The sequence below is a fragment of the Hyperoodon ampullatus genome, assembly GCF_949752795.1.
Source record: "Hyperoodon ampullatus genome assembly, chromosome: 5".
In the NCBI taxonomy this organism is placed as follows: Eukaryota; Metazoa; Chordata; class Mammalia; order Artiodactyla; family Ziphiidae; genus Hyperoodon; species Hyperoodon ampullatus.
Window position 1 is genome coordinate 84,784,280 of NC_136918.1, and position 144,179 is coordinate 84,928,458.

A 144,179-nucleotide genomic window follows, 5' to 3' on the forward strand; every position below is an offset into this window, starting at 1 on the left:
TCTTATATTCGTAGAAGCTCTCTTCTTTACCCAACTTCTTTCCAAACCACACCTGTGCACCACCTCAGCCCCATCAGTCAAGTCTGCAGCCAGGCCTGGCATCTCCAGCAAGCAGTCAACGTTGGCCTGACAGGCGCATATGTCATAGCTGACCCAGTCCTCTTTCTAATGGCCCTAGGGAAACAGGGCTTTTAAGACCACACATGCACGCGACAGGCTAGAACGCCTTTATTAATGTCAGGACCAGTTAATTCAGTAGGTGTATAATAGGGGATACCTTCTGCTTTCTGGTCTGGTGGAAAAATATGCCTCTTTCTCTTTCTTTAGCCCCCTCCATACAATATAAACATCAATTCTGAGTTGTCAGACCATCCATGTTTGTCATTATCAATTCAGAGCCCAAATGGGTGTCTCTTTTGAACTCTGGCATTACTGGAGTAAGAGAAATGGGAACTGTTTTCCCACTGATGAGCTCTGTGTAAACTCCTCAAGGGTAGAGATGGCCTAGGCACTGACCAAGATGTTTTGGAATCAGTTAATCTGTAAAGTGTTCTCCAGATTAAAGAATTTTTTTCTGGGCCATTGAAAAGTACTGCAGTTTCTACTCGCAAACTATCCTAGTCTGTTCAGGCTGCTATAACAGGATACCATAGACTGGATGGCTTATGAAAAATGGCAATTTATCTCTCACAGTTCTGGAGGCTAAAAGTCCAAGATCAAGGTGCCAGCATGGTCGGTTTCTGGTGAAGACCCTCTTCTGGGTTGCAGACTGCTGACTTCTCCCTGTGTCCTCACATTGTGGAAGGAACTAGAGAGCTCTGTGGGGCCTTTTTTATAAGGGCACTAATCTCATTATTGAGGGCTCCACCCTCATGACCTAAGCACCTCTCAAAGGCCCCACTTCCTAATACCATCACATTGGAGATTTGGCTTTAAGATACGAATTTTGGGGAGACACAAACTTTCAGTCCACATCACAGACATTATTGCATGACTACTGAATCATCAGCCTCAGCATTATATGCTGGGTGTGCAAAACACACTTGGTCCCTGCCCTTAGTAACCGAGAGTCTAATAGACAACTGAATTTAACATCTAATCAGCAACTCACTGGGTAGACAAATAAATGGGTGATTTTAATTTTAATGCAGTGGAGTGCTAGCAGAGACGTTAAGTGCCATGGTAAGAGGAACCTTAAAGCAGATGGGGACAGTCAGGAAAGACCTCTCAGCAGTGGCGGCATCTGAACTGAGTCTTGAAATATGAGTAAGAATTAACCAATTGTCTGATACAATACATAATTTGTAGTTTCATCAGAGCAAATTCTTTCAGACAAAATGCTATATACCTGATCTCAAATTTCATCTTTTATGAAGACTCCTGCCTCACTCTCCTATTGCAAATTAATCTTACCTGGTTTTGATCTTCTGTAGCTCATTCCCTTATACCTATAATATAGAACTTAAAAAGTCAAAGCTTTCATTGCTGCTTTACAACTATTTCAAGTCTTTTCACTACCATTGAATTTGTAAGCTTCTCAAGAGTAGGAGTTTTATCAATGTGAATTATATATTTCTAATATTTCCTGTGTGGTTTTGTTAAAGGTCAGCTATCTGGAGGGCAAAAACCATGGATTCTACTCGCAACTCTGAAAATTCTTGCATAACTTGCTGAAGTTCTCATGGATATCAATTGCCAGTTTTAGTTGCCCCATCTATAAGATAGGGAAGATATCCCTCCCTCAGCCATTTCATGGGATTATGTAAGGCTAATGATAGAATACCTCTAAAATTCTTCTTAAAGAGTAAAATACTGTAAATTGGACTTATTGAACATGCCTCCTGATAATTGCCTTTTATTGAATAGAATGCTAGACATTCTATCCATTACTGCCTCTATCAGTCAGGACAGGTGAGATTAAGCTGCAATAATGAACATCCCCCAAATCTTAGTGTACATCCCCCAAATCAACTAAGGTATATTCTTAACTATTTAACTTGTCCCTCCTAGATTGCGGCTGAGAGGTGGGAGCTCTGCTCTGTAGTTTCTCAGGGACACAAGCCATTGGCCATCTTGATTATCACCAGTTGCAGAGGTGGAAAGAAAGAGTTTGAGAGTTTCACATGGGCACATATTTGCTTATGTCAGGAAGCCACTACTACTTATAACTCAATGCCTAGAGCTAGTCACACGACCCAGACACAGCCACAAGGAGAACAAGAAGTACAATCCTAGCATGTGGCCAGAAGGCAGAGAACCATGAAGAGTTGGTGAATAGCAGGAGTATTCTGGTGGTACAGGTATTAATGGTCCACTGCTTTTGAGTATCTCCCAGTGTAGTGAAGAAGATGGAAACATAAAGACTGCACAGTGATGGTGAGAAGAGGTGACGTCACAGAGCTAAGGGACACAATGGACTAATTTAGTCATTCAGAAAACATTTATTGGGTGCCTACACTGTGCCTGGAACCAGGGATCCCAAGAACCCAATTCCTGCCTTCAAGGAGCACACGATCTTGCCAAGATAAAGAAAGAGACAAGAAGAGAATTAATTAAGTGCCACCTTTGTGCCAAGCTCTGGGATACCTTTCTGATTTAATCTTCACCACAATCCCACAGAATCTCTAGTGTTCCCATGTTACACGTAACCTAGTTATCTCTGAGTTCTCTATGTTATAGTGACAGAGCGGGATTGGAACTAGGTCTGTCTATTCTAAAGCAGTGTTCTTTTCACCATGCCATGCTGACTCACTGGTCAAAGAGAGAAAGTACATAAGCAGCAAATTACAGAATGGGAAATATAGCAGCATGACCAGTGCATGCACTGTGTACTCTGTGGGCCCTGGAGAGGCAACTAAATGCCTGGGGAGTGTCTGAAAGGTTTCTCCACGGAGGTGACATTTTAGCTGGGGCTTTTGAAGGATGAGTCAATATTTGCCATGCAAAAATCAATTCAGTCTAAGTAGTAATAAATGGGGCTTAAAGAGGCAAACAGCCAAGTTGTTTATCTAATGTCAAATGTCCCTGCGATCACACAGTTCCATATGTCTTCCTTGCCACCAGCATCCTTCTAAATTCTCAGACTCACAACCAAACAGCCACCCTCAATTTCTCTCTCTTTTTCACCCTTTACATCCCGTTGGCAATCTATCACCAATTTCTGATAAATTCTTCCCTGTGTTATTTCTCAGGAGTCCACTACATGACCAAATCCCAAAGAGGGTGGTTTCCTGGAGGAGAGGAATGTAGCCCAGCATAATCATAGACCTCCAATCTGCTTAAGTCACAGAAGTAGACCTGTCAGCAGAGCTGGAGTGGATATTGTGGGAGTAGGGTAAAGCTGTTTCTCTCACCCCACTTCAGCACCTGCCACTTTAGCTCTGCTTGGTGTTGGCAAAGAAAGAAGAATGATTGTTTTTGAAGGTGTAATGTGAAGCTGGAATAAGGGTAAAGGAAATCCTACTTATAATAATTATGCTTCAGCATTTCCCTGCAGATATTTCCTCCTTTTAGCTAGCTCCTTACAGAAAAGTAAGAGAAGATTTTTGTCTTTCTAAAAAAATTTCCCCTTTCATTTGCTAAATAAGCCAACTTAATGTGAGAGAGATGAAAAAAGAATAAGCATAGAGTATTAATATAGATTTTGAGGACTCTGGATTTATGCTCTGCTCACTCTCTTAACTATTCAACCTGGTCATACCAATCAGAACATGTTCTTTTCTTTTTTCCAGTCATCAGCATTATAAATTTTACCATCAGCAGAAAATCCAGCTATTCTTTCTTTTACTTATGATGAAGTCTAATACAAAGACAAAGTGATTAGAAATTATCTGGAAATTTTGTCAGTGATGCATGATTCAGCTTGCTATTACTTTATATAACTTGAGATTGCTCTCAGGTAAGGGTTTACCCGTGTTAAGGAAGATTTAGCCAGCAGGATGCCAAAGCCAAGGAGGGAGGTGCCATTTTGCAGATGACATTATATTTACTCAAGTTTTCTAGGCAATTTCATTTTAACTGAATATAAAGTAGTTATAATAAACCTGGAAGATGGCTTCTAAACTGGGCTGAAGGTGTTTGAAATTGAGATCTTGGGGAGTCTTGAGTAACAGGAGAAAGTGTCAGTTCTGAATCTACATAGAAAATGGAGTGAAAAGGTCCTCTCTAATATATTTGAAGAAGATTTAGGGAGGAACTAAGAGGCAGGAGGTCCCTGAGTGCTAGGACAGTCACAACCTGGAAGGTAGACAATTTGAAGATGGGTACAGACAAATTATGTTTTCTGATTCCTAAAATGTGGATTTTTCACATGTTAATATTTCTAAAATGAGATTCATCTTCAAGAAATGTATATACCTAATGTGATACTGTTCATTTATTTATTTATTTATTTATTTAGTTAGTTAGAAAAGAAGCTGTTATTTAGAATTATTTTAATGGCTATTTGTATGAAAGCTGTGTTAAAATCTTTTCGTAAGTGTTTCATTGGATCGTTTACATATTATATACGTTTTATATATCTTATATGTACTTTTACTATTGAGTTGTAAGAATTTTCTTTCAATATTTGTCTGAATGTGTAGTTTGTCTATTCATTTCCTTTCTACTATCTTTGAAAGATCAGGTGTTTCAAACTTTAATGAAATTCATTTTATCAATTTTTTCTCTTATAAATCATGATTTTTTTGTCTTATATAAGAAATCATTGCCTATCCCAAGATTTCAAAGATTTTCTCTTATATTTTTTAGATGTTTTATAATTTTAGCTTTTACATTTAAGTCTATTACACTTAGAGTAATAGACTCTAAGTTTAATAGACAATGTTTGAGTTCAATTTGAGTATGAGTTCAATTTCATATATGATTTGATGTAAGGGTTGAGGTTTATTTTATTCCATACAGTTATTCATTGTTCTAGTGCCTTTTATGGAAATAACTATCCTTTTCCCCATTGAATTATCTTGACTCTTTATCAAAAATCAATTGAGCAAGGCCTTCCCTGGTGGTCCAGTGGTTAAGACTTTGCCTTCCAATGCAGGGGAAGTGAGTTGATCCCTGGTCGGGGAGCTAAGATCCCACATGCCTTGCGGCCAAGAAAACCAAAACATAAAAGAGAAACAATATTGTAACAAATTCAATAAGACTTAAAAAAAATGGTCCACATCAAAAAACATTCTTAAAAAAAAATCATTTGAACATATTAACTGTGGGTCTACTTCCTAACTTGGTATTTTTTCCTTTGACATATGGCAATACATATTGTCTTGATTCCTGTAGCTTTATAGTAAATTTTACATTTATATTTATAGTAAATTGTACAAGCTAATTCTTTCCCCAAATTATGTTGCCTATTTTAGGCCTTTTGCCTTTCCAAATAAATTTAAAAATCAGCTTGTCAATTTTTCCCAAAAAAGCTTGCTGGGATTTTGATCACTAATCAGTGGAAGACAAATTACAAGCACAGTGACATACCTCTACACACCCACTAAAATGCTAAAATTATAATGACTGACATTATCAGGTACATTGGCGAGGGGCGATTTGGAATAAGTGGAACTATGCAGCATTGCTGATTAGAATAAAAAATGGTATTACCACTTGGGAAAACAGTTTGTCAGCTTCCTAAAAAATTAAATATTCACTTACTGTATGATCCAGCAATTTCACTCTTAATTATTTACCCAAGAGAGATAAAAACATGTGTTAGCACAAAAACTTGTATGTAAATGTTAACAGCAATCTAATTCATAATAGTCTCAAACTAGAAACAATCCAAATATACAACAATATGTGAGTGCATAAATAGATTATATTGTATTTATACAATAGAATAATATTCAGTAATGCAAAGACATGAACTACTGGTACATTAAACAAGCCAGATAAATCTCAAAAAGATGCTGCTTGAAAGAAGCCAGACACAAAAGTGTACATACCATATGATTCTTTTTATGTGAAAATCTGGAAGGGACAATTCACATATGTAGTGATAGAAAGAGGATCAATGTTTGCTGGGAGTTGGGGTAGGGTTGGAAATGGACTGGGAAAGGGCAAAACAGAAGCCTTTGGAGGGGTAATGAAAATATCCTGTATCTTGACTGTAATGAGAGTTACACAGGTGTATACATTTGTCAAAGCCTATTGAATAGTATAGTTAAAATACGTGCATCTAATTATATGTATATTATACAGCAATAAAATAAATTTTATATTTAGTACAGTGAACCCATATTTCTTTCCTTCTTGAAACACTCCTCTTTTTCAAGAATTTTACACTTTCATGGCCTTTCTCCTGACTTTCTTGGTGTTGCCTCTTGGTTTGTTTTATTAGTTCCTCTCTATGAGTGTCCCAGGGCTTAGTCTTCTCTCTTCAGTTTGATTGAAATACTATCTACAGTATTCAACTTTTATAGCTCCAGCTCAGCTCTTCCTTCTATGTTAGAGTTCCATAAATTCATCTTCCTACTTGACATCTCCAATTAAATGTATCATACACATCTCAAAATGAACATATCCAAGCTGAACTCATTTAATCTTTCAAACGTGTTTCTCCCTCACTCTTTGCTTCCCCAGTGAATAGCACCATTGTATACCTAGTTATTCATGACAAAAGTTTGAGAAACATCCTGTATACCTCCCTTTCTCTCATACTTCAGATACAGTCTATCAGCAACACTTAACCATACCATATGTATTAGTTAGTGTTCTCCAGGGAAACTGAACCAACAGGATATGTACATAGAGGAAAAGAGGGTTTTTTTATAAGGATTGGCTCACATAATTATGGAGGCTGACAAGTCCAAAATCTGCAGGGTGGACTGGCAGACTGGAGAAACAGAAGGGCTAATGTTCCAGTTTGAGTTCAGTCTGTCTACTGGAGAACTCTCTCTTACTTGGGGAAGGGTTAATTTTTTATTTTATTCAGGTCTTCAACTGATCGGATGAGGTCCAACCACATATTTAAGGGTGATCTGCTTTACTTCAAGTCCTCCAATTTAAATATTAATCTCATCCATAAACACCCTCACGGAAAACCTAGAATAATGCTTGATCAATTAGCTGGACACCATGGCCCAGCCAAGGGACACATAAAATTAGCCGTCACATCATATTTAACCTCTCCCCTCCTTCTCTACCATCATTTCCCCTGTCCTAGCCACCATCATCTTTCAGCCTCCCACTTCCATTCTTTTTTGCCTGCAATCCTCACTTTACACAACAATCAGGGTTTACTTTTTTTAAGATAAATCAAATCACACTGACTTCCTTGAGTTCCTAAGCAGCTTCCTGTTCTACTTAGGGTAAGGTGCAATCTCCTTATCAAGGCTACCATGACCCAGTGACCTGGCCTATTCTACCCTGGCAGTCTCACACTATCCCACTCTCCCCGCTAATCATCACCTCTAGCCAGACTGCTCTGCTTTTGTTTCCTAGAACACAGCCAGCTCTTGCCCACTTCAGGGCTTTGTACATGCTGTTTCCAGTGCCTCATCTTCTCCTCCTCACTTCGTCCCACAGCTTCCTTCTTCTCACTCTCATTTCCAGTGTTTCTGTTCATTCCCCATCATATCTCACCTAAAGAATAACTTAAGCCTCCTCGCAAGAGGCTTCACCTTCGCAACTTCTTTGTACTCTGCAGTATTGTCAGTTTTCTTTTTTTTTTTTAACATCTTTATTGGAGTATAATTGCTTTACAATGGTGTGTTAATTTCTGCTTTACAACAAAGTGAATCAGTTATACATATACATATGTTCCCATATCTCCTCCCTCTTGCATCTCCCTCCCTCCCACCCTCTCTATCCCACTCCTCTAGGTGGTCACAAACCACCTAGCTGATCTCCCTGTGCTATGCGGCTACTTCCCACTAGCTATCTATTTTACATTTGGTAGTGTATATATGTCCATGCCACTCTCTCACTTTGTCCCAGGTTACCCTTAGTTTTCTTTTTAAACCACAAATCTAGTCTCTAAAATATCTCTAATATAAAGTTCTTAAACTTTTTTTTCCCATAGATCTTTGGCAGCTGACCAAGAATCAGCACTCATTATGCTCCTTCTCAGAATATTGCCTGAAAATAATCAAATGGTATGCATACAATTACAGCACAAATTATTGTGAAATAAGTTACTGAATTTTTTCAAAAATCTGTGATACAGTTATCAATGTGCTTCTTTGTTAATAACACGATGTAGCAGTAGATCTCATCACCAAAATTTTGAAGATAAGATTAGCATAAACATTTTAAGGTATCTGTAACAACTGTAATATGAAATAAAAATACCTAATTTCTTTTGATAACAGGGTCACAGGTATTGCTAGTACTGTAACCAAAGGTGGAGTCTGGCTGCTCACGGCTCAAAAGCCACTAAAGAGGCCAGGTTGGTGGAAAGGAAAGTTTGCTTTATTTTGGATGCCGGCAAATGAGAGGGAGGGCGGACGCCTGCCCAAAGGCCGACTCCCCTCCCGTCAGTCAAGGAGCAAGAGCTTTTATAGACAGAAGGAGGGGGCTACATGCAGAAATAATACAGTCAACTCTGACAGTTATCTTGAAATTGGTCATCAGTGGTCTGACCTGCATCATCTTGATTGTTTTAGGTACAGTTAATCTTCAGTTCCAGGCAGGTTTTCTTTCCATTTCTTTGAGGCCAATTCTTGGAATTGTGGAAGCTTATGTCATGGCTACAGCCTGGTCATCATGTAGTTAACTTCTTCTACTTGTGGGGTGGGGGGAGGTTTCAGTATCTATAAGACAGCTCACGGGATATGGCTCAGAATATTATCTATAGCCCTTAAGGAGGAACTAAAAGTCCTTGACTATGCTTAATGACTAAACTATTATTATTTGGTCTCCTTTGACTGTTTTCCTTTGTTTCTGCATTTTCTCACTTGTCCAATTAAACTTATTCTTTGGCTAACTTTTTTCCACAGACAAAAGGCAGGTTGAGGACATGGGGGTGGGGGGGGGAAGACCATAGGGTCCTGCTCCGTTTCAGTACCACTATATTTTGTTAGCTACATTCATAATTGAAGGTGTTATGACTCAATGTTTCTTTCCCCCAAAAAAATTCGTAGACTAAAGCCCTAACTCTCAACATTACAGTATCAAATGTGAGGCTTTGGGGAGGTAAATAGATTTGGATGAGGTCATGAGGGTGGAGCCCCCATGATGGGATTAGTGCCCTTGTAGGATGAGAAAGACACCAGAGCTCTTTCTCTCTCTGCCATGTGAAGATACAGCAAGAAGGTGGCAATCTGTAAGCCAGGAAGAGGGTCCACATCAAGAATCAAATCTGCTATCACCTTGATCTTGGATTTCCCAGCCTCCAAATCTGTGAGAAATAAATGTTTGTTGTTTAAGCCATTCAGTTTATGTATTTTGTTTTAGCAGCCCAAGAAGACAAAGACAGAAGGAAACACTATAATAATTATTATTTTACATAATAATCAGTAAAAATAAAGATGTATTTTATTTTCCATCTAAGTTTACAAACCCCTTGAATTCTATCCCAGATGGATTCTAGTAGTTGAGTCCCTATATGCCAATTATTTTTACAGTAAAGTCAAAACTCCTTAGTTTTCTAAACAATTTACAAATAATTCCAGCACTTTTTTCCAGCCTCATCTGTATACAAAACCACATATCCCCTTATAATCTAATCTCCAGACATACAGACCTCTTGCCATGTCTAATTCTATCAAGTTGTTTTGTGTCTTTAAGTCTAAGGGTGGTCTCTCTGGCTGGAATATCTCTCTCCAACTTCTTCACCCAACAGTCTTCTTCATCACTTAAGACTAAGCATTTCTGACTTCTTCCTGTCCTCCAGGAAGCCTTTATTATTCTCTGCACAGTTTAGGTACATGTCTACCTGGTTCTCATAGAACTGCTTATTCCCCTACAGCAGCCCTCACAACCCTGCCCTGCCCTTGTTTCATGTCAGCATCCTTTAACTGTATGGAGCATGTCTTATTTCTTGTGCTATCTCCTGTGTTTAGGGCAGTGCAAGGGTTTAATACATTTCTGTGGAATCAATTGATGTCCTGAAACTGTAGCAGCTTCTAGGTTCCTGTGGAGTAGTCAGAAAACAGAGACTGAGCGTGTATAACTAGGAGAAGTGAGTCCATCTGAGTTGCCCTGGTAATGGCTTTAAAGTAGCAGGTAAGGATTTGAACTTAATAATATAAAACATGACACAATAGCACCAATTTATGCATCACAAAGACTATTTGGAGAAAAGGTCAGCAAAGAGGAGAGGCAAAACAACATGACTTTGCCTGTTCAGGAATACAATAAAGCCCCTTTCCAGAGCAGGCCTGGGGTGCTGGGTAATCATCCCTATTTTAAGTGATACCCTGGTTAGATGAGTTCTTCCTATATCCTGATTCCTTTAGAAAAAATCCAGGATAGATACTAGTGACAACTGGTTTTATTACAGCTGTTAAGCTGAGGCTCCAGTGTTTTAGTTTTTATTTTTGTTTTCAATTTTTTATTTCTTATCTCACTTTCTATACCTTATCAAATTATTATATACACTTATATATATATATATATATATATACACACATACCATACACATATTAAATATGTATATATGTATACATGCATATATACTCATATTTACATATATGTGTGTGTATCATGTAAAATATATATATATATATATAGTGTCTTTCCCATATGGCAAAAAAATTATACTAATTTTTATGTTATTAAACACCTACTCTATGGCAGCATAAGAGCAACATACCCAGAGTAAATATTTAAAAATATTTGGTCAACATAATTTGCTAATAGGAAAGGATCCATGTTCATTAAGATGTATAATTACTTTCATACCATATGCTATTCTGTTGTAAAATAAGATTTGATATTTAAAGGTGATACCTATGGTTTCAAAATTAGATCACATCCAATATCCCATTCTTCTAAATATAGAACATGCTTTATGACTTTCACTCTGAGTTTGGGTGGGAGGGGAAGTGTCATTGGCATCCCTGAAACTCACTTCCAACCTTGGCTACCATGTTTTTCTCCTCAGTAGCCATAATGGTATTGTCTCTCAGCATTTTCAGTTTGTTAGTTAAATCTTGAAAACATCAAATCAACATGTGAGGGAAGAATGAGGATATACTATATACGTTGGACAGCAAATCACTATGCTTATGACACAGATATTGTGAAAATATCCAGGGGCCAAGGAACCAGGACCAACTAGGTGGGAGGTTGCTGGAGCTGGGGCAAGAAGGAGGGACTGATGTATCAGGAATCTTTTACATTGTACGTGGCAGAAGCACCATTCAAACTAGCTTAAGCAAAAATGAGGATTAACACACATAACTGAAAAGTCCAAGAATAGTACTTGCTTCAGGCATTGTTAGAACTAGGTGACCAAACAATGTTACCAGGACTGTGCCTCTTTCCATTTTGGGGGTAGGCTCTTTCCATGTGGTGAGAAAACAGTCGTCATCTGTGAAACTCATTCACTTGTCTAGAAATGCTACCAGGAAAAAAGTTTTTTTCCTACTATCTCTGGCAGAAAATTCCATGGGAGGACTGGCTTAATCCAATCCCTGGGTCCAGCAGATGTAAGGTCTGATTGGCCAGGCTTGGTTCTTATATCTATCCTATGTTGAGGAGGAGAGGAAAAGCTTCTGAGTCAGCCCCATTAAAACTAAACAGCATAGATTCAACATAAGAAAGAGGTAGTCTATTGCCAGAGGAATGGAAAGGATGTCAGGTGGGCAAGAACAACAGATGTCCACTGCTAAGTAATGTTATGAGACACTGCCCTATGGATAACTCTATTGTTTTAAAAGTGATAAGGTCAAAAAGCATGTGCCAAATTTAAATAAAACACTTAAAGTAAAATTTATGATTACAGTTTTGAGAGAGAGTCATTCATTTCCATTTACTGAGATCCTACTAAATGCCAGGCAGTGTCTTAAGAGCTGGAAACAGAAACAAAAGAGAGAAGGTTCTTAATTTCATGAAGCTTATAGTCTAGTGATGGAAGATAGGTGAATAAAGCAATTGAGTAAAGGATACAGTATTTTAATGGAGATAAGACTTATCTCTAATTGAAATACTTTCAGAGGAAAGGGTGATAGAAAATATTGAGCAAGCTGCTCTTGGGAGGCTCTGATGAGAAGGTGATGTTTCAGAAATGACTTGAAAGAGCCACGTGGATTTCTAGGGAAGAGCATTCAAGCAGAAGGAATACAAGGGGTAGAAGTGGCACTGGAGGACCAAGATGCAATGTCAGGAGTGGAGCAAGCAGGGACAATGAGGAGGCTGCTGTGGCTGGAATCTCTCAGCCACCATTGAGTGACTGAATCAAGACTTGAGAGAGTCATACAGCCATTGTTACCCCAAGTTCATCATTGGGTAGATACATGAGAGTGCTAGGTTCTCAGGCAAATGCTTCTCTCTCTTCTCGGACAAGGGACCTGAGTTGCAACTTGGAGCTCCCATGGGAAGTTTGCAAAACCGAAGGAAGGGAAAAAGATGTAGAGAGTGACAGGCAAGAATCAAAGCCCTTTCATTCATTTATTCATTCGTTCATTCGTGCATTCTTGAAGCATTTATTTCGTATCTGCCTGCTATTTTCAGACACTTGGGTAACCAGAGTATAACACTAAGTAGGACAAAAATCCCACACCTAAGCAGTTTGCAGTCTGGCAGGAATCGTTTATGCAGACAGGGTGGGCTACACCAGGGAGGGGAAGGCAGGATTCCTAGGTCCAGGCTGGCAGGAGCTTAGAAATTCGGCAAGGGCAGCACTGCAGAGCACTGTTGGTGACCCCATTGCTAAGGCAGAGGTTGCCTTCCCTCCCAGGTGGAAGCGATGCTTAGAGCCTTCCTTGCCTCTTGCTGCTGTAAGAGCTGAGACCCAGGTGCTGCTTTCCTCACCCTGCCACTGCCTAACCCTCCTTGCTTAATTAACATTCCTGGGCTTCTAGGCACTACCCTATTCTACTTACTAAAGGAAGAAGGGGGAAGGACCATGAGGGTAGAAAAAAGAAAAAAGACAGACACAAAACTCTTCCTTTTGTTTCTACTCTGCATCATTTTTTCCCTAATATGGTAGGGAATTTTTAAAAAGCATAATTCTTCCCTCCAGGCTTAAAAAAATTCCAAGGGAGAGAGATGCCTTCTTTTTACTTCACTACATAAAAGGAAATATCCATCGTCTTCTTATCTAGAGTTTAAAAATAAATTTGTACCAATGGTGTACAATCAATGAGCCCTTCATGAACATGAGTTTTGAAGTGACTGAGTCTTGCTTTATAACTGTGCTCTCCCCAGCATGGAGATTAACACAGCTGGGACGGGTGGTGAAAGCCCACCAGACATCGCAAACTGTTGGTTTGGTTTGGCAGCCCTAGATTATTTTTGTTTATTTTTAATTTATTTTCAGAATGTTAAGGTAGGTCATGAATTCTTTACATTTATTTATTTATTTATTTATTTAATTTTTGGCTGTGTTGGGTCTTCATTGCTGCGTGCAGGCTTTCTCTAGTTGAGGGGAGCTGGGGCTACTCTTCATGGCGGTGTGCAGGCTTCTCATTATGGTGGCTTCTTGTTTCAGAGCACGGGTTCTAAGCACAGGGGTTTCAGTAGTTGTGGCTCACGGGCTCTGGAGCGCAGGCTCAGTAGTTGTGGCGCACAGGCTTAGTTGCTCCACGGCATGTGGGATCTTCCCGGACCAGGAATCGAACCCATGTCCCCTGCATTGGCAGGCGGATTCTCAACCACTGTGCCACCAGGGAAGCCCAGGTCATGAATTCTTCAGTTCGTCCCAGCCCTGAACAACTTGGAACCACTCCATGGTGTCTATATCTGTCAAAAGCAAGGAAACTTTTGGGAATATTAGACATTTAATTCTCTGGTCCTCATGGGCCAACCCACTCTCAAGCCTTACAGTCCTTGGGTATCACCAAGACCTCACATAATCACAGCTGCCCAACCATCATTAGAAAATGTTTATCTAGAGAACACGATTCTAGCATTTCCTTTGGGAGCAGCAGGGCCAGGGTTAGGGTGAGGGTAGTGAGGTATATCAAAAAATGAGTGATCAGGATAAATCATATTTAATGCAATATTTTAAAAATCAAAATTAATGTAAAAGTATCTATGATAAACAGAATATTAAAATTTCAAATAAAAATTTTTGTTTGTTCTTTGTTTGTTTCATGACCCTGCATTATTGCACAATGGCACCATTCCTTCCCCATCAACCCTCAGCTCCCTGGCCAGGCAACACGGCCCGTGTCCACCAGCAGGCGGGTTTGTGTGGGCTGACGATGGTATGCCAACTGATCGGGCAATGTGGAACTTTCTATATAGTTATGTTTTTTATTGTAGAGCTTTTATTAAACTTTCCATTTGGTTCAAAATACAGAATGATATTTTAATAAGTGTATACAGAATTGCACATTTTCCTTTTACCTCAGGCTTCACTAAGGCACTGGAAAGCCGACATGGAAACCACAAGGTCCTCTCTTATTTAGCAGTCTGAATGAAAATGTCTGCAGTGTGGAAAGCAGTTTACAAAATAATATGTACAGCATGAGCCTATTTTAGCTTTAAATATGTATCTATATACACATATGAATATAGCTTAATAGATACGTGGATAATATATGGGAAAGGAGGAAGGCAGATAAGCACACAGACAGTCAATATGAAAATGTATCTCTAAATGGTTAGATGCTCAGTTCTGGGTGGTAAACTGTAGATTATTTTTAACTTCTTTTTTTAATTTATATTTTCTACCTTTCTACAATGAAAGAATATTATTTGGGTAATTAAACAATAAAATTATTTTAAGGTTCTATTGACACTCCCATGTGCTCTCACAGCCTGATTATATACAAGGCAATGTTAATTGGCAACATTTTTCTTTGTATGGAGGCATCTCGCTTCATCAAAGATGTACTTAGTAAGGTACCATCTGTGACACTAACTATGCTGTATTTACCAACAAGGACGCATACCTGTAAAAAAAACAAACCAGGTAACCAATCTGCTAGAAAATGTACATTTAAAATGTCCTTGCCACTTTAATACAATTCTCCAAGAACATTTAATGACTCATCATTCTCAGAGCTATAATCTTGCCCTCATGCCTTATGACTGTGAATTTCTTTCTAGGAAGGAAGCACAAAACTGCAGTTATATACAAGTAAATTTGTGACTGAAAGAGGTGGTGAGTGTGGATGCAGCCTTTTCCTACATGATAGGCAGGCATGAATTTTAATCCCCTAGGGAAAAAAAGTGAGTTCCTTTGAAATAAAAAAAGCCCACAGTTTCAATGTTCATTAGCTAACATTTAGCTAGAAGGGTCACCAATCTTTAAATTATTTTTATAGGCAGCTTAGCAGAAGCTGTTTCCATGACAACAGCCAATGTATGGAAGGTAAAAAAAAAAAGTTAATGGGCTTTGTGGTGATCTTAATAATGCTCTATGGAAATCATTATTAATCTGATTTTCCTGTTGCTCAGGATTCCATGCCAACTGCAAAACCAGCTTTCCTGGGACTGACTGATGTTGGAAATAATGCATTTTTGAGAGCTCCAGTGTGCCTTTCTCTAGGGAGTTGAGATAGAGAGTTTGGTAATCCCCCCTCAGTCTCTCTTATGAGCTGAATATGGGAAGAGACTACTACTAAAAAAACAAAAAACCTTACATCACCTCAAAGTAACTACGGAAAGTATAGGTTTGGTCAGAACAACAGGCACAAGTTTTATCCTCATTCTCTTCCGGAATCAACAACAGCAGGTTTGCTCATGAATTAAATGTTATATGAGAAAAAGAGGAATCAGGCTGCTTTCTAGATTTCTGAACTAAGCCACTGGGTGGATGATGGTGGAAAAGGTTGAAGGATGAGCAAAGTGTGTGTAGAGCAATGGGAATAAAAGGTTCTATTTTAGAAACCTCTTCATCTTCAAAGAGATCAAATGTATTATGTCATGCCAGAACATTTTAGACCTAAATAACATAGCTTGGTCCAAACAGTTTACTTCATGCACACATGGCCATGGTTTTGCTATAAATTGAATATTGGGCCTGGTGCCCAGAATATGATCTTATTACCACCTGAAAGAATCACTTGTCACTGTTGAGGGATTTTTAACTTGTCCTCAACCTAGTTTTTATTTTTTAAACAGTAATCCTAATGTAGATGCTTTAGAGTCATCAAATTCTAAACAGAATTTAGAATCTATTTGTTTTTGTATCTTGAATGGTCTATATTTCCCAGTATCACCTGACTTTGTGTGTGTTGTGTATATATTTGAGTCACATTGTTTTGTACCAGTGTGAGGGCTGCAATTATCCTTGGCATGTCTTTTAGGATCATTACAAGCCTCTCTGATGTGCCTTCCTCCATTTTTATAATTCTGTTAAGGAGACAAGATTTTAAAAATCAAATAAAAATAGATATTCATAAGTAAAAACAAAATTCCAACTTTGACACAACTAGTAAGACCACTGAACAGTGTATGTTAATATAGACTTAAAAGGTCATATGCTATTATTTTCTATGAATATGGATTCAGTGGAAGAAGTTTAGAATTATACTTTGAAGGAGTTGAATTGTGTCAGGTCACAGGAATGTTGCTTTGAAGTGTAGATTTGGGAAAGAAATGAAAGCATTTATCCTACCAAAAAACTTTGGGGTAAAACAATTCCTAAAGAAATACCCTGCCAATACGGCTCCAACCCATGGATAACATTTTTTAACACATTTTCTCACATCTGATGAGACCATAATTTGAACAAAATTGAGTCCCAGATACTTGCAAAGTCTTCTGTGGAAATCATACCAACTCAGAATAAACTCAAAACTCTTTAATTGTTTTAATATGTTGATGCTTTCCTTTTGACCTTTTTATGCTTTTCCTTATAGACCTTTTTCCTTGTGATTTCTTCTTCCATTTAGTGTCAGTGATGAGGAAAAGCCCCTTGATCCAGTAAGGACTCATCTTTCATGTGACATCAGCTTTCTTCAAAGCATTAACTGGGCACCAGCTCCACACAAAGCTGAGCAGAGTTACCAAGGTGTAGGTTGTATCTCCTAAGATCACTTATTTCCATGATCTTCATTATTTTGAAGGCTTTGACACAATTTTCTCTTCCTTGTTGGGAAATTCTATGTGCAGATGAATGCAGAAAGCTTAAGGGAGTCCATTGGCAATGCTTGTCTATGAGAACCAGGGTCAGGACAGAGTATGACTTGTTAAGAATTTGTACCAGGATTGACTTAGGAAATTTAGAAGGAGAAAGAACAACATCAGATGCTTCAAGATTTAGGGACATTGTTTTGTTTCTCATGGGAACTGTTTACCTTCTAGTAGAGGGTATTAGAAAACAGAAACTGGAAGGAAATTTGAAAAGGATAGATGTGCTAAATATAGACCTTTCCTTTGTATACTCTCACCATTGGCAGGAACAATGATTATGACTAATCAAGAGTCTGTCAGCTGCCTTGTGTGGGGATAAGTCTAAGAGAAGTTAATAAACTGAAAAAAATTAAATGGACCATGTCAATACTTGGGTTAAAAATAAATTATCTAAACAAAAGCCTGGGGTTTTCTAAGAGTTATGCATGTCTTACATTATTTAACTTAGCAAAACCTAGAATAACTTTCCATTGGATACTTCTCATGAAAGTCATGAAAATACGCTGAAGTGATTTTAGTAGAAGCAAGTCTTAGTGCCTGATATGGGTTGAATTGTGCCCCTCCTCCCCCAATTCACATGATGAAATCCTAACCCCAAATACCTTCAGATGAGACCTTATTTGGAGACAGGGATTTGACAGAGGTAATAAAGTTAAGGTGAGGTCATTAGGGTGGGCCCTAATCCAATATGGCAAAAAGGGGAAATCTGGCTATTGAGATACCCAGAGACAATGTGAAGAGACATAGGAAGAAGATGGCCATTTACAAGCTGAGGAGAGAGGCCTGGAACAGATGCTTCCCTCACAATTCTGAGAAGGAATCAACCCTGCCAACACCTTGATTTTGCACTTCAAGCCTCCAGAACTGTTAGCAAATAAATATCTGTTGTTGTTTAAACCACCCAGTCTGTGGTACTTTGTTACAGCAGCCCTACAAAATAAAATAGCGCCCAAGAGCCCCATCAAGGACCTACGCCATTGGTTCTGACTGAAGCCTTATGGTTTCATCCATCTTTTCTTTGTCAGGGTGGTTGGTGTCAGACTGGGAGGCCAGAACAAAGATAAAATGTAAGAATCCCAGTGTGTCAAACCAACTCATGAGAAGATGGAACAGAAACACAGAGACACTGGGAGTTTGATTACTCTCATGGTTTATTAATATTCAGATTGAAAAAGGAGCCTTAGAGCCGCAAGTTAACGCTAATTGGCACATTTGCTTTATTTCTTTATTTTCAAAACAAACTGGGTTTTGAATTTTTTCCTTTTTGTTCATTCCATCACATTGAAAAGGAGGAAAAGAAAAATGGTTTTGAATTCACTCGATATTTTGGACTCCTCAGATGAACGGAACATTGCACACACACTTGGAACAGAGAGAGATAGAGAGGAAAGTGGACTCCCACAGGGCCACACGCACCAGATCAAAAAACTTGGATACAGTGCAAGAATTTCCCAAAATGATTGGATCATCATTACCAAAAACTTGCCATAACAACACCAAGAAACAAAAAATGTTTAAGCCACACTGTTTGACTTGGGATCTTTCCTGCTTTTTTTTTTTTTTAATGTTTGCCACACAGAGAGAAAGAGGGCTAGTGGGTGGGAGAGGACAGACTCACAGACGTGAGTAGGACAGGAAGGGAAACTTCAGAGAGGAGTTGAGAAGAGGGTGAAGAGGGACAGGGTTCAGGAGAGGGGAGAGTGGGGATGTGGAAAGCCATTTCTTAAAGTTCAGGCATGTTCTTGGTCCGCCTCACGTTCTTCTCCTTTACCCTCATCCTGCCGGGCACTTTCCTTAGGTTTGGTTTCGTCTACAGCTTCTGAGGAAGAAAACAGATGGGGTTAGGGCAGGGGAAGCAGAGTTAGTGTTTTGTCTCATCTGTTCAGATGACAGTGAAATGCATTTCTTCTTTTCATACCACTTCATAAAAGATTTAAGATAAAAAGAGATTATTGCTATCTCAGTAATGTAATTTCCAGGTTCAGAAGAGTTTACCCCCAGGAAATTGTTCAGTGACACATAGGGAAGAGCTCAGGAACAAAGCTGTGATATCGTGGGCTAGAAGTTCACTAAAGAGAAACTACCATGGTCTTTAATCTCTCAGCCTTACAGTTAAGGTATCCACACATGGGGGGTCCACAATGATCTTGTATTTCTTTTGCATTAATGTCAGACTTACCATGAGAGATACTTTATGTGGGTCATTCAACATCCATTCCAACTCTCTCACCCCTTATTTTTAGTATTATAAAGGCTGGAAAGTGAAATACTTGCATTTTCAGCTCCCCTTGGAGCTAAGGATGTCCATATCACACAGTGATGGCCAAATCGATAGACAGACTTCCCTGGGAAGGCTCCAGAGGAGGTGTTTGCTCTTTACTTTCTCCTATTCCTGATGACTGTGACATCAAACTACCTGGTAGTGCAGCAGTCAGCTTGTGACCATGAAGATAAAAACTATACACTAAGAATGGTGAAGCAGAAAGAAAGAAAAAAACCTACTTGTGACCGACCATACTACTCCTGGACACTTTTCCTCAGACTTTTCCTTATTAATGTGAGACAAATAACTAACTTCTTTAAGCCACTGTAGTAGTTTTTAGTTTCTGGCAGTCAAAAACATTCCAAATGAGTACACTTATCAATAGGGTAAGTGTGTTTTGCTTAATAAGAAAGACTTTGTTTCTTTTTAAAGGATCATTTTTTTCCTTAGGAAAGAGGTGATTTTCTAATTACTCTTCTTCCTGGTTTCCTGCTAGAACTCAGTCAACTGATTTCATACTACAGACAGCTTACTAGTATGCCAGCTAATGGAAAGAGAATTTGCCTTGACATCACATCTGTTATTAAACTAAACTCCTGTATCAGGGTCCCCAAGACTCCCGCCAGATTCAGTGATTTGCTAGGAGGACTCACAAGACTCAGCATATAGTCCTACTCATGGCTACCACTTACTACAGTGAAAGGATATAAAACCAAAAAAAGCAAAGGGAAAGGTTGTATGGAGCGAAGTTTGGAGGAAACAAGGCACAAGATTCCATGAGTCCTCTCCTCATGGACTCATACAAGATGTGCTTAATTCCTCCAGCAATGAAATGTGACATGTGTGAGACGTCATAGACTAGGGAAGCTCACCTGAGCTTACAAGTCCAGGGTTTTTATTGGAGACTGGTTGTGTTGGCACCCTCTACCTAGCATGTACCAAATCCAGACTCCCAGGAGGAAAACAGATGTCCAGCATAAACCACATTGTTGGTGCAAAGAGTTTAGGCACAGTGAACACTCTTAGTTAGGAAGTGGTGAGAACCCTCTCAAAATTCAAGTTCCCGGATGCCAGCCACGGGTCAATTTTTCACACAAGTATTTCTAAGACTTGAGAGACGTTGACACTAGAGAAATGGGGAACTTTTAGGAGACCATTAGAAGAGCTCATAAAAATGTATGTTTCTTTGAAATCAGTCAGCTATATATTTATATTCAGATAAAGCTGAACATTTATATCCAAACAAGACCACTGCTGCTAAATATAATTTTTGGAATTCCTTCTTTGGACACCTATCTAATAATATTCTTTTAAGTCTCTTCAGTAGCAGAAAATGCTTATCGTTTTGAAAATAGATGTGTTTTTTTAAGAATCAAATGAGGCTGGTCTGGTAAGTAGTAACTATGATAGGTCATTTTATCTTACAATGACTTGTTTTTGACCAAAGTTTTTAAGTCTGATTTATTTTGTGGGATTTGCAACAGACTGTAAGTTACTTTCAAAATGTAGTTATCCTAGTGAGGCTATCTACTACTACTCATAAAGAATTTTTTAAGACTAGATACCTCCAAGGTGATCATTATTAACTCTTGAAGAACCAGCACACTGATCACATTTTCCAACAAAAATTTTTGGGTGAAACTAACTCAGTTCTGATCTTCATAATACACTATGTACCAGCAGTGTTCCTTGTGTATTATAGAACTTTGGTGTGCTAATGGATCATTTAATTTTCTATCAGAAGAAAGCCTCCATATTTGTTAGATCTTTTTGTAGTAATTTTCAATTCTTTCAGATAATTTATTTAGTTCCCTAGCTATGCCCAAACTTTGGAGACTACAGGTATGCCCACAGTGGTTTATCATTTTTACCAGTTCCAAGAAACCACATATTTAGTGCCCTCTTCAAACTGCAAAAGAAACAGAATATTGATTTAAACTGTCTAGAAGAACACAGAAGGATTAACTACAGGAGCAAGAGAAGACTTCAAACCTCTCTTACTAAAATAAAAACTTGGGAGCTATTATGTATGATTTGAAGGAGATTAGGAAACTCAAGAGAAAAGGTGAAATCAGGTCGGTTAAGGTGAGAACAGAGGTATATTTGTGAAATAAGGGAACACAATTCAAAAGGAGAAAAGAAGGAAAAAAGATCCAGATAATTTTAAATAGCCACAGTTTCTGTCCACTTCTGGAGTGGAATCAGGTTAAATCCTTCCAAATTCTCCCACTTTCTCTTGTCATTCTTTGCCTAGGCTCAGGAGAAACAGTGAAACTTGACATGCATCTGTTTATTGTGACAGGAAGTCATTGCTCTCTGTTCCTTATTAAAAGAGCTTCAATATCTACATATTCTTTCTCTCAAATGCTTCTTTCTCTCAAATGCTTCAAAGTGTTTGAAATATAATGATTTATTCATTTAGTTGTTCTATAAATTGGTATCAAACACCTGCAATGTGCCAGACATTCTTCTAGGTATTGAGTAGAAAAGTGAGAAAACCAGTAAACACCCTCGCTCTTGTTTAAGCCTTTTGTAATAAATATTTAATAGGCAATGAAATCCATAATTATAGAATATTGGCAGTGAGAGGGACCTCTAAGGTCACCCAGTGACAAAACCATAAGTCTTCAAGGGTAATGACAGTATCTACTTTTGTACAACTTTGAATCCCCCATGTCCAGCACAGAACCTTGTGCAGGAAAGGCCTTCAATAAATACTTGCTGAATGAGAGAATGAATGGACATCCTCATTTCATAGAAGAGGAAACTGAAGTTCAGATAAAGAGATTTTTCTCTAAATCATATGGTTTGCTCATGTCAAGCCAGGACTAAAATCTAGGTCTTCTACTTGTCCAGGTTTCCCCATTATATCAGGTGGTCAAATTCGACCAGAGAAGGTCAAGAAGGTCTTTATGGAAAGAATCATAAATTGTAACTTTCCTGACCCCTTGTATAAAGTGTTTAGCTATAGCTACCGTATTTGATTCTTTCCAACATGTTTAGAACAGTTCTAAGTGCACCTGTGTCATTTGATTAATTCTCACAGCTACCTTTATCATCCCAGTTTTATAGGCGGGGAAGCTGATGCACAATAAGACAAAGGAACACACTGTCTGTGAATGGCAACAGTGAATTTCAACCTAGGACAGAGCCATCTAGGTAGCATCTATTTTACATTGCTCTCCCAGCTCGTCATTTGCCCAAGAAGGGTGGATGGGCTCAGAGTAGGAGCTATAGCAGGGGGTCCACGGGTATGTAGGCCTGGAGACTATGAAGTCTAAAAATTGGTCTTTGTAAAAGCAGTTCAGAATAGAGGGAAGAATTCTGATTAGTCTTAAATAATATGAAATCTGGTCTTGGCCCTTTCTGGCACGAATTACATAATTTGTAAATGTTAGAGATGAGTTAATATGTATTCTTTTTAGTATTTTATGCAAAATCTTTGATCATCATGGTGAGTTCAAAGATGGATGAATGGCTGAGGCCAGCTGGTCACTCCAGTGATCATGATCCAATTAGAATAAGTAATCACATTCCCCATCTAGAGGCTCAACCTCTCTCTGAGACAGTTGTTACTTAAGAAGAGGCTGTGGAAGCTAAAGACTGAATGGGATTTTCAGTACCAAGTGACATAAAGCAAGTGAGGGAAGTAAATGGGCCCGGAGCTGGCGAATGAGGGAAGCCTGATGTGACAGCTGAAATCCATCAAGTTAAAGAATAGAAAGTGTTCTCCCTATTTCAGTTTAGCTCTGAATAGTACTTTTACTCATATTAAATATGAAAACCTAACATTAATACTGTTATTTTGGTTAAGGCATTACAGGAAAAGAAAGATCCAAAGTGAATCACAGTTGACACTTGAACAACAACTGGGTTGGGAGCGCCGACTCTCTGTGTAGTTGAAAATAATCCATGTATAATTTATAGTGGGCCCTCCATATACATGGTTCATCTGTATCTGCAGTTCCTCTGTATCCAACATCCAACGTCCATAGATTCAACCAACATGGATCATGTAGTACTGTAGTATTCACTATTAAAATGAATCCACATATAAGTGGACCCTGCAGTTCAAGCCTGTGTTGTTCAAGGGTCGACTGTATATATTTCCTATCTATGTGTATATATCATGTGACTAGCAAGCATCCTCACTAGGAATCATTATTAGTCTACCTAGGATGGGTTTCTTCCCCAAAATCAGTCTTCACCCCAGAAATCAACCCTGAAATCCAATTTTATTATGATATAGACCATGCCCCCCAATAAATAAATAAAACAAAAACTGATGATGTGTTTTAGCAGTTTGGTCTAAAAGGGGGAAAATTTGTCTCAATAAAATAAAATTGAGCAATTTTAATAATTATTATTTGTATTAAATAAATTCTCAAAAATTACAGTCAATTTGAAGAGATAATGTTAGAATTTGATAAACAGCTATACCCTTCTCCAGCCTTGGCATGTTAGCCTGGACAAAAACATTACTTCTTCTGGGCCCAAAGACCTCTTAGAAATAACTATGTTCACTAGCAGCTGCCATGAATTTTATCATTTCTATGTTACTTTAAAAAGAGAAAATTAACATCATGACAGTAAAGCCATGTATTCTTCATGTTCTAGAGTTGAAGTTTGCTTCAAAAGGGAAGAAAGAAATGTGTTCATTAATTCATTTATTTATTCAGTAAAAGGTCCTGGGCCTTTACTACATGCTACACACTGTGTCATGCATTTCTAATGGCTTCTTTTTTTTTTTAATTTTACTTCTTTATTTTTGGCTGTGTTGGGTCTTCGTTTCTGTGCTAGGGCTTTCTCTAGTTGCGGTGAGCGGGGACCACTCTTCATTGCGGTACGCAGGCCTCTCACTGTCGCGGCCTCTCTTGTTGCCGAGCACAAGCTCCAGACGCGCAGGCTCAGTAGTTGTGGCCCATGGGCCCAGTTGCTCCGCAGCATGTGGGATCTTCCCAGACCAGGGCTCAAACCCGTGTCCCCTGCATTGGCACGCAGACTCTCAACCACTGCACCACCAGGGAATGTGCCATGCATTTCAAATGCAATGCAGTGCAGTGGTGATACAACAATGAAAACATCAAGCAAAAAGCTCTGCCTTCTTGGAATTCATATGCTAGTAATTATTGTTTGTGGGAGAAGGGGTGATAAAGGAAAAAGTAATATTTAGACAAGAAGACTTCAGCCCAAAGGGGTATATTTTATCCTAGGCCACTTCTCTTGGATTTGCAAAGTTGACCGTCTCTAATGAATCTCATAAATTTTGAAATATGGAAAACTCTAGTAGTTTTCTTATTCTTGACCCACAACTACCAGTCCTAAGAAAGATCAAGACCACATTAAGACAGCAATAAAAATGAAAGTCATTTCTATATCCATTTGGAACCGGGTGATGGTAGGGGACCCCAGTGGATGATTTCACAGTAGTCCTTGAAATATGTGCCTCTAACTGGCTCTCTGATTCTTGCTGAAATAGATTCTGGAAGCAGCTCTTGTCTTTATGCATACCATTCATTTCCTCGAAAGGGTGAGAATAGCACGTCTGCACATTCTGTTGGTGAGCAAATACCAGGAGCATATGCAGCAGCGGCTGCTTGTGTGCTCAGCCAGGCAGCCCGGCTGCAGTGCTGCTGGAGAGATGGCGGTGTTCCCAGCTGCCATCGCCTACACTGAGCTCTAATGGCCCTGTTTACTGGCACTGGTCCAGGCCCCTCCATAGCCCTACATTACTGAAATTAGGTTGAGTGGATTTCCCAGTAAAACATTACCTCTTGGGACCTGCCCAGCTCTCCCCAGCCTTGTCAACATTGATTAAATAGAAGCTGCTATCATCCTGGGGCCATGCCCACAATTACTCTACCAATCACCACTGGGCTGGGCTGTTTGCTTCCTTTCCCTTTTGATTTTCACTTTTCTTGAATATTAAGCATCATTACCTCAAAGGCTCAAAGGAAAGTAATAAAAAAAACATTCTGTAGCTACCTCACATACGTCCCTTTGTTACTTACATGGTCTTCCTCTTGAGCTGTGTATTAGATATCAGTCTGGAGCCTGGATCATGGCTTTGGGTGGTCACTTTTTGCTATTTTTTGTTTTTCATTTTTACCATGTTTTCCATTTCAAGTCCCTCTCAAATCACTGAGACAGTATACAGCATTTTGTGTCAGCAGAGTGGTGCAAGTATCACCTATGCTCCCACTCAGTGCTTTCTGAGACTTTGAAAGCAAATAATCCTATTGCTTATCACACTACTCACTTGAGGATTTCAAAGAGTAGCAAACAAAAACCTAACCAAGGAGAAAATTCAGAGGCGAGGTCCCAGTGATATCTGAAACATACATATACAAGTCTACTTCTCTCAAAAGTTTCGGCCTAGGACCAAGCTGATTTCTGTGTAGCCTTGCTACCAATTAGTCATCTGACCTCAGAGAAGTTACTTTTCCTTTGTCTCCATTTTCTAATCTGTAAGAAGTATGGATAGTAATGATTGCCTCACCTTATTGAAAGAAAGTATTTAAAAGCACTTTATAAAATTTAAAGTGCAGCATATAGTATTTTGAGATTTTAATCCAGCCTGTGGGATTTGGGTAAAAAACATCCATCAAGTTTAATAGTTTCATCCCAGGAGGAAAAAAAGCAATTTCCCACAGGAAAAAAAAAATCATCTTTCTCAGATAAATGACTAAGAGGGCTTCTCCCCTAGAATGTTCCTATAAAGTCTCTAAAGAAGAATACAAGTGATTTATTAATTAGTCTACTCTGTTACAGAAATTGAGAAAGAATCTAGGATTCCTAACCTTTGGAACAAAATTTAGTGTTTCATTCTGAAACAGAAATGACCCAGGGATTTTTTTAAATTAAAACAAAAGTCAAAGACGGTACAAGTTGGCCTTGAAAACATCTTAAACATTCTCTCTACAAAATGTCTATCAAACCATCAAAAATGAGTGTCCTACCTTCTTCCTCCATTAGAAACATGCAGAAAGATCAAAAATTACAATTTATGTGGCCTGCATAGTTGCCTTAAGTCATTTTTGGAACAAGATGGGATAAACATGTAAAGCTGAATGGAGTTAACATGATGTCTTATCATTATTACAGTGAATAAGTCAACTTTTAAAGGCTGAAAATAAAAATAAAAATTTGGGGGGGTATTTCCACTCTAGCATAAAAGTCAAGTACACTCACTCCTTCATCCCTCCCCTCAGCTAAATTGTGCTGAGCTGGCAGTTGAATCTGTAGATCTTCCGAGGCATTCCTTATGGTTAGGATGTGGGAGGAGTGGAGGAATGGGGAGTCAGTACATTGAAGGCTCCTATGACACTGAGACATTTTGAGAAGGGCTGTGTCAGGGATAGAGAAGTGATGTTGTGATATAGTGTGTTGCTAGTAGTGACTATCCGAAGAAGTTCAGCCTAAAAATTGTCTTACCTCTTCTGTAGATTATAAATATATTAAAAAATTCAAAATCCCGGGCTTCCCTGGTGGCGCAGTGGTTGAGAGTCCGCCTGCCGATTCAGGGGACATGGGTTCGTGCCCCGGTCCGGGAAGATCCCACATGCCACGGAGTGGCTGGGCCCATGAGCCATGGCTGCTGAGCCTGTGCATCCGGAGCCTGTGCTCTGCAACGGGAGAGGCCACAACAGTGAGAGGCCCGTGTACCGCAAAAAAAAAAAAAAATTCAAAATCCCATCTGACCAGAGTTCAACTCTGCATCTCCCCTTTCACCTCACAGTATCCCAGGTGAGGAGAATCTAGCTAGGAGAAAATCTTAGCTGCATCGCTCTAAGCCATTACAAACTCAACTGTCTAAGGTGCCAGGCAGCTAATGTGAATGTGAAAATCTAGCCATAGGTAAAATCCAGTGGCAGGGTCCATGGAGGCCTTGTAAGAGCAGGCATTGCCTAAAAGCATTTAAAATTTTTAAAACACTATCACTGGAAAAATAAAAGGGGAAGGAGTGTCTGGCATATGACTCTTAAATTATATCAGGAAGATACATTTCTGGACTCTGACTTCAAAATGGAAGCCGTTCTCTTTAATCAGTATAAAAGATAGTCACACTGTATTTGTCTTCAAGAACTAACTCCAAATCAGGAGTCCTAATTAACAGTGCGAACTTTTCCATTTTGCTAAATTTAAATTACTCACATCTCAAGATTTTTTTTAGTGAATGAAGTAAAAAATAAATAATGACTACTGCAGATTTTATAAAAGGCCTACCAAAGCAAAAAGAGATACCAAAAAATCCAGTTCTCAATATTCTCTCTCCCCTCACTTGCTGTTCAAATATTCTCAACATCTCTACATCCCTACCTATACTTTCCAGATGTCCTAGGCTCCTTTTACAGATGCTGTTGGTGACATTCTCAGATCCCTTTTACCAGGCTCATGTCCCCAGCTCCCAGCTGCTGGAGGTGTTGGCTGCCAATGACCCACACCTGCTCCTTGGGCGGGGGATGTAAACTGAATCACCTCAACCTGAGGTGCCTGAGAGGTCATGCCCCTTCTGCCCCCTGTGACTCCAGACACAGACAATTTCTGTCTGTGATGCAGCTTGTGCTTCAGCACAAATTGTGGGATTAGGCTGAGACCATGCTTTTCCTGAACCCACTTTGCTGTCTTCTTCCCCTGGCTTCTCTTCTTTCTTCATTCCCTTATGGATTTCCACCAATAAAGTATTCGCACAAGAGTCCCTTCTCAGGCTCTGATTCTGGGGAATGGGACCAAAGTTATTCCTTTAACCAAAAATCAAGGACTGGAGATGGGAGGCAGGCCAGTCAATTTCCTTAGTCAATGTACATAGCAAGTCTTCAAGGTTTGAATCATTTGGGTTTGCGGCTTAGTCAGCCCTCATGACCCAGCTCAAATGTTGTTTCCATACCTCCAAACCTATCCTACATGGAATTAATCACTTTCTACTCTTTATTTGTATAGAAATTATATCCGTTGCATTATATCCTAGTTTGTGGTATCTTTTCTAGTCTTCTTGACTGTGACATAATTTCTCAAATGAAAAGTCTGATACATTTGCCATAATTTGAACTCCACAAAGTCAGAGATTTTTTATTTTGTTCACTGATGAATCCCAAATGCTTAGAAAAGTGCTGGCAAATATATATTTTTTTAATGAATCAAGGCATCTATATTAACGTCAACTCCTAGCATCATGCTTATCACAAGATAGGCGTTTAATATATATAGGAGGGACGAAAGTGATGAAAAAAGGGGACAATTCCAAATATGCTTTGTGTCATGTAGATAAAACCTTAATTACCTCAAGCATAAAAACTGTGGACCTGTATTGTTGTCATGACCAAATAGCAGAGGTATGTCTGAATTTCAAAATATTGTATTATGAAAAGGAAATAATATAATTCTGCTTTATAGGCATTAGGCATGGAAAGAATTATTCCATCATCTTCCTTTTTTTTTTTTTTACTCATTTTAATTTTATGTCTTCTAATTTTATAACAAATTATTCTGATATAAAAAACCCAAATGTAAAAAATAGATATCTACTATAATCATCACTATTTTTAGATGGCACAGGGTAGTGGTTAGGACAGCTGGTTCTGGAGCCAGCTATTTTCATTTAAATTCTATCTCTGACACCAGGACTTGGAGTGAGTTATTTAACCTCTTATTGCCTCACTTTCCTTATCTGTAATTGGTATTAATATTGGTACCCACCTCATGGGGTTACTAAAACACTCAAATGTGTTAATTATTTAAAGTACTTAATAATGAATGGCATGTTTCAGTAAACTGCTCAATAAATATTGGCGATTATTATTAAGTGAGTGGGAGGGAACTAACCGTCGTTTAATGTTTACTATGTGCCAAACCCAGTGCTAAGGGCTTTCACATACTGGTATTCAATATATATCATCCATGCTCTCCTAATCCTTTGTCAGTAAAATGGAAGTAATAATATTTACCTCATAGATTTGTGATGAGCATTAAATGAGAGGAAAAAAAAGACAACCTAACACGGTGTCACTACCTCGCTCACCTATGTGCCTAATAAATGAGAATTATCTTCTCTCTCTCTCCACTGATTCACACGTATCCACTCTTAGACTATAGCCAAAGAGAAACTTTCTTCAAGTATCCTGAGAAAGGGAGACAGAGTTTGTTCCTTATAAAGTTTCTGCTTGTAGAGTAAAAAAAAAAAAAAAAAAATTCTTTGAAAAAAAGGCTTTGAAGTCAAGGTCTAAATTCCAAAAATGATCACCAGGGCAAAGCTGACTGTTGGCCAAACTTGAGAGGCATGATTCTATGATGCAAGAATCAAGGCTGCTAAATAGTAATGTCTATTTACAAAAGACAAGAACTTCTCTGCTATTGCCTCTGCTTCAGAAGAGGACAATCTTCTCTATTTCACACTTAAATAGCAGTCAGTTGATTTCAAAGGAAACCACCTTATCCTTGGGCTTCGCTCCATTGGATTCCCCCCAGTTTGTAGCAAAAGTACATTTACTATACTGACTGAGCAAGAACCAAGGAACCGCTTGCCCTCAGATGTGTAATAAATCTTGTTCCAGTAGGCAAGTTACAGAGGGGATGGCAATTATCCAGGCTTAAGACAGTACATCCAATTTTAAGAAAAATTCCCTGATTCATTATAATTATTGAACCCAAGGCTTGAAAGAAACCTAGGACTTTTTGTCCCTTAACCTTAAGGAAAATGATCATTTACAGTGAAATTTTTCAGCTTTATCATGAGAAAGAACTTTCCATTTCCGGAAAGGCTTGCAGTCCTCTGTGGACAAGGCATGTTTGGGGGGAGAAATCCCTAGGGCTGTGTGGAAGACTGCTCTGAGGGGGTTATTCTTTCTGCCTATGCACTGTACTGTCTCGTTTCTGGGACTTCTCAAGCATGAAATTCCAGCAAACCTTGAAGAGTAAAGAGATTAAATAAAGATGGAGTAAGAAGTGGCCACTTTCTTACAAGAATTAAAGGCAAAGAAACGCCATACTTCTTTTGGAATCTTGATCAAACATGATTGAAGTTGGCATTTTTTTTCTCCACTAAAGTTTATTCATAATTCCTCTTCCTGCATTTCAGAGAAAGTTAATAGTTTTCTAAAAATCAAACTGCATGTATTTGATGTTAATTATTTAGGTCCATACTTAGGAGATGAGGAAATGTCGGACAGGCTAATTGTGTTTGTTGGTCATTTTTCATTGAATCTACTCTCTTAGCTATTCTTTCTTGAAGTTTTTCACATTTATCGAAACAAGCTGCTTAGGTATTATACCAGCCATTTCAAACAATTTTGTTTCCTTAGATATTTCTATTATGCTCACTGTTTTCAACAATGAGTCATCCTAGATCTTATCTAGTGATCAGTTACAAAAGTGTAGTAATTTGTGTTTGTCAGACCTTGAGAAAGTTAGTGAACTATTTTCTAGATTATACTTGTTTTAAAAATTCAACCAATGATTTGTAATGTTTTAACATATATTGAGTTAATATGCCATATTACAAAAAATATTACAAATATTTTCAACATTTGTCTTTAAAAGCAAAAGCAGATCTAGATTTGCCAAATCTCATGATCTGATATTTGATTATATGATTTGATTATCTGACTCCACAGTTAAAATACAGAAACCCAAACTAGAAATAATTCTAACTCTATAAGGGTCTCTCCAGTAGTGACTACAGCTGCCAAAAATTTTTCCTACATATGAATATCTATTGCTTGGATAACATTTAAATTTTGAAAGAGAAGCGCTATACTTATGAGTCATATTCAGCTCATGCCTTGCCATGTCTCACCATGATGTGTTTGGGTAGTAAGTGAGATTAGCTAAACAATTATTTATCTGTGTTGTTTAATTTTCCCTTATGGCTGTATCTACACAGCACAAAGAAAACTAAAGACTTGGCAGTTGTCTTGCTAATTTTATCATTGCAAATGGATAAACCACATAATTCAGGACAAAAATACAAAATCTGTATATATTGTTATGGAGTGAGCTTCTAATTGTAAAATTACAGAATAATGAAAGCTGAAGGAGATCTTAGAGATTATCTGATCTCAGCCCCTCACTCCCTCTGAGAAAAACTGAAGGTAGAGCATTTCTGTGACTTGCCCAAAGTCTCACAGCTAATGAGAATTCAGTGATCCTCCCATAACACCATGTCTCTCACAACCTTTGGAGATGATGAATTCCACTGCTTGATTTTAAGTGGCATCTCTCTCCAGTAATCCTAAATGCACTGTGTAAGTCTGTTCCCCCCCTCCTTCCCCCTCACTCCCTCCATTCCTTCTCTCCTTTGTGAAATAAAAGGTAAACTCAATATAATTTTACTTTAAGAGCCACCAGAAGTAATTTTAGGTACTCTGGAGGCTTGCAGAACCAGGGCTGAGGATTACTGTTGCATCAAACTTCAACACATTATGCACAACTGGTGAGAGGTGATGTGGATATTCTATATAGAGAGGGGAAAAAAATGGGGACCTCTAAAATTGGTGGCTTAGGCTGAATAGTAATCACTGATTATGGCAGGTTTCATAAACTCAGTGACTAAAGAGTTGCTGGGTAATGAAAGTCCAGAAGTAGCTGAAATTACTACAAATGCTGTCATACCTAGAAATCTGTAAGAGATCGGTACTATGTCCTGATAAGAGCAAATAAAAGTGCATATCATTCTCCCATCTATCACCCCCTCCACTTCCCAATGAAAGCAGAGTGTTCAAAAGCCCACTGAGAAGGTTAACTCAATTTTGAAATTAATTTAAAAATATATTATTGTAATGAGAAAGCCCTATAAAAGTTGTTTGTGTTATATGCTTGTGTGCAGGTAAATAGATGCAATCCCCATCTCTTGCTGGGACAATTAATTTTGCACTCATTGTGTATTTTGGCTTCCTAGGGACTGTCAAATTATGGCACTGCCTTTGAATGAAAAATTGCTTTAAGAATCAATAGTACTCACTGGAACACAACCAGAACTATATTGAAAAAGTGATATTCATATTTGTACTGATTTCTCTCTTTTTAGTGAAGATCTTAGAGCTCTTATATTTAGTGGCAAAGAATGTAATAGCCTTGGCTATTTAGAGACATTGGGACAATGAGCAGTTAAAGAATAAAGATTCATGGTGAGTCTATAGCTTACCTTAGATAGAACCATAGAACCATATGTGTCCTGCCCATCCTATAGCACTGCCATTGGAAAAATCATCCTGCTGAAGGCTTTCTCTCTTTTCTCCACTCAGTGTTTTTTCTCTAATAAAACTATTTTCTAAGACATACCTTATGTCTAGAATCCACCTCCTACTCTCTTCTTTCTTTCAAAACCCTATTTATTTGAAAGTAATCAGACTGCATACAGAGACCTTAGAGTAGAAAGGGGCTCTGGAGACCCACCAGCAACAGCTCACCTAATACAGGAATCTCCCAGAATCCTCCTAGCAGACAGGCAGACTCTGCTTCAACAGGCCACTCCAGCTTTAACTGTAAATTCTTCCTGAAGTCAGCTAACCCCTACCTCTCCTAAGTTTTTATGGAGTTCTTTCCTCTAGAATAACACAGAACAAAATATGTCTTCAATACGTTTTCTTTTGTACAAGACAGTCCAAAAATGCAAAGATAACAGCCTCTTTCTTCAAGAAATTTACCAACCTGTTCTTTTCCTCTTCAATCAACAAACTTCATGAAAAAATAAATTCAAATCACGCCTTTTCTTCACCTCACCTCTCTTAGTTCTCTAGGAGCTGACTTCGACTCTATCATTTTTCTAACGGTGCTCTCCTCAAACTCACCCCCTCCCTCAAAATTATATCCACATCATAAGGCCTTTTCTCATTTACCATTGCTCTTGATCTTTTTCTGACTTTTGACAGTGTTACTTGAGCTCTATGCTCCAGAAAATAGGGGCAGTTAAGAAATTCTCCCAACCTTTTGTTTTCTGAAGTCTCCCCATCCTTTTATGCTCTAGGAAATGGCTTATTGTAAAATACTCTTCTCCATATGATCTGCTGTCCACTCTCTCTCATGGCTCCAGAAGACTCATGGGTGACTCCCTTGTTTACCTGTAACAAGGCCAAACACCGATCTTTCCTCCTTTGCCTTGAACTTTCTATTCTTTGTTTCATGAATGAGGATAGAATTCTTTGTCTCTTTGAAACAAGGTAGACCCGTGATAAATAAATCTTGTTCAGCTAACTGACTAGACTTCCCCTGATTGCAAAATAACCTCATTTGTAAATCACCCCACCTGTAATTTGTCTACTCCGCCTATAAAAGTCTAAGGAAAAGCCACCCTGCCAAGAGACTGTGATCTTGGGAGCTGGGGTCCCTATTGCAATAGTTTGAACAAAACCAACTCCTTAATTGTTGGTGTATTTTTGCTTTTGACATCTTCTTAAAATATTCCTTTTTTCTTATCTTTAATGAAGACCATGTTCTGGATCTGCGTTTGCTGTTTCCTCACTTTTCTTGGCCATTCTAGGTCTAGTGTTTGTTCCTCATCCTCTAACAAGACACAATCCAAGATTCAATTCTACATTCTCTTTGCAGGCTCTGCATCTAATAACTCATTCTCTCTAATGACTTCGACCCCGACCCCATAACCAGGTAACCACCACATTTATATTATCATTGTCATATTGTTAATCCCTATACATCACTGTAAGCATATTAACTTTCTTTAACACACGCTTTAATGACTCCTGGCCTCGTATACATCAAATTCCAATTTCTACTGCCAAATACTTCGCTACATCCTTGACTCTACTCCTGGCTCCAAGTCTATATCTCAGTCTGTACTGGACATCACACAACCACTATTGCTACAAATATAATGAGATTGGCCTTATCATTCTTTCAGAGATCCAAATTTAAAATCCTCCCTCTCTATGTGCATCTATCTGTGTCTATTGATTCTCCTTTCTCAGCAACACATATTTCCAATTGAGGCCAGGAAATGGAAAAAACAATTAAATATAAGTACTGTACTGATATACTTGATGAAAAATGTGCCAAACTCACAGGGAAAAGAGACTAGCAATACTACTACAGCTTGGGCACGGAGCCAGTAGTAGTCAGAGGAAGGAAGGACAGGTGGGTAATAATAACACAATATCTGAAGTATACATGGTTAAAGGCAATAGTCAAATAGAAGGTCAACAGCAAAGGTAGTCAACAGGCATTGGAAACTGATAGAACACAGCAGCTAAAAAGAGGCCAGTATAGATAGACCATGGACATGTGGGCAAGACTGTCAGCCAGCAATAGGGTCCCCTAATCATGGGACCAAGAACAAGATTCCCATCTCTAGGAGACAGGATGAGAATAAGGCAGTGTCTTAGTCTCAAGAGAAATCAGAGTACAAATGAAATGAATGAGACAGGGACCTAGGTAGAGCAAAACCAAGATGAAGTTTAGTTAGTGGAACTGTTCCCAAGTGAGAGACCAATTATTGGTGTTTGGGCACAAGTTGACTTGAGGCTGAGCCAATTGTGTGTAGGGCTCTTTAATCCTTCCTAGTCTAGGAATGAGAATGACATTGATTCCAGAACCAGACATAGAACTCAACTTGAAAAACAGATGGCAAGTGACCTCATTGGTGTGGCCTAAAGGGACACAGGACAGTACACCAGGCTAGCACTTCAGGGGGTGGTGGCAACACTAACATCTGAGCCAATAGAGCCATCTCTTAGCACATATTTCTGCCTCCAAGGTGGCCCTCTTGCGTGCTCCTCTGCTGTCGCTGATAGGGGTAACTATAATAGTTATTTAAAGCCTACAGATGATAATGCAAAAAGAAAGAGGAGATAGCTGCTGCCCCAACAAATTATTGTACATCACTGAGTCTAAAAGAGGAGACATGACTTTCCTTGAGATTTAAATGAAAGTGTACTAAATAAAATTTTTTGGTCGTAGTCTCACTATAATTTGCTTGGACATGTTTTATGTCTGCTGTCTGACCCTCATGTCTTTGCCATCACTGCTAAGTTCATAGAATTCCCAAAGGCTTTTAAACTCATCCAGGGACCTGGGCCTTCTTGTCCAATGCTGAGACCAAACACAAGAAAATACTAGGGATAGGAAAAATAAAATAGCAGTTAATTTTGTTTTCTAGGTTAGATTTTTATGAGATCTTAGAAGGAGAATTGGTGAGCTCAGGGAGAGTTAGTAATAAATTTGGGGATAAAGTATTGAAAATATTCCGAAAATGTGGGAGAAAATGACTTTTTTACTGAAGCTAACTTGAGTATAAATTATATTGTAGAAAGAAATTTTATGTGGCAGAATCTCACAAAAGACTACTAGGAACATACCCATAGGTGAACACAGCTTGGTCTATTGACACGTCACAGCTAGGGAGAGCACACAACATGGAACCATGAGACATGGCAGTAAGAGGGGGTTAGAAAGGACTTATCTGAGCTTGTGCTACAGGATTTGGAGGTAGATTCAAGGAAGCAGAGCTTTGCTCTTTATTGGATGCTATCACAAAGTAGGTGTCATTTTATGATTGGGCATCTTTTTTTTTTGGCATCACTTTTTTAAAATTTATTTTTTAATTTATTTATTTTTGGCTGTGTTGGGTCTTGTTGTTGTGTTCAGGCTTTCTCTAGTTGTGGAGAGTGGGGGCTGCTCTTCATTGCGGTGCACGGCCTTCCTCACCGCGGTAGCTTCTCTTGTTGCGGAGTACAGGCTCTAGGCATGTGGGCTTCAGTAGTTGTGGCACACGGGCTTAGTTGCTCCGCGGCATGTGGGAATCTTCCCAGACCAGGGATCGAACCCGTGTCCCCTGCATTGGTAGGTGGAGTCTTAACCACTGTGCCACCAGGGAAGTCCCTATGATTGGTCATCTTAATAAATATTATCTAGAAGGAAGGAAGAATGAGGTAATCATTATCATTCACACAGCCAGGCTAGGGAAATATCTGGCCATTTTATGGTTTAGACAATGTCCATACTTAGTCCGTGTTCAGACGTGATTACAGGAGTCTTGCTTTGTCTGGAACCATCACACAAAGTCCAGTGTTGTGTTCTCTGAAATTGTGTATGTTAATAGGAGAAGACTAAGGCCCACCTGTGGGTGCCAGGCCAGATCCTGGCTGTTAGGAGCTGCTTTTCTCTTTCTTGGGAGAAACAGGGGAGAGATTAAACATAACTTTTCCAGATTTGAGGTGTCAGTGTTCAGGTCTTTCCTTGTAATTGCCTGTATCCCCCTCCAGAGTTCTCCCTCTTGTCATACTTAACGAATGTGTGATTCCCCTGAGCATAGAAAGAGAAATTACATTGATTGCCCGGAGACAGTGAAAAGATTCTACCTCAGTCCAGTGTCATCAGCCGAAGCCCTATCCTGAAAGGTTTTACTGGCTCTTAAAGCTGCTGATGGCTCCCAATGGACTAGTGGCACTCTTTGCTAATTTAACATATTTTAATTAAATAAAATCTTTCCTGAGGAAGAAAGAGCGAGCCGCATCGGGTCTGTCATTTCAGTTGTTTTCTCACTTCCCTGATATGACGAGACAGCAAGTTTGAGTTTTTCAACCTCTCTCTCTTCCCCTCCTTCCTTTAATGGCCTGTCAAAAGGAAATTCCATCCTGTGTTGGCATTACCGCCTGCTGTAAATAAAGAGGAAATGGGAGGAAAGAGGAGGTGGGAGGGGAAGGGTGTGTGTGATAGAAGCTAGATCCACAGATCAATCGCAAGGCATCTCTCAGAGTGTCTAGACACCAGCTGCCTGGTAACCATGGAAACCCACAACTTTGACTGATGGGCTGAGGAGTAACGACTCTCAGGAGATCCTGTTGGGAGCTTGGTGGCAGCGGGGAGAGGAAGGAAGGTTGGGATAATGGCGAGAGAGTGTTAGAGTAATAGGGGAGAGAGCAGGAGGAAACACAACTCTCTGTGAAATGGGGGCATTACCCCTCATGCACATTCCACAAGTGGTGACAAGATACAAATGTGCCATCCCCAGCAGGTGTCAGGACACAGGTTGCTAAAGATGAAGAGCTGAGTTGCAATGATTACATTCCCATCAACCTCCTCAGTAAACCAAAGCTTTTGACAGTAAACAGACATGGTCAACAATTGCCTGAGGCAGCCTTGGGAGGGGGAAGTTCCGGTCCCCAAGAATGGTTGTCACTTTTACAAGCACTTAGAGATAAAGAATACGCACAGCTCTGTACATGAAGTGTCCACCCTTCCTGCTGCTCCCATTTTCCTTTGTCTTAGGAAAGGGTTAGGATGCTGTTTAAATAAAGGAGGTTGGTGGTGGGATTGTTGAGGGAATGAGTAAGAAATGAAGAGATACCAGTTTAGGGACAAATCTTCTGTCATATAAATGTATTTTGTTCTCTTCTTCATAGACAGAGGCCTATCATCAGAGGTTTCCAATCCATAGATTTTCAAGTGTTACAGTTGCTTGCTGTAACCCTGGTCCCTTCCCACCACACATTCTTTTTGGATGGAGATTTTCAGGTAGAACTGGCACCCCTCCCCTCCACCCCTCTCACCACCTAATTTTGTACCCATTCCCACCCCCCAACCCCATCTCTCCATTCCACTTCCTTGACCAAGTACCACCACATACAACCCCCCCACCCAGGGACCCCCAGACCCTTTGGTGATGCAGAGCAACCCTTTCTCACCAAAGTTTGTCTACAGCTATACAGACTACATTTATTGTCTGTCTCACAGTGTTTTGCCTTTACTCAGGCAATCTTACCCATCACAGTTAGAGTCTAACAGAAGACCTGCTAATTTTATTGGTGTTATCAGGGTCACAAAACTGTTTCCTAAATGGTGCAAAGCTAATAGATGGTGTGAGAATTAACCCTTGGACTCTGACTGATCAAAACCAAGAGATTGTGTGTGTGTGTGTGTGTGTGTGTGTGTGTGTATACATTCTGTACATTTTTATGCAGTGTCTCCTCTGAAGAAATGCTCCTGTATGAAAAAATGTTCCAACCATATTTAGCTATAAGCAACATGTAGGCAAATTCAACATACTCAAAAAGGGCTACTAATAAGTAAATACTGAGTTAACTATCATTTGTAATAAGTAGAACATTTTAATCCAGCAGAGACTCCTTATTAGACATTAACGCTTCCATGACTTTGATTTGATGACTTAACCTGAGAGAAAGGCAGCTCCCTCCTAAGCAAAGATGTGTTTATGTCATCTATTTTCAGTCAGGGCAGAACTCCCAGTGGTCTGGAATTGCTAAAATGGTCCTCTTTTAGAGATGGATACTTTGCATGGGGAGATGAAACCACTTTCTTCCCTATGATTGTGTTCCATGTAGGGAGTGACTATAAAGCAGTGAGACTGGGACACAGATCTGGTCCTCTGGTGCCACTGACAGCTCGGTTATAGTCACTGTCCAGCTGCCAACATCTTCCAGTCCCTAGGAGGGATGATATTACATGTAAGAATTATAGGAGTCTCCAAGGAACTTGCAAGCGAAGAGGAAGATGGAGGAATGTCTGTCCAGGAGGCAGAGGAGAAGTTCCTTCAGTGGTGATAAGGAGTAAACCAACTGAGTGTGAGAGGGACTTTGGGTCACCTTTGCCACCTATGCATTGACCGTCAGCACTGACTCAGCTACTCTGTTTGACTAAGGAGGCACCTTCCTCCTCACACTTCTACTGAGCATTCTGTTCCTATTCTAGTTGCTGGGGTATAGCAGTGTACAAAATAATAATAAAGCAAAAAATACCCTGTTCGTGGAGCTTATATTATTCTATAGATTAACAGGTAAAATATATAGCATGTCAGGTGGTGGTAAGAGCTATGAAAAACATAATGTGGGGAAGGAGAATAGAGAGTGATGGAATGAGGGTGGTGTGACAATCTCCATCAGAGGGAAAGTCTCGTTGAGATGGTGACATGTGAACAGAAGCTGAAGAAGGTTACAGAGTGGAATCTATGAGGATCTAAAAGGTGGGGGCGGGGGTTCTAGACAGAGGGACCAGAAGTTCAAATGCCCTGGATGTGAGCACATGTAGTCTGCCGGGGCTGTAGCACAGGCATTATGTTGCTGGAAGGGAGCAAGAGAGGGGCGTGGAGAAAGTGGACTTCAAGTGGTGACCTCCGTGGGACGCTAATCATGGAGGGCTCTGACGCCATGTTAAGACCTTGGCTTTTATTGAAATGAGATGGATGCAAGAGAAAGTGAAATTGTGCTCAGATCCTAGATATATTTTGAACGTGGAGCCAACAAGATTTGCTGACAGATTTAATATTGGAAAAGACAAAAGAGTCGGGGATAATTCCAAGATACGTGGCCTGGGGTTCAGGAAAAGGTGAGTTTCCCATTTCCTGAGGTGGGGAGACTCGAGAAGGAGCAGGTTCAGGGAGAAAAGATAGGAGTCTGGTTTTCAAATTGTTTCGTTTGTGGTGTCTATTCGATACACAAGTTGAGTAAGCGGTGGTCTGGAGTGGGGAGAGAGGTCTGGGCTACTGAGGGATCATTGGGATTTATCAGGTTGTAGGCAATATTTGAAGCCATGAACTGGGAGCAATCACCAAAAGAGTAAATGTAGATGGAGAAGAGGAGGTCCAAGACTGAGCTGTGAGAGACTCCAACAATTAGAAACCAGGAGATGAAGAATCAAGGACAAGAGAAACTGAAAAGGAATAGCCAATGTGTTAGCAGAAAAAATCAGGAATAGGTAATATGCTGGAAGAACAGTAACTAAAGTACTTCAAAGAGTAGAAAGTGATCAACTATGAAATGCTATTGGTAGGCCAAAGAAGACGAGCCATGGAATGGACCACTGGATTTTAGCAATGAGGAAGTCATCTGTGACTTTGGCAAAAGTTTCATTGGAGGGTGAGAGGGTAGGTGTGATTGTCGTGGATTCAAGATTGGGAAGAAACAAATTTGAGCCACTGAATATAGACAACTCTGATGAATACAGAGTCAGGAGCTTGACAGCCTGAGTTTGAATTGAGAACCCACCACTTCCCAAATGTGATACTTTGAGCATGTTATATAACCCCTCTGTACCTTGATTTCTTCATCTACTGAATGGGGATAGTACATGCCTCATAGGATTGTTGTAAAGTATGATACATATAAAATGCTTAGTCAATGTGTTCAGTAAGTATTAACTTGAACAGTCCTTATCATCACTTCTCTTAATCCTTAATAAGATATGGTCCTTGTGAACAAGTTCTATTACTGGTTCTGGAGACTAAAAGCATAAAAAAAATTGTTTGAGCAACTATAATGAAAATTCTGCCAACCTTGATCCACTCTCACAGTGCCCTATGGCAGATTTGGATTGAACCACCTCAAGGGAGTGTCATATTTCATTTTCCACACAGCGTAAGGTTCTGGTTTAATAAAAACTTAGTCTAGGGATCCACAGTGTTTAATGAGTTTGAGGTTTTCCAAGCACAAATATTCTTTAACTCTGAAAGACCCCAAAAGATTTTTTTCTGATCACATGGAGCTTCAGTGGTGGTTTACATACGGTACTTTGAAATATATAAAGTTCAAAGTGCTAAGGCATTGATATCTCTATGTCACAAAAACAGTTCATCTGTCATGCTGTCAAACAGACATCTTTATCAGCTAACACTTCTGCATCACAATAAAAATTGACATTCATATAATGGTCCTGAAGCATTTTATGACTATGATTACTATACTTCTAATGTTGTATATATTTTATTATATCCCAAACCTTTCCCAATTGGAAATCCAATAAAGATATGATGGCAATTATTAATCAAAATATTTGATTAGCCAGAATGTCCCATTCCCCAATCACACTGGAGAACACAGAATTTACTGGAAACGTGCTGCTCCTTTTCTGTCTTGAGGACACCAAATTAAATAAAAGGGGAGAATAAAAATAATTATATGCAGGGAGCAGAAATGAGACCCTGATGTATTCACACTCACTAGCCATGTGACCTAAGTCCTTTAAGTTCTCTGACTTCTGTAAAAGGGACAATGATACCGCTCATCATAGGGTCATTATGGGGCTTAAACAAGAGACTCCATGTAGAGCATTTAGCAGAGAGCCTGGCACAAGCCAAGTAAGTGTTATTTATATTGTTATCATCGTCAGTATTACTGTTGCTATTGCAGTTACTCTATAGTGAAGACTTAATAAGCGAACACCAAACCAAAGGCTGAGTAATTCAAAGCTATCTAATATGCATTAGGTTGGCTTCACATGTTAATTAAGGCTTGAGTTAATATTAGTAATATAGAGTCACCACGGTCTTTGTGAGGAAGCCTCAATTAATTATAGGAGCTCAATAAGCATACGGGGCATGTGATATATTCATATGGATTTATTCCAGATGGATGGCTTTTGGGGTGGGGCTGGAGAAAACAATCTCCACTTCGATTTCTGCAACAGCGGCCGCTGCCACTCAAGGCTTCAAGAGCCACTCACACAGCCTGCTGTACGGCTGCAGCCCCCTAAGTGACAGGGGGACAAATAGCTGCTGTCTCATCATACCTCTCCCCTTCCCATCTCCTCCACCCTCCCGCCAGCCCGCCAGGCACGTGGCAGCAATAAGCTGCCTGCCTCACTGGGATCCTCAGCTCCATTAATAAGCCCTGCAAGGCTGATAATTGGGGATTTGCGGAGCCTGCAGTCTTTCAATAAGCCAGGTTGTTATGGAAACCAGAGGCAGACCTCCATGTCCAGGCTATTGATCCTAAAAAAATAAAATAAAATAAAATAAAAGCGGAGTATTGGGAATGATCATTTCCATCTATCCTCTCCTCCCCCATGCCCATCATTTTATTTTAGAAGTTCACCTCCAATTTGCACACATGAGAATTCACAACTCTTCTCTCTTTTGGGTTCCTTCTTAGCACTCCCCTACCCCTTTCCTAATTATAATTACAACTGAATTTTTTTCACCTCTAGCAAAAAATCAGCTGAGCAGGGTGCTACAGGAACACCAGAGTAGACACTCTAAATCTAATTTAACACCATGCCATTAATTCTGGTGATCTGAGCCAGGAAATCAGCGATGAATTTCAATGTGCTTTCCCCGCCATTAAAAGAAAACAATAATTGAACAGGATAAAAAAAATGGCCTCAGAGTCTCTCCCTGGCCTCTCAAGAGGTATTGTTTGGTAGCAAGATGGCCACCACCCACCATGAGTCATGGTATTGTGTTCAGTGAAAGGAGGGTCCAGCTCTCAAACTGCCAGGGTAAAAGGGGACAGTTTTCTTGGACTATTTGAAAAAACTAGCTGACAATTTCCTTACAGTAAAAATCTGATTACTCCTGGTTAATGAATTTGGGCATGATGCCAGAGCATACCTGACTGGGAAGTCTGTAAATAGCACTAAATGAATCCAGCCTGGAGGCTGCTGTGGGCCCAGAATCACCGACTCAGCCCCTACAGTGCAAAGACCAGGACACCATTGTTTCCTGCTGAACTTCCCATGTCCTCCCAGCAGAGGGCACCAGCGTAATTCCGTTCCCAGCCTGGGAGCCTGGGTGGAAGGCAAAGTCCGGAATCACTCTCCAGGAAGAAAGGGCTGCGGGCAAGTGACAGAGCGATGCAATAGGGTTGGAACCGCCTATTGTGACTGGATTCTATTTTTTTTTTTTTTTTTTTTTTTTTTTTGCTGTACGTGGGCCTCTCACTGTTGTGGCCTCTCCCATTGCGGAGCACAGGCTCCGGACGCGCAGGCTCAACGGCCATGGCCCACGGGCCCAACCGCTCCGCGGCACGTGGGATCCTCCCAGACCGGGGCACGAACCCGTGTCCCCTGCATCGGCAGGCGGACTCTCAACCACTGCGCCACCAGGGAAGCCCTGGATTCTATTTTTAAGCTGTCCTGAAATTATTTTTTATTTTTCAGTCCTTCCAAAACGATTGAAAGCTCAGTCTAAAACTGTTCATTGAAGCTCCTTCAACGAATAAGCTAAAATTATTAGTACGTGCAGATTGTGCTATGTGTAGAACTTGTAGAAACATCGGAGTCATTCTTGGAGCAAAAATAATATAATAAAGTAAAAACTTCAACCACCCTCTATTCACCCTCTATTAAGTACTACACTGAGGGTGAAGTCCTCTGACCACTTTAAGGCTTCTAATAAGTAGGTTCAGCATATCCCATCCTCCCACACTGACATGAGCTACTGGGCCAGAATCTTCACCAATCCACCATAGAAATGTTCATTTATTTCTTTAGGACCCTACCCATCATCCCAACCTCAGAATTCCTTCTTTGCAATTACAGACCGCAGCCTGCAAACTGGCACTTCCTTACATCGCTCTTGACTGGTCCTGGATATTTTTTTTTGCTTTTATGACCCTTACTTTTCTTTCTCAACCAGATTGTAACTTCCATGATAACAGATATTCACTTTTATGCATAGATATCCCCCGTAGTGCCTAGTGCAGTATGGAAATTATGCATATTAATAAATAAATACAGTCTTTGCGACTTCTGGGTTTATCTCTTCTATTCTGATCCGAACTCAGTGTGTGACCATGGACAGACCATGCAAGCTGGATCCCAGAGCATGTTTCATCTTTCATTAAAACACACCACAATACAACATCTCCTGGAGGGTGTCTGAGTACAGTGGATCTTAATCTTTATGTGTCATGGTCCCAGTTGAATATCTGACAAAAGACAAGGACACCAGAATATCACCCATATTCACACCCAGTATAACATTTTGCAAATAATTTCAGGGGATTAAAGGACCCTTCTGAAGTCCACCCAGTTCCCATGTCTAGGAGATTTTTAAGTTTCCTTTTAGGTGTAAGTTTGTAAGATTGAAATCCAAGATGTGACAGTTTATAGTTGGTATCTACCTAGAAAGAGTTTATTAGTTATTTCCCTTAAGGGACCCCAACATTTTCTGTTGAATCCCTAGATCACAGTTTCCCAGGGACCAATTACATGGAGCCTAAATTAATCCTAACATCACTACCTGGTGGCCTTGGCTGGCTTCCAAGCTCAATCATTACTGATAATGTGAGGACTTGGTAATCTTGCTGAGCTACAAGGTAGGCCAAATAGAATAGTCTCTGACTCCCAGAAGAGGCTGCAAATCATTATGTCCCTCCTTTTGGCCATAAAACACGTCCTATTTGCTCATTAATTTCCTCTATAAAACTAGAAGTAGTACCAAGGGAAAAAAAAAAAAAGTTTCCCAGTAGCTTCAATTGAAAGAAAACAGAAGCAATGGTGACTTTCTATCAGACACTTACTATGTGTTCAATAAAATACCATAGTAGGCACCTTACATGTGATCTATTTAGTACTAGCAACTACCAAGTTCAGCAATGAAGATATTATATTATTTCACAGATGACAAATCTGATGTTGAGCTAGTGGCATAAAGCTGATTAGAGACCAGGGTTTTGATCCAAACATAGGTAGGTCCAATTCTAGCACCTGTGAGCTTTCCCTTGCACTGCAGTCTTCCAGGAAGAGAGTTGGCTAAAGCCACGGCTGTTGCAATTCTCTGTCTACTGTTGCAGTATCCATTAAGTAATGCATTTTTCTTTTGTAGTACTTTATACTCTTTGAGATATTTTACTTTGGGTCACCAAAAAAAAAAAAAAAGTGTGGTTATTTATTTACTGAATAAAAGAATCTCTTCTACTAATAAATTTACATATGAAAGGATGATAGAAGATCCTTGCTTTCACCCTTTCCAGTTTGAAGATCTGTCCAGAGGATTTCCATACAGGGAGAGGGGAGTATGAGAACTCCTTATTTCAGATCATGAGAAAAAAGGTAAAGCAAAGCAATGTTCTTTGAAGACCTACCGTGTACCAGGTTCTTTAAATATGTTAAATTATTAAATCCTCACAGCATCTGTTTGAGGGTGGTGTCATTATATCCATCTTATAAATAAAGAGGTTGGGGATTAAACAAATCATGAAAGCCACACAGTGAGAACCCAGGATAATACAGTTCCAAAACTGTTTCCCTGTGAGGCATTCTAAGTAAAAAATGTTTCTGATACGTGCCTTGGAGTCCATAATGTATTAGGATGAAAACAGAGCTCCATCTAAACTTGTGGGGCACTAAAGCTCACCTCCTCTTTTCTTTTCCTGCCTGGAAGCAGGCAGAGGCAGCGTCTCTCGCTTTGCTGAGGCTGCACTGGCTGCTGAAGCTGCGCTGGCTGCGGACTGATGCTGCAGAAGGGCTGGAACAATAGTGAGCCTTGGGGGTGGGGAGTGGGGACGGGTCTGTCCTTGGGGAGCCGAGCCCCATCTGCCACTAAGATCTGCTCCGAGACAGAAAATCCATTTGCCAGAGAGCCCTTTAGGGCCTGCTATTTGTGCAGTGGAGAATAGAGAGTGCCAGACAGGAAAGACACCTTCCAAACCATATCCTCTTACCAGAGGGGAAGGTAAATGTGTCCCGCCCACTCCAGAGGGTGTGCTGGCAGCAGAGTTAGAGGGCACGCACAGCTCTCATGCCTCTCCTCTGCTCTGCCCATCACTGCCCCTCCAGTCCTGCTTTCTCCCCTTTCTCCTTTCATCTTCTCTTCTTTCTCTTCCCTCTGATATTTCCACTTCTGGACTTTTCTTCTCCCTTTTTTCTCTGCCATTTTCTACCCCATTCTTGCTCCCTTCTACTTCCTCTTTCCTCTTTCTTCAGGGCAGAGTTCCCACCACACCTCACCTGGTTCTTCCTAGGGGTCCCAACTTCTTTTCACACTCAGACCAATTTCCCTTCTGAGCCAGACATCCTCCTCCAGGTGCAGAGTGTCTGCTGCCTGGATGACAAGTCATGGAAAAGAGGATCCTGATTTATAAAGACTGAGAGTTTGGCTGTAAGCAATAAAGTTGGACCCTTGCCTAAAAAATTCTTAGCTTTTTTTGCAGGTCTTCACATTTGAAAAATAAAATGATGTTTTTCCTTTCTCAAGTTGCTTATGAAGAAAAATCTCTCCATAGGTGAAATTCATATTAGTAGTCAATCAATGATGTCCATTGAGGGCTATCTACATGCTGGGGTCCATTCTGAGCACTGGGGATGCTGTGCTGAAGGATGCCACATCCCCGCCTTCAGGGAACAGAAAGTCTAGTGAGAGACAGATAAGTCATTTTAGGTAGATAAAAACAGTCATTTTAGACACTGAGAGTGACAGTGAGAACACAAATTGGGTAGAACTGATGGGGCTGGCAGGTGTGGTGCTGTTCTTGTCAAACGGTCAGGGAAGTCTTCTCTGAGCAAGTGGTATCCAAATGGAGACCTCGGGTCTCAGAAGTAGCTATGAGAAGATTGAGGGAGAAAGCAAATGCAATGGTCCTAAGTAGGAACAAGCTGAGTGTGTTCAAGAGACACTAAGAGATGTGGGATGGCTGGAGAAGAGTGAGGAAGGGCAGAGTAGGACATATGATCAGAGAGAGAAGCAGAAGTCAGATCATATGGGGCCTTGTAGGTCATGGTTCTAATTTAGATTTCATTCAGAAGGTAAACAGTGGAAGGCATTGTGTAGGGTATTTGTATGGATAGGTGTAAGTTTGTAGCTTTGTATGAGTGGTCTTCATGTTGTCTGTTAGAAATGACAAGTCAAAACCCCTCCAACCCTAAGCCTAAGATTATCTTGTCATTATTGTACCTACTCCTTTTTACCCAGCTGGGCTGTTTCACAACATGATGTTAATCATTCAAGTGACATTTAGGGTGCTAATCTGCAGAGTTAAATAAGAACTGACTCTGCTGCACGTGGGTTTTTCATTTTCGGCATCCTTTTAGACAGAGGCACAGACATCTATTATTCATTGGGATTGAGGAGCAGAAGAAAGAAAGGTGACAGGTTTTTTAGAACTCTTGAGGCAGATTTTGGGCTTTAGCTTTCTAGAAATCTTATTTTTGTGGATATTTCAAAATTACATAGATGGAATTCCTTAAGTGGTATCTCATCAGAGAGAATGTTTATACAATTATGTTGCAAATTGGAGTAGAACTTAAAAATATTGTTGCATTATTAGTCTGTTTCCTTTTGTTAAAGACTCAGAAGCTATGGATGTAGTCATTTTATTTAGCCTTGGTAAGTAACCCTGGGTGAGTCAACCAACTTCCATTTTTTAACAATGTGAATAAGAAACAAATTCTTATAGAATTTGAACAATCCGAACAATTCCTATTTGAATTTGAACAATTAGAATTTGAACAAGTTCTGTATCTGGGAAGATCATCTGTTTGTAAAACAAACAATTGAAGCTGAGTATAGAGTGATGCCTGAATTAAACTATGGGTTCCGAATTACATTCAGTTGACTTTTAATCATGCCAAAACTCAAAGACTTTTGAAATGGCCTTAAGTTTACAATGGCCTTAAGTAATTTTCAATTATTATTAGTTAAAATGCCAAAGTTTTTACTAAGATCCAGAAATAGTCAGTGGAGGAATAGGGGATTGTGGGATGGTAGAGGACCCTGATGCCCACCAACCTGGCCTCTGTGAAACAACTTAATTCCCAGAAACCACTTCTGAGGTTCTACTCCCTGGAACTTCAGGGCTCCAAGGAAAATGATTCAAAATTCACTGATTTAGGATTTTAAAACAAGGTTTTAGAAAATAAAACTTGGGCTTCTTATTTATAAAATAAATTTGCATGGCTTTAATACTATTTGGACCCCAAATAAAATAGAACATAGTTTAATGTACCTAACACCGTGCCTGGAGGTTACTCAGACCAATCCTATCTATGACTAAACAGTTGCACTATAATATGGGGTGCGGGGGGTAGTTCTCTTCACCTTCTAAATAATATACATAACCTACTACTTAATCAGTGTGGCTGCAGCTATTCATACTCATTTTGAAGACCACTACAGTGAGACTGACAGGTTCAGATCTGACTTCACCATTTTGCTGGCCATGTGTAGAAAGTCAGTACCAGAGAAATTCCTTAAATTTATATTTTTCAAACTATACTTCAGAGCCCAGAGAAGGTCCATTTAGACGGGAGGGAGAGAAGCAGAGTAAAAGGAGCTCTGGGCCTCTCCAGCCATCGCCATTTCCCTCTACCATTCTCAACCAGATCAGCTCTGTTTGGGGAATTAGTATACATATTTGAAACTTATTTGAACAAATGATGCCCAGGCCAAACATTTTGAAAGTTTCACTCTTCAAAAATTAGCCCCTAATCTGATCCTACCGTCTGTGAATTCATTGTTTCACAATGCTCGGCCTAGAATTAAAAGCATCCTCTGCACTAAAAATTACTAGGAGGAAAGGAAAGAGGCAACCCTTCCTCTGCACTAGAAATTAGAAAAGTCAGCCATGGTCACAATTCAATCCAAATGCTGAATTCATCTCTGAAAAGATAAAAGACCTTTCAGTTCATTAAAAATATGTAGCTCAGATCATTTTTGAGGACATATATCCATCCATCCCTTCAGTAGTAATTATTGCAATTCTAAACTTTACCCTTTTTCTTAACCTTTATAATAAGGGTACAATGCACAACAGAATTCACTGCAAATGTTAAAACTAGTTCTCAAGGCCTCACATACATATGTATATAAGTATGTGAATGTTATAAATTGATATTTGTGTGTTTCCATACTAATACATTGTTTGGGAACTGATAATTATTGTTCCAGTATTTTAGTTACCAAAAGTAAAGTTTATTAAAATATTAAAATATATTGATCTGGGATACGATGGAGCTGGCTCCCACTGGCTACTGAGATCAAGTTGTCAGCCTCGCTTCCCAACTGTGTGTTCAGTGGCAACACATGGGTAGCCTGAAATCAGCCACGATGGGAGTATTTGCAACAAACACTACAGATCAGGGCTTTTTGAGTTTGGGGTTTTTTGTTTGTTTGTTGTTTTGTTTTGAGAGCCAGTTTACCAACACATTACTGCAGATATCTAATAAAACCATCAATCATGAATAATTTTTATGTTTTGAGTTTTTTTTTTTTTTTTTTTTTTTTACATTGCAACATATACCCATGTATAGTCACAATCATCATGTACCTCAGGGCAGATGGCCAGACAGTGACTAAAAGAAATATGGGGAGAGGAGTGGGAAAGAGAAATATTATTCAGTAGTATCTGAAAGTATGATAAATGCTCATTCTAACTCATATTTCAAACTAACCTTTTGGTGGAGACTCCTAATGTGATAAACATGTAACCAGAATTCCAGATTAATCTTGAACATGCAAAACAATTTCTTCACTTATTGTATGGTACTCTTACAAAACCCTGCTCTATCAGGATGTTAGGAAAACAGAGAAGGCTTCCTCCTCCCAGGCGTTACATAATTTGACAACTACACCAGCCTTGTATCCAGACCACTCTCCATGTACTACAAATACAATGGTACATCTTAAATGTCTACTTTTCTGCTGGGGTAAAAAGCATACATAAATAGCCAATCAGAAAGTGACAAGGTTTTTCTTCATTTTTTTACCCTCTGTTTTTCCTTTTTTAAAAACAAGCTAGAAAAAGGAAACCAGCTTGTATCTTCCAATAGAAGCCAGGTTCTCTTCTCCACCTACTAGAGTTAAGCCACTTGTATTGAAGGAGAAGGAAGGAGGGAGACCAACATCTTTCATAACTGCTTTTCTTTCTCACAGGATCTGATTATAGCACTGAGGAGAATGCTGTAATCACATTGCTAAACCTGGCTTTTCTTAGCCCTTTAAATTGAACTAGAGTAGTTTCACAAAGAGGAGTCCTTTCTGTCTCTTTATCAAATACATGAGAGTTGCTGCAAGTTACTGTTTACATGTGGCAGGGGGAATCTATTCAGCCTCCCAGTCCAATGTCCCCTGTGGTCTGCAGTCTGAACAGCTCACAAGCTGTATGCAAATTATGTTTACACTACTGTGGAAAAGGAGAATCAGCAACAGGAGTGGGAAAGCCTATTTTCTGGTCTCTGCCCCAGCACTGTTAGTTTGGGAACATATTAACAATTCACCCTATAGCAGGGGAACAGCAGGTTCAGGAGACTCTTAACACCTTGCAAAGCTTACTTAAACATGTCAGATGAGGAAAAGGAGCCAAGGAACCTGGCAGATCATTCCTTCCCTGGGTGTACCTGTCACACACTGGCAAGAGTCACACAGGTCACTCATGGGGCTGGAATGAAATTAATCACCTGCTTTCAGAAGGGAGCAGCTTTGGTTTCCTCTAGTTTTCAATATGTTCCTGAACATAATGCAAAATGCTCACATTGGTCTCTGAAGCCCTAAGTGGTGTGAATTCTGGCTACCTCGAGGATGATGTATGCCCCTGAGTAACAACAGAACTTTCTGGGAAGCTTGTGTATTCAGCTTCCAAAATACAAGAAAGGGGGACAGCGGCACAGCTTTCTGTTTGAGCAAGTGTCTGCGTCCCCTTGTCACTTAGAATCTGCAAATAAGTGGGAACGTGTCATAATGGGCATTGTTGAGCTATCTTAGAAATGGTAGTGATTTGGAAACCCTTTGTCCAACATTTTTGTTTTATGAAAGGGTAAACTCACACTCAAAGTAATTTGAGTGCTTAAAGTTAGAATTAAGTTAAGGTTAGAATCCAGTCTTTTAGGTCAATTTTAGTACTTTCTCTACTGTGATAACATTGTTCATTCATTCTTTTTTTTTTATGATTTTTTTTGATGTGGACTATTTTTAAAGTCTTTATTGAATTTGTTACAATATTGCTTCTGTTTTTTGGCGGCGAGGCATGTAGGATCTTAGCTCCCTGACCAGGGATCGAACCCTCACCCCCTGCACTGGAAGGCGAAGTCTTAACCACTGGACCACCAGAGAAGTCTCTGTTCATTCATTCTTAACTCATTCAGCAAATACTTACTGGTTGCCTTCTATTTCCCATTGTTATAGGTGCAAGAGTTTCAACAATAAACAAAACATATGATGGAGCTACTTTTTCCACTGATGGTTAATCTTCGAAAGCTACTGCTGAATTACGACATGAATTAAGTTATCTGTATTTTTGTGTTAATTTGAATGAAAGGCGTTTTCTCAAGTTTTTTAAAATAAAAGATATCCCTTTTTATTACATGCATCTTGTCCTTCAAGATTCAGCTGCAGTAACTTTACACCAAGAAGCCTTCCTGGACTCTCTCTCCCTAATTAGCTTAAGCAGGACTTTAATTTTCATACACTACAAATTTCATCATAGGTAGCCTTTCCTAATGCTTAGCTCTCCCCATCTCATTGTAGATTCACAAACACATCTCAATAACACAACCAGCAGAGAAAAGAGCTTTACTCTCCCCACACTCCCTCTAAGAGACAGAGAGATGTGCCTGGAGCCATTTTCCACTTCTTGTTGGCCTGAAGAGTGAAAAAATGTGTAGTTCATTGTTCTTCTAGATTTTCTCTAATGGCCTGAACCCCTGGGGAGGCCTTTCCCTACATATTGAATCTGTGTGTGTGTGTGTGTGTGTTTGTATGTGTACATATGTGTTTGTGAGTTGGCAGACAATTATGCTATAGTCATGGAGATGGTCCTAAAACATATCTAAATTATATTCTTCACTTTTTCATACCCCAAGGCAAAGAGAATATTCTTGTGGAGCTATAAAATTGTTCATCTCCACTCTGAGAGACACACAGAAGGGACCATTTAGGTGAATCGCTTCTGGTTTCTATTCTAAAATCCAAAAAATTCTACCAACTCATACTGAAAAAAAATAAAAACAAAAAATTAGCCTCAGGACTTACTTGACCATATATTTGCCTCCAGGAAAGAACATTAATATTGAACATGATTCATAAGGAAAGGCAAATAGCCCTCCTAGGGTACTTTCTTTTCCCCTGAAGATACTGCAGTTTCCATTCCAAATAGAATGGTGTGAGATGATCGAACTAAAATATTTTATCTTCCACAGTCTCCTAATTTGTGATTCAAAAAGTGAAAATATGTGTGAGAATTGCTGAGTAAGCATATCTAACTTGTGCATCATCTACTGCATCTTTTCTTGGGATGTACAATAACCCAATTCCAAACACTTGGGCCTGTTAGCCAGTTTCACTGATGGTTGAAGATCCAATTATATGACTGTACAGTAAATAAAAGAATTGGAGGAAAGTCGTATTAGGCCTATTCCTATCATTCTTATGTTTTAATGAAGGTCTACTGACAAAATCTTTGAAAAGCTTATCAACCACAATTGTCTATCAAATGCATCCATTGCTCTACACAAGAATCCAAGGCTTTATATACCCTTGAAGCTGTTAAAATTACTTTAATGAAATAAGATGGGTATTAAAAAATAAACTAATAATAAATTAAGTCTAAGATGAAAGTGAAACTATTGACAATAAATTATAGCCACTTGAGCTGTAGTTTTCCATCTCAGGGAGGTTAAAAGCAAGTCTAACCATATCCGAAAACATCATTGTCAACTTTTTATTTTCAATCTCAAGTGTAAGGTGGGTTAGAAAATTCCACTGAGATTTCCTTGCAGTCTCCTGGGCTTCCAGTGTAACCATAAACTTTCTTAGTGCTGTCTTTTCCTGAAATCTTTGCCCATCCATCCAGACTTCTTCTACTATCTGCCCTGTCCCCTAAACCCACTATCTAATAGTTTAGAAAATAAGGCACTACAGGGAAGTGAGAATGGTTGAGTAAGAGGCCATATGCCCACTCTTCCAGATGCCTCTTTAGTCTACCACTGCACACTTGCCTTTTGAAGCTAGAAAGCAGAGAAAACCTAGTTGAACCCATTTACTTTGAAGATGTTGAAACCAGGCTCAGAGGGCAAAAGAGCTGGCCTGAAATCAACAGCAGAATCTGAACAAGAATCTAGGTCTCTTGACTTTAGGCAGTCTTTAGTCTATTATGCTGAAAATACAGAGCATTTGCTCTATATACCTCCTACAAGATACTGGATCTATTAAAAACATGATGTTATTCATCATCCTTGTGAAAACAATTTATGGGCAATTCTTTTAAATAAGTCTCAAAATAAATTATTTGCTTAGAGAGCCAAGCTTTAGTGTTGTGAGATTAACAATTGGCTAAAGACTTTTTGAAGAAAGCAGTGACTCAAATGTTCTTGATGATATGAATTGGTCTGCAGTTCAGCACCTGATTCAGTCGTTTTCTTAGGGCACAAAATTAAAACATGACTAAGAGGGCTGGCAAAACTTACACATCCTTTCAAACCTTTCCCTCCTCTTTGTGCATACGGTAAACCATATAGTCTTGGGAGATCTTCAAGGGCTCCAGTCTTGCAGCTTTAAGCAGCATTATTGGTTTCCTTCTTCCCTTCCTTTTATGCCTGGTTACAGAAAGCTTTCCATTCTTTACTTAATGAAGCTATGATTGTGAGGACAAAATAAGAATAACGACCACTCAGTGCTTTCTAGTCCATTAGATCGGGTGTTCTGCTCTCTCCCTATGTTTAGCTAAATGGACTGACTATGTAACTCTTGCTACTCTTGGTTCTTCCTCCTTGTAATCCTTTTAGAATTGGGTAGATATGCATGTGTGCGTGTGTATACGTAGAGAAAAAAGAGGAGAAAATAGTTGATAAACATGCATTAGTGTCTGAAAACTATTCTACATTTTAAGAAATATTGTTTGAGTTTCACTTCCAAATGTAGTTTTACCACTTTAAAATTGGGGGAGTTACATGCTTTTTTGTCTATTGGCTTTTTTTATAAGGTGATAGTGGTTATTAAATATGAGCTATAAAAGAATGGATAGAAAGCCTCACAATATGAGTTTCTTGACTCTAAAGTACATCTCTTCCTATCTTCTGTCTGCTTAAATTTTTTGTTTGAAGAGACAGTGATTGCTCTCCTATCTGTTCTACCTATTAAGTTCTTTATACTATTTTAGTTATAAATATAAAGGTATCGGGGTCCTTTGGAAATGTACTTGCCAAAAGAGAGTAACAGATATAAACAAGAATTTTGAAAGATATTAAGTCTGATAAATTTAGGATAGAAATTGTCTAGAATACATGAAATTGCTTTCATCTGATTGAATTCTGAACATTTCAATTTCTAAACTTCAGCTCTGGCATATTTAATGGAGTCAGCAGTACTCCTGTTAAGAACAATCAATTTTAACTGATCTTACAGCTCTCTGGGGCCCAATCAAACAGTACTGGAAGGATTTTCAAACTAAGAACTCAAGACTCAAAACCAGTTTAATATCCCCAATAACTCTGGGGTGACGGAGCTGTGAGAAAGTTATGACCAAGGAGTGTGGTTAGTTATTGGATACCTGCCTATAAATGTAATCACTAGTGATTCCCAGACAAGAGTCTGGAGTATCCAATTATACAAATGAGGGGGATGGTCTTAGATTAGGACACGATGCCTGGGTTCTTAGACATTCCTCTCGTCTTCATTTCTCCCTGGGTGTCAGGGTTCAATGTATGACCTCGGCAATCAAGCTGTTGGGGCTCAGCTCATGGTTTAGCTACTTGCCAGCTGTTGATGCTGATGAGGTGCCTCAATGTCTCTTAACCTCAGTTTCCACATCTGTAAAAGTGGAATGGGAAATTGAAGCACTTACACCACAGAATGGTTCTGATGATTAAATAGGATAATCCCCACATAGCACTTAGCACAGGGTCTGACACTTCATAAATGCTCATTAAGTGCTACCTATTATAGAAACTATATATTTTATTATTTATTTATTTATTTGGCTGATTTTTTTTTGAAATGTATTTCTTAAATTTTTTATTTTTGGCTGCATTGGGTCTTTGTTGCTGCGCGCAGGCTTTCTCTGGTTGCGGCAAGTGGGGGCTATTATTCGTTGCGGTGCGGTGGCTTCTCTTGTTGCAGAGCACGGGCTCTAGGCGCGCAGGCTTCAGTAGTTGTGGCACGTGAGCTCTAGAGTGCAGGCTCAGTAGAAACTATATATTTTAAACCTTAAAAACCAACTACCTTATCCCCTTCTCTTAATGAAGAGACAACTGAAGCCCAGAGAGAAGCAATGACTTGCCTCATATCACACATCTCATTAGTAAAATGATTGAGGCTACACCCCTGGTCTCCAGCATTCTTTCCTTGGTATTATCTTACTGGGCGTGGAGGGCACAGAATGTCCTAGGACCTGGTTAGTATTTCCTGACAATAATCAGAAATTGTCACAACTGCTAAGATAAAGAGGAAACGCAGGAATTGAGATAAAACATAGCACCTTAAAAGAGAGGTAAAGAACTGCAAGGCCAAGATTAAGGTGAGGATTTAGGGGGTCTATCAGTTTGACCCCTACTTTTTCACTGTGTCTGTGGACAGAATATCCATTTACTTTGCCCCTGTTCTCAGAATGTAAAAGCAGAAAGAAAAATATTATCAAATGCCACTGGAGTGTTTTCAAGAAAAGCCAATAAAAATGATTACTAGAGCAATATAAAAGTGCTCTATAAAAGCTTAATAATCAACAGTATTTAAGCAGCATGCCACTGAGTAGCTGACAGGGTGCTCATGTTTTATAGATAGCATTTGTGGACTTTCACAACCCAAATTTTCACTCTTTATGAGTTGTGTATAAATTTGGGAAGTGGTTGAAACCACATATCAAATCAAAACTGCTTCTGAGGCACCGTGTCAAATAAGTGTAAATATTCTTGGTTAATCTCACATGTAACACAGAGTGTGGTGGAAGTGGGTCTATCCTCTGGAGAGCTAAGAATATTATGGATGGTTATCTTGGGCCTTTGGAACATTTTGTTCTGGGGAAATTAAAGAATTTCTTTAACTCCAAAAATGTGGGTTGGGTATTTCATTTTTTAACACAAAATTATCTTTCCAGAAACTATAAAATTTACATTATTCTTCTGCTAATAATTTGGCTATAGAGGCACACATTACATAAAACCTTTTTAGCATGTAGCAAACTGCATGAAGCACTGTCTCATCCATATTTTGTCCCACAGTATATTGGCATATAAAGATACTCCATATCTTTTTGTAGAATTTAACTGAGTTGAGATTATTACTGTGATAGTTTTCAAAACCGCTCCCTGAATTTCATCCCATGCCTACTACCAAATCAGAACTCCTTAAGATCAGCCACCGTAACTAATGCATCTTTGTGACGTTAATGCCTAGCATGGTAGAAAGTTAATATAAATGAAAGGGAAAAAGGAAAGAACAAAGGGAGAGAGGAAGAGAGGGAGGGAGGGAAGAAGAAGGAGGAAGAAAAAGAAGGAAGAGAGGTAGAAAGACACTGAGTTTCTATTCAGAGGAATGATGAATAGAACTCCTCTCTTTCCTGGATCATTATTGATGGCCCCGGTTAGAAAAGGGTAAAGAGACCACGAAAATAAAATGCAGCCAAAATCAACATACGTAAAATCTAGGATAACCCAGTTACACTTTCTACTAGTTCCAGTCAAGTACCCTGTGACAGCTACCCAGTCAACATCTCTGATTTCTAGCCTCCTGGATGTGTTCCCTTGGTAATACGACATCACTGAATATAGCCAGAGCAGAAATTTTGGAGTCCTCTATTGGGGAAAGTCAGTGGGTTATCATGGAGAAGAAGAGACATAGCAGAGAATTCTTTCACCGTGAGTCCAATGAGCACAGTGATACTATCTAGCAGGAGACACCAAAGACATTATCGTTCAAAGAGGCTTGAAAGTCCTCTCCTCATGGCTGAAAGGAGGCAGTACCCTAAAGATACCACACACACTTCTCCTCCTATAAAGGAATCATCATCAGAAATGCACGGAAGTTTTTTGGCCATAGACATATGCAGAGATGTGCAGAGTGGCAAAGCAGAGACAGGAAGATATAGTTGGAGGATTAAAGAAAAAAAAAGAAAAGAAAAAAAAATTCCAAATGTCCTAATGCAAGTGGCATCCACCTGTAATGAACCCACTAATAGTAAAGGAAGTAAAATAAAGAAAACATTTATAATTTAGAAAGAATTCCTGTTTGTATTAAAGTAGTGATCAGAGTGGTCCAAAATTCTGACCCTCTTACTGACAGCAATTTTTGTCTTGAATCTCTCTTTTGGCTTGTTCTGCACCCCCAACCCTACTCTACCATATCAGACTGTCTCTCTACACCCCTCCAGGCAGTCACAGAATCCTAAAGCCACCCAGGGTAGCCATCCATTCCCAAACAGTAGTGCTCAACTGGGAATATTGTTCTTTTAACCTGGATTAGAATGAAATCCAATACAAGATAGACGAAAATGTGGTACAGGGCCCATGGGAATTTGGGCTTGATATGCTGTGATAGATCTCCTTGTCACCTGTAGCTTCTGTGATTCCATAAGACGCATCATATTTGGGTAATTTGTGCTTGTCACCTACAGCAGGCAAGGCTAATAGATACATCGGTCCAGAAAGAAGCTATAGGCAGCATTTCAAGATCTAACCAAGAGGACAATACCTACCCAAAGCTCAGAAACAATGTAAAATAAATTGCCCTTTGTGATTACCTTTAAGTTGAACTTCATTTATACGTTTCAATTACCTTTCAATGTACATATTAAACTCAGACTAACTGAGGCATTTTTTAGTCAGAAACTGTAAGATTTAGGACAGAGCATGATCCCTATTTGCTTTTACTGACCAGACACATTTGTAATTAAAGAAGTGAATGGAGTAAGCAAGGCTGCATGAAGAATATATGAATGAGTAAACAAATTATTATCTATAAATTGAATCTGTCCAATTTTCATTCATTCATCACTTGACATTTATTGAGCATGTACTACATAAAATATTTCATTGATTCATTTGAATGATCATAACTTGAAAAATAATAAAACTGAATTTCCTTTAAAATATATTATTTTTAGACTTTCCATGGATTCAAGCAGCCTTCCTTTCTATTAATCCAAATCGTGAGCATATACCTAAAATCACATTATGTCGTTCTGTCTCTACTTACCGTTTCAGAAATCCCAGTTTAAAAATATGATCTGAGTAATGTCAAATATTTTCTATATTTAAAATCATGATTAATTTCTAAGATTTATGAAAATTACCAATAGGTAGTCGGTCATATGCAAAGTGATTTCTAGCCATTGCATCTAAGGCTGGAACTTAAACCTAAAGAAGAGTAGTTAACAAGGTTTGTTTTGCTGAGTAAATTAAAACCAAAACTATTCTTATCACATGCCTTACCTTTTCCAGGGAAATATTCCCATCTTCTTAACCTCAAGGTCTGGCCCCTGGGGCAGGTATATAGTTAGAATAAAGATTTAAGATGAGCCACTGGTAGAAAGAGGTGTGTGCTTTATCTGAAGCTAGATAATGCTAATAACAATAATAGTTAATATAATCTGGCTGTTTACTCACAGAATTTGGGGGGTAAAATGAAAGAAGTAGACCAGAAAATATCTAGAATAATCTTCCACCATCCTTCAGTATCTAATGTGGAGAGATGGATATCGTGGCAAATATCCAATAATTACTTTCTCAATCTAATGGTCAGATAGCAAGGCACTTCCCAGAGCACCCTCATGGAGTAGGTGTTTTCCCAAGGGCACAGTGTGGTCCAGTCCGAATTTGGGTCCTTGGACACATAGTGGGTTACATCACTAAATTCTAAAGGAGTAAACCCAACCTTTTCAACTGGCACAGAAGCAACTTTATCTTTCATGTTTGGGGCTGAAAGGTATTCATGGGTCACACTAGGCTAGAGAAAGACCTTGGAGACCATTGGCCTCCTTCACCACTATGGATGGGCTGGGGTGGAGGGACAGATCTAGTGCTGAGGGGTGACGTTCCCTTAAATTTATCTTGTACTGTGAATGCTCTATTCCAATTCTGCACAGGCTCTTTGGGCAATAATAGTGAAAACACTCCAGGTTAGAGCTCCAAACCAAAGAGAATCTAGTAACTTTCTAAAATCACAGTCAACCCTCAATTATGTATGTGTATGGTAGAAAGTAGTGTCTTTGATGATAAAATGATAATTTATGTTTGACTTCACAACATGCTCTATATTTGGGGTTTTTCTTTTGTTTTTGGCAACATCAACAGACTTATTTTCCTAATTAGTCTGACCTCGATTAATGTTACAATTAACATTCTCTGAGCGTACATACACATACGCACACTGCTCACCAATTGATGGGGGAGAATGCCCAGAAACATATTGTGGGATAGGGAAAGGTGGTCTGAGAGTATGTTTTAGCTGCTGGCAATTCACAGACTACATCATCTGAATCAATAGGGAGTTGGCTGCATTTACACCAGGCACTTCCCAGAGCTAAATAATCACATTAGCTAATTCCCATCCATAAAATACATGTAGCTTCAGTAATTACTTATTAAACTAAGTCTATCCAGCACACAGAATATGTTTTTTCAACCAGGATTACCTAGTTTTACTCTTTATGCCAATCCAATTAACAAGGTAATTGTCAGACCTGTCTAGTACCGGCTGCTACACAAACCTGCCCAAATTCTCTCTCAGGCTTGGAGATATTTGGGAACGTAGTGGCCAGAGTTAGCTCTCAGCCCTGCCACTTTGGGGGAATTCAGCGCAGCTTCCCTTGATTTCCTGAATACACCTTCTAGAAATGTCCCCTCTCCCTTGAAGGCACACGGGGCCTGGCCTTCCACATAGGCCCCCAAGTACAGGTGGCCTGGCCCCCCATGGCGTCTGACCCTGGAGGTCGCTCACCTATCTTCTCCTCCGCTTGGCTGCTCTCCGCAGTCTCCGATGGAGGCTGGGCTGTTGCCTTGGCAGCAGCATCCTCTGCAGCAGGGGTGGTGGCGGCAGCAGCAGCAGTGACAGCAGCAGGCACGTCGGCTTGTTTAGGCTCCTCCTTGGCTGGCGCGTCTTCGGCCTTGGAGGACGGCGAGTTGTCAGTGGAAGCTTTAGTGGCACTTTCTGTCTCAGCAGAGCCGGCCTTCTCCTCCGAGGGGGCAGGAGCCTGGGGCGCTGCCTGCTCTGTGGCAGCCTCGGGGGCGCCCTCCCCCTTCTTCTCCTCGGAAGGAGTTTCGCCGGCTTTGCCGGTCTCTTCGGGCTTGGGGCCGGCGGCTGGGGCCGCGTCAGCGGGAGTGGAACCTTCCCCCTCCTTCTTCTCCGCACCATCGGCGACGGGGGCTTCATCCTTCTCATTCGCCTCCGCCTCAGCGGCTGGGGCATCACCCTTCTTCTCTCCTTTGAGCTTTTTCCTCGTTATGTGTCCACGGAAGCTAGCCTGAATTTTGGTCGCGGCCTTATGAGCTTTATCTTCTGGTTTGATGCCATCTTGTTCAATCTTTTGGTCCTCATCATTTTTTTCAACCTTTATGGAGAAAAGGGTGGGGGGAGAAAAGGAGAGATGGAGCAATGTTCTTTTCCTTCAAATCACAGCATTCAATAAATGCCTATTGAATGACTTATTCTGTGCCAGGCACCATACTTGGAGTTAAGAAATCAGCAATACCCTGGAAATTCAAACCAAGCCCCCTCTCTTTCTGGTGAAGAATTTAGGAGAGAACACATTCGTTTCTGGGAAAATGAATGTCCTTCTGGCCTTCCAGAATCACTGGCATTATTTTATATGTCTTTCTTTCCCCAACTCAATGTCTCTCCTTTGCCAAACTTAAATCAGCCTTTTTGTGGATGTACTTTGACAACTCAAGTCCACCCAGCCTAGGCTTTCATCAGTGACCTCTGAAAGATATTGGTTTTTCAGGGTTTCTGAGAGGGTCTCTGTGAAAAACTTATGATTTAAAAAAATATTGTGGAAAAGCCTATTTGTTTCCCCAAGATTTCAGGTCTCATCAGGAAACCAGTAGGCTCGGGGCAAAGAATATGGCTCAGGTTTAAACAGCAAATTCCATCAGGGTCTTCTGCAAAATGCAGATGAGTTCCAGGGCTTTGAGGGGTTTGTTCAGGATGTGACAACTCAGAATGCTGGTCACAAAACGACGTCTACTTTCCTCTGTGTGTGGTCCAACATCAGTAATGAACATACCAGACCTTCAAAATTTGAATTCAGAAAATTAGCCATTATTCCTGAATTTTAAAAAAAGAGTGGAAAACACTGCTTCCACTTTTGAAAGAGTGGCATATATTCACTAAATCACAATTTCTTATTCCCAAAGCAATTTAAACTTAAAATTAGTTTTATATTATCAGCAACAGAGCCATCCTAGTACTGAAGGCAAGAGACTAGAATACAAAATTTTTACCATTTGATCATGTTACAACGTAACATAGGCTGCAAATAACTTTTTTCCACATGGAAATTAAATCACAGGATAGGAATAGAAGGTATAGTCATAAAAAGAAATGTCTAGGAAAGTACTCAGAATTCTATATAGCTCCGTTGCCCACTATGGTGCCCCAGTGTGGTTACTTATAGTCCCCATATAGCCATTATATTAGTTTCAGGTATACAACACAGCAATTCAACATTTGTATATATTGCAACAATAAGTCTGGTTAACTTCTGAGAACACTGTCTTAGCAATGGGGGAATACAGCAGTGAACAATGCAGCAAAAGACCAATAATTAAAGAATGCTTATCATGTACCAAGTCCTCTGCTTGGCCCCAGTCTCGACCTTGGCCTGACCTTGGCTTTTGCTCCAATTTAGGATGCAAATCACAGCAGGCCAACACAAGGCATGCTTTCCACCTGTCATACAAGCTCTGCCCGAGGGACCCAGATCCTGTTCATCATGATGTAGACCTGTCTGACATTCTTCGGACGAGCATATGGGCCTGTATTGCTTAGGTCCATCAATATGCTAGTGAGTATACAAAGGTATTTTTGAAAATAAGCTGCATGTGAGAGTAAAAGCAGGATTAATAAATTTCCAGTAAAACTCAAGGCAAGTTTCTCTTCTTCCTCAGTTAACGGTGTATGTATCCATACAAAAAATGAAGGAGTGCACGAAAGCGCTTTGGAAGGGCCCATTCTGCTTCCTCTTCCCAGTGCCATGCTGCCACACTGCTCAGCGCTCGGATGCACTACCACCTTCCCGCTCTCCTACTGCTCTTGATGACTCCTACTGGAATGCACATAACACGATCTGGGGCACGGGAGCAGCTGTCCCTGCCAGGAGCTCTCTGCTCAGAGATGGACGCATAGCCCTGTTAAATTAATAGTTGTGAATGGAGCATGCAGCCAAGATGTTGTTAATTTATTTTACTCTATCTTGCATCTTCTGAATGAGGCACCATCTTATATGATAGGACATCTGCACTTGGGCCTTGATGCGCAGTGGGTCTTTAATACAAATACTTCTCCTTGTGAAGGTAAACAAACCAATTCTTTCAGAGTAGGCAAGTGGACAGAAAAAACCCTCTGGTGACTCAAGAAAACTACATCACCCTTTTCTCTTTAAGAACACAGAGAAAAGGAGATGAAACTTAAAACGCTAGCAAACATAAAAAGAAGGAAGCCAAGAGTCTGAATGACATAAAGAAGATACTTTACAAGGATAAAGGAAGAGCCCCTCTAAGTTCTTTACACCTCCGTCTCCAATCTCTCGCTCGCTCTCTCTCAATTTCTCAGATCATCTGCCACTGTAACTTTCCACATGATCAGGACTTAAGCTTCTGTGCACAGCCTCTGTGTTGAAATGACTATTTAGAAAGTCTCAGACTAGACTTGGGTGCCAAGATTGTGGGATCAGGCTCACTTGAACAATCCAAGAGTATGAAGGACACAAGACAGAAAGGTGTGGGCAGGAAGGGAGAGAATGTGAAAAACCATAGTTAGGAGAGAAGTGAGACAATCCTGCAAGAGCTGGATACCCAAGTAGGTGGTCAAAGTACCCCACAGGCATGCAGCTTCTCCAGGAGGAATTGCTGGGCCACTTAATATAATTAGAGATTTAGGGGAATTGGATTTTAGAAATTGGTTGGAAATAGACAACTAATACAAATTGTACAGATAGTCAGAGGGAAAAAGACAGAGACAAAGAGGGAAGCGGAAGAGAAGGGAAGAGAGGGGAAGGAATGGGAGAAGGGGAGTGGGAAGGAAGGAAGGGAAGGGAGGGAGGAAACCAGCCTAAGATGAGGTGATTGAACAGAGGCATCCAGAAATAAGAATATTTTAAGTTAAAACTGCGTCTTGGGCTTCCCTGGTGGCGCAGTTGTTGAGAGTCCGCCTGCCGATGCAGGGGAGACGGGTTCGTGCCCCGGTCCGGGAGGATCCCACATGCCGCGGAGTGGCTGGGCCCGTGAGCCATGGCCGCTGAGCCTGCGCGTCCGGAGCCTGTGCTCCGCAACGGGAGAGGCCACGGCAGTGAGAGGCCCGCGTACCGCAAAAAAACAAACAAACAAACAAACAAACAAAAAAAACCTGCGTCTTAGGCCAGACAATTCTGGATGTGTTTGTGTGTGTCTTTCTTTTGTACCTGTAATTAATTCCATAAATACGGCTTAAACTACAGGTTATTTTCTGGTAAAATTCCTTTCACCGTGCTAGAGGTAATTGCACTGGGAGTGTATTTTGCTGAGAGAGGTGACGATAATAAAGAGAACATTTCCCAAGACTGGCTGTGGGGGGAACCCCAAGATGTCAGGCTACATAGACCTTTTCCCACCTGGAAATAGAAGAGCTTGCCTAAAACAAAGAGCATGTGAGCCCAGAGAAACTGGAGATTACTCACTACATTCAGGACAATCCTCTCAGCTTCTAAAAGGGAAAAATTGTGCCCTCAGGAAGATCAGCTCGGTGCTTTGTGACCACCTAGAGGGGTGGGATAGGGAGGGTGGGAGGGAGATGCAAGAGGGAGGGGATATGGGAACAGATGTATATGTATAACTGATTCATTTTGTTATAAAGCAGAAGCTAACAAAAAAAAAAAGAAAAAAAAAAGAAAAACTGTGCCCTGAAAGTTGTCACTTGTTTCACTTGATAGCATGAGTGAATCAGTCAGCAGCCCCGTTTGTATTTGAACTCAGATCTTCTCCCCTCCCACCCAACCCCAAGTCCAATTTTATTGCATCCATGACCTAGAGCAACTTAGTCTTTCTTGTAGCCGATTGTGCATAAAGCATCATGTCAACATCCTGGTCCATCTATTCATTTAGCAATACTGAGTGCCTATGCTGGCACCACAGACACACTAGTGAGCAGATAGAGACTGTATCTATCCACACAGGACTCTTTTTTAAATACACTTTAAAAAAATAAGCTCATAGTATTTAACAATCAATAATTTCCCAGGAATTCAAGGAGACATCTGACATTACACCTGTCTATAAAGTAAGGCCAATAGTCTAAATATGTCAGTTAGAGATGGAGGAAGTCCAGAAAAAAGGGGATCCTGGTACTTAATGGCTAAAAAGAGTTAGTTCATAGTCTCATAAAAATAGATTTATTTTTTAAACTCAACTTTGCCACAAATAAGCTTTGTGTTGAGCTCTGATAAAATTCTTTCATTTTTACATGGAATTGTTGCTACCCATGAATTAACTAATGTGGACATGCCAATGCAGTTCCTTACGTGTAGGAAGAGGATCATTATTAGTTGCCATACTTTTTTTTCAGGAATCATCATTGCTATAGTTTAGAATTTTTACTGATTACTTTGTTCAGGAACTCTGTAATTTATGAAGTCTTAAAGGAAACCAAGTATGGGAAATGTTAACTGTTCAACCAAGGTTAAAACCTCGGATGAATATTGGTTTGAAGAAGATGAAGGGTACCATTCTACTAAGTTGCTGGGATCTGGTCAAATTTTAAAGTCCATTAGGTGAAATGGCAATACTTTTCATCAACATTTAAGAATCACAGATAAGAAAGCCAAATATAAGAAGTACTATTTCATACCCAACATTGTGGCTATGGTTAATAGTTTCCTTCTCCTCTTGGGGGAGGAGAGAGTAAACAAATTAGGATTCAGTCTAAGATGTCCAAAATTTGCATTTATTATGTTCCAAAGGAGCTTTAGGCAAAAAAGTCTATAAATGCCTAACTTTCAGGACTTAAAATAACGTCATCCATTCATCTGGGACACTTCAATTCATTTAACTATTTCTAATTATCATAGGAATACTTCAACCTTCCAAGCACAGAAAAATGTGGCCCTGTATCTACGTCTGCTAGCTCTAAACACTACAATGATAATAATTCAAATTTCCTCTGAAACAGGATTGAATTTTAAATGCTTTAAAAAATCATTGGTGTGCACCAGTTCTTCTTTCTAAGAACATCTTTAGTAAACCAAAATATTTTCAATTTGATTGAGCAAAAGATATTTCCGAGAAGCAAAATTGAAAGGCCAGAGATATCAGAACCAGAATAAAATGTGGATGGATATGTATGAATCTAACAATATCTACTTATGGCTCACTTTATTTTTTATTAATAATTTAGTGAGGTGAAATTCACATAAGAAAATTTCACTCTATTTTTCAGCTTAGTTGGCTTTGAGCACAGCTGATAGCATATACTTTAGAAGAAATGTCCAAGTATTAAAGAAGCTCCCAGTGGAGTTTCTGTATCTGCTTTGAATCTAGTCAAAGATCAGAAATCCAGAGAACTGCCCCTTATGGAGGAGACAAAGGAGGATGGGCAAACCTTCTCCAGTTCTGAAGAGGAAGTGTCTTCAGGTTTTTGGGCAGTTCTAGGGAAGAAGGTGTCATTTAAAAGATGAATAGGCACAGCTGTGATAGAGGGGTCCCTTAACACTCAATGTGTGTGAGGGGATGGGGGGCAGGATGCAAGTAGGTATAATGAAACCGTTGTGCATTTGCCAACAATGGCCACCATTTTTTTGAACTCTGATTTTCAGTCCAGTGAAGAGTCTTCTTTTAGTTCCTGGGCAGGTGGGAGCACTGACATATGACAACTGAGCAATCCTCCAGAGGAACGTGAGACATCAAGAGTGACTTTGCAAATCCTGGCACAGTGATAGTGAGGGGATTGTCTTTTCCCCTTCAGATGAAGTGTGCAGCATAATGCTGCAGCTCCACAGTCCTAATAAATGGGCAAGAAATGCTCATTGATTGGCTGACTATTATAGAAAACCAAATATCCCACATTGGAAACTGGAATAGTAATATGAACTTTTCAGAAAATAGCTGGTGATCAAGATATGGGTCTTCAGCTCACTTTCATATATTATTTATTTAACATGTACAGCCCAGCTACTTCCTAAAGAATATGAAGTGGCATATTCAACCCAGTATAAAGTACTACTGGTGGAGAACTCAGTTTCCATTCAAAAGACTTGTCTTTTATTTTATTTTGTATATGTAGAACTCTAGCTCTCCCACAAAGATGGAGATGAGGCAAAGAGCATATTATCATTGGCACCTTCTAACAGACAAAAGTCAGCAAATGAAACACTTTGTCTATTTCATTCACAGCTGCCAGTGATGGACTTCAAGAGCATCTGTCTAAGACAGGTATATGTTTCCCCAACACCTAACTGAGTAACTGACTTCATGCAGTGAGGTTGAACAAAGAAGCCAATTATGGAAATAAAGGTGCAGCAGTCAGACAAGGAGAGAAGGCACAAAATAACATTGATAATAATAATTTAAAAAGCACTTGGAAATATATCTAAGATATAACAACCGACATATTCATTTTCTCCATGGGTTGTCTGGAATCATAGCAATCAAATTGTTTTTCAAATATATATCTCTGCTTCTTCATAAGTTAAAGAGGTGAAAATATTCATAGACGATTGTTGGAGACTCTCTCCTTCCCTCTCTCTGTTTAGAGTTGATCTGTATAATGAGCCCCATGTCCTAAGGTTGTAGGCTGGAAATGACTAGTCCCTTAGATATTCAAGGAAGGAAGCCCCTCTTCCTCAGATGGGGGCTGGGAAGGTGCACATACTTATGAGATGAGGCACATACTTATGCTGGTCTACCTCTCAGGACTCATGCTAGACAGAATAATTTGACCAAACTCTTTCAGAAAAGCTTTAGGTATGGCAAACAGAGATATAAGTCACCTAACTGAACAAAGGGTCAAAGTCAGTGATGCCCAAGCAAATACCTGCTGAGAGTCAACTCTGAAAGGAAGGGGCTCGACGGTTGAGCAGCAAAAGCAGACCCCCTGATGAGAGTTGCTGATTGTAGTTCACTACCTCTGCTAGTGTTCACTATGGTTACTAGTGCTCACTACCTCAATAAGTCATTCACTACCTCTTAAATGTCACACTGGAAGGAGGGAGAGGTGGACAAGGTGAGGGGATACTAAACCTTGCTCTGGGAGAGGTCTCGGTGCCTACAGTGGCCACTGAGCTGGGAACAAGATAGAGGGACTCCCTATCAGGCTGCTGAAGAGGCTGGACTCACACACCAGACTATGAGAGGGACGGTGAGGCTTTTGCTAACAACTGGGGAAAGACAAGAGAATAGCAGGCAGCCAGTACACCTGGGAAAAGATAGAAAAGCCGCCTAACCAGCAGACAGCCCATTGTACTGCCATCACAGGTGAATTCCACCTAGTTGATCATTCCCGAGAAAAAACCACACCCCAAGCTGCTGGAGAAGGTGCTCAGAGCCAACCAGCAGGAAGAGAAGGCCCAGGTAACTCTGCCAAAAACTGCCTTCCTTTCAGGTATGATGCCACAAAATGTCTCTGGTTGGATGTTCAGGAATATAAAACATGATGAGATAAATATTTAATTAAATTGCTATTTCTTCCTGCTATACTGAATAGTGATTATTGATTTATTTTTTCTGAATTAAACTTTTTTCATTATGAAATGTAATTTATTACATTCTAAGTCAGAAGTACCTGATAAATTTTGTTCAGTGAACAAGTGAGTAAGAGAGACATTCCTCATCCACTCTACTATATGCCTTTCTCCAAATATTGTCACTGTTGGTCTGTTTATCTTGTTTTTCCTTCTTTGTGCTTATATTCTCCTGACATATATTTGTATTTCATTTTTAATTGACTCTTCCCTTGGACTATAAACTCTCTGGAAGCAGGACCTTGTCAGTTTTGTACAATCCTCAAAGCCTTGGTGGCTAAACAGTGCTTGCACATGGTTGATGCTCCAAAAATATTTATTTGTAGTTGTTGTTAAGTAACTACGTGCCATGCTATGTTAGTGATCAGAGAGCATGTAATTGGGCAGTACACAGCCAACTGGCTGGGTATCAGTGCTTCTCTCTGGGAAACTAATGCTCTGGGCCTTCGTCAAACTGTTCTCCAGCAGCCATATCCCTCTCTTCTCTTACTTTTATAATGAGTATACCACACATAAGTTAGTATTTCAGTTCAGTTCTCATCATAACCATGTGAGGAGCACATCACTGTGCCTGTTTTATAATCGAGGTAAATTAGGAAACAGAAAGGAGCTCAGTGTGATCCAGCTTCTAAAGACCAGGCCTGCCCTCAAGCCCACTCCTTGTTTAGTGCTTTTTAAAATAGACTGTAGGAAGCAAATATTCCCTGGTGGGTAAGAACATGGGCTGTAAAGTTAGATATGTATAGGTTCAAATCACAGCTCTGCCACTTTATTACCAGCTCTTGACCTTGGACAAGATAACTTCAGTTTCCATATCTGTAAGATGGGGGAATAACAGGGCTATCTCACTGGGTTGTTGTGAGGATTATATGAGTTAATGTATATAAAGTACTTAGCACAGTCCCTGACGTATTTTACGTGCTCAAAAAGGGACAGCTAATTTTCTCATCATAATCATTGTCATCATCACTCTCATCTCAGAGTAATTTCTACATTACCATTAGACTGAGTCCACGAGAACTTATTCATCTCCATGACTGCTGTAGAGGAGTCCAGGGAGGGGAGAGTCCAGTTCCTTAACTCTACAGTACTATCTATCCTCAGAGGGATAAGCAAAAACCATCTAAAGTATGCCACATACTCAATCTAGTTCTTTGCTATCCTTGGGAAGGGCACAGATCTGTTTACATTGTCAAGGGTAAATCCCACTCTTCTACCACCTAACAGACACCAATCCTCTCTAATCTTAGCCATGTCTAAACCTCTACATGGTCCAGCAACTTGGTGATGGAAATTCACTTAGACTAGAAGTCTGTTCATTCTCCAAATATATACCTTTTACCTGACACCCCTCATCCCACAAAAAAAAATCTCATATAGCTACTATTTCATATTTCTATCTCACCATGTGTGTATATCCCTTCCACATTCAAGAAAACAACTGCCCTGCAGGTTCTGAGAGCTCCCCTATTTACTCATCATTGGTAAAAGCTGTGGATGCAGATGCCAGACACTTTGTGGGGAATTAGCTTAGGAGCATGTGGCCCTGAGGAAAGAGGGACATCGAGATTTGGGATTTCCAGCTCTACCCAGTGTACCCCCATTGGCTAGTTAGTGAAGCCCCTCCGGGTGTCAGTGGACGTAATATGCAGGGGGGTTAGATAACATGTCATCAGAGCGCACGTCATCATGAAGCCTAGCTGATGGGAGATGGAGAACTTGAGATGCCATTTGCTTTAAAAAAAAAATGACAGTAACTTGAATTTTTATATTCCAGGTTATGAAGTACTTTCCACCTCATAAAATTGTTCCTCGAGGAATTACAATGAAGTAGGCTGAGCAAGTGTGCTATCCCCTTTGTAAAATGAAGAAACCAAATCCCGGATTGATGGAAGGCCCCACAAATGCTAGAACAGGTCTTAAACTTAGGCCTCCAATCTCCCTACATTTTAAAGAACCTAACAGAGAATTCAGTCTAAGAATTCAACACTAAACACTCAGAAACAGAAAAATGAAAAAGAAAAATCAAGTGTCACTGAATAAGTAGCAATCCTAATATCAGTACTGAGACTAGATGAAGTACTTTTTAATGAACAGAATTGGTCTATATTTCTGATCTTATAACAGAGGTGGCTCCAGAATCCCTATATAGGAGGAATTAGGGGCAGTAACATGTTTGAAAGGGGGAACTAGGTGATTTTTCTTGAAATTGCACTGGCACAGCAAGCATATTTCTTTGTACAATATGCTTATATCTATGAGGTGGGATGATTTTGCAGACATTGCTATCTGTCAACAATAGTTGGCAGATGCCTTAATGGTCTGTATCAATCACCAGGTAAGTGATTGCACATTTAGAACAGTGCCTGAGAAATCTAAAGAAAAAAAGAGCAGTTATGTTTTCTTTCTGATTCTAGAAGATATGTTGTTTTATTCTTCCATGCGTGGAAAAAACAATTGAATGTTTTTGGTGGGAAGAGGTGAGGATGTCAGGTAAATGGCATACAGTTTCAAGAAAAATAGACTTATTTCCATTTTAACTGGATTTCGATCCCCAAGCTGTTGGATAGTTGAAGGGCAAATACACAAAACCCTAGAAAAATCTGTAAATCATACCTGAGTCTAAATTTGCTAATGTTGTTATTCTTGTCATTCTTCTTTTCTTGCCTCTCCCTCTGTTTTTGGCATCAAATTCTCTCCAAGTCATCAGGCACTGACATTCATTGCTTACATGGCTTGGCATAACTTTTGACTCAAACTATTTGAGTTCAAATTCTGGTTCAGCCATGGCTCAAATGTGTGACCTGGCATAAATTACTTAATTTCTTTAGAATTCGGCTTCTTCATCCCTCATACTGGGATACTAATACTTACTGTGCAGAATTTCTTGAGGATGAAAGAAAATAGTATTTGTAAAATGCCTGGTATTTAAGAACTCAACAAATAATTGCCTAGAAGAAGACAATACAAGTGAAGTGAAAATTGCTGCTTTCTGGACACTAGGGATTGGGTGCATTATTTGATAAATATTTTATGGTTTTCTATCTCTGATAGCTTATGGAGGAATTTTTCAGGACTATGCATATTTCATAAAAATAATAAATGCTCTCCTAAAAAAAACCTCTTTAAATGTACTATAAAGTACCCGCAGATCCTTGCAGAAAGTAATTCTAATAATAAATTGAAAAATTATATAGTACCATGTGCCAACTACTCTTCTAAGCACTTTATTATATGCTTTATATATATACACACACACTAATAGATTTATTAAATTTAATTCTAACGAAGCTATGCAATGGGTACTATTATTTTACAGGTGAAGGGGCTTAGGCACAGGGACATTAAATAACTAAATCACACAGCTAGTAAGTAGCAGAGCCAGGATTTGAACTCAGGTTGCACATGAGGTAAGATGACCCTAGGAAGACAGGGCTGGTCTACTCTCTGCAGGCATTTTCTCCAGGCTCCCAGGCAGGGTGAAAAGTGGAGTGCAGGCTGGGAGAATCCAGAGCATGACTTTGTCACTGCCAGTGCCTGCCAAGGCTGAGCTAGTTACAAGTGTCTAAAAGAAGAGGCTTCAGAGCTGTCACCCCAATTTCATCTTCCCCTGTCAAAATCTCTTTACAGTAGAAAAGTACAAATACATTTTCAAAGCAGGGACTGTGGTATCATGACCTCATCACCCAGGCGATGCTGTGACTCATTTTCCTTGTGAAGATCTTGACAGGGAAGATTCACACTTGAGATGTTGAGAACAGCCTAGAGACCAGGTTTGCTATTAATTCTGAAAGCAGGAACAAGAAAATATAAGAGAGCAGAGAAAGCAATACTGGGGGAAGTGTGGGGGGAGGGTCTCAGGTCAGGAATCATGACTATTTAATTAAATGAGAAAAGCAGATGAATAAACTGGAGTCACTCTTATGCTTATCAGAGGGAAGGGGCTGAGCAGGTGGTAAATATTTATTCCCGAGGCTGAGGATTTAAATCCAGCCAGAGTTCCTGAATTAAATATTGCCTTTTTCTTAAACCAAGTATCCCTGTTACTTGACTCACAATTGTACTGAGGCAGATAGCGAAATCTATCTAGAACTGTTCCATGGACGTCACACTTGTTGCTCTGACTATATTCTCAAAAAATATCATACTATTTATGCCACACAGCTCCTTGCAGGAGTTTAGTGACAATGTTCATCATGGCGCAAAGAACCAGCTTTGTGGTTCTGCAGGGGGAAAACATTGCACCTTTTGAAGCCATCAAAGAGAGAAAATTCCCTCTTATCTGTTTTTGAAACTAGGTAAGCAAATTCTCCAACTTCTGGATTAATCCAGATGAATTTACCTTCCAAGGATTTATGATAACCTGATCTTTGAGCCAGAACAATTAGGCTGGGTAATTGGGTAAAATTAAGGAGGTATTAAGTCTGATTCTTAGGTCTTAAAGTCAATGAAAATTCCTTTCCTTTCTTCTTGATGCAGAGACAACTATGAGATGTGCCATAACCCTCTGATATGACCCAAAGAGCCACACAGAACACCAAGTTCGTGCCCCGCACTGTGAAACTCCAAAAAACGGGGCGCTTTACAGACATGTAGTAACATGGGAAAGCCCTGTCCTGAACTCCAGAGTTCCAGGAAGGTAGGATGATGCAACCACTCTTCCCACAATTCTGATTTACTCATCGGAAATCAATGATACTCCTGTGTCAGCTCAGGACTGGACCCAAGACTAGGATTAAAGATTCCCAGGGCTATTCAGTAGCTATCTCTCCCTTTGGTTGGGGCAACTTGATGGCTCTAGGTTAGAATAATCCCCTAGCTTCTCCCAAAGCTGAAGTCATAGCAAAAGTCATATCAAACCCTGGTACCTGCCTGGTACCTCTGCAGCCTCTAGTAAGTGGGTGCACATCAGCCTGGTTGTGCACCCCAGAAACATACAACAGATGGTTTAAATCACTGTGGAGAATCAAGGCAATAACGGTATAGCTGGTGGCAGTAGCAGAGTGGGTGTACAGGAAAGACATAGACAAAGATTCTCCTTTTACCAAATGTCTGAAATTCCACCTTGGAACATTATTCCCTTATTTTAAGGTTTAAAACAGACACTGAAAGCTAACAGTATAGAAGCTCTCTTAATTGGTCTGTCTTCCACTCTATGCTACATATTGTATGAGACTAAGCTAAAATAGAGTTATGGTTTCATCATAATGGGGTCTCCCCCTCCCCCTAAAAAATCTTTAAATATTCCCATTGTTTAGCAAGCTAAGAAGATATGCATTGCTTCAGCCTTTGAGAAATTCATGGAAGGGACCCAGCCTGCCCTTCCAGCTTCTCTCATGAGCACACTCGTCACTTTAGCCAAGTAGATCCACACGCAGCTCACTGAACACACTCCTCACTCCAAAAGTCTGTGACCTCACTTACAATTCGGCCCTCCACAGACATCTTTCCTTCTTGCATTTCTGCTGAAACCCCACACACCCTTCATCACTCTGTTTTTGAAACTAGGTAAGCAAAGTCTCACCAATCCTTACCTCGTTGGCTGGAGAGTTTTCTTGCATCTTCCTAAATGGGCAGTCCAGAGGTCAGCAAACTTTTTCTGCAAACGGCCAGGTAGTAAATATTTTTGGCTTTCTGTGCCATAAGGTTTTGATCACAACCACTCAACTCTGTCACTGTGGCAGAAATAAGCTATAGCTGCTACCTAAATGAATGAACATGGCTGTGTTCCAATAAAACTTTATTTATGGACAGGGAAATTTAAATTTTACATAATTGTAAGGGTCATGAAATATCATTACTCTTGATTTTCTGTCCACCATTAAAAAATGTAAGAGCCATTCTTAGCCTGAAGGTGTACTTTGCCAATTTCTGGGGCAGGGTTTACCTTTATGTTAAACTCCTCAGGCAGCTCACTAAAAACTGCTTTTCACTCCTTGAGTTCTGTGACTTCACTTACAATTTGGCCCTCCTCAAACATCTGTCTGTCTCAAACATTTCCCTCTGCATATCTATCTATCTGTCATATATCTATCTATCTATCATCTATCTATCTATCTATTTTTGCATTGTAGTAATTGATGTACTTATTCTTCAAACTTTCCGTTACTCTGTAAACTCTCTGAGGACAGGAATATTGTCATCTTAATAGAGGCTGTGGTATTGTGATTTATAATAAAAAAATATATTGATCTTCATCCCTATTTTTGACACAGAGCCCCTAAAGCCCTTGGAATTTCCTATAATGAGAGCAATAAAGGTGTCTTTTGTTATATTAATGAGGTGACTGGGTGGGAAAACCTACCATGTGATTAGAGTGTTGGAACTTTCAGTCCCACCTTCTGACCTCCTGGGAGAAGAGAAGGGCTGGAGGTTGAATCAATAACCAGTGGCCAGTGGTTTCATCAATCATGCCTGTGTAATGAAGCCTCCATACAAAACCCAAAGCAGGGTTTGGAGAGCTTCCAGGTTGGTGAACATGTGGAGATTTGGGGAGAAAGTCACGCTGAGAGGGAGCGTGGAAGCTCCGCACCCTTTCCCCATACCTTGCCCTAAGCATCTCTTCCATCTGGCTGTTCTTGAGTTATATCCTGTTATAATAAACCAGTGAACTAGTGAGTAAATGGGCTTCCTGAGTCCTGTGAGCCGCTCTAGCAAATTAATCAAATCCAAGGAGGGGGTCATGGGAGCCTCTGATTTATAGCCAATCTGTCAGAGGTACAGGTAATAACGTGGACTTGCAATTAGCATCCTGAATTGGAGGGGGCCACTGGAACCTCCAATTTGTAGCCAATCAGTTAGAAACACAGGGAGCAACCAGGGCTTGTGACTGGTGTCTGAAGTGGAGAGTGTCTTGCGAGACTGAGCACTTTACTCGTGGAATCTGCTGTCTCTGTGTAGATAGTGGTGGAACTGAGTTGAATTGTAGGACACCCAGCTGGTGTCTGGAGAATGGCTGGTGATGTGGAACACCTCTCCCACCACGCCGCCATGTTGGAATTGGGTTCAGGACCCTAAATTTAGAGGCTAACATTTATTGATCACTTTGCTAAGGCACTGAGCTAAATGTTTTGTGTGGAAAATCTCATAACATACGCATGAGGTAGGTATTATGATTGTTATAATGTATAAAAGGTATTATTATTTTTACAGATGATAAAACGAATACTTGGGGAGGTTCCATATTTAATAAGTGTAGAGCTATGATTTAATTATTTAGGCAGTCAGACCCCAGAGCTCACCTTCTCTACCACTCTACAGAACCCCTTCCCCTGTTTCACACAGTAAGGCCTTAACAAATGTCTGGTGAATGTGTGTTATATTTTGGATTAAATTGTTTCTCTCCTGAGAACAGCTGAAGCTGATAGTAAGAAAGATTGAAAAAAAGCTCACAGAGAAACTTAAAGAGCCACAACAGAGCACCTCGGAGGCAGGCAAGCATCAGAGAAGTGAGAAGTGGGTGCCACTGAAGCTTGCCTGCCTTCGAAGGGTCTTTCCCTGTCATTGCTCAGCTGTTTGCTCAACTCAGAGTGTGGAGAGGCATTCAGACCTGAATCCCGGTATCACACATAGCTGGAGAAGAAGTGCAGGACAGAAGCAACCCGTGGGGAAATGCACAAAGAGACCTGCTGAGCCCCAGGGGCAGGGCCATGGTTGTGAACATGCAGCATGCCAGCTGCACTCCCAGAAGGAGAGAAATGAGCTGCAGCTGGGAGGCCACTTGTGTGAGAGAAAAAAAAAAGACTTTTTTAACCATCAGATTTGAGCAAGTGGCTTATGTGTGAAAGGTTTTGTTGGAAGCAAGTTAAATGGTGCTAAGTCACTAGACAAAGGATCACACCCTCCAGCTCAAGACGCCTGTCTCTAGGGACTGTTTCTAACAGTCTCAGGTCTGGGTGAGGACAAAGCAGTGAAAGACATCCAGATTAGCTGAGGGAGCACAGTGACCTGGGAACATGAAAAACAAGGGCTCCTGAAATCCCCAGGGCTGTTCTATCAGTGAGAAAGGAAAGGCAAGGAGGAAAGATGCTGGCCACAGTTTTGCCGCTCAACACTTATGGAGTGGCTGCGTCCGTACCTCCAAGAGCTGGACTGCAATGTGCTCTCACCCTGCCCCAGATCATCAGGATCTGCATTTTCACAAACCTTTTGCACATCACCGTGTGAAATGTGCTGTCCTACGATGCTCAGACAAAACACACCTGTCCTGGAAGGTCCACAGTTCCTTTTGAATATCTCTTCAAAAGAAAGTATGATCTAATCTCATACTCTTACATGTCCCTGTCCAGTTTTCCCAGCACCATTTATTGAATAGGCTGTCCTTTCTCCACTGTACAGTCCTGCCTCCTTTATCAAAGATAAGGTGACCATATGTGCGTGGGTTTATCTCTGGGCTTTCTATCCTGTTCCATTGATCTATCTTTCTGTTTTTGTGCCATTACCATACTGTCTTGATCACTCCCTTACACAATACACAAAAATAAGCTCAAAATGGATTAAAGACCTAAATGTAGGGCCAGAAACTATCAAACTCTTAGAGGAAAACATAGGCAGAACACTATGACATAAATCACAGCAAGATCATTTTTGACCCACCTCCTAGAGAAATGGAAATAAAAACAAAGATAAACAAATGGGACCTAATGAAACTTCAAAGCTTTGGCACAGCAAAGGAAACCATAAACAAGACCAAAAGACAACCCTCAGAATGGGAGAAAATATTTGCAAATGAAGCAACTGACAAAGGATTAATCTCCAAAATTTACAAATAGCTCATGCAGCTCAGTATCAAAAAAACAAACAACCCAATCCAAAAATGGGCAGAAGACCTAAATAGACATTTCTCCAAAGAAGATATACAGACTGCTAACAAACACATGAAAGAATGCTCAACATCATTAATCATTAGAGAAATGAAAATCAAAACTACAATGAGATATCATCTCACACTAGTCAGAATGGTCATCATCAAAAAATCTAGAAACAATAAATGCTGGAGAGGTTGTGGAGAAAAGGGAACACTCTTGCACTGCCGGTGGGAATGTGAATTGGTACAGCCACTATGGAGAACAGTATGGAGGTTCCTTAAAAAACTACAAATAGAACTACCATATGACCCAGCAATCCCACTACTGGGCATATACCCTGAGAAAACCATAATTCAAAAAGAGTCATGTACCAAAATGTTCATTGCAGCTCTATTTACAATAGCCTGGAGATGGAAACAACCTAAGTGTCCATCATCCGATGAATGGATAAAGAAGATGTGGCACATTTATACAATGGAATATTACTCAGCCATAAAAAGAAATGAAATTGAGTTATTTGTAGTGAGGTGGATGGACCTAGAGTCTGTCATACAGAGTGAAGTAAGTCAGAAAGAGAAAGACAAATACCATATGCTAACACATATATATGGAATTTAAGAAAAAAAAATGTCATGAAGAACCTAGGGGTAAGATAAGAATAAAGACACAGACCTACTAGAGAATGGACTTGAGGATATGGGGAGGGGGAAGGGTAAGCTGTGACAAAGCGAGAGAGAGGCATGGACATATATACATTACCAAACGTAAAACAGATAGCTAGTGGGAAGCAGCCGCATAGCACAGGGAGATCAGCTTGGTGCTTTGTGACCACCTAGAGGGGTGGGATAGGGAGGGTGGGAGGGAGGGAGATGCAAGAGGGAAGAGATATGGGCACATATGTATATGTATAACTGATTCACTTTGTTATAAAGCAGAAACTAACACACCATTGTAAAGCAGTTATACTCCAAAAAAGATGTAAAAAAAAAAAAAAAAAAAAGAAAGTATGATTTCAGAGGTGCCTCTATTATGAAATTCAGAGAAATAAGAAGCAGCAGGTAAACTAGCCAAAGCCCTGAATTTGCAATCAGGAGACTAAGGTTGTAAATCCGACAGGTCCTATCCCAACTGCAACCTCATGGAAGTCTTTTCGCTTCTCTGGGCCTCAGTTTCTGTGTCTGTACACTGAGGGAGTTGACTAGGAGATTCAAGACTCAGACATTCAAAGTATCATGCAAGACTCAGACATTCAAAGTATCAAAGTCCTAATTTTGTGCAAATGTATATATGTTCCATTTTTCTATTTCCCTAAAAAAAGAAAGCATCAGAGAAGTTGATTGTGACCTAATCCTACTCTGGTATGGACAGGGTCTCCCCCATACACTTTAACCCCTACTGTCACTTACCTTTTAAAATTAGTTATATAGTGCATTGAACATATCATGAGACTAAGATCTTTCTCAAATGTGAGAGAATCACCAAAGTGAGTGAGCACAGAATTTGTCTGCTGGCCAGAATCCTATGTACCAAGACTCTTGATTCTGCATAGTTCAAAATGCCTTTACTTGTATGCTCTGCGAACTAGCAAATGACCCACCTTATTAGGAAAGCAGTCACCATCTTCCTTTAAGCACCTAATTCCAACCCTCGCAGAATGCAAGAGCACATCATTTATCCGTTAGTAAAAAGCTGCGCACCTTCCCCAAAGCCTTTGTATGAGAGAGGAAAGTCTTCTAAAGGAATGCCTTACTTGACAATTTTTAAAGCCAACTTGTCCGTCTGTATGGAAAATCTGAATAAAATCTACTGTCCTAGTTGGGGAGACAAAAAAAAAAACCAAGACTGCTAAAAATAAATAAATAAAATATGCAAATCACTCATCCCATGCCACAATTGGCTTCAACCTATTTAAACAAGAAAAAGAGGTCAGAACACAGGGAGAGAAAGCTCTAACTCCCATCAACTCCCTACCCTTATTGCTTGCAAATGGGGTGGATCTTCCTTCCTCTGCATCTCCTAAGTTCTCCCAGGTCAAGATAGAGCCAATCTTGCCCAGGGTGCTAGGTCAACAAACAGAAATTTAGAAAATTTTCGTGTCCTTGCAAATGATGCGTTTGACCAGAAACAGTGTAACCAGTCAGCCAATCTGGGCTCTATATTTACTTCTTTGTTCCTTATTCTTTATCCTATAAAAGCATCCTGCCTTCAGCCCCGTTTTGCAGGTGTCGGGGCCCTTGAGACCAGAGACTGCTGGCTTCATGAAGTGTTGAATAAAGTTTGCTTGTCTCACCTGTACTGTCTTCTTTCATCATTTTTAAACAATATTACTGAATGAACGGAAAATACATGCTGGTGCCATGTTTCCAGGCTAAGCAAAAAAGCTCACCGCGGGGTACATTTGGCCACACCTACACAAGTCATCTCTCTTCCCATCTGCTCCTTTTACCCTCCTTCCCCCCACGCCACCCAAAAGTAACTCATTTGCAATTGTCCGTGGAGCCTGTATTTCATCGTGGTAAATGGAAAGCTCAAATGAGGAGGCCTGCTTATCTCTTTTTTTCAGTGATGAAGGATCATTGTCCCTGGCGCTGACCTTAGCTGATTTTCTCGCCTTTGTTGTACGCTAAAGACAAGGTATTCCTGTTTAGTCTCCAAAGGTCTTTTCCTGCCGATACATAGAAATCTTCTTGCCCGCTGCTCCGCGTCTCCCCACCGCCTGTCCTAGAGAAACAGGTGCCAACAGCCAGAGCAAAGCTAACGTGCTTTTTGTAGCCCCCAAGCAAGGGAAAACTGGGAGGGACAGGCGTGCGACTTGCAATTGACCCAGCTTTCTCTCCTCTGCCTTCCCACCCGCTGTGTAACCTTGAGGTGACAGGGGGCTCGGTCCCTGGAAGCTCTGCGGCTGTGCTGCTGCCGGCGGGAGGTGACGCCCGCGGACTGATGAGGGCGAAGGAGGGAGCCCGCGCATCACCCGCCCCCCCGCCCCCGCCGCTGCTCTGCCACCTACAGGCCCGGGGCGCCGGCTGATGCTTTTGTTGTCCGAGCCGCTGAAAGAAGCAATTATCTCTCAACGAGAGTTTGTGAATGTTCGTTAAGATAAAACAAAACTCCCCGTGTTCCGGGGGCGCAGGAATTCTCCCCTGAGATTTGGATCGTCGCAGGAGGGGCTCCCAGGGCGGCTCTCGGGGCGGCGGGTCGGAGCCACCCCTTGCGGTCCCCTGGGTCCCAGCGGCCGGGCCACAGCCGCAGCCGGGGATGAGGGCGTAGGGAGGGGCTGACGGGTGAAACAAAGGGATGAGGTCACCCTAAAGAGAGGCCGGAGGGAACGCCTAAAGGAGGCAGAAAATGAGTCGCGAAGAGGGACTGTGGGACGGAAACTGGAGTCAAAATGCAGGGGGAGGGGCCGGGAGACAAAGGCTGAGCGGCTTGCGGAGGAGAGACCTAGCTGTCAGTCGTCAGCTGTCCGCGCTTGACAGAAAACGGGGAGACACGAATCAGAACCTGTGCTGCTTAGGGTAAATAAGAAAGTTTGCTTAAACCCTTTCCGCTGCTTCCCAGAATGCTGTGCCACAAGCTCCCATGATTTGTGTCAGTTTTGTGAATGAGATAGATAGATAGATAGATAATAGATAGATGATAGATAGATGATAAGATAGATAAATGATACATAGATACATAGATGATAGATAGATGATAGATGGATGATAGATAGATGATACATAGATGATACATAGATAGATGATACATAGATAGATGATACATAGACGATGCATAGATAGATGATAGATATTAAGTCTGAGATTGTCTAAGAATGTGCTTCAAGGTGTCCCTGAATCTGAAGTAATATGCCTTGTACTTTGTTTACATGATTATTTTGCTGTTGAATGTCCACAGGTTTTCTAAGAATGTCAGAGGTATCCAATACCCAAAAAAGGTTAGATGTTGCTAGGCTTTGGAAGCACTGTGGAAAAGGAAAAAAAACAAACCAAACAAACAAACAAAACACAAACACCAAAAACCCAAGCTTACCTAAAATGCAGATGATATCAGAGGTGAGGAATTCTGTAACACCTCCTCTCTAGGTTAATCCGATTAATACCCATCATCTAGACAACATAAACATTTTGAAGGCAGGAGGCCAAAGGCTAGTACGTTTTTATTTGAGGAAAGACTGAAGCCTGGATCATGAAAGACCAAGGGGCGGGTTGGAGGGAAAGCTAAGAGGCAGTCTTCCAGGTGTGGGCAGGTTCGTGGAGAAAAAGAAGTACTGGCTTCGTGTATCTTTGGTTTTGTCTGGGCTGACACTGAGGCAAGTCACCAGAGGAGAAAGCCTGTCCTTCACTACATAAGAAGAATATTAACTAATACTCTAGGGACATTCTTGTGCCAGTTTAGCTTCCCCCCCCCAATCGTAAGTTCACTGAGGGCAGGGACTTTGTTGGGTTGGCCATGTCAACATCAGTTCCTGACGTAGTTCATGGGACAGTGGGCACTCGGTAAATATTTGTGGAATAAATGAATGAATTACCAAGCGATGCACATATTCTTCTCCCTTTTTCCCAATAAACTGACCAGTAGCAAGAGGCCTGGGATCAATTTCGCCATCTGGTGGTAACTATCGAATTGACAAAATCTCTTACCCACTGTTCCTTTCTTCTGCCTGGGGTAGGGGTGGGGGTGGGGGAGGGGCGACCATACATCCAACAAGTTCTTCTCCTTAGACCTAAGCAACTCACCTCTCCTACACTTCCACTCAGGTCTTCACCTGCTCACACAAACCACTCATTTCCTCTTTAATGTCCTTTTTCTCAGTCTACCCCCTGCCCTGAGTTCACCTCCCCACAATGGTACTTCTCCGTTTGCCCAAGGGGCATGGGAAATTTCCTTTTTATTCGTCCCTCTTCTCATTCCTCTTGAGAATCCCAAAATGATACAAAGTTACCTAATAAACAATAGTTTTGCTGTAATTTCCATTCTGGCTACTGTTGAATGGGGCTAGCATAACACCTACAGTTCAGAAAAGTGAAGTGTTTTAAGGGTGTGTGTGTGTGAAATTAGATATAAAGAACTGGTTCTATTACATTCCCAAACCCGATAACATTATTGTTTTCTCCTATGTTTTCACTGCCAATGTACAGAATTCCAGCTACATTTGGGATCAACCTGAATTTTATAAACAGGTCTGGAAACATTAACACCATTAACACAATTTTATGTTATTTCCGTGGCAAAAGTGTCTTAAGTTTCAAGTTTATTTATTTTTGAAAAACAAGCCATTCGTAACTAAGAAATTGCTTGCTCTTCTAAGAAGCTGTTTTCTAAGAGGCTGTCCTACTAACGTACTAACACTTACTGGGAAACAGGAAAGATGGATAATGTTTCCATTATTATAAAACTGAAGTTTAGGGTAGACTAATGACTGTCTCCCAACCAAATTACAGATGAGCAGAAAAAGTGCTCATTCACCTAGACGAAGGATTTCCAACTTCAGCTTGTATATTTTACCACCAGTGTTCTTGTGTAAAGCAGATTCCATGACGCTGACTGAAGAAGTCTGGCGTAGCACTACAGAGGGCCTGAAATGCATTTTAATAAGTACCCTAGTGGGCTTAGACCACAATGAGGATGATAAGCTCAGCCACATTCCTGTTTGGGAATAGTTTCCTTGATTTTACTGAAAATGTTTATATCAAGCATCAGTCAGAATTTTCTATTCCTACCCCATTGCCTCCTGCTTTTAGAGACAGTTGGAGCTATCCCACACATATGACCAAGAATTCCTGTCTTAAATTCCAACATGCATAGACTCACTTAGCCCAACATGTGAGACCTAGGAGAAATCATCAAACCATGTTATTTCATAACCATGGCAACCAAGGCCTAGAGAGAGAGTGATACAACCAGTGATAGAGCTGATGCTAGGCCTCCTCACCTCCTGTGTTTTCCTTTGAGTCCCTAGGGCCACAGAGAAAGAGAAGGCTGAAATTGGGACAAAGTAGATAGCTGAATTAGATCATTAGTGTCAAAAGGCACACTTTAGCCTAAGGCACTTGGCAGGTCTCTTTATTATCAGTCCATTCTGGGCCTGAAAGATTCAGATTAGCAGACTAGATTGCTCCTCTGTTACATTTCAATCATAGACACCCAGTTTGGTGCTACTGTGTAGTTTATATGGTATCATGAAAAGCAGAAAAGCACAGCCTGGGAAAAGAAGATTACACTTTTTTTGCCCCAGAGGCAAAATTCCAAAGTGAGGCATAATGTCATGGCATATTATTGTAAACAATGTAAATGCAGATTAACTTCCAATGTTTCATCACGATTACCGATTTATAGGATACATATTGTCTTCTGAAAATTTTGGTACATGTGAAGGCACAGATAGCCTTGGTTCAGGAGAAATCTCATCCTTTAGGCATACACTGGATCTCTGTATAACGTTCTGCACACAATATATGACATAAATTAGATTTCATCTAATCTTTCTTGTTACATCCAAGGTAACATTGGCATTTAAAATAAGGAACCATTGAATTCTAGTTTTCAGGAGAGGATCAGTGACCCCTGATCCCTGCCAGACCCTGCCGTGGTGAGTTTAAGAATATTTTGGTGTTCACAGGTCAAAGTATGATACCTTGATGCAATCTGGCCTCACTGAAGTCTTGTTATAGGTAGGATGCAGAGATCTCAAGGGTGTGTGGAGCATCAGAGTTTTTCTCATTCGACTCTCTTCTCAATACCTATCACTTGCCCGGAAAACTTTAGAATCAAAGACCTTCTTGGGCTATGGAGATGTGTCCAGTATCACTAGGAATTTTTAAACGTATCAAATGATCTGCATCATTTTCTAGGTGCCCCTGGACTTTTCTGCTAGGTGTCGCACAGAAATCCCATATTTTTGAATGTAAGCACATGCAGTTACAGACACTAAAGAGACCTCCGCACAGAATGTTACAGCTGCATTGCACTGTGTACATTTCTGGAAAGTGGACTTGGCATTATTTTCCCCCAAGAAACCACCAGTTTCCACATCTGTTCTTTACATCAATGGATATAATTACCATGATGCTGTTTGTAGACACATGACCCTCTGAAGGGGCACTGGTTAAACATCTGTAAACAGGAATCAACATCATATTGTGTCTCTTTCTCAAGTAATGGGAGCAATTATTGCTGGAGGAAAAAGAAAACCATCTTTTGTCCAGTCAACATTCAGCAGTATCTGCCTTTCTGAGAGTGTGACACTGTTGAGATTGCTTTTGCCCCCAGGAAGGCAGATTTTGCTGAAGCACTCTTTTGACTTAGGAACGAAGTGATCAAATAAAATAGGGCTTTTAAAAAAAGACTGTGAGAGAGGTGTGCTGAAGTAGTATTGGGTTTGCCCATCATTTTCTCAGAGCGTCCTGGGAAGAGCTGGGCTCTTCAGTAAGGAGAGTTTATATTTCCTAAGTCTCTTTCTCCAGAGAAGAACTTTTCAGATAAACTCTTGTAATTTGCTGTTTCATCCTCTGTAGGTGGATAAGTGGACAAGTAGGGGAATTGCTTAGGGCCATACTAAAAATGAGTATAATAGTCAGTGTTTGAAAAACTTTGTACTTTGTTCTGAGCACCAATTCTGTTTTGTACCTATGGTGGCCAACTGATAAATTAAACTAAAACCATGGAATACATGAAATATAGACTATTTTACATAAGAGAAAATAACTTCAAGCTAATGAGAGGCAATTGAACCAAGTTTTCCAGCCTTAAGAATGGCAGAATCACTGCAGAAGCAATGCATACATTCTTATATACAGTGGATTTGGTGTAGAGGGAGGAATGGACAGGGAGAGATGGAGAGTGATATTTCCTCCTTACTATTGTTCTATATATTCTGAAAACTCTTCTTTAGGACCAATTTTTAAATTTCAAATGTTTAGTGTTTGAAAAGTGAGAAATCAATCTATTTTTTCATGGGAAAGTATCTACAAAGTGGAAAGTAAATCGTTTTTTGTGGGAAAATTTATTAAATATGAACAGGGCAAAAAATGTTATTTTATAATATAATAGCAACATTTCCATTTGGATAGAATTACCCAAACTCTAGGGCCAGTACAAATTCGGGGCTTCAAGGCTAAGGCCCAGAGGAAGCAAGTCGCATATCTCTAAACAAGAGGTTTGAACTAGATGGTCTAGTTCTTTCCAGCTCGTTAATTCTGAGAATCTGTAAACTTAGTCCTGGGAGATACAAAAGTTTAAGTAGAGGTTACCCTTGGTAAACTAATGGCCTAAAACACAAAGTGAGAGCAGAAACTATTCCTCAAGTCTTTTTCTAACCTTTAACACTGAAAAAAACTTCCTTATGTTTTGGTCAATAAAAATTAAGAAAATGCATATTCCCTGCTGTCAGTATTCTCCCAAATGAGGTGTCAACATCCAGTTTTTGATGTTTAGCTTAGCCTTACCTCTCATTTGGGTATCTGCATAACCTAACCTAACTCTAGATTCTTCCATTTAAGTCAAAATTTTTTTGACTGGTAGCTTGCTCTATCAGAGGTTCTGAGTAGCAGGACACATTCAGTGCAAACATATATATAAAATTATACAGAACCCACTGTTAACAATGCTAGAGAAAATCTCTTATCAGTAAATTTATTAGCTGCCATTTTGTCTCAAGATGGTGGTCTGAACCACAATTACATCTTCATATCTACTGATTTTCATCAAAATCTGTCAACTCTTTCAAAAATGACCACAATAAGAGAGGTATATGCAAAATATTAGCAACTTAGTTGAGACATCTTAACAATAAAAATCATTTATTGAATACTGGGTAGCAAGCAGAAATATAGAGATGTAAAAAATGCAACTCTTGCCCTCAAAATATTTATGATTTATGTATGGTAACAAGAAATAAAATTAAAGAATTAAATAAATAACAAAGTAACATAAATTCAGAGTTAAACGGGCGGTACAGCTAATACGTGCTTTAGAAATTAAGATGAGAAAATCATCACTGAGACTGGAAGAATTAACAGAAAGGGGAGAATTCAAAGGGGAAGATGGATTTTGGAGAAAGGTGATGGACTCAGTTTCAATTACAAACATTTGGACGGGGGAATCCAACTAGAGATGTAAGAAGCATTTGAGTATAGGAAATACAAACCTGGGAGATATATTTATGGAGAGAAGATAGTTGAAGCTATAAAGGTGGATGGGATTTCTGATGAAAATTAGAGGTAAAAGGTCAGAAAGACTAAGGTCTTGTTCTGGGGAATATCTGCATTTAGAAGACGAAAATGGAAAGTTGATCTAGTGAAAGCCAGCCTAGACAAGGAGAGTAAGAATTGAAAAGGGCCAGCATAGAAGCCAAGAGAAGAGAGAATCAATGCCAGGAAGTGGTGTCCAGCAGAGTCCAGTTGGGTGAAAATGTTAAGTGAACACCAAGAAAAGGACTTTGGAAATGGAAATGAAGAGGCCACTAGGGACGTCAGAGGGAGCAATTTTAGAACAGTGGGCGGGGGAGGTGGGGGGGGAGGTGTGGGAGCAGGGAGGACCAAGTAGAAGTGCTTAAGAAAAGCATGGCTGGGGTAAAAATGGAGAAAATTACTATACTTTTTGAATATATCAGTATACTAGAAGAAAGAAATAGAGAAACTAAAACCTCCCATTTCTGCTTTGGTGAATAAAATGTAGAGAAAGGAAAGAAAAATATACAATTTACATATGAAATGAGCTTAGGGTATGCTTACTCTTGTTGACAGGGTCCAATTTAATGTTGTGGCATTCAATAGTCACCCCTTCTCACCCTAGGCAACTCGTAGTAATTTTTTTTTTTCCAAACAAACAAAAAAACCAATCAAACGAACAAACAAACAAAAATTTAATGAGATAATTTTCAACACCAAGCCTAACTTTTCAAAAAAAATAAAAAGAAACAGCAGCTCTTTTGTATGTATGAGTGTGTATGTGTGTGTGTGTGTGTGAGAGAGAGAGAGAGAGAGAGAGAAACTGAAACTTCACTTAGCAGGAAACCTAATGTTAAATTTACAGAACTCCATCACTTATGCCTATGCTTCCCTGTTGTGGGCCTCCTGACATATGAGTCCCAAATAATAAAAGGTACCGCAGTGTAACAGAATTGGATTTTACTCTCTTCCACACTTTTTATTTCCCCTTTATTCTTTATGAGGAGTGAAGCTAGATTAAGAAACAATGACTTTTTGATACATAACAATATATCAATGTTATGGTACAAGAGGTAGTCAAGTTTAGCAAGCAGATGTCAGTTAATCTTCTCCACGTGCAGCTTTTAAATCCCTAGGGACCAAACGGCTGAAGCTTCTCATGCTGACCCTCTAGGACAGAACACGGCACAATGCACAGAACCATAAAGATCTAACGTCCCATCTGAAGTCTAGGGGTGTAGGGGAGGAGGGGGGACATAAAAGTAGAAAATGTGGGTTGGGGGAAAGAGAAAAGAAAGGGAGCCCAGAGAGAGATGGGGACACCCAGATGCCTACCTGAAGTAAGCTCTTAATGGACTGAATGGAAATTCAGTGGAAAAAATAAGTGGTTTATATCATCTAAATTTCATGTGTGCACAGAATCAGTATTGAGGTTTTCTTTTTGGTTATAGATATACCTTAATGCTTTCCCATTTATCGTGGATCTAACCAAGAACTCATGCAGGTTTATGCTGGTGTGAGTTTTATCCTCTTTCCCATGGAAATACACTTAGTGAAAGGAGCACTGTGAGGGATGTGAAGATTAAAATGGCCACAGGATGAGAGACGTTGGAGCTTCTTGCTAGCTTCCTAAATTAGACAGTGTTTTCAAGATAGCTCCACCTCCCAACAAGGCACTGGCTCCCAAATTTACATGCAAAAGAATCATCAGAGGAGCTTGTAAATGAAGTCTCTCCTCCAGGAACCTTTCTTTTTAAAAGCCTCTCTAGGTGATACACAGTCAGGCGATCCATAAACCACTTGGGGACATGCTGCTTAGTGTTGCTTAGTAAACTCCCCTGAAAGTGTTTCCGTCCCCATTTTTACTCTGAGCATCTGATCAAAGTTCTTCGCCTAGGAAAAAATGGGAGGGGGTTCAGAATTTTGGCAGCATCTCCTGCATCTACACCACCCCAATTCAACAAACCTCTCATCCACTTCTGTTTCCTTTCTATTTCAAAGGGGTATCATTTTTCCACAGGGAACTCTCCTGAAATCTAAGAATTTGAACCCATCCCTTCATTGATGTGACATTTATTTCCTCCTTCAACCTTTCAGTCTACTCTTCTCTATGCTTTCCTCCTTTTAACACAGGTCTCTCCCTAGCTTGAAAAACCACCCTTTTCCTACAATCTCATTTCTCTTCCTCTGTTCAGTGCCAAAATTTTAAAATGCGTGGTCTCTGCCAGTTGTCTGCATTTCTTCCATCTCTATCCCTCCGAAGCCCCTGCTCTCTGACTTTCATCCTCACCACTCTACTAAATTGTCCACCCAGAGGTTATTAATAGTCATCCTACATTCAGTGGTCTATTCTCCATTCTCATCCTCGTGCATCACTCTGATTTCATAGTGTTCACCCTTCTACTTGAAGCTTTTTCCTTACTGCCTTCTCTGATTCTGATTATGTTAGTTCTTTTACTGATTTTTCTTTCTTTTAATGAAGTATCTTCTGCCATTGAAGGGAGACTAGGCTCTTCCCTCTGCTCTTCTCTTTCTAACTCTCCCTCGACTGAAGCCCATGAAGATGAATAAGCTTTCAATCTCCCTTTGAGTCACTTGCACCTGTTATCTCTCCCTCCACTTCTGAATCTTCAGCTGGTCATTTCTGGATGCCTCATTCATACTGATCATGCTGGAACTTAAAACCATCATCTTCCTGACAAACCAGCTCTTCCTTTCAAGTGTATGAATTCTGCCCAGAGTATTTCCACTCCACTATCTAAGCTGGAAATCTTACAATCATATTTTATTTCTCTACCTATCACAGGGCAAATTGGGGGGAATTGGCCTGGCTTCTAGAGTTCAGTGGGTTTGAAATGGGGTGATGGAGTTCCATGCTAAAGATGGTGTCCAAGACTAGAGAAGAGAGTAGGATTGAGAGTCCAGTGTCCAGGGGATCCCCAATCTCAGAGGCCCAGAAGGAATATTTGATAGGGTCTACCTGAAGGGGTCAGAAGCAGAAAATAAAGGTGGGATATAGAGTTAGCAATCCAAGAACTAAGGAAATGAAAATGAAAAGCGAATAGGTCTGCAGAAGGGCCCATAGTAATTGCCTAAAACAGGGACTACTTCTGCGATGTGCCTTGTCATACTGCCTATACCACATGCCACTTGATCAGAAAAATTAGAAGGGTCACAGACCACACGTATTGACAGAGACATTTCTTCATGTCCCATAGGAACTGAAAACGGTCCATTTTTCTCAAAAGGTCTGCAATTAGTTTTACATTTCAATTCCAGTCGTGAACACCCTAGTTCAAGGCTTCTTTTGCTCATTCTTATTTTCTTTAAAAATAACCTTGTAACTTGCTTTCCTGTTTCCGGTCTCCCCATGCAATCCTGCATGCCTATGCACCATAAATATCTCTTTCATCATGTCACTCCCTTAGTCAAAAGCTGCTCATGGCACAAATTTCTTACCACAGCAGGCCATTTTTGTTTTCCTTTTTTAGCTAAGCCTCATCTCCACTCCTATTTCACCTCCTAACCCTTACCATCAAACAGTCTTCACATTCTTCAGAATGGTCTCCTCAAGGCTCCAGAAGAAGCAGCTGTGCCAGCCCACTTAGCTGGAATACTGTCTCTTCTCCCTCATCTTGAACACTCTCCCCACCCTTAAAGCCTTCATGTTCCTCTGCCTCCTCCAACGACCCCTCACTGATCTCTCACAACACCCATTTCCTTTAATTGCAGACTGCCTTTTTTTTGCTATTTTCAAGAGTATTATTCTTTAGTTTGTACATAGTTCTTAAACATCAGCCTTCTTTCCCCTTCTTGATTGTGGGGTTTATATTCCCCACCCCATCACAATATGTCCCATAGTACATATTAGTAGCAGAGTTAGGCCCATAGTCGGGGCTCAGGACATATGGGTTGGTTGTTTAGTTTCCTGGAAAGAGATACATAACATATAAAACAGGATGAGAAAAGGCTTTCTGACACACAGTATGGCACCAAATTGCAAATAGTTCTCAGTGGAGGGGTCTCTTGTGGTTGAGATCTTTCCTGATTATATCTTCTCTATAAGAAGTGGCAATCTACTAATTCAGGGCACTGCAAATATTTCTGAGGGCATGTGCTTAATTCAGAATAGCTGAAGAGCTTCCCCTCTTTTGTCTTAGATTATCTATTTTCTTCCATTTCTTCAGAATGATTTGAAGCATATGTGTGATCGCCCCCTCATGCTCTTTCATTAGACTTTTTCTGAATCTCTACCTATAGTCACCATCCCTGAGTCCTTGCTCCATCATCAAGACACTGTGCAAAATTAAATGCTGTAATTTTCAGGTCTTGCCCTTCAACTTCTATTCTTGACCAAACTCATGGGTTAATTGAGCCTTTCTTGGCAAAGAAAGGAAAAAAGAAGGAAGGAAGGAAAGAAGGAAGGAAGGGAGGGAGGGAGGAAGAAAGGGAGAGAGAAAGAAAGAAAGAAAGAAAAAAGAAAGAAAGAAAGAAAGAAAGTCCCAGCACAGTAACAGCTAGTTGTATAAGCAAAGCAAACCTGGGAATGACAGCTTTGGAAGTTGCCTCTGTGCATATAAACAGTTGGCATAAGCAGAGACGCTCGCAGGAAGAATCTTTATAGGTCACAAATGCTGGACAGATTGGTGGCCTAGGCCACACAATCTGTTTATCTAAGGCTGACTTACCCTTGGCCCTGAGTTTCTGGACCCTGACAGTGAGGGAATATTAGAAGAATCTTAAATCATGGTTTAAGAATAATCGTATCAAGAAGCATAATCTAATATGTTTTTGTTTTAGTAACACATTTAAAAAACTTTAAGTTAGTCCACTGTTCAATTTCTTAAAATTGTTATTAAACAAAAGTTCTGACAAATGACAGTTGATCATTACCTTAGACCCAAACTAGAAATCTCAAAAATTCCTAAAAGTCCATAGTCTGGGTTTTGTGTATATGTGTATATATTTGCATGCCATTTTATTTTTCATTTCGTGGGAACTCTTAATACCTAAATTCTTGCCAAGGCCAAATGCTGAAAAGCTTCAATAAGTGTTTTTCTTGAGATATTTCAAAAGCATTTGACAACTGTAGGAATTTCATTTTAACACTCTAGATTTATTCCAAAGCTTGATTTTTCTGTGCAAACAAAACTAAACTGAGCTGATGAAGCTTTATTCATTAAGAAGCAAAAGTGCTCTGAAATACATTAAGAGGTCTGGGGACACAACAGGGGACTTCCCTGGTGGTCCAGTGGCTAGGGCTCCACACTGCCACTGCAGGGGGTGTGAGTTTGATCCCAGGTCAGGGAACTAGGATCCTGCATGCCGTGTGGCAAAAAAGAAAAGAGGTTTGGAGACTTTTTTTTGTGGCAACAAGAGAATAGAACTCATTGGTTATAAATATCCAAATTTGGTATTTAGCTCCCATCTCTGGATGAGCATGAAGAATGGCGAGGCACAGTGAAGTTTGTCAGGGCTCAAGACAAAGAAGACAAAGGTGAAAGAGTTCACTAAATTAACTGTCCAGAGCTTCACGTATTCGACTTTGACTTCAAGGATTCTGCATCTGACCTTTTGAATGATGGGGGGGTAAGTAAAGTTTTGGTTGGGCCCTGCTTCCCTTTTAAGTGAGGTTAACCTGCTTTCTCTCTATTGAGGAGTGCTATAAATGAATAGCAACAACACCCAAAATGTTGGAGATATTCCAGTGAAGGCTGAACTCCAACCTCATCATGATGTCATGGAGAGGAATTCATGCATCCTATAGAGGGGACAAGCATATGTGATTCATTTTTTCAGTCTACATCCTTTAATTTATAGTAGACACTTAATAAATGTTTCCTAATGAATAAATCAATGATTTCATAGACAAGATGACTTCTAAAATCGCTTCTAACTTGAAGATAATATGAAAGTGATAGGTGATCTATTGATAAACCAAAATAATATAGGGGCCAACCATACATGTACCTTAAAGATGTCTCTCTTTGGGGAAAGAAGAAAGATTGAATGGTAGCTTTTTTAGGCTCTCTGCCTCAATGAGAATGTCAGAGGGATCCAGTCATGCTGAAGATGCCCCACATTAGCAAAGTTACCACCTCACTTCTGTCCTGGAATGAAGCCTCTGATGAAGATCAGGCTTTGAGAACGACAGGGGATTAGGTTTTGGTTCAAGATCAGGTTATAACCCCAGAACCCAGTGCCTCGCCATTGTGCCACCATTTGCTATTCTGCATTCTATTCTTTAATTCCCACAAATCAATTGTTCTCTCAGAATGTTGGAATGCCTTAAAATTTTCATTTTTATTTAAATATCCATCAGATTATAATTTACTGATGCTGAGAAAATGTAGATGCAGAATTCTAGCTGCAACTACAACCATGTGGAATCACAGCACACTCAGTAACCACAAAGGATTTTTCTTTTTGCCTGGCAACTTAAATCTTTTCTAGAAGATCTTGCTAGTTTTATCTTGGAATGTTTTTGCCACGTTGACTCTTTGAAGTTTAACCTGGAATGCAAATAAGACATGCGATGGATGTTCTATCTTATACAGTGTTTAGAATGCCTCCTGGTGTCTGACTTATTGCTACAGGTTTGTTATCCTTTCCCAACCAGTGTTTGAACTCCTCCCACTCTCACCCATTCATCACGCTGATAGTCCTGTCCAAAGACTATCAGGTAAAGTACAATAATCAGTCAAAGCCAGATGGTGCCAGTGGCAAAAGCAAGCATTTCCCCTTATGGCGCCTGCATCAAATAAATAAATAATACCATCATATTTGACAATTTAATGAGTATAAATTTACCACAGCAGGAAAATCCTCCCCAAATACTTAAACAATTAAAATGTAAAAGGAGAGATAAATAAGCATTTTTGTAGTGGTATAGTGAAAGAGAATAAAAAAGGAGAGAAAGGAAGTGTAGGGTGGGGTCTGCTTTATATAGGATGATGAGAGAAGGCCTCCTTGATGAGATCTATACAGGTGAGATTTGGGCAGAGCCCTGAGGAAGTAAGGGAGCAAATCACGAGAATAAGTGTGAACAAAGCATTTCAGGCAGAAGGAACAGCAAGAGCAAAAGCCCTGAGGTTGCTGCCATAACACGGTGAAAAATATTAGTAGTTTTGGTCTGATTTCTTGAGTATAGAATTGTACCAGTCAGATTCTTACATGCAAGAGTAGAAACTAGACTGGATTCAGATAATATCAGAGCTCACATTATTGATGGGAAGGCCAGAGAACAAGGCTCAAAAAATAGGCAGGAACCAAGGAAAGCAAGCTGGATCCAAGAAACAGAGTCAAGGTGAGACCCCTGACTGGTTAGGACATCAGTTTGTGGGTACCACAGACACCAGACCCAAATGCCACCATCTCTGAGGATAATTTATCATTGCCATTGCATCTTTACATCATTCTTTGAAGATTCAGAGTGGCTGAGTCTAGGTATTGAGATGCTCACATTCCAGTTGCCTGGAAGCGATAAGCCTCTGTACCTTCTAAGTGTGAAGGAAGCTTAAACTTCTATTCTTATTTTATTGACCACATCTGTAAGATAGGCTAATTATATCTCTGAGTTCCAGACTCCAAGAACCAAGATATATTAGTCCTAAAAACTACTGAGAGCTCAGGCTGGGTAAAATTTAAATCAGCGACATTAATATCTCATTTCTCAATTAACCAATTGTAAGTTCCTTAAACCTTAGACATGTACACACACACACACACACACACACACACACACACACACACCCAAAACCCAGAAACTAGCCCTTGAAAAATTCCTACCAAAAAATACTTGACATGATTCCTTTAACGTAGACCCCAAATCATCATCATCAACAACATCAACAATAACAAGCAATAGCTAACATTAGTGCTCACTATATGCCAAGTATAGTTCTAAGTATTTTACATATATTAACACATTTAATCCTTAAAAATCCTCTGGCTTTGCAGTATTTAAGTCTTAATACCTATGAATGTTCTCTTATTCACAAAACTCACCCTCCAGTTCTCCAAGGCAGATTGGATAGTCACATCTACACGAGAAGAAACACTAGTGCATTCCTACAGTGGAAAACATGCCTGAACAATTAGGAAAATACACCTGAGATTAGTAAAATTATCCAGGAGCACATTGTAGAATACATACTTTGAAATAGACATAGAGAGGTCTACCACACTATACTGTGAGCTACTTGAGGGTAGAGAGTGTTTCTTTTTTTAAGAAAATTATTCCTATATTTCCAGTACTCTGCATAATTTCTGGCTTAGTAGATGGTTAATAAATGTTTATTGAATGAATAAGTGACTTTCATATAACATTTGAGGAAAATATTGTCTCACAAATTTAGTCCTGATAAAAAAAAGGCTAATTGAAAAATAAGATAAATGAGTCAAAATGTGGAAAACACAAAAACTTCTAGTCTTCATTTGTGAAAGAACCCTGTCCATTTATGAACCACATAAATGCTGACTTCACAAATTTATAATACGTAGGGATATATACATCCAGAAATTGAAAGCATGATCCTCTTTTACAACCCTCTGAAAGAAGTGGCACTGACATAGGAAGAAATTCCAGCTCAGCCCTTTCTGAGCCAAATACCTTAACGTCCCAACATCCGCACCATGAAGGATTGGACATAGATCAGTGTTTCCCAAATTCTGCTCCCTAGGCTTCCTCAGAGGGGCCTCAGAGCAAAGAGGAGGGGACTGACAGGACAGAAGTCTGGGCCACCAAACTCTGCTCTGGCCAAATGGCGCCTTTTATCTATTTTATGTACTTGGAGTCTGAGAAATATCTGGGATGAAAAGTTCTGTGGCTCAAAAGAAGTTTAAAAAAAAACAACCAGATAATCTCTAAGATCCCTTTAGCTCTACTAATCAATGATAATTATTTCCACCAGGTATATAGTGAAAGAGAATGACAACTTTTCCCTGGGAGATTAAATAAAAAGGTAGTTAGTAGGAAGCCTTGAACAGTGCCTTGTGAAATCTGGAAGAGTGACGAACCCAGGAATGAAACTTAAGCAGTGTCTAGGGGAAACAGAAAAGGACAATAAGTACAAAACATATAAATGCTCTTTCTCTTCTCTCTTTTCTCTCTCTATCTCTTCTCTGTGTGTATACATATATATATATGTGCAACATATACACACACACATAAACTCTATGGGGGGAGAAGACTTACTAGGGAGGTTATTATAGTGATTGTAGCATGGATCCAGACGGAGAATGAGGAAAGGTCTGGAATGATTTTATAAAAGAGATGATTTTTCAACAGAATTTTTGGAGGCAGAACATAGTTTGGCAGATGGAGGAAAGAAAGCATTTCAGGTGGTGAAGATAGCACCACTTAATGTTAGGAGGCATTAAAAACTTATAGGTATAGAGAGTGTCTAGTAGATTTTGTTATCCTCTAGTCTATTTAGTCTATTCTCTAATCTTTTTGTACCAACTTAGGCCTGACCTGTTGACCACCCACTGGAATCCAAGGAAAACTCCCTTCTTAGTTCCAGAGAATTAGGCTGAAATTTTGTTTAATCAGAACAACCCAGATATGTTGGCTATCCCTGGAGTATGATAAGGTCATTGGCAACTTAAAATTTACGTCTTCTAGAAATGGTTCCAAGGGTTCCACCAGGACAGAAGAAATGGTTCCAAGGGTTCCACCAATCCAACTTCTCCAACATTGAATACTTGCTTCTCTCATCTACTTTCTCAGCAACCCAAACTACTCATGTATCTTCTCCACCTCCCCTGTAATTACTGAGATAAAAAATGTACAACTGAGAAAAGTGACTCATTTTTTCAGCTGAAGTCTGCTTCAGCTTGCCTTCCTTATGCTCATCCATTCCCTAAACTGGAAAATTATATTCTTTTGGTCCTTTACAAATTTGATTTTGGAGTGAGCATTACCCCAGCTTATAAATGAGATTTGTTTCCAAAGTTTGTTTTGCAAATTAGCAGCTTGAAACTTAGAATATCATTTCCTGAAGAAAGAAATCTAAAAGAGTGTTTAAGTTTCCAGCCAGACCAAAAAAAGTACTTTTAATCTCTATGTTATATAGCTTTAGTTCAAAGGGATCTAGCTACCTAATGACCATGAAACATTCTTCTGTTTTCTTGATTCTCATATATATTCTTAAAAAGGAAACAGACTACACTGAAGATTATTTCTCCCTCTCCAGAATTTCAAGGGGGAATCCATTCCTCCTCAGTTCCACTCCCCAGAAGGAATCATATTTTTGTAAGAGACATATGCTAGATGTTGTTAAGTCAGTGATTACCTGGCCATTTGTTTCTTCATTCCCCTGTAGGAAAATCTTTCCTTTTGTTTATCAGTTTGGGGATAAACAACATCAGACAGCTGGATGCTTCCATAGCACATAGACAGTCACCAGAAAAAACAACAGTTAAACATCATAGTGCATATTTTTTTCTAATTTGAAATTAAAGAGAGTAAAAGGAGTAAGAGAGTGTGTACATGCAACTACAAGTCATATCATTAACAAAGAGGAAGGGTGTGAAACTTCACCAGGATTCCTCTGGGAGGGGTTTCAGAAGTCACCAGTTTTAGATATTATGAAAAGTTTGAATGTTTAGCACCTAGCTTGGAAGACATATTAATGGGTTAAAAATATATAACTTTAAACTGCTATTCATCCTTAGCCCAAATCATAAGAAGTTTATAGTGTCAAGTATGGCTATCTTTCCATGTTGAAGTATCTCTCTACAAAATGGGGACTGTTATTTGCTGAAGCAACCAGCTGGCACCACTTGGGTGAAATCCAAGTCTGTGCAGTCTTAGCTCTGTGTGAGATATCTATCAGGTGCCTAATTATAAAGTGTGCCAGAGTGGGCAGGTTCCATGATTAATTGGTGGGAATTGGGCAATGTTTGCCTTAGACTTAACCAAATTTTGCCATCACATACAACTCATTAGACACTGATATTTGGTCATGTGTGTAGGCTTCATTTACTCAACTTCTATTTAATGGGAGCCTATTATGTGCAAAGCATTGGACTAAGGCTATATACATAAGACAATAAATGAAACATGATTCCTACACGAAGGGAGATTTTAGAATAGCAAAAGAGACAGACATGTAAATTAATATTTATAATAAAATCTGTGGAATATTGTAGTATAAGCATGTACTAGACACAATGATGGCACAAAGGAAAGATCAACATATCTGCTTGGAGGATCAGGGAGCCTCCACAAAGAAAAAAACAACTCCAGCCACATTGTGGAAATACATTAGAAAGGTGTTATGTACAAAAGAAGGGAAAGGAAGGTATTCCAGGCAAAAGGAATAGTGTTTAGAAAGGGGGAAAGGATGAAGTAACATGGGTTGTTCCATGAAATTGTACAATTACAGTGGAGTGTGGGATGTGAAGAGGGGTGGATTTTGAAGTTTGAAGAGATAGGCAGGGACCAGAAAATTAGCAAGTAAATTTTTTAAAAATCAGATTGAGAACAATTCTTAAAGAAAACAAAAGAAGTGGGGTGATGTATTAGAAAGTAACCTGGACCCCACTCAGATGGATCTGTAACAGAAGGCCTCTCAAGTAAAGAGTAAGAGAAAGAGCATTCTGGGTAGAGAGAGTAATACACGCAAAGGCTTTGAAGAGGGCATGTGTTTGGTGTGTTTTAAAAACTAAAAGGAGACCAATAGATTTGGGGAGCAAGAAGGGTTTGATTATAAGAAAAATTCAGAGGAGGGGGCGAGTCCTGGATTATGTAGACTTTTATAGGCCTTAGCAGCAATGAGTTTGGTTTTGGTTCTATGTGGAATAGGAAGCTATCAAAGGTTTTTAAATAGTGGAAACACATGATCTGATAGAAACTTTTAAAAACTTTTAAAAAGTTCTTTCTACTGAGGGGAGAATGATTATAAAAGGTTGAGGGTGAAAGACAGGAGATTAGATGGGAAGGCTGTTGTGTCAGTCTCTATGAGAGACAACTGGGTTAGAGATGATAGTGGAGATGAAGAAAAAGGGACAGAGATGACATATTTTTGAAGTAGAGGGTGATGGCAAAGGAAGAACCAATGGCTATTTTGTTTGTTTTCTACTTATAGAAACTAGAAAAAGTAGTAGCATCTAACAATAAAAGGAAGACTGGGGGAATTAATCAGGGTTCCATTTCCATTTAGATGACTGGATGCGAATGGGGAAGAGATTTGGGAAAAAGAGATGAAGACTTATTTTTAGGACATGTGGAGATTGGGCTCCTGTGGGTCATCAGGACAAGATTTCTAGTGGACAGTTAGATACAAAGCTCTAGAGCCCAGGAAGTAGACTTGGCTAGAGAGCCTGGAGAATTTGAGACCCATTCGTCATGTAGGAGTTGTGGGCACGGATTAGATTAGTCTTGGAACTTCTGTTGACTAAGAACGTGCGAGAATAAGGGCAAAAGCCTGCATAACAAGAACTTTTCAGGGGCGGAGAGAGAAAGAGGAGCCAAGGGAGAAAAAAAAGAATGTGAAACCAAGGATAGAGAAGAGAAAAAACAGCAGAAATAGGTGTTAATGGAGCCAAGAAAGTAAGGAGAGGGCATGTTTCATGGTTTCAAATATCCCAGAGAGATCATGCAAGATAGCTCCACTTGTCTTTCTGAGAGTTTACAGATCCATCTATTTGTCCTGTACACTCTCTCAGAGACAATCAAACGCGTTTCTTGAGCCAGGCTCTGAACTCGATACCTTAGCTTCAAAGAGTTTGCAAACTAGTTCAGGAAGATCAGGTACATACAAATACCAATGGATAATCAGGTAGGGCTCTGTTTAGTGAAGGCTGAATAAACAGGACTGGTAGCAAGTGATACTGAAGATCTAAGAGGGGAAGAAGTCACTGGCCATCAGGTAAGCCTTCACAAATGAGATAACTCATGATTCAGGCCTCAGAGTGTGGGTGAAATTGAACTCGGCACCAAGGGGACTTTCCAAGTAGTGGAAATGACAATAAACAAAAGTATAGGGACACTAATACTTAAATTCATGCTAAGTGTGGCTAAGACAAAGTGCCACAGTGGAGGAGGAGCTTTGCTATAGAACATGCTATTCTATAAGTTGGAAAGCCTTAGAGACAATTTAGTTCAATACTTTTATTTTATATAGAGGGAAATGATAGCCCAGAGAGATTAAATTTGTTTAAATTCACAAGTCTAGTCAATGGCAGAGACAGTAGGAGGTAAGGCAAGAATAGGAGATTGGTACCAGATTCTGATAAGCCTTGAAAAACAATTATAAATAAATAAATTAGAATTGATGCTCTAAACAAAGAAAAACCATTGAAATTTTGAGAAAAAGGGGATTGAAAAGTAAGATTAACCAGCAGGCAGTGTGCAAAGATGATGCCAAGAAAGCAGGGAATTTTGGTGACTATCCAGCCTTTCTTACCTGGGGTTTCTCATGTGAACCACAGAACACTTAAAAAGTGATTTGAGTGTTTCCTCCATTCTGCAAAGTATGGTGTGTAACTAGTACTGGTCTAGATGTACAGGAAAGAGATTAATTCATTACCTACAATTATGGGCTTTAGGGCCTTAGGGTCTTAGGGCTTGGTTCTATTCTAGAATGCTGGTTAAGAAAGGCTGGCAGAAGAAGGAAAAAGACATAAAAGACATTGCAAATAGAATTTGGTAACCAATAGTATGGCTTTCATGAGGGAAGATAGAGTAATTATTTCCATATTATGAGCTGCATAACTGGGAATGCCTGGTGTCTCCAAAAAGATATTGTCAAGAGTAGGGGAGTCAGAGGTCTACTTTAAGGAGAAGATAATTAGCTTAACATGACACTTTCTGAGGTGGTAACAAAAAAATAAAATAAAAAATAATAATGTTTTTAATATCTGGAAATCTTGGATTATGGGACAGTTAATTTTTCTATTGGTTTTCCTGTGGTTCTCATAGTTTGGTCCTTTATGGATGGGTTTTTACAATATACCTAAGTTCAGTAAAAATAGCAATTTTGATAAGACATACTTAATAAAATAAACTTCAGTTTATACATGAGCCAATCAATTTCCAGTGACACTAGAATGAGAACATAGAATTATAGAGGCTACAGGAAAACCCATAATTACTGAAAGATACATAGTCTTTTTTTTTCACCAAGAATCAAGTTTCTTTTCACTTAAGTGAGGATAAAAACTGAATTGGGTCCTAAGTATGCTTAAGTATACTTAAGTAGACTAGTGCCCAAACTTCTTGGATTCTTTCCTAAATACTCTTATTCGTGGGCTTACTGTATCTTCCAGATGATGTTCAGAAGTGAAGTCTGAGCCATCTGTGGCCTTACGTTCCCATGACACTTTTCACTGGAGGGCAATGGTCCAATTCCAAACGGTAATTCTATTTTATAACTCCTCCTTCCTTTTCAAGAATAGTCCTCTTCATTTCCTCTTCTATACTGGTTTCACTCCAAAGGGGTAAGGTATGAAGTTCAAGATGAAAGAAAATATGCAAGAAACTAGATCTTGTTGATGTTTTCTATACAGCTCTCCAGTTAACTGTCCGTCAGTATGGAACACAAATCTGCTGAGTTATCTAAAGCTATCACTCCATATTCTCAGTCAAAGGCAATCAAAGACATGAAGAGCACTGAATTTAGATTAGCATGAAAGATTTATTCAAATGAATACTAAATACCAACCTGATTTCTCCAGAGTAGCTTTCCAAGGCAATAAAGAAAACAGAATCGCCTTCTTTTTCATTGGAGTAAATAAGTCCTTGAAATGCAATGGTTAAGGGAAGATTACAAATGGTGCTTACTCTTCAGAAAAAACTAAGTAAATTACCAAAACTGAATAAATCAAACCCCCAGATCAGATCCATCTAAAGAAAGAGCCAATATTTTTTAAGTGAGATAATATTCTCTCTTTCCTTTTGAAAATCTCAGAAATTTTTAGAAATATTAATCCAGTAAAACTTTGGAAGAAAAATTCTCCAAATGTCCAGCTGAAGATGAAATGGGGGTTGTTTAAGGTGCATAACTTATAAAGTCTCATTATTCCTTTACATCTCTCAAATAAAGATTTAAAGAAAAGGACTTTGAAAGGCAATGTCCACCCTAAATATACTCAATGCTTATTTCCCTTCCCCCATTAGAACCCCACAAGAGTCTGGATAGCCAGAGTGGGGCTGCCCTCAATACAATATGGATCTAGAAATCTAATTGCAAGTTAGGTATATAGAAACCAATAATTTCTCTTTAAAGAAATCCTGCCTTGATTTGTGTGTGTGTTGTGTGTAAATATCAGAGACAATTGCCTCCACTGGGGTTTGAGTAGAACTGTGCAATGCATCTTTTAGACTAGCTGTTGAGGATCTAGTTTGGCTGTTAAGAAGAGCTTTTACTTCTCCGTTTATACTCCAAACTGGTAAAGTGGTTTCTGAACCAAAAAGCAAGTAGGAGTGGGAAGAGGATTTTCATTTTAACAGCCCCTAGTCTAGGCTAGTTCCTAGGCTGGTTGTGCTGACTAAGAGGTTCTGAAGCCATTTAGAAAAGCAGCCAATTCCTGAGTTTGCTTAACCTTTGGAGATTATTTCATTTATTTTTTCTTTACTTCATCTAGCTCTTTTATATAGTCATTAATGGGAAGACATTGGGGTCTTTCAAATTTTCATTTAAAAATAACATTTTGAATAGTTACTGGAACTGGGATTACAAATAATGGATGTAAAGCTAATTACCAAAATTCTACATTTAGAGCAAACTGGTGCATATGGAGACAACAGCTCAATGTTTTAGAAAGTGCCAATTTGCTAAAAATAGATAAATATGATTACTGCTGGAATTAATTTAAGGGCATTCAACATGAGATGACTAATATCGAGGAGTAGCATTTCTCTGATATAAATTCTAGGGAGATGTTTTACACCCGTTATTGCCCAATCCTTTTGCAGAAACGAATCCCACAAACCAAAAAGGTGAAGTTAGATCAAAGTTATACCATGCCAAATTAGCAAGAGCATATGGTAGCTGATATTCCTCTTAGTCAGGTGGAACCTGCCAGAGCTCAGCTTCTGGAAAAAAGTGAAAACAATGCTTGTCAACTCTAGCTGTGGAGTTTGCCCTAACTTTTCTTTTTTAGGTATAAAAGCTCATGAGATCAGTTATCTGTGTGGTTACTGCTTCCTTTCAGAGTCATCAGTGGTGATAACCCTACCAATAATAAGAATATATAATACAGGCTAAATGAAAACAACCAAAGGGAAAATAGTGATCTACTACATTTGAGGTAAATCTCTCCTAATCCGGTAAGCTTCCTTATTATGGACATACAGGAGACTCTTTCTCAGCCAGTTTACTCTCTCCCTAGATTCACAGGTGTGAGTTTCCAGAAATTGTCTAAATCACGTGATCTGGCCCTTCATCCAGTTAGAGATGATTGTTCTATCGGTAACTAGCTGAACTGAGGAGGACCAGTCAGATTCATTCAGTCTCATTCTTTCTCTCATATTCCCTCTCTCTTTTTCTCTCTCTCTGTATATGTGTATGTACATAGATACATTTCTCTTTCTTAGCTAGAATTCCTAACTGAGAGCCAGAGAAGCTGGGGTTATTAGTAACTGAGTCTTTGAAATGCAGGGCTCCAGAAAGAAAGTCTATGAATTCCTTATGTTGAGGTTCCCAGATCTACTCTTGTTCCCATAAGCTTGGCTGTTCAACTTCTTAATTTCATATGATATCTAGTTTCCTTTCAATATATCTCTTTTCTAGACCATTAAAAGTGGTGTCTGTTACTTGTACCCAACAAAAGGAGACATAAATAATACAAGTACATGTGTGTGTGTGTGTGTGTGTGTGTGTGTGTGTGTGTGTGTGTGGACAGAGACAGAGAGAGACAGACAGACAGACACACACACAGAGACAGAGACAGAGCGAGACAGAGAGAGGTGGCTAGAGTGAAAGATTAAAGGTGATCATTAACCAACTGTAAATATAATCCAAAAAATAATTGCTTGTCTCTGGACACCTGCATATTTGCAAATTTCTAGTTAATGTATCTTTCTATCAAACTCTATATAAGCCCCCTTTATAAAAGTATTTTTCAAAATATCCATGATATTAATTTTTCTGTGTTAAACTTCTGGCTTCTAGGAAAAGCAAATCTCTTAGACAAACTTGATCCTATTGTTATGCTTAAAAATATTTTCAAATATTATCCATACATTAAGAAATCAGATCCTTTGGGTTGCAAGAATTTATTGCTTGTATGAGAATTGGATAAATTTTGTATTATTAAATAGATAACAACCCAATTAACCAGGGACGCAGGAGAACTGAAATGTCCTTTGTAGAGATCCTGAAAGTTTAGATTATTTCCGGTATTAGAGTTGAGTTGGAAAAGGCTCAGGACTGTACACCACTTCTGATCAAGGTTAATTCCTGATGCAATGAGAAACCCTGAGGTTGTATGAAAATTGTGCTCAGGTGATCATCTTTGAACAGTGCTTTCCCCAACCAGACTCCATCCCCATTTTCAATCTCCCAATCAGCCCCACATTCCCCCTCTACTATTCTGCCTGACTGGGTTCTCATGTGATTGATGTGAGCACAGCATGCCTGGTAATCTTAGTGCTGAGAACCCAGTTTGGAAGTGAGGGGGGTGGGGAGGATGGGGATAGGGGAGAAGCAGCCAATTTAGCAAGTGGAAAGAGAAATCTAAATGTGCAAAACAGACTAAAACAGAGAAATATAAAAAGAAAAATAGTGCATATTTCTAATGCCTTTGAACTGATCGTTGGGGTCGCATGACAATTTGAATATTTGCTTATTTAAGCTCTGTCACTGAAGTTTTCAAAGGAAATGATAAACATATGCTATGCTCCCATCCATTAGCACGGTTAATATTTACTCTGTAGAGAATAGGAGAGGAGGGGTAGGAATGGGAAATGTATGTATATTCTATACAGAGAGCAAGGGTACCTCTTGGCATAGAACTGTGAGTACTTTAGGTTTCAATATGTGGAATTCCTCAGCTAATAATACTTTACACTTGAAAAACACATCATTTGCAAAACACTTTTATTTTTACCACTTTATGTGAGCCTCACACCAGCCTAGTAGAAAAGGCAAGTCTGGATCTGGAGTATATTCTTTTTATGTGCCCACTTATATAGATGAATAAACTGAGGCTCAGAAAGATGATGTTACTTACCCAAGGTCACACGACAAGCAATTGGCAGAGCCGGGTCTAGAACCCAGGGTAGGGTTTATTCCACTACAAAGACATGAAACAGGACATTAAACAAACAACATCTAAGAAAATAAGATCTGTAAATAATTAAGGATAGGGAATCTGGAGGGTCACACTCCCATTCTACAACCTGAACTCACTGCAAGGGTATCACTCTGTTCTAAGCAGACAGGAGCTGGAATTGTAACTTTGACCACCACTACCTTGAGAGGAGGACCAACAGAGCTGAGTGTGCATTTACAGAGAGCCACCTCTCAACAGGTACATAGCTATGATCTTCTGTACCAAAACATATCCCCTAATGGCCCATCATGATGATCCCTCCCTTCCTACATTTATTCCCTCAATAAATATTTTTTGTTGAGAGGATACTATGTGTCAGATATACCTTAATGTACCTGTTTTGTCTAAGATACCTATTTGGAAAGTTGGAAGGGACACACTTTTTCTTAAAAGTCTCCTGTTATAGTCTTGCCCACTAAACACTAGAATGAGCTGGCATTACTTAATTAGACAAACTCCACTTGGACCTGAGGGGAGGAGAAAAAAAATAGGACAACTCAAAGAGATTGAAAGAGATTGAGAGCCATGAGCAAGATATAAAATAAGGGTGTGGAGACTGCGAAACACTATTCAACTTCACCAATAGATCATTTTGTCTTACTGTTCTCAAGGCCATGCCAATTTAGTCAGAGAAAATCCACCACTTAGGGTCTGGCAACGAGTATTTTCAGGTAAAGCTGTAGCCACAGTGTGCCCCATATTGGCCACAAGAGGCCTACCTCAGAATCCAAATTCCTTCAGCCAATTCAAACCTAAGAAAGATAAACTTGACCTGATTCTCATTCATTTAACAGACATTTGAGGGACTACTTACCATTCAACCTCCCTTTACCTTCATGCAAGATTTCTCTTTGTGGAATATTATTATGTGGCTAGTTCAGTGGGCAGAAAAGATACCCAAATGAAACTGAAATTAATCCTTGGACGTGGGCCCCTGAGCACAGGCCAACACTACAAACATTTTTTAAAGTTTGTGTGATCAATGAAATAACTAAGGGTAGTGAGGGATTGAGTCAGGGAATATTTGGAATAGCTGTGCAACAAAGCAATAGGTGTAAGCACTTGGGGCCCGAAAGGAAGGGCACGAGAAGATCCAAGACGATGATAACTGTGTGTCTAACCTGGGACTCTCCTACCCTCAGAGCGTGGGGCTGGTACACTGGTTGGTGGACATCAAAGGGAGGTTTTCATATAGTACCAGTTATACTAGTTTGGAGCAACACAGTATACTTGGGCTCATTTTGCATTTTCTGTCTGCTTTCATTAAAAACTGATGGTTTTCCTGCTGTATAGCACAGGGAACTCCACTTCGCTGTACAGTAGAAACTAACACAACATTGTGAAACAACTATACCCCAATTGAAAACAAAACTGATGGTTTTCATGTCTATAAGTCAATAACAAGAATCAATGATGATTAGCTTCACTTCAAAATTTGATGCCAATAGATTAAAAAAATATCTAGTAGTGCTCCATCCATTTAGACATGCCACAACTTATGGAAAGACTGTAAACCTAGTTCTGTATTCATTTAGCAAACAGAATATCCACAGTTAAAATCCATTACTTTATGTGCCAAGCATTGTGGTAGGCACTGACGATAGAAAAATAATCAAGATTTCACCCTTTCCCTTAAGCAGCTCACAGTATGGACACCAGTATGTGAAAAAAACAAATGTTGTATAGTGTAACAAGTGATATAATAGTGATTGTACAAACTACAGTGTGGTCACAAAGAAGGCAGAAGAAAACGTAACATCAGGGAGGACAAGAATGACTTAAAAGAGATAACTCTTACTGGGGGAGTGGCAATTTTCTATTCTGAGAGGGAAATGGTATTTTCTAGGCATAGAGCAAAGACATCAAGGCAGGCCTGAAATACTGATGTAGTGTCGTTGAGAGAAGAGGTGCTTGAAGATGGCACTGGAAAGATAGTCAAGACTAGATCATGCCAGAAATCCCTGGCCGTCCAGTGGTTAGGACTCCATGCTTCTACTGCAGGGGGCACGGGTTCAATCCCTGGTCAGGGAACTAAGATCCCTCATGCCTCGCAGCACGGCCAAATTAAAGAAAAAGAAAAAAAAAAAAAAAGGAAGACTAGATCATGCAATCCATGCTGAGGAGTTTGTATTTAGCTTACTGTTAACAGGGAATCATTAGAAGATTGTCAGGAGGGAAATAATCTGATCAGACTTGTGTTAGGTAAAGATAAGAGCAATGCTATTTGCAAGAACGGAAGGAGAGCAAGATGGAGGTAGGGAGTCCACGTAAGAAGCTATTGTCTTTGTCCAGATGGGAGGTAATGAAAGTCAGAATCAGCTTATTTGTGGTGGAGATGAAAAAGCAGAGGATGAATTCAAAATCTTTTTAACTAGAATCAAAGGATTTCATAACTAGATTTGGAGACTGAAAGAAAAGAATACTTTTAGGATCACTCCCATTTTCCTAGAGTTTGGAAGCTGGATAGGTGGTGTTACAGCAATAAGGGTGGGAATTTGGAGGAAGACTAAGTGGTACAAAATGGGAGACACTGAGTTTGACTTTGTTTATAAGGAGCATAGGTGTCTCTGAAATATCTAGACAGAGATATCTATGGATCAGAGCTCAGGGGAGAGATCCAGTCTACAGATTTGGAAATCACACAGGTGGTTACAAACTCTGGAGGTGGATGAGATCACCTAGAATTAGAGTGTTGAATAAGAAGAGAAAGGCATCAAGATAAATAACCAGGAGATAATTGATATTTGGGGAGGGAGAGAGTGAAAGAAGCCAGCAAAGAAGAATGGAGAAGGACTTATCTGAGAGGGAGGAGAAAGAGAGAACTATGATGGGGCCAAAGGAGGAGACAGTTTCAGGAAGAGGAATGGGCAACAATACAAAATACCAAAGACATAACAAATGAGATGTGAACTAGAGAGTCACTGGATATGGTGTCTTTTTCAGAATATGTTTCAACGGAATTATGGGAACAGAAGCCTTATTAAAGTAAATGGTATAGTGAATGGGGAGTGATGAAGAGGAGGAATCAATGACGAGCAGAAGGAATTACTCTCTAACAGGAAAAGGAAGTGTAGTAAGCACTTGACAATCCTGAAAGACTGGCAATTTCTAAGCCAAGACTCATGCTGCAAACCTCAGAGAGAAAATTTTCTTACATTTGTACTGACCTTTGTTTTCATATCAATTTTGTTTGGTCCCTACCAAAACCTTTAAGGTAAGCATGGTGGGTTTTTTGTTTGTTTGTTTTCATTTTTTTTTTTTTTTAGTCTCCATACTATAGGGAAATTGAAGCCCTAGATTATGTGATTCAGTCAAGGATCACAGAATCAGTAAGTGGTATAAACTAAGGACTCTCAGCACAGTGCTCTTCCCAATACCACAGAGAATGTTCTGAAGATCAACACAATGGTGCAGGGGCAACCAGACCATACTTCAGAAATTCAGAAGGGAGAATTCCTGCCCACAGTCACTTCTTTGATTGACAACAGACATGACTGGTTGCCTAAATGCCTCTACGACAGCTAATAGGGAAATGATTAGGTAAATGCTGTATCTTCTCTTTTGATGAACTGAGTATGTGCATCCTTTGAAATGTCCCTTTAATATTAGAGGAAGATTTCAGACTTGTTTTACTTTATCAATATGAGCAAGGGAAACGTTTGGTTAATATATATACCTACCATTGCCTCAAAGACACGCCCCCCCTTTTCCTTATGGAGGCAGGTAAAACTGAAGTATGTAGATTCATCAGCCCCAGTTTCACTGTGATGGAGGCGAAGGAGACCCTAAGCTACTCTTCCTCTCAGTGAACAGGAGTGCTCCCTTTAGCATAAAGCATGAATGGTTTTCTGTAGTTTTGCCAGCTCAGCAAGAGAGAAAGTTAACCCTATATTTTCTTATCCCAATTGCCTCAGCATGGGTGGGGACCAGAGTTACAGACTGTCAGCATGAGAGAGAAGGGATCATTGTGTATGCACCTTGGCATGGGTTAGAAGGCATTATAGAGTCACCAGATATTAATGCATTTCTAGATTCACCATTCATTCTCTAAGATCCTCTGCGAGGCTAGATAATTTGGCAGGAAAAAAATGCCCTTTAAATGATTCCTCCTTCTGTTTAAATTTGGAAATGTGTGGTAGAAATCACCACTTAAAAAAGAAAAAAAAGAGAACAGTTTCAATTATATTAAGTACAATGCTTCCATTTAATTAATTCACTTAGTCCCTGGGTGACACTGGGTGTGGCTCGGTGAGATTTAGGAGGAATCCAATTTATCACTAGGAGGAATCTGCACCAAGCAGCAAGCCAGCATCCTTCCACACCTTTCCAGCACTGCAAGGGAAAAGCGCAGCCAGGTTGGAATTCTGAACCACAGATCCCGCTAAGATGAGAATCATTTGCTGTATGTGGAAAAATGCAGATGTTGATGGGGGTTGAAGGCATGAGGGCTAGAAGGGCTTCTTGCTTGCGCTGGTGTTTTTTACTTCGATTACAAATTAAAGTCTTTATTTTTAAACAAAAGAAACACCTCACAGTTTTCTTGCTTTGTGGACACAGATCTTTCAAGTTTTTCATCATCTGTAAAATGCATGGTAATTAAGCTATTTAAAGTTAGCCCCAAGACATTTGAAAAATCAGAAGCCAATTAAATGTCAGGGATTCTTTTATCTTATTCCTCCTTTGACCACTCCTTTACCATCTTCTCCTCTCCACCCCACTCCCATTTTCTTCTTTCTGCTATAATAATCTATAGTGGTAATTAATGGCTAATAAAGATCATTTATGCTTTCTTCTCAGCCATTAGCAATGTATTACAACTTGGAAATCCAGGATGGCTTCTTTATGCAGCTCAAGTGGAAGAGGAAGGAAGTGCAATCCCTCCAGCCCCCTCCCACGTTTCTGCTGGATTTCATGGGTGTGGCAGAGTTTAGACCTTTGCAGGTTTTTGCCCTGGTTTTATTCCCTATTAAGGGCTAGGGTGATGAATAGATGGCAGAAAAAAGATAAACACAATTCTGCCATGAATGATATAGGATCATTTCACCCACAAGCACAAAACCTGTGTGAGACCTAAGTACTCAGGCTATAGAAATGCCAGTCAGTGTAGTGTGAGCCCACGCCCTGAATACACCATTTCCTTTAGTCTGACTTAATGGCATCCTAAATACTGACTTATGTGAATGATACACAGCAGTGGTCAGTAGGGGACATGACCATTTCACACAGAAGTACACATGTATAAAATTTATGGCAAAATCGGATTATTTCTATACCTTTCAATTTTCTGTCTTGAATATGAATTATGCAGAAACACATGCCGGCATATGGAAACCACACAGAGTACACACATGACTGTTGTACGTAAAGTATGTGGATACTGTACACATTTACATGTGAAATTCTCCAACTCCCTAAACACACAATTTCGGCTTCATCACTTTGCACATATCCTAGTGAATATTTGGGGCTGTCAGTAAGAGGACTCAAGTGAAGGCAGCTGTCCCCTTTTGGGGAAGGGAATTTCTTTAGCCTCAATTCCCTTTCGAAAAATCATGCTTGGTTTCCTTTGTCAGAGGGGGCATGTGTATACATGTATATGTATACATAGGGTGGCAAAAAGTTGTAAACCAGCATTTTTTTTCTTCCCCCAAATTAAAGCTTTTTTAATGAATAGCATTGTCTTCCTTAGGGCTCCACCTTCCTAAATTTTATTTCTGCAGCTCACCAGGTGGGCAACCTCAGAACATTTCCTTGACAGTGTGCTTAACCCAGCCACCTGTATCTACTGCATTTATGCATTAGAATGAAGGAAAGCAAGGAGAGGAAATGTCCTGGTTTGAAAAATGAGCCAGTGGAAGCATCAATCTCCGGAATCATATAGCAGTTTAGGGAAGTGCCACATGTAAGACTCTCATGCTCTTCCCCAAACACCCTTACACAAACCACTCACAAAACCCCAGGTGCCATATACTTTATCTATCTATCATCTATCTATCTATCTATCTATCTCCCTATCTATCTATCATCTATCTATTTATTTTTGCCCTGCCTCTCCACCCTCTCCACTCACTGCTCTGAGATTCTGCTTCTGTCTCCCTTCCCCTTCCTCCTCCTTCTTCATCCCCACTACCCCGCCCCCTGCCCTCCACCCCCAGCCCCCCTTCCAGGGCGCTGGCTAAATGTGCAAAGCTGGCAGCCTGTTTCTTCTCCACTTCTCCCTCCACCCCCTTCGAATTCAGCGAGTGTATTACAAATTGCCCCCTATGCAATACCTGCACAGGAATAATGCCCAAATCCTATCTCTTGCACCCCACCCCGAAGACAATCAACGTGCAAAGGTCTTTTTTGACCAAGAGCGCCTCGCCTCGCAGGGAGACGCACACACACGTACAAGCACACACTCGCCCAAGTCTCACACCCATTTTTCTCCTTAACCTTCGCCAATATCACTCAAACGCGTTCCGGTCAATGTTTGAAAGCCCCCTTTGCAGAATGCCGCGGCACTGTCGGTTGCTGCAAAATACCTTACTGGTCGTTCTTCCCCACCCTCACCCCAATCAAGTTTCTAAAACGTCTTTCAAGAAATAAGTGAGCAATTTGAAATGGAAGAAAAACCTGAGCAGTGGGGGAGAGAGGGAGGGGACTCTGATTCTTGCTTATCTTGTTTGTGTCCTTCTTCCTGAAGAAAATGAGTCACCATGCTTATTATCCGGAATGTTAGTCCGTCTTTGGTCACTACAATTCCAGGAAGGACGCAAAGGAAGGGCCGAAGAGACCTGATTTCCAACAGGTAATACGCGGCTCGTCTTTCCCATCCCATCGGAGCTCGAATCTCCTAGGGGCGTGGTCCACCCTCTCCTCGGACCAGCTGGTGCACAATCGGCTGCTGGTCTTGGGAAGGGGGTTTTCCCCTTCTATTCGGCCAGTTTCTCCCCCCAGCCCCAGTTGTCTCTAGATTCTCTTTAAAAAAAAGAAAAATCTCCCAAATTACAGTTTCATTCATTCGCTGAAAAATAAATAAATTAATTAAACCTTCACATGTGTTTCCATTAATACCTGCACCCATGTGAAGCTCATGCATGTAGGAAATAAGGCTTCTTCCGCAGCACATGTGAAAAAAAATTGTACGATAGAACAAGCAATACTCATAGCTGAATATTCTTTCAACCCTGCTTTTTGCAAGTAATATAAAGGATTGCCTCCCCATCTTGTAGGTAGAGCCCACGTCTTCTCCTCCACACCCATTTCCATATCCACATCCGCAAAACCAGAAACCTAAAACGCTGAACATTTACTAATAGCCAAAAAAATCTTTTTTTTTTTCTAGCCAAACAGGCGTATTTTTTCTAACCTCATCCTAATTAGTAGCAGCATTCCAAAAGCAGACTGTGAAAGAATAGAATAAAAGCTGGGATGCAAGCATCAGTTACCATATGCTAAGGAAACGCAAGCACCATGGCCAGAGCAGAAGCGGCTCAAATATTTTTTCTACCTTTCCAGGGAAATATTGCACTCTGGTAATTTCACAACAGCAAGAAGTAAAAATCTTTAGGTCTACCTGTTTGGTTCTTCTCATACAGCACAGCATGGTCGTATCGTCCCTTGCCTTCTTCCTGCCTTCTCTCCTTTCCTCCTCTCTTTCTTCTTCCCCCCCTCTTCACCTCTTTTCTGCTCGCTTGCTCACTCGCTCTCTCGCGCTAGCGCACTCTCTCTCCCTCCCTCTCCCTCCCTCTCCCTCTCTCTCTCTCCCTCACACACACCAGGGCAGTTAGCAGCAACTGTAAGGTCCACAGCTATTGCTCACCGCACATGCTCTCTCTCTCTCTCTCCTCTTCCCTCTCTTCCTCTTTTCTCTCTCTCCACCCACTCACTGCCTATCCCTCTTTTTCGTCCCTGTCTCTCGATCTCTTTCTCAGAATTGTTCACTAGCTTTCAATGACTAATCACTTCCCCCGGCCCCACCCCCATTCTAGACAGTCACCCCCTTCCAGTCCCCTGCCAGCCTCATGAATATTTAAACATCTCCAATCTGGACCCAATTACCCACCGACTTTCCCACTGCATTGAGAGGGCTTTGGGGTAGCTGCAGAGAAGGATATTCCAGACCGTTCAGGAGAGTATATGGAATATGTTTTGGAGAAGAGGGGCTTGAGGAGTGCTTCTATTTCTTTACTAACTCTTTTCTCTTCCCAATATCATAAAAGCAAAGGACAGCTATTCTGAATGAGTAGTCAGACCTATACAATATGTTATATCTGCTATTTAGATTTTATGCACAATTAATAAGTGTGAGGGTTAAGTTCTCTCAAAAAATGAAAGACCATGTGAATATCATATCCTGTATGTACTCAGTAATCATATAACTTAAAATAAATACATATGTATAAGACTTAGATATGCACAAACATGTCTCATATATGCTCCAAAATACTTGAAAAATCCACACAAATATACTGCATTTTAAACATTCTAAGCACTTGGGTGCAGAAATAATAACTAATGTTTAGGAATTAGCATCCATATCTAAAATCACATGGTAGTTGTTTTCTTAATGCACATACACCTGTTTGAAAATTGGAGTTTCTTCTAATTTTACTGAAAAAACTGAGCATATTTGAACAATAAGTCTGCGTAATATAAATTGTTGGTGCCAGTTGACTGAAATAAAAACGTACAGTGTGAGAGCTCTGAGTTTCAGTTTTACTTGGGGACTTACTGGGGACTATAGCCTGGAGACATCCTCCCAGATAGCTCCGAGGACCTGCTCCAAAGAGGTAAGGGGGAAGGTCTGCACATATGTGATTTTGGAGAAGGGGGTGAGTGCAACCAGCACTTACCCCCTTGGTAGAAGATTACTGCTAGTGACAAGGAGCAAATATCTTGGTTAATGGTTTTAGTGCTTTTCTAGGTATGGGAAGATGCAAGAATCCAAGTTCTTTAAAAATTTCTCCTGAAAATATTTATCTGAAGGCCTGTCCTGCCAGTTTTCCCAGAGCACAGAGTGCCTCATTCCTGTTTTCCACCCTGAACTCCTTTCAGGGTGTATTAAAGTTCAGCGACTGCAGTGGCTAATGATGTAATCCTCACAGAGCTGGATGGCTAGTGACATTTCTTTAGTTGGCATGCCCAACATGATATTTCACAGTTTGGGCAAGAAGAATAAAGTAAATTCACCTGTTATGAGAAGAAAAATTATATCATGAAGCCTATTTCTTCAATTCCTTCTATGGTTCTTCATAATTTGGGTACAGGAAAATGTGACTTTAAAAAAAGTGTACATAGGGCTTCCCTGGTGGTGCAGTGGTTGAGAGTCCACCTGCCGATGCAGGGGACACGGGTTCGTGCCCCTGTCCAGGAAGATCCCACATGCCACGGAGCAGCTGGGCCCGTGAGCCATGGCCGCTGAGCCTGCGCGTCCGGAGCCTGTGCTCCACAAGGGGAGAGACCACAGCAGTGAGAGGCCCGCGTACCGCAAAAAAAAAAAAAAAAGGGTACATAACATAATTTTTAGATTTATAGTACTCTGTGATCTTGGGACTGTTACTGAATCTCCCTGCACCTAGTTTTCTAATCTGTAAAATAGGGATAATAATGTCAACCTTGCCAACATGTTGTGAGGACCAAACAATATAATGTATGCATGCAAAGCACAATGAAATCATTCTCAGTACATGGTAGCTTTACCTAAGATACTGTACTTATCTGAAATTTTGGTGGAATTTTCTCTCTCTTTTTTTTTTTTTTTTGGTGCTATGCGGGCCTCTCACTGTTGTGGACTCTCCCGTTGCGGAGCACAGGCTCCGGACGCGCAGGCTCAGCGGTCATGGCTCACGGGCCCAGCTGCTCCGCGGCACATGGGATCTTCCCGGACCGGGACACGAACCCGTGTCCCCTGCATCGGCAGGCAGACTCTCAACCACTGTGCCACCAGGAAAGCCCTTGGTGGTATTTTCAAGTAAATATCTCAAAGAACTTTTCAAACATTGTCTTGTTGTTCATTAGTGATGACAAGCATCCCCAATTAAATAGCACATATTCTTTCTAGTCCATCCCAGATATGAGCCTGTTTAATACCTGTCAACCAGACTGCTTATTATCATACTTATTATCAAGGTCACTGAGCTTAATAGGTGCTCTATACATTTTGACAAAATTCAAGGTACACCTACCTCAGAATGGACTATCTCAGAGAGATACCCAGGGGGAAATGGGTTATAAATTATCCCCCGAGGCCTTCCTAAGCATGAACTGCTTCAGATCCCGCCTTACTCTGTCTTTTACTCCTCTCGGCTTGCTTCTTAGTTTTCATATTTAATGATAAAAAAAAGAATTAAGTTCTGAGTTTAATATTTTCTTAATGTTGTAATGAGCCCAGTCCGAGCCAAGCTTTCAAAAACAGCCGTCTATGTACTTAAGCGATAGAAGAGGGCGAAGAATGGGTAAGAAGTAGCTTCCTCAGAGCCATTCCTGCTGTGGATTAGGATCCTCCTACCTAGCCTGCTGGGGGCTGGAGAGGGATAAAGAGAGGAAACAGAGGGGATGAGAACTGGGAGCAGGAGAGAAAAAAATTGCTTATTTGGGTATTTAAACAGATTCATAGATAAGGTCACTTAATCAACTCTGTGGCCTAACTTAAGGAACATAGCTGGCTATGGAAAGGGGCCAACTCATTTCCCTTTCAATGCACTCCCCTCAGCCCCCATTTATATCTTCTTTACCCCATTATTTGTTGGGAGGAAACTTGGAAACAATGTGGCATAATTAAATCAGAGTCTAGAGCTCAAAACCAGGCATAGGCCTGGATGAACTTTGTGACTTAACATGTCAAACCACCCCTGTTAACATCAGTTTCCTCAGCACTTTACATATATTATTTCACCTAATATTCAAAATGAGATAGGTGCAATCATTATTTTCATTTTGATGCAATGAAAATAATTCATTTTGGGAATAATTTCATTTTGGGAATACAAAAGCTAAGTAAATTAAGTACTTAGACTGGGACACACAGCTAATAAGAGGTAAAGTCACAACTCCAAACCCTGTTAACTACTAAAATACATTGACACTCAACAGGCTTTACACCTCATTACTTCGGTCCTTAAGAGTTTAGACTCTGCAGTGGAAGTTTTCATGTTGAAACGAAATCAGCATTCTGAAAGGTCCACCTATTAGGCCCAGCCCTTACCCTCAAGAGCCATGAAGAATATGCTGATACCTGCATCCAATAGTGAGCCCTTTGTATATATATTTCTGACCAAACATTAGCTACTTCAACCACCCTCAGGTGCCTCAGTGTTTAGAGTCCTCACAATTTTGGATGCTTCCCTCTGGACATACTACATTCTGTCAATGAGCCTCTAAAAACTGCTTCTCAGAAGGGAGCTCAAGATTCCAAATTTAGTTTGAATAACATGGAATAAATTCTAATATATTATTTTTCCGCTGAGCACTGGAGGTTATAGGATGGCAAAAGCATGAGGAAGAAAAAAAGCACACACTGATATGATCTTGGCAAAATATATATATATAAAATAAAAATAAATTAAATAACCAGTATTGCCCTGATCCCCACCAGCTAACTCTTCAATGGATTCACTAATCTGTATAGCCTTATAACTAATCCCAGAAAATGCCTAAATTTACACCCTTAAAGAATTTTAGATTAATGATTAATTCATGAGAACATCAGGTAACTTCCTGACTATAGGTTAGGTAATAACATCATTCTAGAAGAAGGTGAAGAGAGGTGAAGGCCAAGTCCCAGTTCCATTCTCAGAGCTCTTTGAATTTCATACTAAAGAGTGATGCTGCTTTTCATAACAAACCCATAAGTTGCTAGGCTTTACAAATGGTTCTGTCACATAACCTGCCATTTTATGACTGGTACTTGAGAAAAGAGTGTCATCCAATCAGGTAGAGAATATGTTCATCTTTTCTCTCCCTCTTGCAGAAATTTATTTATTTATTTTTTAACTTTTAGTCTTAGCCTTTCGCCTGCTGTATTAGCATGGTATGGCTGCCATAACAAAATACCACAGATTAGGTGGCTTAAGCAACAGAAATTTATTTGATCACAGTTCTGGAGGCTGGAAGACCAAGATCAAAGTGCTAGCAGGGTTGGTTTCCCCTGAGGGCCGTAAGGGAAGGGTCTGTTCCAGTCCTCCTGTCCTTGGCTTGCAGATGGCTGCCCTCTCGCTGCCTCTTCCCCTGGTGGTCTCTCTGTACACCAGGGGCACCTCTGCACCCCTGGTGTCTCTCTGTATCCAAATTTCCTCTTATTAAAGGACATCAGGCCAATTGGATTAGAGCTTACCCATATGAACTTATTTAACCTTACTTACCTCTTAAATGGCCCTGGCTCCACATACAGTCACGTTCTGAGGTACTGGGGGTTAGGGCTTCAACATATGACTTTTGAGGAGACAATTCAGCCCATAACACCTGTGTTCTCTACCAGTACTTTCTGACTTGATTCACTTATCCAACATTTTCTATGTTGCAAAAACATCTCAAGGACATACACACATGTGAAAAGTAAAACAAGTGCCTTTTGAACAAAACAGAATTCAATGTCAAATGTGTGTTTTAAGAATTCGGAATAGGAGAGAAATCACTGTGGACTTGGGTACACCTTTCATTTCATATTTAGGAGTTGAACAAGTAGAGAAGACACAGTGAATTTCAGAAAAGGAAAAAGGATTATGTCAGAAAAGAAAAAATGGACAAATAACCATCACATGATCACAGGACTGTCAATATGCAGAAGAAGGGGTGTTGTAAAGGAGAGTAGTAAGAGAGAATCTTGGAAGGATTGGCTACACCCAGACTAAGAAGGACCCAAGGACCAGGCGAAAAGAGTGTATTAGTGTCCTAGGGCTGCCATAACAAATTTCCACAAACTCAGGTGCTTAAAATACTAGAAATTTATTCTCTCACCTTTTTTAGGTCTGAGTTTAAAGTATTGGTTGGATTAATTCCTTCTGGAGGCTCTGAGGGAGAATCCATTCCATACCTTTATCTCTAGTTTCTGGTGATTGTGGGCAGTCCTTGCTATTCCCCAGTTTGAAGGGGCATCACTCCAATCTCTGCCTCCATCTTCACATGGTCTTCCCTTCTTCTTATAAGAACACCTGTCATCGACTCTAGGGTCCACTCTAAATCCAGGAGGATCTCATCTTCCTTAAGCTAATCACATCTTCAAAGACCCTTTTTCCATGCCAGGTCACATGCATATCCTGGGAGTTAGGACTGGGATACAGCTTTTTGAGGAACACAAGTCAACTAGCTGCAGGGGATTAGACATAAAGCTTGTGAGTAGGAACACTGTAGAGCATGCCTATGGTGATGTTGTATAGTATGGAATGGAGAGAGAGAAACAGTGGAGCTCAGTGAGAGGAGCATGGAACTGTTCTAATGCCCAGAGCAGGAAGAGATGGTGGAAGAGAAAGTGAACTGTCACTTGTTGAGTGCCTAGTATGTTTCAGGTATCACATATCTTATGCTTTACATATTCTGTCTCATTTATCAATACCTCACAGAAGAATATCAAGAGGGAAGAGAAAAATGGAAGAACCAAAAGTGGCTTGGAGATTGAACTTGGGCAGGCTGGAGAATGAGAATACGAAGCTCAGATGTGAGGAGGTCCAGAAAGAGACCTGGTATCGTAAGGGAGGTGATGAGTCAGTTCTGAAAGTGTTCATTTTATGGAAGCTTTAAAAAGTTCAAGAGCAACACAGGATCAGATTGTAAGAAAGAAAACTCAGAAGTTGTCTGAGCCTGCCAAAGTCTTCCAGGCAGACAGGCTACATCTGGTTCCAAGGAAAGGTGAGCGTCTATGATGTGATGTCACCATATTAATTAGGCTGATAGCATTTCAGTATGGCCTCATCGCCAGAATTCATCCTGTTTCCTGCAGGCAGACAAGAGTCTGAAGCCAAGACCTGGATCATTTTTAGGACCCTCTAAATCTTCGTCTGTCTTTCCAGACTTGCTGCCAATCCTCTCAGAGTTTCTCCTTCCAGCACACTCTGGAGCCCATCTGAATCTCTGAGTAGCCAGTATCCCAGAATGAGGATATCTTAGGAAGGGAAGCATGTGCTGGCGGCACAGGAAGAGAAGATGAAAGACATGTAGCCCATAAGCTAAGACTCAATAGCCACACAGCGACTAAGTTTGAGATTGCCTGTATGAACAAATTGAACTCAGTGGCTTACTGAGTGTATTAAGCAGCTGAGGTGAAAAATTCCATCAAATTATACAAACATCTGCCACCGTCACACCATAAGAGGCAGAAATTAGAGAACTTCATCTAATTTGATCATTAAAGGAGCCACAGAACTTTTCACACAGCTCTATTCTATTCCCTTCAAACTATTCTCTTCCCTCCTCCCTGGAATGTACATTGCTGTATGGCAAGCACCATTTCTTAATTTGTTTAAAAAAATTTGTTCTGATGTTTCCTCCATGGGCATATATGGGTTTTATGGGACCTAAAGCTTATATGATTTGGGGAGGCCTTCTTTAAGAGAAAGAATACAAGTTAAATATGAAAGGGAATATTTATTTGAAATAAGAAATCATAAGTGATATATTTCAAAGATTGATGTATACCACACACATCACAAAAGTCAGAAAAATAAATATATTTTTTAAAGAATTGATACATCTCTATAATTCTTTTTTTTTGACTACATGTTCTTTGTTCATCTCTTTGTATGACAATGACTTTGTATATAATATTCTAAAGGAGAATGGAACGGATAATCTAATTTAACATAGTTGATTGGATTTGTTTTTATTATTGATAGCTGGAGGATTAAAACATGAGATTTGGGACTTCCCTGGCGGTCCGGTGGTTAAGACTTTGCCTTCCAATGCAGGGGGTGCAGGTTCAATCCCTGGTCAGGGAGCTAAGATCCCACATGCCTCACAGCCAAAATACCAAAAACATAAAGCAGAAGCAATACTGTAACAAATTCAATAAAGACTTTAAAAGTGGTCTACATCAAAAAAAAAATCTTTAAAAAAAAAAGTGAGATTTCACATACAGATTTATTTTCAGTGTAGGGCACTAGCAGTAATACAAAAACACAGGAATTCTGTGAAATTATATTTCAAATAATTGCTATGGAAAGAGAAAAATATGTACTAGACATTTATAATTGAATTATGTGCCATTACCAAATTTATTACCAAATTTATTCCTGACAGAAAAAAACTTCGGTTTTGGTCAGGCTTTGATAAGAACTTAATCTCCCACTTAAAAATGAACATAGCTGATGATTGGAAGATTGTCCCACAGACTAGCTTCTGACTTCATATATTTCCAACCTTGTTTCTCATCTTTACCACATGACTGTGGTGCCACATGATATAGGCCAGGTGCTGTTTATATTATAATTCAGCCTCTGGTTCTGCACTTCAGGTTGCCATGTCTGGTGAGTTGGCACACGGTATTCTTTGGGGCCATGGATGGCTAGCATTAACTTAACTCTACATGAATAACTATAAAATATATAAATATATCCCATTAAACCCAATAGAAATGTAACACCAATGCAACCTCATCTTACCTGGTTCCCAAAATGGCCCACAGCCATTCAACACAACCTGATATGAGCGGAAGTGTTGCAGAGGGAGAGTTTGAGTGGAAAGAGGTAGTAGTCTTAATGGATTGCTATTAAAATATCTTCCTATTTCAAATTATATAGAAACATACAAACATGTGGCATGTGGCCCATGCAAGTGAGGAAACCTGGAGGAATTAGCATCTTGGTAAATTTGCTTCTGGTTTCCAGTATTGAGTATAGTAGAGCCACTGAGTCTTGAATACATAATTGTTAAAGAAGAGTAGGAGAGTGGGAGAGAAGGAGAGAAGAAGGGAAAAAGGGAGGGAGGAAGGTTGTTAGAACTAAACATTGATTTTCAGGATCCCCAGTGGTTTTAATCTGCAGTTATTATTTTCTACACAGATGTGGTTATGTTTCTCACCATTTCCACACATATCCTGATTTTGTCCCATTCTAATTTCCTTCTGGAATGCAAGGGTTGGAGAAATGACAAAATGCAGCTTCCTGGTGGTCTCCAAACATGAAGCTCCCCATTTGGGTTCCATTAAATGTTAACTGCCATCATGTGGGGAATTAGGCAAGTGTCCTTCCTCAAAGACAATATCCCTAATCTAATCATGTTTTATGTTCTCCCATGTCTTATGATACCTCTTTTACTATGATACTTTACTACCTCCTTCTAAAATGCACTGTTTTCTATAGACCAGGGCAGTGTTGGGAGGTTTTGTATACTATACATTTTTAGTTGGATAGTAAAAGAAATTTCAGATATATAGCTTCATATTACTTTATTTACTCATCTTGGCTTGAAACCTTGACAGGTTTTAATTAAACATTATTGATTTCAGTTCTCAAAGAGGGCATAATTCAACCCTTTGTGTTATTTTTCCCCCTTTTCCTTTTCTTCACTCCACCATCATTCTAACAAACCTAGAATTGAGTGTTTTTGCTTAACCAACTTGGTCATTCTTTGTCTAAAATCCAAGTCTACTCTTCTTTACATTAAACTTATTCACTGTGAAGCCATAAAAACACACCTACAGTGTCTAATGTACTCTGTCCACAGAATTTTCTTGAACATTCTATGTCCTTAAGGTTCTGGAATATATATTCCCAATAATCCTCATCTGATCTTCCTTTAAATCCCTCCTAGTACCTGCAAGATCCTCCCAAACTCTTCTGCTGATTATTTAGTTTTCTACTTCCAAGTACTTTATTTCTTCCTTCATTTCAAAATCCCAAACTTCTCTAAAATTCCACAAAAAATTCCATCATTTAGGCTTCTCAAGATTCTTTGTTGATTAAAATCTCTCTGAATTTCCCAGACAAAATTAGCCTGTAATAATTCTCCCAGGTTATCCACAAGTGCGCTATACTCCATATCACACCATGGTCTCTCTAATCCACATATAAATGTTGAATACTAGAAGGTGATATTATATTATTTCATATTTTTAATCCAATTCTTTAGATTATACAGCATTGAAAGATTGGAATTATAGAAATTGGAGCTGAAAAATGTTATCTTGTCTATCTCCCTGATACTAACTAATCAAAAGTTTTATTTGCTTTTTTTTTAATTGAAGAAATCTCTGTAAGGTTTTATCATCCTCATTCCTAACATCTGATGTATTAGGAGTCTCTTTCCCTCACATTAGCAGATTGTCATCTTCTGGACCTTCATCAGAGTAGGTGTGTTTAATGGTCTGATGGACAACGAGGATATATGCTCCCTCTTAAGAAGTCTTCAAATAATCAGCTTCACAGAAGTCGGACCCTGCACACCTTCAGTCATTTGCATTGCCTGCCCCTGAACTTCAAAGATCCCATGAGGTTGGATGACACCTGTAATGTCATCTGGCCCAAGTTCTCCATTTGCTGTTTCCAAATGTTAAAACATCCTGTGCTTGAAGGAAAGCATGTTACTTCCAAAGCTTTTCATTTTTAACTTTTGACAACTGTTGGGATGGTCTTTCCTATAGAAACTGATATTTGTCTCCCTCTAAGGGCCCCCTGATAGTCCTGTTTGCATTCCCTGGGGCCACCACAAATATCTCTTTCACATATTATTCCAGCAAATGTTGAAAAACAATTCATCCATCCTCCCTGATTCTTCTGCACACTTTGGTTACACTCTTACCTCTTCAACTCACTACAATTTATATATATCCCTTAAAATGTAGCATCCCTAACTGGTAATTACGCTTGAGGTGAGAAAAGAATAAATCACTGCCATAATTTTAGACGTTAAGGATCAATTAATACATCACAGGACTGTAAGAGCTGTGTGTAAGTGTGTGTGTGTGTGTGTGTGTGTGTGTGTCCCACCACCATATCGAGGAACTGTGAACCTATTCACTAGTGTGCTGGTATATGTTTAACAACTGGCTCTCCAGGGGGTAGGGTGAGGGAGACATGATTTGTAGTATTTGCCAACTTTCTTGGTGTAAATATTCCTACCATGGCATTTTTCAAACTGCAAATGTGGCATCAATGAATGCAGAGCAGGGGAGAGCTGCACAGCAAAATAACATGGTATAGTACTTTCACCAAGTAGATACAATAGACATAAATAATCTCAAGAGCATAGATAATAGTAAAATCTTTAAAATTAGGAAGTGATTTGTTTTGAATATTATTTGTTTTTAATAAAATTTATTAAATTTTTAGCTTGTAATTAGTTGAATTTTTAATAGTGCTGTGTTTAACTACTGGCTTGCAAAATTCCTGAAAATTTAAGTTAGTTTGCAAAAGCTCATCCAGCCATATCTAGCACATCACTTACTTACTCCAATTTGAAGCCTTTGTTTATGTGTGACCCTGATAAACCAAGTTCTCTTCACGTGTTCCTGAAGTTGTCTAGTTCTGCTGTTAACTTTTGTTTTATTTTTTCATCTGGATAAATTATTGTATATGTATTCTTGTTTATTTTCATCTTGTTAAAGTCAACCAATCATCTCACCCTGTCAATAATTCTTTAGATCCTAATTCTGTCATCCCACATTTCTGTCATCTTTATCCTTTCTGGCTTCATGTCATCTACACATGTGACGAACAAGCCTTATGTATCTCTAGCTGAGGCACTGAATTAAAAAAAAAAACGCCCGACAAGGCCAAGGACAGAATCCTTGGCCATGCAAATACAATTTTCCCTCCACAAAAGCATTAAACCATGAAAGAATGTTCAACATCATTAATCATTAGAGAAATGCAAATCAAAACTACAATGAGATATCATCTCACACCAGTCAGAATGGCCATCATCAAAAAATCTAGAAACAATAAATGCTGGAGAGGGTGTGGAGAAAAGGGAACACTCTTGCACTGCTGGTGGGAATGTGAATTGGTACAGCCACTATGGAGAACAGTATGGAGGTTCCTTAAAAAACTAAAAATAGAACTACCATATGACCCAGCAATCCCACTACTGGGCATATACCCTGAGAAAACCACAATTCAAAAAAAGTCATGTACCAAAATGTTCATTGTAGCTCTATTTACAATAGCCCGGAGATGGAAACAACCTAAGTGTCCATCATCCGATGAATGGATAAAGAAGATGTGGCACATATATACAATGGAATATTACTCAGCCATAAAAAGAAATGAAACTGAGCTATTTGTAATGAGGTGGATAGACCTAGAGTCTGTCATACAGAGTGAAGTAAGTCAGAAAGAGAAAGACAAATACCGTATGCTAACACATATATATGGAATTTAAGGGAAAAAAATGTCATGAAGAACCTAGGGGTAAGACAGGAATAAAGACACAGACCTACTTAAGAATGGACTTGAGGATATGGGGAGGGGGAAGGGTAAGCTGTGACAAAGCGAGAGAGAGGCATGGACATATATACACTACCAAACTTAACGTAGATAGCTAGTGGGAAGCAGCCGCATAGCACAGGGAGATCAGCTTGGTGCTTTGTGACCACCTGGAGGGGTGGGATAGGGAGGGTGGGAGGGAGGGAGATGCAAGAGGGAAGGGATATGGGAACAGATGTATATGTATAACTGATTCACTTTGTTATAAAGCAGAAATGAATACACCACTGTGAAGCAATTATACTCCAATAAAGTTGTAAAAAAAAAAAGCATTAAACCATTCATCAGCATTGCTTCAATGAGGTATTTGTCTACTGAATTGCCTTTGCATCCAGTCCAAATTTCTCTACCATGTCTCTAAGACTCTCAAGAGATTACTTATGAAGCACATGACTAAAGACCAGAAACCCTCACCTTCTTTCTTCCCATGTCAGAGAAAAAGACTATACTCCCCCTATGAAAAGCTGATCACTTTCTCCAGGATTCGTTAATTAGGCTAACTTTCTTTTGTCTTTTCAATCTCTCTTCTTCTACCTCCACCCCACTATCATACAAACATAGCACAGAAGCAGTGCTGGAGAATCTTTGTTTCTCCACTCTGCCCTATTCCCATTTGGAAGATTGCAGATTTCATTTTTTTCCTCTTACTGGGGCTTATTATTCTATCTCTCCCCTTTATTCTCAGCATGACCAATACCATGTCTTTGCTCTCACTTGGAAAGTAGATGCATTCAGGCAGGGACTCCACCCATCGGCTGTTTTGCCACCTTCAGACTTACATGCACCCAAACCTGGCAAAGTGGAGAGGAAAGTTTCCCCTGCATGTTTGGAAGACCATCTCATAATTTCTCAGAGAGCTTAGTCCTCCTATTCCTTCTCCTGTATCATCATTTTCTTCCTCTCAACTGAATCTTTAGCTTCATCTTTTAAAGGATTCTAGCTTCTTCCACCTCTTCATAAATAATATACTCTCCTTTAACCCTACCTCTGCATCTCATTGTGTCCCCCTGCCTACCATCTTCACTTCTTCACCTCCTCTCCAATTCTCAGTTCTTGGCAATTAGCCTTTTGTGTTCACCAAGCCATTGGCTTTAATTAGGTCACCAGGAACCTCATAGCTGTTCTATCTCTCTCTCTCTCTCTCTCTCTCTCTCTCTCTCTCTCTCTCTCTCTCTCACACACACACACACACACACACACACACACACACACCACACACCTTCTTATTTCTTACCTTATAAGGCTTCTCTGCAGCTTCAAGACTAACCACTCTTGTTTAGTTTTTTCTTTAGTTTCTTTTTATCTTTGTTTCAATGACACTTCACTCGCCTAATTCCCCTTCTCCATCTCTAAATTCCTTCTCTTTCTTCTTGTTAGATTTCTCTTCCCCAGTCACCACTTGCCTGGGCATCCTCAGCACAGCCCACAGCTTTCACCACCACCACATCTTTCTGTACAACTCCGAGTTCTGTATTTTCAGCTGAGAACTTGTTGCAATTGTGCTTCAAATGCAGATCTCCATGTGCATGATTCACTCTCCCAAAATGAACATCTTATCTTCCCCCCACATCTTCTCACCAAAATATGCACCTCCTCCTGTAATCCTTATTCTGGTTTATAGGACTAGCCACTCACCCACTTGCTGAGGCCAAAAATGTGCTGGAAACCTCTCTCTTCCTCTTCTCCCACGTTCAGTATGTCATGAAATCCTCTAGATATTAATACTTTAGGTTCTCATTTCTTGTCTGATTTTTTGGTGTGCGGGATAGATTTCTAACTTCTATTTCCCCTGTCTGCAGTCTCACTTCTTTAATCGATACTCTATCCACCACCAGAGTCATCTTTCTAAAACAACTTTCCCAGATCATGAACCTCATCTGCTTACTCTCCCACAGTAACTCCCTGTTAACTGCAGGAAAAGGTCCAAATGCCTCACCATCACCTACCTACCTACCTCTCCAATGACATCCCTAAACACCTAATACACTGCAGTTTCCAAAGAAGTCTATGCCTTAATTATCTCCACGCCTTCACATGTGCTGACTACAATTCACAGAAATTTTTCCCATGGTTTAGTGAAGTAATTCCCATTCTTCCAAGTAGCAGCTAAAATAAATTCTTTTCTGTGAAACATGACCACTCTCCTCATGCCACTTTTTCTTATATGTTACTATTCTTTCTCATTCAGGCCCTTAAGAAGCACTTATCACACATTGTTGACAGTATTTACTTACCTGCCTATTTCTGTCATTATACAGAAATTAGGAAACCAACACATTTCTTCTTTTTTTTCCAACACATTTCTTAAAGAAAGGAATTGAATTTTATTTATCTTTGAATCTCCACTTCTTAGCACACAGCCCAGCACATCCTAGGTAACTCAGTAAATTTTCCAGAATGAGTAACTTCTTTCTTTAATACTTTATATCTCAGTCAAAGAGAGTAATGTGTAAACTAGCATGAATTTCTCTTGGTGAATTAATGCTGGCTTTTGGAGTTTAGTACTTTTACATCTATATTCTCAACCCAGACTTTAGATATTCAACTCTAGATAAATATACCAATATTACACTCATTAATTCATGGGATAAACATTTTTCTCATTTTAATTTTTGAAAACAGAAATAAAATATTTCCAAATCCAACTCTCCTGTCCCAGAAATGGTACTATAGACACAATTTTGTCACTTACATAAGAGTCATTATTGTTAGGTAAAAGTTTTTGGAGTGGATGTATATGTGTGTTAAAACAAAACCAGGAACAAAATGGGTGTATTAAGAAGGTTTTAGAGCTATAAGTAGCTAACCAAATTTAATTAATTATGACTTAAAAGTAAGAGTTGAGCTGTATTCTATACTAAGAAATGTGTTGGTAGGTGAATGTTTGCATTCACTCATCACATAGGTGGATCATTAGAGATCCGGGTTCTTTCTTCTTCTCTGCCACCTTTAACTGCTTCCTGCCACCCCACCTCCAATTCCATGTGTGGCCTCTGGTAGTAAAATAGCTGCTGCAGCTCCAGGTATTACAGATACTCGCCAGGCAGGTATGAGGGGGAAGGGACAGCACTGATATCTGTCCCCTTTTGTAAGAAAGTAATAGCTTTCCCAGAATCCTCCCTGCAGATTTTGCCCTATGAGTCACTTGTCAGAACTGAGTTGAATGATCATACCTGAAAAAGTAAATATCTTGGAGGGAGATTAGAAAAGTAAATATCTTGCTTTTCTTTTTAGATTCCATAGTGGGAGAAAAGTAAGGAAAATGGGGTTGGAAATCAAGTCCCATTTACCTTAGTGGGTGAAATCAGATGGAACTGTCTGATCACTGCTCTGTTTCCTAATTTGTATTAGTTTTTATCTTACATTACTCCATTGCTTTCTTCATTCAAAAAATGCAGCAAACTTGTCTCTGGATAGTTTGGACAATGTTTATGCTGGCTTTCCCACATACACAGCATCTATTTTGAATAATTTTTCTCCCTTGATGTATTTGATGGCATTTTTGTAGGCAAAAATCTAATCTTTTTAATTCATATTTCTAACCTTTTTAGGCCCATTCGTATTATTTTCTCTTCACCAGTGCTAATAACTCAAATTTTAATATAATTTGCAATTTTCACTATCGTTCTGTTTATTCCCTTTTCTAGATCATGAATATAATACTAAACAGAACCAAATCAGAATGTATAATATTAACCTTTGAGTCATCCTAATAGAAACATTTCTCACCAACGGTACACATGCTCATTTTATAATTTCTTCACATCTCTAAACCAAATCTTAAGCCTTTTCATAGAGTTAAAGAAGATCAGATCTAAAAGGAGATTCCAGCATCGTGTGTTCCAACCCCCTTCACTGTGGAGGTCAGATAACCAAGACCCAGAAGGTCAAAATGATGGTGTTTAAGACAATGCTAGAAACACTGGTTTCCTGGCCCCCAGTTTGATGCTTCCTTCACTAGGTTGAGGTGTGAGTGGGTTTTGCAGGCGAAACATGTTAAATATTAGAAGCATTGGGCCAGTGGAGGAGGAGCCAAGGAGATGGACTATAGAGCTGGTCCAAGAAAGGGCAAGGACAAAGCCCAGCTGGAAATTGTAGAGCAAGCTCAGGCATGATTCAAGCAATCTTGGGCACCAAGTCCAATCTGGTAGCACAGGGCACAGCAGGGGGTGAGCCCTTGGGAGCCAGGCAGGTGGCATTCATGAATCTGGGAGATGTGCCCATATGTCGTAGAATCCCTGACAGAAGGCTATGTTTGGGCAAGGCTCCAGTTCCTGGAGTGGAGAGCTGACAGGTGCCAGGTGGGTCCAGGTCCTAGAGAGATGTACAGCAGTTGAGAGTGGGGCTCTGGTCATAGGAAGCAGATGACTGTCTCTGGATGACTGGTTGCAAACCAAGGAGGAGGAAGTTAAACAGAAATAAGATGAGGTGGCCAGGTCCAATACCAGGGGTAGTGCTATACCACAGGCTACACAGGCATCCAGGACTCATCCAGGAATTCCAGCATTTGGAGCTGAGGGGCAACAAAGGATGTTTGGAAAGCATGAAGAAAACCCAAGAGGCACAGTTGAGTGTTCAGGCCTCAGGTCTAGAGATTAGGATTTAATTCAATGTCTCAGCAGCCTCAGTCAGCAGTGGCTCAGGCTGGGACACAGAACCAAGCCTGTAGGTTTGCAGCACTAAAGAATGCAGTCAGGGGCTTCCCTGGTGGCGCAGTGGTTGAGAGTACGCCTGCCGATGCAGGGGACACGGGTTCATGCCCCGGTCCAGGAAGATCCCACATGCCGCGGAGCGGCTGGGCCCGTAAGCCATGGCCACTGAGCCTGCGCGTCCGGAGCCTGTGCTCCGTAATGGGAGAGGCCACAACAGTGAGAGGCCCGCATACCACACACACAAAAAAGAATTCAGTCAGGCGATCTGGGCACCATACCCTGCAGTTGCTAGGCTCCAATTTACACTTAATGTGTGAGTTAAAATTATATGGGGGTGGGGCATGAAGGAAGGCATGTCAGGATCTACAAACCTTAATTTAATAAATTCCATAGGAAAAGTTTATCTTGCAGCTTTTTAAAAAAGCTTCTCAGTAGTAGGTGGTGTTCATGAATTCATTATCTAAAATATGTTTACAGATTTGTCTATCTTAATATAGTTATGTTGCTGGTTTGTGTTAATTTTAGATCTCCTTTAGCAGCTCTTTATTTCTCTGAGACTTTAAAAAAACACAGACAGCATGGAAACAGCTCTAAGGACAGTATATGGATTATAAGAATATATCAGTTGGAGATGGAGAGAATACACGGTGGTCAGGTTTCTGCACAGTCAATACAACTGGGTCATTAAGGTGACCAAGACCACCAGACCATGAAACACTAGGTCCAATCATTTCATCCATCTTAATGACCAAATCCAACCAACTGCACAATAATACAATCAATTGCTCAGTAACTATCCATTATGATGGCAGAAAACAAAACAAAACAAATTGGCAGTGTTTTGGTCAGTTCAGTATAGCTACACAGAAAAGATTGCCAAACATATGCTGGCTCCTAGTTTTTATGCCTTTGTTGTTCAGATGCATTTCTTTCATTCTGATTACTTAGGAATACTTATCTCCAGCTTGCTTTTTGCCATTAGTTTCTGTCTACTGTCTTCAATTTATCTTGTTTAATGACAGATTTTTAAAGCACTTGGTACTTTTTAGTCATCATTCGTTTTATATCCCTACTTATTTATTACATCTTATTAGAAAACTTATTTTGTTCTGTGTTTCAGTTATTTCTGCTATATATTTATAAGCCTTCCAATTGGCTTTCTCTTTGAAAGCATTAAAAAGAATACTGGTATAAATTATATTTTACATACAAGCACAAATAAAATAGTCGCATGTGTACTTTTTTTAACATTTACATAGACAGATATTTAACTTACATTTATCTCTACCTATGCATTTTTAGATTAGCTATAATCCACATCCAAATATTTAGACCATCTGTTCTCATATCCTGAAAATGAATTGATCTATATTTTTCCCTACTGGAATCCTACTTTACTATATATCCAGCTTTAATTTTCATTTCTTTCTATAGTGGTCAGATTCTACTAAGTTTTACCATTACATTGTACTCCTTAGCTTTTCTAGTCTGGTACTACACAATACTGCCTTAAACAGAGTTAAATATTTGATAATCTACTAGTTGTTTTGTGTGTATTTCTTTAATGAAATTATCAGAATTGACTAACTGCTTTGGTACATATAGGTACAGAAAATAATTTTGTAAAACTTTTATTTCCTGAAAGAACTTTTGACTAAAGAGGAAACTTTATATTAAAACTTTAAAGAAAAGAGGGAAAAGATCAGAACTACCTCTCTTTTCCAAGAATTAGCTTTACAACAATCTGATCATTGGCTTTGAGTGCTGAGCTGTTTGTGCATATGTGTGAATGCATGTTATTTTTTTTCTTGGCAGTTATCATTGTTAAATCGTAGTGGTGGGGGACTCACTGCAGTAACTGAATTACAGATACAGTGTGCATGTGCCTCAGGCTCGGCTGCAGGAACAGATGGTATTTGAGGTCAGGTAGGTTCAGATCCAACCAATTGGAGCAGGGAACTGATAATAAGGATTGATGGAGGGCAGGTGATGGTGTGAGAGGGGTCAAGGTAGGCAGGTGCTGTTGGGGGTACTTGAAGTCAGAGAGACAAAGTTTCAGGCTAGGCACTCAGGGGTGGGTGGGCTCTGGGTTTGTGAGTAAGAAGGGCACTTCATACAGAAAACTGTGAAGGGTCTGAGCAGGTCTCTTCAAGTAGATTTAACAAAATTGAAGGTCCAAAGAGGCCTTTTATGCTGAAAGTCTCAAACTTCTAACATTGCCTCTTCTAGATAGAACTTCAGTTAGTATAGCTGACTTAAACCTTTGTCCCATTTATAGATTTCCTCCTATTCCTATGTAAGCAGAAAGGGTAGGGGGTCCCTGGACAAAGAGAATCAGGCATGGCTTTCTTAACATAAGAGAAGCCAGGGCTTCCCTGGTGGTGCAGTGGTTGAGAGTCTGCCTGCCGATGCAGGGGACACGGGTTCGTGCCCCAGTCTGGGAGGATCCCACATGCCGCGGAGTGGCTGGGCCCGTGAGCCATGGCTGCTGAGCCTGTGCGTCTGGAGCCTGTGCTCCACAACGGGAGAGGCCACAATGGTGAGAGGCCCACGTACCGCAAAAAAAAAAAAAAAGAGAAGCCAGTTTTGGTCTAAGCCACCTTGGGACCTAAGCCTGGCCACAATGCTTACCCTTGAACAGGTCTCAGGAATTAATGATCTTAAGGTATCAAAGAAATGTTATCAGGCAAGATAAGAAACTGTTATCAGCAAGAGAAGTAACAATAACAAAGATAATATATAAATTGTAGAGACTCCCAGTTCTGTTTCAATGGTAAAGATTAGCCTGAAGTGCTCAACCACCAGATCAACTGGAACATAAGGGATGATGATGTTGACCTTTTCTGACCTTCATGAATATACATATACCTTTAGCTTAAAACTTCCCCAGTTTTCATGTTCAGGGAGACACTGCTTTGGGAAAGATCCCTAGTGTCCTCCTTACTTGCTGCAAGTAATAGTCCTTCCTTCTCCCGACATTTGGCTTGGTTGTGTCTTTCAGCTCCACACCCACCAAGAGGTGTAACCAGATTTTTGGGTAACACTTAGTCTATATGAACTCAGACAATCATTCCATAATCTAAAGAGTTGTTGAGCTCCGTATCAGATGGAAATACCATTTTTTTTCTGCCTTGAACTAGGCTATTCAGAGGTGTCAAAGATTCTGAAAGATTTGACAAGCTGACGTCAGGGAGACTTTCATTCTTCATAAATAAAGGAATCTATTGTTCAGGGAATCCATCTCTTTGGGTAGATTGACCCAGATTGAGGGCTTTTGCACCCATCTGCCTGGAAAGAACCTGGACTTTATGGATAATTTGCGGTGGAAATGTCAGATGGGGTCTATGAGACTTTTATCAACTAGCACTCAAGGATTATCTGAAGACTTTAATATTCGGCTACCATTACTTCCTCTAACAGGTGTAAGGGTTGATGATTTTATGAACTTCATACTCATCTCCTTAACTGCTTGGGAAAGTACTCTATGGATTTTGTGTGTATGTCATTGTTATGGTTAGCTAGAGGAAGAAAAAGGAATGAGGGATGTGGTATAATAGGCAATTTGTTTATTCTTTTCCTGGTTTCTGGCACTGAGCTCCAGAAACCCTTGGAATTTCCTGAGTGATAGGAGTAAATAAAGCCCTCTTTCATAGCACCTGAGTTTACGAAAAGGAGGTGAGTTAGGATGGGGCCCTTAGGTAGCCTCTCGATAGAGGCTGGTCCCCAGAAAGACGACACAAGTGATTAGAGGGTGGGGATACTCAGCTCTCTCCTCCCCTCTCCCAACTCTGGGCTGAGAAGTGGGTTATAAAAACTCTTGAACAGTGAGATTCAGAGAGCTTCTGGGTTGGTGAACACACCCAGTAGCTGGGAGGGTGGCATGCCCAGAGAGGGCATAGAAGCTCTGTGCCCCTGCTCCCCTTACCTTGCCTTGTGCATTGCTTCCATTTGGCTGTTCTGAGTTTTGTTCTTTGTAATAAACTGGTAACCATAAATAAAGTGTTTTCCTGAGTTTTGTGAGCCATTTTAACAAATTATCAAACCTGAGGAAGGAGTTGTGGGAACCCCCAACTTAGAGCTGGTTGGTCAGAAATACTGTTGGCCCAGGACTTGCAACAGGTGTCTGAAGTGGGGGCAGTCTTGTGGGACTGAGCTTTTAGCCTGTAGAGTCTGGGCTAACTCCACTTAGTCAGTGTCAGAACTGAATTGAATTATTGGACACTGAGTTGGTGTCAAATAATTAGAGAATTTGTTGGTGTCAGAACACCCACCCCAGAAGGGAAGATTAGTTTGAAGATAATTGTGGAATTCAATCAGTCAATTCATAGGTTAAAAAAAAAGATAAAACAGACACAAGGTTTTCGTTTTAATGGCACCATAGATCTTTCCATACTAAAACTTACAAAAGTCTTTCATCTACCTTCTTAGTGGATTAAAAGGAATGTGCAATTTAAGGGAAAGTTATGATACATTAGTTTAAGCAGTCTAATGTAATTTTGCTAGTAATTAAGTCTAATTTCTATTTCTCACTCCCAAGAAGCCTAAATATCAGAAGAATGCGTTTATTCTTTATCATTTACAACACGATGAGTAGAGACAGCTTGATCAACACTAAATTATAGCTCAGGAAAAAAGGAGAGCGGTTCTCATGTTGTAGCTCAACTCTTCACCCTTTAATCTGCCAGCTTTTTGAAGACAGGACTGGATTCCTAGGAAAAGGTAAGGATGCTATCTGGATTATTATGATTTATTGTTGCTATAAGTAACAGAAACCTGAAAAATAGTGGTATAAACAGAGAATGGGTCATTTTTCTCACATAACAAAAAGTATGCAGGTGGATAGCCCAAGACCCTTATGACCATTCAGAGGTGGTCTTGGGGACCTAGGTTCATTCTGTCTTCCTGCTTCACCATCCTTATCTCAGGGCTTCGATTTTCCTGGTTATGAGATGCTAGTTATGATTATGCAAATCACATCCAAGGTCTAGGCAGGAGAATGAGCAAAATGACAAAAGCAAAAGGCAAAAGGAAGCAAAAGCCAGCTGTCTGTCTTTTTAAAAGGATTACCATAAAGTCCCTACCAGTGATTTCTGCTTACATCTCACGGCCAGAACTGAGCCATGTGATGGTATAAATTGTATTCCTCCAAACTCCTATATTGAAAACCTAATTCCAAGGTGATTGTATTAGGAGGTGGAGCCTTTGGGAGGTGATTTGTCATCATGCTGGTGTCCCCATAAATGGAACTATTGTCCTTATGAAAGAGGCCTGAGAAAACTCCTTTGCCCTTCCACCATGTGTGGTTACAGCTAGAAGGCACCTTCTATGAACCAGAAAGTTCTGGTTCATAGAAAGTTCTGCTGGTGCCTTGATCTTGGGACTTCCCAGCTTCCAGAACCATAAGAAATTAATTTTTGTTGTCTCTAAGCCAGCCAGTTTATGGTATTTTGTTATAACGGCCCCCAAGTGACTAAGACACATGACTACTCCTTGCTGAAGGTAGTCTGGGGTCATTAATACTTTAGCTGAGCATATTACACACTTAATAAGAATCACAGTTCTGAGACACTGATTAAGGGAAAACGAATGTTGTGCTGACATCTAGCACTGATGATTTCACTCATTGTAATATAAATAGCGACCACTTACTAAATAAAAAACTTCATAGCTGTGAACCAAAAAATTCCAGTGTTCAAACACTACTCTTGACTATAATACTCACTCCACAGGAAACCTGTTCCTCTTCCTCTTTTCTCTCCCTTTCCTCTATTCTTCCCATTTTTTTTTTTAATCAAATCTTCTCCCTGCATCTTATCTCCCTCTCTGGACATTTTGTCCTCTCCTCTCTCTTTACTTCTCTTTGTCCATTGTATTCTCCTGTTGTATCATATACTTGCTTTTAGTGCAAATTTACACTTTTCTCTAGTTTCATTAGATAAAACACCTGTTATATTAATCTCCTGCTGCATAACAAACCACTGCTGAAGTTAGTAGCTTAAAACAGGGGTCAGAAAATTTCCCTGTTCAGACTGTATGGTAAATATTTCAGCTTTAGGGGCCATATGATCTCTGCCATTGTGGAGCAAAAGTAGCCACACAGATGAATATGTAAACAAATGGGTGTGACTGTGTCTCAATAAAACTTTATTTACAAACAGGTGGTGGGCCAAACTTGGTCTGTAGGCTGTAATTGATCATTCCTTGGCTTAAAAGAAAAACAATTTATCATTTCTCATGATTCTCTGAGTTGACTGACTCAGCAGGACAGTGTTTCTCTTCCACACAGTGTAACTGAGGTCACTCATGTGGCTGTATTGAATGGATAGTTCAATGGAAGATGGAACATCCAAAGTGGCTTCTCATCCTCCAGGGCTTCTCTCCACATAGCTTTTTATTATGCAGTAATCTAGTCTGCATTCTTTCACAGAATGGAATATGGCTTCCAAGAGGAAGTGTGCCAAGAGGTCAGGCTCCAGGGTACAAGTGCTCATCAAGCCTCTGCTTGCATCATTTTGCTAAAATCTCATTGGCCAACACAAGTCACATGGCCAATCCCAGAGACAGTATAGGAGAGGCTACACAGGAGTGTCACTACCCGGAGACATGGATCACTGGGGGCCACCAATGTAAGAGAACACCACAGTCTGCCTTCTGGTCCTCAGTGATTCACGTCTCTCCTGCATTCAAAATAAAGTTGCCTTCTTCCCAGGACCCATATGATATCATCCCATTTCAGCATTAGGTTCAGGCTTGGTATCTGGCATCTTGTATATGAATCAATTTCAGGTATAGTTGAGATCCCTTGAGTGTGGTTCCACAGGTTAAGAGAGCTATGGACTAAAACAAGTTATCTGCCTCACACATCCAACATTCAATGATGAAAACAAGAAAGGATAACCTCAATAGACATTCTCTTTCCACAAATGACAGCATGTGGAGGAGTAGAGGGTATATAGTTATTGCCCCACAGGAGTTCTGTCATCCATCTGAGCACATGTCACTAGGGGGAAGGGAATGTTTGTTGTATTAAATACTCCTTAGGAGTAGTTCCTTAATCCATTGCTCTCCTCCACTCTGTGATCTTCTGGGTTCGTGGCTCCACTTTCTGAGATGGCCTTCCTTTCTATAAACAATGGCTATGCTCATAGCTGAGTAGTACTCATAGATGACTTCCTATCATTATTAAGTTGGTGGTTCAGAGATGTCTTTTCATTTTGGCCTATTCCTCTGAGTCTAAGCTGGTACAGCTCCTTTAAAAATATTAGGGACTTTCTAGATATCAAATTTTAAATCCATTCCATTAGACAAATCCCACACCCACAAATTTAATGACAAAGTTCTCTCCTTAGCTTGAACTGAGAGTGAGTGTGTTGTGGTAAAATACACTCAAGATTCTCAGAAGTGATTTTGTCTAGGTGAGAGGATCCACGAAGCATTGCCTTAAATCTTTCAGAGGTGTAACAAGGGATCAGACATCTGCAACCTTGATTGGATATCTACCCTCAGGCCTCATTTTACTGACATCTTGGAGTTGATCTTTATCCCTGAGGAAAACTCTTTAGAATGTTTAACCCACTGAAGAGACTGTAAATAAGAAACATTTATATTGTATAAGCATCCAAAAAGTCTGGAGTTGGAAATATTTCCTCTAAACTCTGCTTGAAAGCTGAATAGTACTTTCTTTAGCTTCTATTTTTTTTTTTTTTTTTGGCAATACTTTGCCATAAGTGGCTTAAAGCACTAATTGGTACATTCAATATTCTGCCTGTAAATCTCTTTGGCTAAATTCTCAACTTTATGAGGTATCTAATTTTTCTATCTTCTAAGGTACCACAGGTGACAATTTCCTTCATTCATCTATTAATTTATTATACAGGTCCATTTTTCTCCAGCCTTCAATAGAAATTTTAGTGTTCTTCCAGCCTCCACTACCAGTTTCCTCACTTTGCAGGCCTCCATTTTAATCCTGTATTAATCATGTTTATTTTTAATCCTGAATTTACTCTCTTAACCTCCCTACGTATCACACACCAGTGTTAGTCATAGTCATTATGTTGTACATTACATCCCTAGTACTTGGACATTTGTACTTTTTGACCACCTTCCTCCAATTCCCCCTCCCCCCAGCCCCCACCTTTAGTAACCACAGGTCTGATCTCTTTCTATGAGTTTTTTTTTTTAATCCCACATATAAGTGAGATCATACTGTATTTGTCTTTCTCTGACTTATCTCAATTAGCATAATGCCTTTAAGGTCCATCCACGCTGTTGCAAATTGTAGGATTTCATCATTTTTTATTGCTGAATAATGTTCATTGTACACAGAGTTGACCCTTTGTATTCTCGGGTTCTGCATCCATGAATTCGACAAAACACAGATTAAAAATAATTTTTAAAAATTCCAGAAAGTTCTAGAAAGCAAAGTTTGAACTTGCCACATGCTGGCAACTATCTACATAACATTTTCATTGTATTTACAACTATTTACATAGCTTTTACACTGTGTTAATCTAGAGATGATTTTAAGTATACGGGAGGATGTGCATAGGTTACATGCAAATACTACACCATTTTATATAAGGGACTTGAGCATCCATGGAATTTAGTATCTGAGAGGGGTCCTGGAACCAATCCCATGTGGATACCTAGGGACGACTATATATACCACAGCTTCTTTTTCGATTCATCCATCAATGGATACCTAGGTTGTTTCCTTGTCTTGGCTATTGTAAATAATGTTGCCATGAACATGGCAGTAGAGATATTTTTTTTGAGTTAGTGTTTTCATTTCCTTTGACTATATTCCCAGAGGTGGAATTGTTGGACATATGATAGTTCTATTTTTATTTTTATTTTTTTAGGATTTTTCTATTCTGTTTTCCATAGTGGCTGTACCAATTTACAGTCCTACAAATAGTACAATGATTCCCTTTTCTTCACATCTTTGTCAGCATTTGTTATCTCTTGTCTTTTTGATGATGGCCATTCTAACAGGCATGTGGTGATATCTCATTGTGGTTTTAATTTGCATTTCCCTGTTGACTAGTGATGTTGATCATCTTTTCATGTACCTGTTGGCCTTTCATAAATCTTCTTTGAAGAAATATCTATTCGGGTCCTTTGCTCATTTTACAATTGTGTTATTTGATTGTTTTGTTTTTGTTTCTGTTTTACTGTTGATTTGCATGAATTATTTATATATTTTTGTATATTAACCCTTTATCAGATATATGGGTTTGTTTTCCATTCCATAAGTTGTCTTTTCTTTTCTTTTTTTTTTCCGGCTGCACCGCATGGCTTGTGGGGTCTTAGTTCCCCAACCAGAGATTGAACCCAGGCCCCTGGCAGTGAAAATGCCAAGTCGTAACCACTAGACTGCCAGAGAATTCCCCATAGGTTGCCTTTTCAAAGCGCATTTTAACATTATGGTTCTTATCAGAGATTCAGAAGGTAGGATAGCTAAGATCTTGGTTAAAATTTCCAGGAAGGGAAAGTTGATCTTCTAGATAGGTCACTGCCTGTCCTGTGCATTTACTTGAGTAAGCAACATAGTTCCAACTGTGTCCCAATGTGTGGCACACATTCCAGGAATGGGAATTTCAGGTGCTTCACTAGGAATATTTGGCCAAATGCTAATGGGTGTCTCTAGGCATTAAAGCTAAGCTATATACTTTCTGATAAACCTGTATATTCAATATTTATTGAGCACTTACTATGTACAGGTACAGTTCTAGGCACTGGGAATATAGCAGTTGACAAAATTACCAAAAGTTCTGGTCCTAAAAGAGTTTGTTATGTTCTGTTTGGGGAGGAGGGGTTGTTGCTTAACAGAAGAGAACAGGCGAACACAAACATTCAGACCAACATCAAAGGCACATGCATTGAAGGAGAGAGGAGAGACCAGCTAAGCATGATACATAAGAAATTTGCACTGCGTGTGGCCTTCTCTGTGTGGGGCTGTAGCTCTAAAAAAGGGCTGCGTTAGGGATGGGCTGGGACTGGGGGAAAAATGATGCCACGAAGGATGTTACCAGGGTGAAACCTCCATGTTATTCCTCCTTCTCCTTTGGAACCTGTATTTCTACACTAAATGTGAGAGAGTAGAAAATATGTTTCCTATTCACTATGAAACTTGTAGTACAGGTTCTGCTGCTTGGATGCCACAGAAACTCTGAGTTTGCACATCAGGGCTGCTATGGAATGAGTGACACGTGCACAGAGAGAGGCTGAGCCTGCCTCCCTGGGCTAATGGGCAGCATGGAGTGGCATTGCCAGGGAGATCTTGTGCTTCTCGTTGTTCAGTCTCCTGGCCCAGCCCCGCCTGGCCTGGGCCACAGCGACACACGGAGATCCTTGCTCCTTAGGATGTGGGAGCATTCTCCTTTTTGAGACGCCAAATGTGCTTATTTGGACAACCTCAAACAGGATCAGGCCAGTCTCTCTTCCCTCCTCCAATACAGGTACCTCTGATGTTAGTCTGCTTGTGAGTTTTTGTGTTTGCCCATTCTGTGCCAGGGGTGAGATTCATGGTCCCCCAAATATCGTTTTCCCTTCTCCCAGAAAACGTCTGGACCCACTCCTGCTTGAAGGACTGGTGCTTTTTTTTTATCAGTGTAGCACTCTATTTTCACTTAAAATGCAAATATTCAGGGGAGAGTTAAATTACTAAATATCTAACATGGGCGTGTAAATTAATTTCTCAGGCAGGTGACAAGAGAACTGAGAATAAGAAAACTGGCAAGGTGGGCAAAAGGAGTATATGGGGTGCAGAGAGGTGGGGGTCTGGGAGGAAGAGACAGAAAAGAGAATAAAAATGAGCGCAGGTACCTATACCTACCACACACAGAGGCACACACACGTGCACACAACCTGGGGTCACCAGAGCCAAAATTCTCCTTTGTTATCCTTCCTTGGGACATCCCCAAGGTGTGGCAGTTCAGTAGCAAGTCATGGGGGGAAGTGCCCAAGCTCTGGGGTTGGACAAAATGGGTTCTAACCCCAACTTCATTTCCGTGTCTCTGTATGACCTCCTGCAAGTTACTGACTCTCTCTGAGCCTTAATTTCCTCATCTGTAACAAAAAAAAGGGGGGGTGCGGAGATAATAACACCTATTTCTTAGGAGCATTGTGAGGGTTACATAAGATGATGAATGCTGAGTGATTGGCACAGAGCCTGACACATAACAAACCAAAGGGCAGTGAGCTTCAGGGTGCATTTGGAAGGATACCCGGCTTATAGGAGGGAAGTCAGAGGACCCCAAGTGGCTTCCATCACCTCTGTTGTCTTATTCCTCCAGAAGGGATCAGGAAGGGAAAGGCAGAGCGGCATAGTTGATGGGTTTTGCTGTTCATTCTAGCCTGGCCAGAATCTGCAGAGATTTCTCTTCCAAACTGGACAGCATTGAAGCATTTATTTTATTACACAGTGACTTTCATCTCTAGCTACTGCTTCTTCTGCCAGCACACAATTCCACATGATTGCTAGTTCCTATTGGGGCCTGGAACAAGAGGAGATGTTATAGGTGAGGATGGAGAAGCATCGTGAGCGAGAAGATTTCTTGGTGCCAGCCAGGCTCCATCAGAGCCAGAAATGCTACCACTCACTCTAACAACAAAGACAAAGCCCCCTTCACAGTCGGCCTTGGGGGTCTCTCCTCCCCTCCTTCCTGCTTCTGCATGATGCACAGGCACATGAACATTTTCTCTGGGGTTCTGTTTGCAAACCGCATCTCACCTTTTGCTCTCAGCCTCAGGCTTTTGCTAAGAACATAGTGGAGAGCTGGAGCAACATTCGGATTCACCTTTATAAACAGAAGCCAAGGTCCCCCAAATCAGCTGCCATTTTCCCAGCTTCTCCTTGCTTGGGCCTCAAACTCTGTCCTTGAGTGGCCTTGTTCACTCACTTGGGGGCTTCCATTCAACCTTAGCTATGAAGAGAACATGGAGCAGCCCCATTGGGCTTCTGAGCAGGAAGAGAGCAGTTGAAGCAATAATTTCTCAGCTTGTTACCAAGCACAACTAATAGATTAATCAGCGCCTTTGTTGTAAGCCTTGAATATTAGTTTGATATTAGCTTGGTTAAATATCCAGGGCTGGAGTGTGCATGCCTGTGCATACATAAGGCAAAGGGATTTAGTGAGTCTCCGGAGAGATGCTCTTTTCCCCAAGACTTGCCTTCTCCACGCACTCTCGGCTCCCCAGCACGGTGCATGATTTTATCCCCATGCTGACCCCAAACATAAACCTGGACGCCACTGAGAGAGTGAGCAGGTTTTGTTCCTGTTCTGCTGTAGACAATGGTCACACATCCATTTTGGCTGCTCCCATAATAATTGAGAGTTGGTAAGAAGAGTAATTATGTGGGGACTCTTGAATCAGGTCACCCGAGACTAAAATCTCTCTGGGTCACTTACCCTTACACCATTAATCACTGTAAACCTCAGTTTCTTCCTCTCAAATGTTGATAATAGTACCTGCCTCTGAGGGTTACAGAAGGGTTAACTGAGGTAATGAATATAAAGTGCCAGCACAATGCCTGGCACATAATAAGTACTTGATAAATGTCAGATGTTATTAACAATTCTCTACATTCTTATAGCACTTAATTATTTTCCAAGTACTTTCATATCATTTCATACGATTCTCCTAACCCACCCACCAGGTATAAGATGCAAAACATGTCTTTTTATCCTCATTTGCTCAATTAGAAAATTGAGTTTCTAAATGATTAAGTGTCATAGTTGTAATTGATGAGAACCCATTCTGGCATTTGTCCCCTTCCCCTCCCCACCCCACCCCCAGCTGCTTTAAGAAGCTAGACTAAGCAAAATTTTCTATTCAAATGAGAAAAAGCAGGAAACTTGAATTATTTTATGTGCTTCTCATCAATGAACAACTTCTCTGAGTTTGTTTTTCACAATTGTAGTGTTACAGAGCCTCTGTGGTCTTTGGCTTTTCCTTAGCAATAGGGCTGGGTCCCACCACAGCAAGGAGAGATGGTCCCACTTCTCACTGGTCCTCGTCCTCTACCACTCCCATGACCCTTGGAATATATTGCCTAGATCGTACCTACTTCTGTAGAGTTGAGCTCCAGGAGCACAGAGGAACTATTTTCGTTGTGTTTCTCATAGAGCAGCTAGCAGATACTTCCCACATAGTACTAAATAACTACTTGTGGATTGATGATCTTGTAATTTTGAGTTCTCTAATTCAAGCCTAATGAATGCCTATGTCAAGGTCAGCCTCATTAGCCTATCAAGTATTTTGATATTCTTGTAAGTCTAGACAGTCAGATAAGAAAACTGCAGCTTTAAATGGTTTTACCAAGAGGGTAGGAGGGAAACACATTTCTATAACCTTACATACTGTTAAAAAAAAAAAAAAGTTCTTCAAAGTTTCCAGAGATTCCCAAGGTACCCACCATAGTTGTTAGCTATCAAGAAGAACCAGAAGGAAAGTCTTTCTGTATATACCAGCATTGGTCTTTCAAGATTTTAGTTAAAAGTGTGACACTGAGACATGTACTAGAGAAAGCAAGACATGTACTAGACATCAATGGCATTTCCTCCCTGTTTTGTAGATTTGGATTCCAAAACAAACCATTTTGCAACTTTCATACAAATCACGTAACTTTCTCTTAGAAAATGATGGTATATTTGTAAGGTTCCATGGACTATGATCATGAATAATTGATGGCTTAGACCACAGGGCATGCTATAGCCAACTTTGCCTTTCCTTTAAAATTAAACTGTATCATGAGATCAAAATTAAACTGTGAACTAACCAGAAGATAATATACAAAAAAATGACAGTATATAAAAAACTCACCAGGGCTTCCCTGGTGGCGCAGTGGTTAAGAGTCTGCCTGCTGATGCAGGGGACGCAGGTTCGTGACCCGGTCCGGGAGGATCCCACATGCCACGGAGCAGCTGGGCCCGTGGGCCATGGCCGCTGAGCTTGAGCGTCCGGAGCCTGTGCTCCTCAAAGGGAGAGGCCACAGCAGTGAGAGGCCTGTGTATCACAAAAAACAACAACAACAACAACAACAAAAACAACTAACCAGAAGATAGTATAATAAAAATGATAGGCTACTTGGAGGAATATAAGTGCATATATGTTAAAGAAATATAAATACATGATATAAGAAACCAATGTATAACTTAACTGTTATCAGTGCTTGCTTAATTTAATTCTGGTTCTAGCTTGGGAAGATTATAAAACAATTCTTACAGAATTTTTTCTTAGTGACAAATACATTCCAGGATTCACACTCTGCTTTTGAGCATATTGGCTTATCATCAAATGTCCTTACAAGGGACTTTACCCCATTTTGCTTGGCAATTATACCATCTAACATTTGAATTAGTTTGCTTACTTTTTAAATTCTTTAAATTTCAAAGTGGTTATTTCTTTTTGTTTTATACCAAAGGCAGATAATAAGAACAGTCGTATGAAAACAAGAATTCAAGGTCCTATATAAAATCGTCTTTCAAAATAGATTTTCCTTCATCTAACAGCTTTTCTTTCCAAGAACCTCTATTGAAACCTGGGGCTGACCATTAACTTACACATTAAGTTTATTTATTTACTACTTTTTTACTACAGATTTCCAGCCTCTATCAAAAGATCCATTGAGAAAAATGCTTCAAAATTTACTTTAAAAAATACATTCAAACAATCCATCTACAAATGGATTAAAAAATTTTAACCTACTTTTTAACTATTTTAATTATTTTGAAATAATTTTAAATTTATAGAAGAGTTTCAAGAATAATAAAAATAACTCCTGTATTCTCTTAATCCAAATTTACCAATTGTTAACACTTTGCTAATTTGTTTTCTCCATGTGATATATGTTACTATGCTGAACCATATGAAATTATTTGTAATCATGTCTCTTTACCCCTAAATAGTTCAAGTTTTCTTTGAAAAGAAACAAGGGCATGCTTCTACATAAACAATATAGTTAATCGGGAACATTTAATATTCATACAGCACTATTATCTAACAGAAGGTTCATTGTCGAATTTACCAATTGTCCCAATAATGTCCGTTATAGCCATCCTCCCCAACCCCATGCCCAATTCAGAATCCAATACAATAACACAGTTCCTTCAGTTATCATGTTTCTTTAGTTTCTTTTTATCTGGGACAGTTTCTCAGGCTTTCACTGTCTTTTATGACACTGATATTTTAAAAAGAATACAGACCAACTGTTTGAAGTTTGTCTTATATTTCCTCATGTTTCCATGATGCTTATCCATTGGTAGCAGGCATGATGTGTAAAAAATGGTGTGTCCCATCAGGAGACACAGGATGTCTCGCTGTCCCACTGTTGGTGATATTAACTTTGACCATTGTTGAAGTACTCTGTGTTAGTTTTCTCCATTGGAAGATTACCATTTTTCCCCTTGATATTAACAAGAAATCTGTGGAAAGATACTTTGAGACTATATAAATACCCTGTTTCTCATCAAACTTGGACCAATCCTTATAGCATCCCATGAAGATATACTTAACAGAATACTGTGGATGACTGCAAAATGGTGATTTTTTAATTCTATCATTCTTTCTAATTTATGATGTAACATTCTATTGTAAGAAGAGCTTCCCCTTCTCACTTGTTATTTATTTATGTATTAAGTTATTATCAATTTGGACTTATGGGTTCTTATTTTATTCAATGAGTTATAATAAATTACTGTAATTATCCATTTCAAAGCACAAATGGTCACATATTCGATTAGTGGAACTTATGTGGAGCCTTTTCAAGTTGGCTCTTGTGTCCATTTGACATGTCCTCATCATTTTGTGATCATTCTTTTGTAGCACAGGAAGATATTCTAAGCTCATCCTGGATTTTCTCTGCCCTACTCCTGGAATCAACTGTAGTCTCTTTTAGTG

General features: G+C 39.9%; 1 protein-coding gene across 1 annotated transcript; it reads right to left on the reverse strand.

Annotated features, from left to right (window-relative positions):
* Positions 1–18,914: 18,914 nt before the first annotated feature.
* GAP43 (growth associated protein 43) lies at positions 18,915–111,815 on the reverse strand (the record flags this gene model as incomplete). The annotated part of the gene is made up of 3 exons (XM_079704959.1): positions 18,915–19,003; positions 59,985–60,594; positions 111,786–111,815. 3 exons carry the CDS (start codon positions 111,813–111,815, stop codon positions 18,915–18,917), a joined length of 729 nt encoding a protein of 242 aa, XP_079561085.1.
* Between the last annotated feature and the right edge of the window lie 32,364 nt (positions 111,816–144,179).